The sequence below is a fragment of the Palaemon carinicauda genome, chromosome 4 (assembly GCF_036898095.1).
Source record: "Palaemon carinicauda isolate YSFRI2023 chromosome 4, ASM3689809v2, whole genome shotgun sequence".
NCBI lineage: Eukaryota > Metazoa > Arthropoda > Malacostraca > Decapoda > Palaemonidae > Palaemon > Palaemon carinicauda.
Window position 1 is genome coordinate 165723189 of NC_090728.1, and position 122775 is coordinate 165845963.

The 122775-nt window shown below is 39.2% G+C and overlaps 2 protein-coding genes and 1 long non-coding RNA gene across 9 annotated transcripts in view; 1 reads left to right on the forward strand and 2 right to left on the reverse strand.

The window, feature by feature from the left end:
- Positions 1 to 14659, reverse strand: part of Kaz (Katazuke) — a 78446-nt gene extending 63787 nt beyond the window's left edge. Inside the window, exon 1 of one of the 5 annotated variants that reach the window (XM_068372664.1) lies at positions 14561 to 14659. In XM_068372664.1, coding sequence (XP_068228765.1) covers positions 14561 to 14563 — 3 coding nt within the window. In that variant the 5' untranslated portion in view covers positions 14564 to 14659. Of the gene's footprint in view, positions 1 to 14125; positions 14149 to 14174; positions 14280 to 14306; positions 14450 to 14560 lie in introns of those variants that run through there. The other 4 variants (XM_068372667.1, XM_068372665.1, XM_068372663.1 and 1 more) reach the window with 4 other exon arrangements.
- A 9354-nt stretch (positions 14660 to 24013) lies between these two features.
- On the reverse strand, positions 24014 to 112866 carry LOC137640157 (large proline-rich protein BAG6-like). 3 transcript variants are annotated; one of them, XM_068372668.1, is made up of 24 exons: positions 112712 to 112866; positions 106620 to 106700; positions 106322 to 106439; positions 102844 to 103059; positions 98124 to 98299; positions 94984 to 95153; positions 92789 to 93147; positions 74194 to 74376; positions 70255 to 70406; positions 69395 to 69568; positions 68821 to 69232; positions 68406 to 68646; positions 66013 to 66181; positions 54036 to 54089; positions 53300 to 53563; positions 52110 to 52271; positions 51414 to 51608; positions 50952 to 51051; positions 49715 to 49845; positions 49480 to 49595; positions 49129 to 49300; positions 48118 to 48297; positions 29435 to 29591; positions 24014 to 25098 (listed from the first exon to the last, which is right to left on the reverse strand). In XM_068372668.1, the coding sequence occupies exons 2-24, from the start codon at positions 106680 to 106682 to the stop codon at positions 24899 to 24901; spliced, it is 4164 nt and encodes a 1387-aa protein (XP_068228769.1). In that variant the 5' UTR covers positions 106683 to 106700; positions 112712 to 112866; the 3' UTR covers positions 24014 to 24898. The 3 variants fall into 3 exon arrangements, with proteins under 3 accessions (XP_068228769.1, XP_068228770.1, XP_068228771.1); XM_068372669.1 differs by lacking the exon at positions 112712 to 112866 and adding an exon at positions 112496 to 112518; XM_068372670.1 differs by lacking the exon at positions 54036 to 54089.
- Positions 63707 to 64637, forward strand: LOC137640158 (uncharacterized). The gene is made up of 2 exons (XR_011044309.1): positions 63707 to 63921; positions 64228 to 64637. It is a non-coding gene; the product is annotated as an uncharacterized lncRNA (long non-coding RNA).
- Positions 112867 to 122775: the final 9909 nt, after the last annotated feature.

The window sequence follows — 122775 nt, forward strand, 5'->3', positions numbered from 1 at the left end:
ATGAGGCTCCTCATAGCATGAGACTCCTGCCTCATGGGTTGAGGAGGATGCCGCATAGCATGAGGCTCCTGCCTCATGGGTTGAGGAGGATGCCGCATAGCATGAGGCTCCTGCCTCAAGGGTAGAGGAGGTTGCCGCATAGCATGAGGCTCCTGCCTCATGGGTTGAGGAGGATGCCGCATAGCATGAGGCTCCTCATAGCATGAGGTCCCTGCCTCATGGGTTGAGGAGGATGCCGCATAGCATGAGGCTCCTGCCTCATGGTTTGAGGAGGATGCCGCATAGCATGAGGCTCCTCATAGCATGAGGCTCCTCATAGCATGAGGCTCCTGCCTCATGGTTAGAGGAAGTTGCCGCATAGCATGAGGTTCCTGCCTCAAGAGTTGCGTCTGCCTCAAGGGTTGAGGAGGTAGCTGCGCAGAGAGAGGCTCTTGCCTCAAGAGTTGAGGCTCTTGCCTCAAGAGTTGAGGTTCTTGCCTCAAGAGTTGAGGCTCTTGCCTCAAGAGTTGAGGTTCTTGCCTCAAGAGTTGAGGCTCTTGCCTCAAGAGTTGAGGCGGTTGCCGCATAGCCAGAGGCTGCTGCCTCAAGGATGGAGGAGGTTGCTGCAACGCATGAGGCTGCTGCCTCAAGGATGGAGGAGGTTGCCGCAACGCATGAGGCTCCTGCCTCAAGGGAAGAGGAGGTTGCTGCAAAGCATGAGGCTCCTGCCTCAAGGGTTGAGGAGGTTGCCGCATAGCAAGAGGCTCCTGCCTCAAGGAAAGTGGAGGTTGCTGCATAGCGCTGGTACCTGGCAACTCCCAATGCGGCAGCTCACGCATGGAGGCAGGAGGAGCCTCAACATCATACGTCTGGCAGGGTGGACTGCGCAGAGGTGGAGGAGCGCTCGCAGGAGGAGGTGTGCTAACCTTCTCTGCCTGAAACTCCTGCATCAACACCGCAAGCTGAGACTGCATTGTCTGCAGCATAGACCACTAGAGTCTAAGAAAGACAACAACAAACGGAGCTACTGTCCGTTGAGACTGAGGGTCTAAAACAGCTGGTGCGGCAACAGACGGAGTTACTGCCTGTTGCGGTACCACCTTGCCTCTCTGGGAGGTGTGCAGTTGTCGTACTGCAGCAAGTCCGAACTGACCCAGTGCTAATGGCTCCACCTAGGAGTTGAACTTGCGCGGAAGGGACCGACTTGCACTTAAAAGCTGCAAGATTTGGTCCATGGTTTCTGCGAGAAACCTCTTCCGCAGACGAGGAATAAATGGGCTCTCTCGTCTTTGTGTGGGTGGGGTGATCACGTCGGCTACGTGAGTTGGTTACACCCGAAACCACGGAGGGAAACGTCTGTTCGTCGATCAAGGCCTGATGAACCCATAAGTCCTTCGACGTTACTTCTCCCCTGCTTGGGAGCTTGTAAGAGGTCCCAGACTAGGCGAACAACTGGCACGAACAGACGAACCCTCGAACGCAACACTGTAACACTTTGCGCTTATCACTTTATCACTTTTGATTTTCTGTTTGCACTTATTTCACTGAACTCGAAACTTTAAGTGGTTTGTACCTGAAACACGCAATTCTATCCTTCATTAAAAGTTAGTAATTGCGAAAACAGTATTACAATGTAACAGAAAAACATAATGAAAGATAAATAATTCAGTGGCTGGAAAAGAGACTAAACACTAGATCAAATAAACTACGTTTAAAATCTCTCACCACATAAAGCCTGGGAACAAGAATAAAACTCTAGAAACGTTTACCTTCTTCCCCTAAAGAGACTAGGGAGAAGAGCAAAAACGATAACAACGTTACCCGCTTGAACGAAACGTTTATCCTCCTCTCTCTCCCTCCGTCTCTATCTCTCTCTCTCTCTCTCTTGACTTAGAACCTGAGAGATGAGCCCAATTATATATATCGTTAAAACATATTATTGTTAAAGGAAAAAAACTGAAAGATTTCCCAAATAAAAAGTTCCTTTATTAGAATTAAAACCATTTAAGCTAAGAAAGAATGAACAAAACGCTAGAATCGGTTTACTCTTACTGCAACGTGACACCGTGAATACTCTCTCTCTATCGTAACGATAGAGCGCAAGTTGAACGTTCTGAACGTCAACAACTGCAGAGACAAAACAAAACGTTAGTTCAACTTTGAAAACAGTACGAGACTATCAAAGAAATTCTTTCAAAAACATTAAAATAGCATAATATGTTAACAGGTAAAAACGAAATGACGGGCTCAATGTTAATTAACTTCGGTTCCAAGAAAAGACCGCCTACTATTAGGAAAGGTCGAATATAAACAAATATAAAAATTAATTTTAATAAGTTTATAATAAAAGGAAGTTAATCGAAGAGGCCTATAAAAGGCGGAGAGATATAAAATAAAACTATAACTTTTGTTAAGCAAAATTAAGAAAGAGAGTCTATACTCTCTTCGACACCAACACTTCCGTCTAAGGGAAGGGTCGGCCATTAAAAGTGAAAGAGTTCATACTCTCTTCGTCACCAAAATTAAATCAAAAATTAAATCAAATTAATTCCAAAAACTTGCTAAGCTAATGATAAAGCTTCCTGAATAGCGAAGGCTAAACTCTAGAGCAAATACATCACCAAATCGTGAGCAATAACTCCAGAATCAACAGCGTATCCATGTAGGTCTAGCCGGAGGCACGACAGAGGAAAAATTGAGGTGGTGTTGACAAGAAGTACTGGAGTACCTGACCACAGATGGCGCTGTTGTGTTCACCCCCACCTGTATAGCGATCGCTGGCGTATCCCGACCGTAGATTTCTGTCGGCAACAGAGTTGACAGCTACATGATTATCGGGTAAGACTAATATTGAAAAATAACCTTTCATACATAAAATATAAAAACTTTGAAGAAACAAGAGGAAGAAAAATAAGATAGAATAATGTGCCATTGTATACCCTCAAGCAAGAGAACTCTACCCCAAGACAGTGGAAGACCATGGTACAGAGGCTATGGCACTACCCAAGACTATTATTATTATTATTATTATTACTTACTAAGCTACAACCCTAGTTGGAAAAGCAGTATGCTATAAGCCCAGGGGCTCCAACAGGGAAAATAGCTCAGTGCGGAAAGGAAAAAAGGAAAATAAAATATTCTAAGAAGAGTAACAACAATAAATATCTCTTATATAAACTATAAAAACTTTAACAAAACAAGAGGAAGAGAAATAAGATAGGAGAGTGTGCTCGAGTGTACCCTCAAGCAAGAGAACTCTAACCCAAGACAGTGAAAGGCCATGGTACAGAGGCTATGGCACTACCCAAGACTAGAGAACAGTGGTTTGATTTTGGAGTGTCCTTCTCCTAGAAGAGCTGCTTACCATAGCTAAAGAGTCTCTTCTACCCTTACCAAGAGGAGAGTAGTCACTGAACGATTACAGTATAGTTAACCCCTTGAGCATAGAATTGTTTGCTAATCTGTGTTGTGAAGTGTATGACGACAGATGAGAATATGTAAAGAATACGCCAGATATTTGATGTATATGTAGGCAAAGGGAAAATGAGCCATAACCTGAGAGAGGGATCTAATGTAGTACTGTCTGACCAGTCAAAGGCCCCAATAACTCCCTAGCAGTAGTATCTCAACAGGTGGCTTGTGCCCTGGCCAACCTACTACCTACCAGGTGGGAGGAAGTCCCTAACCAAACTGGCTGCCTAAAATCCTGGGATGTCAAACCCTCAGACCTTAGGAGGAGTAAGAACATGATAGGCTAGGCTTCAGTCATTAGACAAATGGCCATGGAGGAAACTATATCTGTAAGGGGCATGACGTCTTCAATGTACAGTTAAAATAAAATGATGGATATTCATTACTATCCATCCTCCCTCTCGTCAGAAGGATGGGGCAAAACATTTATATCTTAATCCTAAATAGAATAGTTACTCGGTACGGTAGCCTATCTGCATCAACGTCCGATCCAGCGGAGAAAGAAAAGAGAAAAAAAATGCCAGACATTCTTACTCTCATCCTAGACTGACATTGCAAGTGCTATCATAGACAAGATACTTCTTGTCCTGTGAGGAAGCTAAGTATGCTTCACAACCTGCTGATAGGCAGCAATGACCTTAGATGTCAGGATGCCAGAAAACTTTAAATCAATCAAAACCTGCTGAGCAGCTACAACAGGTCCAAAAAAGAATATATTGAAGGAGGTCTCGACCTACACTTGGCACACGGGGATGATAGCAAACAATCATCCCTAATTAGAGTACAATGTTGATCTACATTCGGTTTAATATAAAAAAAAAGAAAAAGAAAACAACAACGACGTAGAGTCCATCCTCCTATGATTGGATTGAGATTCTTGCTTTACAATAAGTCAATTATTTACTTCCTAAAAGAAAAAGAAAATTAGAAGTTTGTTTAAGGGCACATAAGTATGTCCATAATCGATGCAGCTGAAAACATAAGTGAAGAGACTTAGACAGGTAAGGGAGCGGAGCTCCTAGCTCTCACTCCCACCTGTTGCTTAACTGCTTGTTAAATGATTCAACAGCCACTATACTTCCTACCTAAAGGACAATGGCTTCTCTTTGCATATGATCAAGAACTTTCAATGTTTCATCATCACCTGTAAGCAAATCTATAATGAAAATTTTGCATTACTCCGGCCTAAACACACTCAACCAATAGGAATGTTTGCATGAATATGTCTGTCTACATCACTTATATCCCAATTCATTTCCTGCTATGAAAATGATATTTTGATTATAAAATAAATTTTTGAATATACTTACCCGGTGAATATATAATAGCTGACGTCTCCGACAGCTCGACAGAATTCAAAAACTCGCGAGCGATCGCCATGAAGGTAGCGGGTGTGCCCACCAGCGCCGACTATCGGCCAGATACCGCATATACATGTAAACAGCTCCAGTTCTTCTCATCCCACTGGGTCTCTATCGGGGAGGAAGGGGGGCCTTTAATTTATATATTCACCGGGTAAGTATATTCAAAAATTTATTTTATAATCAAAATATCATTTTTAAATATTAAACTTAGCTGGTGAATATATAATAGCTGATTCACACCCATGGTGGTGGGTAGAGACCAGTATTAATACAGTTTACGGCGTATATGCTTAGAGTTTTTGACAGTTATATCATAACAAAACCCAAATAAATATAGGTACCTGGTAAGGAAGCTGACTCTAACGATTACTCTGCCTTGTTAGTCCGCTTTCCTCACGAAGCCCAGCCATCCTCTTAGGATGCTGAAAGACTCCCAGGAGCTGAAGTATCCAGGGCGACAACCCATACAACAGGACCTCATCAAAACCCTTAATCTGGGCGCTCTCAAGAAATGACATTTGACCACCCGCCAAATCAAAAAGGATGCGAAAGGCTTCTTAGCCTTCCGTACAACCCAATTAAAAACATTTCAAGAGAAGATTAAAAGGATATTGGAATTAAGGGAATGTAGTGGTAGAACCCTTACCCACTACTGCACTCGCTGCAACGAATGGACCCAGTGTGTAGCAGTCCTCATAAAGAGTCTGGACATCTTTTAAGTAAAATGACGCAAATACCGACTTGTTTCTCCAAACGGTCGCGTCCATAATACTTCGCAGAGATCTGTTTTGCTTAAAGGCCACGGAAGTTGCTATAGCTCTTACTTCGTGCGTCTTAACCTTAAGCAAGCAACGATCTTTTTCACTCGTGAGAATGAGCCTCTCGGATTAAAAATCTGATAAAATATGACAAAGCATTCTTTGACATAGGCAATGAAGGCTTCTTAACTGAGCACCACAAGGCCTCAGATCCACCTCGTAAGGATTTAGTCCGAGCTAAATAAAACTTCAGAGCTTTAACTGGACACAGCACTCTTTCAAGCTCGTTGCCTACGATCTCTGACAGGCAAGGTATATCAAATGACTTAGGCCAAGGACGAGAAGGCAGTTCATTTTTGGCCAAGAAAACCAAGCTGAAGTGAACATGTGGCTTTATCTGTAGAAAAGCCGATGTTCCTACTGAAGGCATGGATCTCACTGACCCTTTTAGCCGAAGCCAAGCACTCTAAGAAAAGCGTCTTGAGGGCGAGATCCTTCAGGGAGGCTGAATGTAATGGCTCAAACCTGTCGGACATTAGGAACCTTAGGACCACGTCTAAGTTCCATCCAGGAGTTGCCATACGACGCCCCTTAGAGGTCTCGAAAGACTTAAGGAGATCTTGGAGATCTTTATTATTGGACAGATCTAAGCCTCTATGTCTGAACACAGACGCCAACATGCTCCTGTAGCCCTTAATAGTGGGCGCTGAGAGGGAGCGAACATTTCTCAGATGTAGGAGAAAGTCTGCAATTTGGGCTACAGAGGTACTGGAAGAGGAAATGGATGATGACTTGCACCAGTCTCTAAAGACTTCCCACTTCGACTGATAGACCTTGATGGTAGATGCTCTCCTAGCTCTCGCAATCTCTCTGGCTGCCTCCTTCGAAAATCCTCGAGCTCTTGAGTGTCTTTCGATAGTCTGAAGGCAGTCAGACGAAGCGCGGGGAGGCTTTGATGAAGACTCCTTACGTGGGGCTGCCGTAAGAGATCCATCCTTAAAGGTAGACTCCTTGGAACGTCTACCAGCCATTGAAATACCTCTGTGACCCACTCTCTCGCGGGCCAGAGTGGAGCAACCAATGTCAACCTGGTCCCTTCGTGAGAGGTGAACTTCTGCAGCACCTTGTCTAGGATCTTGAAAGGTGGAAAGGCATAAACGTCCAGGTGAGACCAGTCCAGCAGGAAAGCGTCTATGTGAGCTGCCTCTGGATCTGGAACTGGAAAGCAGTAAGTCGAGAGCCTCTTTGTCAGAGAGAGTAGCAAAAAGATCTATGGTGGGTAGACCCCATGTCATCCATAGCTTCTCGCACACAGTCTTATGCAACGTCCACTCCATGGAGATGACTTGTCCTCTTCTGCTGAGGCCGTCCGCCAAGACATTCATTTCTGCACAAATCTCGCCAAAGGAGAGATGTTACTGCCTTAAATGGAGTTCCTTCTGATCCGTGGATCAAAGACCCGAGCCTTCCAGACTGTCCAGTGGAGCTCCCTAACCCAAATCCGCTGCATCTGAAAACAACACATGGTTTGGGTTCTTGATCGCAAGAGAAAGACCTTCTCGAAGTCTGATGTTGCTGTCCCACCAAGTCAGACATGTCTAGACTGAATTTGAGATTGGGAAAGAGATACTCACTAAGCCCTTCTCCTTGTTCCAATGTTTTAGGTGAAATAGGAAAGGGCATAGGTTGAGTCTCCCCAGAGAGATAAACTACTCCAGCGATGAAAGAGTTCCCACGAGGCTAGTTCAAACTCTTACAGAGCAACTGTTTTTCTCTTGCAAGTGAAGGACTTTTAACAGAGCTTGTTCCATTCTTGCGGGAGACGAAAAGGGCCGAAAAATCAGACACTGTATCTCCATTCCCCCCCAAAAAAAATAGTCTGGGATGGGATACTGTAAGATACGACTTCTCTACGTTCACTATGAGACCTAGCTCCTTGGTTAGGTCTAATGTCCATTAGAGGTTCTCCAGACAGCGATATAATGACGACGCCCTGATTAGCCAGTCGTCAAAATAAAAGGAGGCTCTGAATCCTCAAAAAATTTAGAAAGCTTGCTACATTTTGCAAGGGCCTTGTAAAAACAAGAGGAGCAGGAATGAGGTCGGAGTACAGTGCTCGACAGTGGTACATTACTTTCCCGTCCACAAACCTCAGATGTAATTGAAAGTTTGGATGAATCGGGATGTGGAAGTATGCATCCTGAAGGTCGAGAGAGACCATCCAGTCGCCTTCCCTTAATGCTGTCAAGACAGCTTGGTAGTCTTCCTCGTGAAGTTTGTCTTGACAATGAACACATTGAGCGCACTTACATCTTAAGTACTCCTGCAGTGAACGTGGCTGCCAGATCATTGGAGCCATCCCTGATAGTCTTGTTCCTGCAGAGAACGTGGCTGTCAGATCATTGGAGCCATCCCTGATAGCCTTGTTCATGCATGACATAATTGTACAGCAAAACTTCAAACGCTCGAAAAACTCCTAACAGGAGATGGTCTAGCTCTGAAGCCGACCATAAAATCTTGGAGCGTCTCATGGCCAGGCGCCGGGGAGAGTCTATGAGGCTTGAGAAGTCTCTCTGGGCAGAGGCAAGAACTCCCAAGCCGAGAACTTCTCCCGTGTCATACCAGACGCTCGCTCTATAAGCCAGTTTAAAATGAGGGAAAGTAAAGGCTGTCTCCCCCAAACTCCTCCTGGTGATCAACCAGTCGCCTAGCAAACGTAAGCTCTCTTAGAAGAGCGAGAGAGCACTAGCTTAGAAAACAACGGCTTCGAAGTAGCTAGGCCTAGTGTAAACTCTGACGTTTAGGCGAACGAGGAGCAGCAGTTACAAAATGGTCCGGACAAAGATCCTTAAAAATCAGCATGATTTATTTAAAGTCCATAGAGGGCTGAGCAGCTTTAGGCTCCTCTCCGTCTGACAAAGTCCCCAAGGGAATATCAGCAGGAGGGGGATCAGCAACTTCCTCATCTGAAGGAACCTCGTCCGACAATTGCCAAGTCTCAAGCAAGGGAGAGACCTGCCGTGGTGGCAATGCTTGACAAGCAGAGTCCACACGCAAAGGAGCAACAGTAGCAGTCAAGGACGCTACGTCATGTAACTGCTTAAAGGACTGACCAGCAACAACAACAGGTGCGGGAGGACGCTCGACGTCAAGTCGAGACTGCCTTGACTGCCTAGATAGAGCAGTTAAAACAACTCTTGACTGCGGTGCTTGACGTTCAACGTCAAAACAAGGCAACTGAGCTGGTTGGCGAACGTCCTGAACGTCAACACGAGACTGCGGCAGCGGCTGAACGTCAACACGAGGCTGCGGCAACGGCTGAAAGTCAACACGGGACTGCAGCGAGTGAGGATCCAAGTCACGTGACTGACGTGACAAACTACCGACATCACGTTTCATAACGTCAAAAGGACGAGTAAATGCTCATTTGGGCGGCTGACGGCCAGTCTTGTTTAGTGTAATGGCGACTCGAAAGCGAAGGTTCATCGTGAACCTGCTCAACGTCATACTTCTCCATAAGGGAGGCAAGCTTAGTCTGCATGTCCTGCAGGACAACCCATTTAGGATCAACAGGAGTCGGAACGGGCCGAGACGACGGTAACGTCTGTGTTGGCAAAACATTGCCTTTACCGCGACCCTCGGACCCCGTGTTACGCTTGCGTTTAATAGGCGAACCGTCTTCCGACGACTGCAAAGGGTCAGAGCTGTCCCCATGGCTACAGCCAGGACGCTGGACCTGTCCTGAAGGGACTGACTTCCGCTTTAAGGGTCTAGAAACTTTGCTCCAAGGTTTCTTTTGCAAGAAGCCTTCGGATGACGAGGAGAAAAAACAGCCTCGCTCGTCTTATGGTAGGGGCGATCTTGCTAGACACGCCCGATACCATAGAGGGAACGTTTGTTCGTTGGTTAAAGCCTCTCGTCCCCATAAGTCCTATGACATTACTTCTCCCTGGTAGCATGGGAGCCTGAAAGAGGTCTCGGACTAGGTGAACGACAAGCACGAACAGACGAACCCTCGGTCGCAACACTAAAAAACACTTTGCGCAATTATCACTTTATCACTACGATTTTCTGATTTGCACTTACTTCACTGAAATCGTATTTTTCAATAATTTCACATTAGGCATGAATAAAACTGATTTCTACCTGAAGCACGCAATTCTCCCCTACATCAAAAGGTTATAATTGCGAAATGAGTCGTAGAATGTAAGCACATTAGTACAAGCAAAAATCAGTAAACATATATATCGAATAAAACGGAAATATATAAAGTTAAAAGGATCAGTGACTGGGGAGGAGACTAAACACTAGTTCATTAAAGACTACGTTTTCAATCTCTCACCGTACAGTGCCTTGGGACGAGAATAAAAACTAAAAACGTTTTATCCTTTCTCCCCGTACAGAGACTTGGGACGAGAGTAAAAAACTGAATCGAGAACAACGTTACTCGCTTGGGACGAGAATAAAGATTGGAACGTTCTCTCTTCCTCTCTCTCTCTCCGTCTCTCTCTCTCTCTCTCTTGATTTCACACAGAAGAGAAATGCCCACCCACCCTTCGTCAATAAACAGGTTATTTGACCAAAGGAAAAAACTGAAAGGACTAAGAAATTGAAAATTAACAAGTTCCTTTAAATTAGTATTTAAAACACTTCAGTTTGAAAGAAGAATGAACAAAACGTCAAAATCGATTTACTCTTTCTGCAAAGTGAAACCGTGATTCTCTCTTTCTCTATTGTAACGATAGAGTGCAAACTGCGTAGCATAAATAAACCAAACGTTAGTTCATCTTTGAAGCAGCACGAAGACTATTCAAAGAAAATCTTTCATAAAATATCTACTAAAAAAATATTAATTTCATAACTCTTACAGAGCAAATGATTTAAACTTAACGAAAATAAAAGTTGAAAGGGCTCAACGTTGTTTAACTTCGGTTTCGAAGTTAGGACCGCCTACTCTCGGACTAGGGGAGGAATAGGTAAGGCCGCATATAAACAAAACATAAAATTTATCTTGATGTTTAGTATAAATGGAAAGCTAATCGAAGAGGCCTAATAAAGGCGGGTGAGATATAAAATATATAGAGGAAAATCTATAATTAACAACAACAATTTATAACGTGATAAGATAATTGCTAAAAGCCTAAAACACACTTCTGTACACTAAGGGAAGGGTCGGCCATCTTTACTCTATGGAAAAAACCAGAGATAAAAGAGCAAGGGCAAAACACTTTTACTCTCCTTTCAAAAGCATTTCTTTTGAGGATAGTATTGAATAATCCAACACCGCGAAAGCAATAAAACCAAAACCAAGTACTTCACCAATTCGGTAGAAAACTCGAGGTCATAATAGCGAGTGGAATCGACTTGTCGATGAAACCGACAGAGAAGAACTGGAGCTGTTTACATGTATATGCGGTATCTGGCCGATAGTCGGCGCTGGTGGGCACACCCGCTACCTTCATGGCGATTGCTCGCGAGTTTTTGAATTCTGTCGAGCCGTCGGAGACGTCAGCTATTATATATTCACCGGCTAAGTTTAATATTTAAAAATACAGTAACAGCTATGCCATTAACACACCGAAGGTTTCATCATCACCTACAAGCAATTCAATAACATGAAAACTTTTGGCTTCTTGCTGTAGAATGATATCACATGATCTGGAAATTTCAGGCCTCCTTTAAATTAACCTCATATTCTCTGTCCATCCCAGTAAAGGCAAATCAAAATCTGTGGCCAGTACTTCAAAACTAATCAAGCTTGTTTGGACAGGGACAATGGCTACAACACAAATAATTCGACTTCGGTGACTAAAATGAGAGTAAGGTAGCGTAGAATATGTATTCAACCATAAGTTTGATACAACTATATGGAGGTCATCAGCTGAAGTCCCAACCAAAGTCCCAACCAAGGTTAAAATGTCTACCTTGAAAAAAAAAAAATACAAAAACAAACGTTACATCATTAGATACAGCATACATACTTCAGAAAAGAAATTTGTATCAACATCTCAAAAATCAATGTTATACTTTTGTTTCTGTCAATAAAGCGGAATGAAAAATTTAGTAAAGAGACTAAAAAAATTTAGTAAAGAGACTAAGACTGAAATAGAAATATAGGGAGGTAGATATCTTTCTAAGAAAAAGAGAGATAACATTTTAAATATATAATCAGTATTTTTCAGTGATCACTAAATCAGAAATATCAACAAAACAAAATGAGGCACATCTTTACCCCTGAGCAGTAAGTTGTAGGTGTATCCCCCTTATAAATAAAGACAGCTTTGTAAGTTGGTTTGAAATGAAAGTGGTTTCAAAGGATACTAATGTTGGCAAACAGGTAAAGACTTAACCAAGTGAGAATATGAACAGTTTTACACCGGCCCCCATGGATAAAAATCTATCCAAATGAGAATATGAAGTTTTACACCGTCTTGGATTTATATACAATACTTAAAATTTCTAGTGAAACTGGAAATCTCTAAAATAAATGGCCCCTGATGGCTATTTTGACTCTTTTCTCCGTGTATGACTAATGGGGGCTGAGGCATAATAACTTGTGCATCGATTGACTAAAAAGTAAACTCCACTTCATTGTCTAATTCCATTATTCACTTTTGGAAGACTGATGGTGGATTACTGCACATGTGTTGTTTATATGCACTTTTGACAGCTGTTCAGTTTTCAGTATGGTGTAATCATTAGCTGGCTTTTTGAACCAATTAAGGATGTCTCCCACAGGGGAGTTCAATCAATTTTGAAATGCAGTATAATTTCACCTATTTTGGAAATTAAACAATCTGTGTTCCATACAGTATATACAGTAGCTATTGTTGTTCATCTTAAAGTCTAAAATAGCAACAAAATAATTACCCACATGTATGGTGTGAACTACATATCCATGCATTCCTTGCCAGGACAGGGGAACAAGGAGACAGTTTATTTGCGAGTGAAGTGAGCCATGGCAGAGTAAAACCATTTGAGGGATATGATATACTCTACAGTAAATCATAACTAATTATGATTCTATGATAATGACACAAGTGGATGGCGTGTGCAGCACATTCATGCACAACTTGCTAGAATACAGGAGCAATGAGTATCTAATTGAGCAAAGTGAGCCATGACAGAGCAAAGACCAATTAAGGGACATGATATAATTATAGGTATTACAATACTTTAATTTCATGCCATTTACATGAAACATATGTTTTTTTACAATTGGATATCTTGTGTTTACTATGCATTTCGGACCATTACTATTGCTGTAAATTATTCGTTTTTGGTTTTTCCACCCAAAAACCCTGTTTTCCTCTTGGATCCCACAAAATCATTTTCATATGGTGGGGGAGATTAGGAATATTTATAAATGGGTGGCTTATCTGGAGCCTTTGTACAGTAGTACATTGGGACAGACTAGGTGTAAAATTTAAAAAGTTACGACTAAAAACCCACATTTTAAAAGGAAAACAAACGCAAGAATCCCACCTAACCCAAGGTTCCGCACCTAACCTGGAACCCCCTTAGACTTCCATATTCTTGGCTTATCCTAAAACTAAGTCTCAACCTTGTGTTTGCTTCCCAGCGGGCTTCACTCCTGACAAGGTAACACAAAATCATATTTTGTGAATTATAAATTGACTTCATATTATCGCATTTCAGAACAAAATAAACAACTCCATAAAGTAAATAAATTTGACAAATGGTAAAAAATTTTTTTGTGACACATGCCCTAATGAACTATAGTACATTCACCTCATTTGCCTTAATATTCATGGTCACAAACAGATGAAACACAAAATAATGAGTAGGAAACATATATATATGGTTCGTGCATCGAGCTAGAAATTAAAGTATCATACATTTACCAGGTTTTTGCAACCTGACGAAAGCACTTTTACCATTGGCTTAGCCAAATTTACCACTAATTAATACAATACAAAAATATATAAATATTTTATCAAATGTTTTTATTTTATTCCATGAAAGACAGTTTCTTCTAGCTTTATCCCACTTATACGTCCAGATACTTTTTTATCTAAAATACAGTAAACGATACCTAACTTTAACACTGGAGAGCCTATGTCTATTATTACCATTATTAATCATTACTAGCCAAGCTACAATCCTAGTTGGAAAAGGAAGATACTAATATAAGCCCAAAGGCTCCAAAATGGAAAAAAGGCCCCATGAGGAAAGGAAGTAAGGAAATAAATATACTGCATAGGAGTTAAACATTCGGTATTCTTTACTAAGAAAGGTTACCCTGACGATAAGTAAAGTAATACCACTAGGGGTTCCCCATTGTCGGTGGATATAGATACATATATTACATTAAGTATTTATTTGCGACAAAAATAAGTGTCATTATCGCAGAAAATGGGCGTTTTCCTACTGGGAATGATTGTTTTTTACGGGGAAAGGTTACCCTGATGGTAAGTAGAGTAATACCAAACATTCTATATTATGAGACTGAAGGTTTATCCAATGTTAATTTATCAAACTAGTAATAGCGAACAGCCTAATGGAAAGAATGAATTAGTCTGGAAAACCTACTTAAGTATATAAGAATGATGATATATACCAAGGACTACACTAAAAATACCTCGAGGATATTCTGTAACGAGTTAGGCTGGGTCAACCTAGGTCTTCCCTCCGTGGACATTTTGGATTTTTTTGTGACCCAATAAAAGGTAAAAGCATAAACAGCTCCACTACGAAATTACCATGGCAATACCTGAAGTTCTTCGTAATTACCTTACGAGGCCAACTATCGATGGAAGTAAAAGTAAATTGGAGAAATAGATTGAATATTAGTCTTTGTCCCTCAGCTGACGATGTAAACAAATAACCACTACGAGTTCGGGTTATGGGAGGGGCTAAGAACACGTCGTTGTTCTAAATTTGACAGACTGGGATTAAATTAACAGTCATGGACCCGTTAAGATATTTATTAATATATATCTAACAATTATTTATCATATTTCTTACCATTTCGAATAAATGATTGATTGATTATAAAACTAAAGTCCCTGAAGATAATCTGGACGAGTTGGAAAGATCGTTACAGTGGTGCCACGCCTATTACAGATGTGCCACATTTCCAGCATATGTCGATGAGTTAACCTGATGGAAAAGAGATCCTGCATTGCCATAATATTCCATTCTCTAAATTTGGTTTCAGTTCGTTGTTAAATATCATTAGAATCCGTTCTGAACATGAAACTCTCTTCTTGAGCTACAATACGAAGTTTCAATTCATATTAAGATGTTCTTGAATTTCCTGGAAACAAAAATATTTTGCGACTTAAAACCTACAAATGATCATTAGATAATCGCAGTCGTTTCGAAAGTCCCCTTCCTTTTTATTCATAACTATTTTTTCATATAGATAACACTCAAATTTACAATGGATACTATAAGCTTTTATTTGTAACTCGAGAAACGTGTTACTTTCCATGAGAATATTAGGCCTAATAATTGTACACAGATGGGCAACTGGGCTTACTTGATAGCAATTATAAATGAACAGCAGTGATCGAACTGTTTCTACTTGTATAGCTTTGTAGTTGAGCCTTTTTGTCGAAACCAATTTGGAAACGTTCATGTGGTGCTATTGTACGCCCCTATTATGCACATTTTTGTTATAACATTGGCTTTTACAGCAATTATAGATATGCATTTTGCATCAATGAAAATAGTTTTATTACTCTAAAAACAATTTTTACTCTTTTACTTAAGTTAGAGTAATTTTATATATCTGACCGTAAACTACTGGAGAACGTTTTAAATGGACATTGCTTGCTTTTTACAGAAACGAAAACTGTTACGCAATTTATGCAACCAAATTCATATTTTCTACAATGAACATGAGACGAGAGGTCGGGGCGGTTTTGTTAATCCAACTTGGATCTTCAAATCTGGGATATTCAATGAAATTGTGTTTTTCCTTTAAGAATATACATCTGACCTTGAAACACCACGGTCATCCATCTGCGTCCCAATTCTGAAGCAGCTGCAATCCATGCACACGTCCCATGATGATCAGGACACCAGTGGCTCCATTCTATTTGATTACATAATCCACAATTTTAAATAGTCTGCCCTTTTGTCATTTCACTCCCTCTCATTATCAATCGGCGTCAATAACCTTAGATGTCAGGATGACAGATAACTCCTAATCAATCAATCTAACGTTTTGTCAGTCTTGTTTAATTACAACCTCGTGTTTCAACAACTAAGGAACAAGTTAATTGGAGTAGGGAGAGGGAAAACAAATTATTTTGCGTTTATGAGAGCTTACAATTAAGCATATGTGTACGGTACTTTTCCCAACTTTATCGTTTTTACTAGTACTCAAACATTGGACCATGTCGCCCTTTCCCTTTATGTAAACATAACTTGCAAGCAATGTTAATTTTAAAAAAGAAAGACGCTAGGAAAGTCGTCTTTGACTTTTTCCCTTTAGAGCCTATAAATGATTAATATGTTCTCACACCCACTTTCCAAAAGTAACAGGAACTGACTTAAGAGAACAAGATTTATCCATTAAAACTTTTAACTAGATTGAATAATTAGGTGTTGCCGTCTTATCAAACTCATATAATTATCACTATTGATACTGTATTATGATCAAATCATGTTGATCAATCATCACATGGATTCAAACTTTTGATATCACATAGGGTTGAATAAAACAAAACTCTCCTAAAAATACTTTACAAAAAAATCACATTGGCTAAACAGAAAGTTAGATTTCTGTAACCTTTTCCTAAATGTATTTTTTTCCTCTCTTTAAAACTCAAGGTTTGTTGGAATCTATAGATAAATAAAAACTAGGAACATGTTAACTATCAATGTTGGCCTCGATTCCCAGCATCAATGAATTACTGGGGCCTTGGAGGCTATTCAGCACCTAGCTGTAAATGAGAGGGGAAGGGTGACTAACGTTACAAAGTAAAAGATATTGAACAGCATTATGGGAGAAAGATGGCAACAATAGAGCTTTTCCAGATATGAAGACTTAAATAAGATTTTAGTGTGAAACCATTTCTAAAATTAAGAATTACACAAATTCAATGGTGGATTTAGATTTTATATCTTTATTGCTGCCAAATTTAGTAATCCATATAGGGATTTAAGTAGCAGCATGCCTATTTTCGATCAAGATGATACAGTTGCAACTGCATGCATTGGTACTCATATCTGCTTTTTTGTCTTCAGCTGGGGTTGATTTATCTTGTCAAGCTTCTTACACACCTCTCAATAACGGATTGATTAGGAGCTATCTGGCATCCTAACTCTCAAGAACAGAAAACATCCCTTGAAAAGAGGTTGGGTTTAAAACCATGGTGAAGGCAAATAACATGTATTACATTCAGTCCATTGAGCATTCACATACTACTCTTTGCTCAAAATAGCAAATGTCCACCTTTTCGTTCATCACTATTTGGTTTGTCTAACTTTAGTGAGGGCATGAATAGGAGATACGAAATGAATAATTTGATTGATATGCCTGGGGCTGATGAAGACCTTGATATGGCCATGAATGAATTCAGTGAGTTTGAAATACTCAAAGAGATGGAAAGTCCTTTTTTACAATGGAATAACTGCCGAGATGATACTGGCTGAAAATGAAGTAACTCCCAGAATACTTACACGATTATTTTGTAGAACGTGTGGCATGAAGAGGCAAAACCTGATGAATGGGAGCTAAGAGTGTTTGTGTAAATGGCAAAACAAAAAAATCTGACCAATTGTAATAATTATAGAGGCATCACACTTACATCAGTTGTCATGGAAATATATAGCATGCTTATTTTAAAGAGATTTGAGAGAAAGATTGATGAAAACCAGAGACATGAACAAGCAAGATTTAGATATAAGATAAAGTTGTACTAACTAAATTTTTATTTTGAGACGTTGTACAGCAATGTGTAGAATATAAAAATCCTCTTTTGATGGCATTTGTGGACTATGAAAAAGAACCGGCCAATTTTTTTGAGTCCTGCATTATTATGGAATTCCTCTTAAATATATAAATTTGATTAAGTCTGTTCATGAGCATGGCAAGTGCAAAGTTAATGTTAGTGGAATCCTATCAAATGAATTACCAGTGAACAGCGGAGTACTCAAAGGGAATGTGTTGTTGCCTATGTTGTTTATCCTCATCATGGATTTTGTAAAGTGTAGAACAGCTAGAGATGGTAGAGAAAGATTAGACTGCAATGGTAATAGGAAATTAGCTGACCTAGAGTATGCTGATGATGCTGTCCTTATTAGCAGAGCACCACAGGATTTGCAATGCTTGCTTACCAGAATGCACGCAATATTACACGAGTTTGGGCTCAAGATAAATAGAAGAAAGACAAGAGATGATAAGAATAGAATATGCAATGGAAGACGAAATATCATTGGAAGGAGAAAGAATTAATGAGGTAGAATCATTTAGGTATTTACCAACTATGATCTCCAATACAGGGTCATTAGAATTGGAGTTTAGTGAAAGACAAATAAGCAAACTAGATAATGGCTAGGTTAGGTAAAATTCGGAAATCAAATCACCTGAAATTACATATAAATATCAGACTACATATCAGTTTAGTGAGATCTGTGTTACTGTATGGACATGAGTTGTGGTATGACAATGAAACAATCTCCAAAAGATTTAGAAGATTTTAGAACAAAGCCCTCAGAAGAATATTGGGAGTTAAATGGCAGGACAGGATTAGAAATGAAACTATAAGAGATTACTTGAAGGTCATGTGTGGATTAGATCATGGTGAGAGGTAGATGGAGATGGTGTGGGCATGATCTTTGCACTCCCAAAGAGAGATTAGTTCACCTAAAATTTAACTGGGCTCCACAAGGTACAAAAAGAGTTGGAAGATCCACACCTACATGGCTGAGGACTATGAAACGTGAAGTAGATAATGATAAATGGAGAAGTATTGATTTAATGGCTCAAGATAGACGACTGGCGACATCTAACCAAGGTCCTTGGCCTCAATGGGCATAGGATGAGATGATGATGATGCTGATGGGACTTACACTGCCACTATCTCTCTCTTCTCCATTCAACTCTCCCAGATTTTAAGCATTTCTACCATCTATACCTCAGATTCTACTCTTGATATTTGGTCATACATAGAAAGCAGTTTGCAAATGCATTCTTTCCTACAGCTTGCATAAAATTTGTGAATTACTTCTTGGCCCTGCTGGCAATTATAACATTGTAGATAGAATTAGATGTGATCAACGAAAAAAAATATAAATACCAAACACTTTCTATTTAATGTATTTGGTATTCACTGTACCTGCTTTATTTTACTTTGACCAAACAGAATGCTATTAGTGTTAAAAGCAATCATCATTGCAAATACATGTAGCAAAGATGTTTATAAGTTCCCATAGGGATTTCAGTCAACAAGCATGCTTAAGAATTTTGACTGCTTAGCTCCTTTGTTATCATATATAACTGATCTTGAGTCAAATGCAAAAAATATTGCAGTATTCTGACTCCATTTATGTAATCTAATGTGAAATACGTATGCATCACTCAAAATAAAGATTTAAAAAAAGTAATTTGTATTATTCCTAATAATAGTCCTTTCCTCCTTTAAAATACATGAATTCAGTTTGAGTTGGACAGCCGTTGGATTGTTAACAAGGCAGTTGGTTAAAGAGAGGTGGCATGTGGGGGAAGCCCCAACTAACTGCTGGTCACAGATTAGCCACTTTCAACTTATGGCCTAGGACTGAGGGGGGTGATTGAGGCGGGAAATGTAACTTACAGAACTCTGGTTTGGATTGCCAGAAAAAATACAAATTACCTTTAAAATTTGCTCCTATCCATATACAAAACTCTTATCCTTGATAATAGGATACTTGCTATCGGTGGGAGGAAGTCCCTTAGAACCCTATTGGAAGGTTATTTTCTTTTTTGGATGTGTCATCCTTTCTGATCCACTTTAAATAAAAGGAGGACTCTCAATAACCTCCTAATAGCACCACATAAGGATGTAGAAGCTATTAGGGTCTCGGTCAGTAATGGCTTAAAAAGAAGCCTTGACAGTACAAGGGGACTTGAAACCTATCTCCCTCACAAAGATGATATTGTAAGTGTCAAACCTGACACATCAACAGAAATGTTGGGTAAGACAAAACCACACTTCATCCCTTGTAGGAAAATAGAGAAGTTGCTTCTCAGTAGATGTAATTTACAAGAAGTACGTTTTGCCATGTAACTACTGTACATCATACGTCCGACCAGCATGTAATAGTTCAGTTTATAGCATCTCCTTAAAGGGAGAACAAGAAAGATGCTGAAGAGCATCATTTTACCTTTATTATAATTATTACATGCTAAGCTACAACCCTAGTTGGAAAAGCAAGATGCCTTAACCCCTAAGGCTCCAAGTGGGAAAAATAGCTCAGCGAGGAAAAGAAACAAGGAAATAAATGCAATACAAGAGAAGTAAAGAACAATCAAGTAAAATATTTTAAGAACAGTAACAACATTAGATTAGATCTTTCACATATAAAATATAAAAACTTTAAAAAAAGCATTAGAGAAATATGATTGGAAAGTCTGCCCGAGTATACCCTCAAGCACAAGAACTCTAACCCAAGACAATAGAATACCATGGTACAAAGGCTATGGCACTACTCTAGATTAGAGAAGAGTTTGATTTTGGAGTGTCCTTCTCATAATAGAGCTGCTTACTATATTCAAGGTGTCTTTTCTATCCTTACAAAGATTAAAGTAGCCACTGAAAAATGAATGTAGTACTTTAACCCTTGGGTAAAAAATGTTTGGTAATATCAGTGTTGTCAGATGTATGAGGAAAGAGGAGAATGTGGAAAGAGTAGACCAGACTACTCGGTGTATGTATAGGCAAACGAAAAATGAGCTGTAACCAGAGAAAAAATTCCAAGGTAGTACTGCCTCGTCAGTCCAAGAACCCTATAATTCTCTAGTGGTAGTATCTCAAGGGATGGGTGGTGCCCTGGCCAACCTACTACCTACATTGATACTTATAATGAATGCAAAACAGAGCTGGGAGTGTTACACAACAACTGAGCAGTCTGCTCAGGATCTAAGTACTGTACAGTATAGGGGTTCAAGAGAAACATCCATAAGGTACAGTAAGGAAATGGTGGTTTAAAACCTTCAGACAAAACTTTCAGCTCAAAGCACAATGACAGGTAAACTGGAAGGCTACTGACATGGCTAGGTTTTTGAGTTCTCCCTCAAGGTAATAGAGGTCCATACTGACCAAAGTTGCATCTGCAAGCAAGAAGCCTCACCAAGCCAAAATGAACAGTATCTAAACATTTCCTTTTAGTTCATGCTGGGGGTAATTAGTCTGCAACACACACACAACACCAGGCACCTTCATGTTAACTTCACTGGTACTGGGTCTTCATAATAAAGTGTGTGACAACGATGGTAACAGAAGCCTCATCTCTCCAAGGTTGACATGATGAAGAGACTGAAAATTCTCCTACACGATTGCCAATGTAGAGAAGAAAGTGTCTTGAGGGAAAGGGCTTTATGCCCACCTCAGGTTAGTAGGAGGTGTATGCACCAATGCCCAGAGGACTAGGTCATCCAATCTTGGGTAGGTAAGACTGCTTGAAGCTTCCTACAAGCGCATACCATTTCCTAGAGGAGGGATCCAAACTTTCACAAGGAGCTTCTTCGTCTCCTAGCCTCTAGCAAAAGCAGGAAAGGTTACTAGTCATGAGGAAAAGACCTTAAGATGTTCTCCTCAGGTCAGTAAAATTTAAGTTCTTGGGTAGGTAAGACTGCTTTAAGTTACCATCTAGCATGGAATGTTCCCCTTAAGGAAGAGAAATCTAAACGCTACCAAGGAAACTCTCCAACAGAAGCATGTGAGGAAGTCCATGATTTGCTGCCAGGTGTTCTGCCCAAAGAGACACATTCTCTATGAACACCATCGTAATCCCTCTCTCTTTCTCGGGATCTCTATTACCCTCATTGTAGCCTGTATCAGGATTTCTATGAGCCCCCAAGATAGTCTCTCTCTGGACTTACCTGGGAGCTAGCAGAACTAGATCAACTTAATTTGAGGTTACCCCTGTGCCCTCTGGAATTACTAGGGTGCACAAAGATGTTCCAATCTACATGGTCCCTAGACTGATACCTGCGGCCTGTACATCAGAGGTATCTCCCACATTGGGCTCACAGCACTGCTGACCAAATCCTAAGCTTTATCACTCCCTCCTGGAGGAGAGTGGCTTTCAGGGGCAGTGAATTCTCTACCCTTACCTTACTTACACTATAGTCCTGGTGATCGATATGTGTAGGACTGCTCACTTGCAAATGGTGGTCAGGCCTAAACTCAGCTGAGGGATAACGCACCTGTCATGGTGAACCTTCAATAATATACAAACACCGAGTATTGTAGTATATCTAGCACCACTCTACTGGGGGAGAAATCTTCAGAGATTGCTAACAGGTTAATGATAAACAAAAAGAGGTAACTTTCCAAACGCTGTTCGGGATGTTCCAAAACATGCTCGCATCTTGGTGTTGTTCACAAGAGGGCTAACTATAGGGAGCAAGAGCAGTCTTGTTCCAAAAATGATAGCAGTCGCAAACAGCTGAGGAAAATATACAAAACCATGCAAAATTGTTTTTCTTTGTTCTCAGTGGAGGACTGGCGAACCATGTCTCTCCCACACGGACAGAAACGGTAGGAATGACTTATATAAATCTCCAACCAAATGGTTTTAAAAGATTACTCATTTAAAAAGAAAAGGGAAGAGCAGCAACCACATTTTCTTCAGTGCGTATAAAATCAGCCGACTGACAACGTTCCTGAGGCAAATGGGACTAAATGTACGAAGAAGCACTCAAAGTATTTTGCCTCTATGCAGAAAGCTTCAGCTAAAAGCTGAAAGAGTGCAAAGTTGAGCCTTGATGTGTGTCCTTATCAGTCTGGGAAGGGAAGTGCCTGGTATCCTTACCATTTTTTCTTCCTTGCAAAAATCAATCACACGACTGTAATTGTGCACACACATTTAGGGCATTTTAAAAGTAATTTGTATTTTCCCTCATGAAATACTGAAATCTGAGTACAGTATTTCTTTTTGGGGAAAGCAATCAGATCTGGATAGCAAGTCATCATCTTCCGAAAAACTTGATAATTCTTTTCAGCTATAAAAGGTGTTCTTTTAGGTGTAAGCCTTTCGAGGAAGAGGGAGAGGGGTTACCGGTAATCCTCCTATCCTCCGAGGTGTAAAAAGACTCGGGATCTGAATGGAATTTGTTTATTCCTAGGATGACTGAAGACGTTCCCTGCTGGGAACTCTGATTCCGAGGAGATAGAGGGAGCGGGAGGTCGACCCAAATTCTATCGGAAACAATTGGTAATTTTCGGCGAAAGAAACTACTCTGGGTAATCTTGATCCATAATAGCAGCGTGGGTGACGATCACCCTTGGGAGTAAATGGATATCGATGGTTGCAACTCCGGTAGTCCAGGGAGATCTATTGGCTAGACCTGCAGTCATAATCATGCATGTTGGGCAGAGTGCAATTTTTGAGGCATGCATTTTAACTCTCACAGGCTTAAAGTCTCTTCTCCAGGAGATTTCAAACTTGCACTCAATCTTGGATCTTATGAAGTTCTTAACAGTGATGCATGCAATGATGAGGTGTAGTAACCCACCTACTTCAACCTATTTCAAAACCTTAACAGGCTAAGCGCACGCTAGGGTTTTAGTAAGGTTAGCCCTCGTACGCACTACTGTAGTTAAAAAATGCTACGTTCTAGTGCGCATGTGTGGATATCCAAATGCTCCAAAGAACTAGCAAGCTCAGGGAAGTTTGCTGTTTTCATCTTAACACATGGGGCTGGGCGATGCGTTTCTGTTCTCAAAGATGAGGTGGAGAGGTTTCAGGCAAAGGTTGACTCGCAACCTTGCTGAGGGGAGAGTGCTCATTTGCTAAGCACAACCAAGTTACTAAAAAGAGTTTATCTCAAATCAAGTCTGGCAATCACCATTCCAATCCAGTAGGGGAAAATAGATTCAACAGCACTCGCAAGGAGACAAGTTGGTCACGAGCGTGTGTATCCAAGAGAACAGAAGAAAATAAGCTAGAAAGCAAAAATCTGCCAAAATCTCCAGTCAGTGGAAGAACATCTGTCCCCAAGGATGGCTGCCATCCAAACGGCCTCTCAACAACCAGAGGGGCATGGCTTCCGCAATTACCGGCCACCTGTTTACCCCTTGTTACATTAGTTTCAACTGGCGTATTCTCCAGCTTCGCTGATATCTTTCCTATTTAAAAGACAAAGGTTTGTATTTTTACCGGAACAAATACTGTACAGTAACTCCAGAAATTTTACCAAATTGATATAAAACACCCTATAGCTAAATTTTTTCAGGTAAAATATTCAAGTAATCCAAACTGTTTCCTGTTTAGTCCTTTATTATATGAATACAATATTGTGCCAGCACACCATCAGAATACATTCCATAGTAATAACAGTAATATTGACAATATTTCTTTCAACTAGGAATTTCAAGAACATACAAAACGTATTTAGTTCCTTTACTCCCGTTTATGCATACTGATAAATAACAGACGGAAGAAAATGTTCAAATTTTAAATGTGTTCTAATGCCCCTAGGACAAATTCAATATTCAATTAATACCATTAACATAGTAAATACATCACTTTCATACATACTGGTTTAACAGTTTTTTTTTTTTTAATTACTGACTAAATGGCAACTGCATAGCCTGGCCTCCTTCGCAAAACCTGTCTTCATTTGAAAACCTACGCAAGTGCAACTTCTGAGAATCAAAGCAGTTAGAGTCACTGGCTTACCACAAAGCAGGTAGTTCGTGTTTATGATTCTTTAACATTTCTTTAAGCACCAGGATGGTTTAATCTCCATCCATAAATATTTTTCAACAGGTCTATAACATAATACATGTACTATCAAAAAGCCCTGTGGCTATTTCCTTTCAAGTCTCCACTACTTAGGAGAAAAAATAAAAATTTCAGTAATTCATTGAGATGACAAGCGACTGAGACTAAAAGCAAGAATCATCACCCTCATGGGAACATAATTTACAAGCTGTACAGTAATTACAGCAGTTTCCTTAAAAACTCAAATGTCTTGGTAACGGCATCACAGTTCGAAGTCCACTATCATGTCAGGTAACTGGGACAAAATGATAAAAATGTAGACTCAAGCATCTAACTGTTTCTACCTCTTTCTTTTTAGTCCAAATAGGTAATCAAAACAGTCTTTACAATATAAACAACCAATAACTTCAACCCTTCACTTTATTTTTCCTGGCGTATATTCTTCTCACTTTTCGGAAATTTTTCTGGTTTGAAATCCTTATTTTGGTCCAGTCTTTCCCGAAGAGAATCACGAACATGGTCAGCAAATGACTCTCCCAGTTGATTAGCAGCTTCACCAGCAACACTATCCATTACTAAACAATTAACGCCAGCCCCTCTCATGCTTTGGCGAAGAGTATCTGGAAAAAAGAAAAGAAAAGAAAAAAAAAAGTCATGTTACACTATTTAAATCAGTAACACTTGATCACAACTTCCTTAATGATAGTTTGGTAAAATCTGGATAGATGAAAGGATATGAGGAGTTTAACTGGACAACATCGCTTACTATTTACACTCATAATATGGCCCCTGTGGCCGCGGGGGCATAAAAACAATTAGAATAGCGCCAACGTTATCCCTGCGTGTCGTAAGAGGCGACTAAAAGGGACGGGACGAGGGAGCTGGGAACCCCCTCTCCTGTATCTACAATCCTGTGAGACATCGACAAAGAGATGGAGCTGGGGGGAGAATGTTTGAATGTGCGTGGATGTAGTACGATAGAGAGTAAAAGGTGTGAGATTGGAAGTATGTTTAGGAATAGAAGGATGGATGTATTGGTTGGCCTTGTGTGAGACAAAGATGAAAGGAAATGGTGAAGTGATGTTTGGTGAAATGTCTGGTTGAGTGTCTGGGATTGAAAGGGGAAGAGCGAGAGAGGGTGTGGCTTTATTGCTGAGTGAATGGATGACAGGTAAAGTAGTGGAATGGAAGGAGATATCTAGGTTAATGTGGGTAAGGGTTAGGTTGGGTAGGGAATGTTGGGCGTTTGTCAGTGCGTATGGGTCAAGTAGCGAGAAAAGTGAAGAAGAGCGGAATGAGTTCTGGAATGAATTAACTAGGTGTGTAGAAGGACTGGGTAGAAGGAATTATGTAGTTGCCATGGGTGACTTAAATGCTAGAGTGGGCACTGGAGAAGTAGAAGGTGTCATTGGGAAGTATGGCGTACCAGGTGAAAATGAGAGTGGTGAGAGACTGGTAGATATGTGTGTTGAGCAAGAGATGGTGATAAGTTCTAGCTTTTTCAAAAAGAAAGATAAAAATAAGTATACATGGGTAAGAGTGGCAAATGGAAGAGTAGTAGAAAGGGCATTAATGGATTATGTGTTGATAACTAAAATGTTTGGAAGATTGAAAGACGGGCAAGTGTTTAGGGGTATGGCTAACGGTATGTCTAATCATTTTTTGGTGGAAGGAAAATTAGTTGTAGCAAAAGAGTGGGGGAATAGAGTAGGTGGATGTAAAAGGGAGCTAGTGAGGGTTGAAGAGCTAATAAAACCGGGGGTAAAAAGTAAATCTCAGGAAAGGTTGAAAATGGCATATGTCGAAGTGAAAGGAAGAGAAACTGGTAATTTAGAGGAGTGGAAGTTTGTAAAAGAAAATTTTGTTGGGATTGCAAGTGATGTGTGTGGCAAGAAGGTTGTTGGAGGCAGCATGAGGAAGGGCAGTGAATAGTGGAACGAAGGAGTGAAGGTAAAAGTGGAAGAGAAAAAGGGGGCTTTTGAAAAATGGGTGCAGAGTAATAGTATAGTTTAGTATGAAAAATATAGAGAGAAAAATGTGGAAGTAAAGCGCAAGGTACATGAGGCAAAGAGGGCAGCTGACCTGAGGTGGTGTCAGGGATTGGGTCATTCATATGAAGAGAATAAGGAGTTTTGGAAAGAAGTGAAGAGAGTAAGGAAGGCTGGCTCAAGAATTGAAGAGACAGTGAAAGATGGAAATGGAAGGTTCTTAAAAGGAGAGGAGGCAATGAAAAGGTGGGCGGAATATTTTGAAAGTTTACTGAATGTTGAGGATAATAGGGAGGCAGATATAATTGCTGTTGCAAGTGTTGAGGTGCCGGTGATGGGAGATGAGAATGAGAGAGAGATTACAATAGAGGAAGTGAGGAGAGCACTAGATGAAACGAGAGGAGAAGCATCTGGTATGGATGGTGTGAGAGCTGAGATGTTGAAGGAAGGGGGTGTGACTGTACTTGAATGGTTGGTGAGATTGTTTAATATGTGTTTTGAGTTGTCAATGGTACCAGTAGATTGGGTTTGTGCATGTATTGTACCACTATATAAGGGTAAGGGAGATGTGCATGAGTGTTGTAATTCAAGGGGTATTAGTTTGTCGAGTGTAGTTGGAAAAGTGTATGGTAGAGTAATGATTAATAGGAATAAGGATAAAACAGGGAAAGCAATCTTAGAAGTACAGGGTGGTTTTAGAAGAGGTAGGGGTTGTATGAATCAGATTCTTACAGTTAGGCAGATATGTGAGAAATATTTAGCAAAAGGTAAGGACGTGTATGTTCCGCTAATGGATCTGGAGAAAGCGTATGATAGAGTTGATAGGGAAGCAATGTGGAATGTGATGAGGTTATATGGAGTTGGTGGAAGGTTGTTGCAAGCAGTGAAAAGTTTCTACAAATGTAGTAAAGCATGTGTTAGGATAGGAAATGAAGTGAGTGATTGGTTTCCGGTGAGAGTGTGGCTGAGACAGGGACATGTAATGTCACCGTGGTTGTTTAACTTGTATGTTGATGTAAGGGTGAGAGAGGTGAATGCTCGAGTGCTTGGACGAGGATTGAAACTGGTAGACGAGAATGACCATGAATTGGAGGTAAATCAGTTGTTGTTTGCGGATGATACTGTACTGGTTGGAAGGGTGTGTGAGAGAAGGAAGTTGAGAGTTAATGTGGGTAAGAGTAGGGTTATGAGATGTATGAAAAGGGAAGGTGGTGCAAGGTTGAATGTCATGTTGAATGGAGAGTTACTTGAGGAGGTGGATCTGTTTAAGTACTTGGGGTCTGTTGTTGCAGCAAATGGTGGAGTGGAAGCAGATGTATGTCAGAGAGTGAGAAGGTTGCAAAGTGTTGGGGGCAGTTAAGGGAGTAGTAAAAAATAGAGGATTGGGCATGAATGTAAAGAGAGTTCTATATGAGAAAGTGATTGTACCAACTGTGATGTATGGATCGGAGTCGTGGGGAATGAAAGTGATGGAGAGACAGAAATTGAATGTGTTTGAGATGAAGTGTCTAAGGAGTATGGCTGGTGTATCTCGAGTAGATAGGGTTAGGAACGAAGTGGTGAGGGTGAGAACGGGTGTAAGAAATGAGTTAGCAGCTAGAGTGGAAATGAACGTGTTGAGGTGGTTTGGCCATGTTGAGAGAATGGAAAATGGCTGTCTGCTAAAGAAGGTGATGAATGCAAGAGTTGATGGGAGAAGTACAAGAGGAAGGCCAAGGTTTGGGTGGATGGATGGAGTGAAGAAAGCTCTGGGTGATAGGAGGATAGATGTGAGAGAGGCAAGAGAGCATGCTTGAAATAGGAATGAATGGCGAGCGATTGTGACAGTTCTGGTAGGCCCTGCTGCTTCCTCCGGTGCCTTAAATGACCGCAGAGGTAGCAGCAGTAGGGGATTCAGCATTATGAAGCTTCATCTGTGGTGGATAACGGGGGAGGGTGGGCTGTGGCACCCTAGCAGTACCAGCTGAACCTGTCAGGCTGGGAGGAACGTAGAGAGTAGAGGTCCCCTTTTTGTTTTTGTTTCATTTGTTGATGTTGGCTATCCCCCAAAATTGGGGGAAGTGCCTTAGTATATGTATGTATGTATAATTGGCAACTTGTAAATATATGAAGGGATAAGGCTCAGCATTAGGCCTCATCACTAATAATGTAATTCACCATATAAAAATGCCTACATGGCGATGACATCTGCTCTTCATAGTCTAGGATTTCAAGATTTTGGACAGCTATACTGTAAGCATAATTATACAAAGTAAAATTTGTAGAAAGATATTTCTTGGTTTTTTATTTTGTAACAAAAGCATTGAATTTTTGAATATCCAAAGAGTCTTACAATGAATATCTAATGCCCGTCTCCTGTTTATATTGTTTTTATTTGTGTAATCATGTGACTTAATTTTTTATTTTATATTTACCTTCAGGCCAACTTCAGCGGGTGCATCATTCTCAAAAGTAAAAAATATATCAAATATAACTGGGAACTTGAGTAAGGTCTAAATTTCAATTACAAAGCAAAGGACTATGCCACATTAAGCATCAAGACATAAGCTAACCCCTCATTACGGGTGATCCCGTTAAAACAAATTCGTTCACCGTAAGATAATCATGAATTTCTAAGGGGATCCTGCCAGGCTTTTGACCCTTCATTTTTTTATACTTATAAATTAGAAATTAAAATGATGATTTTTTTAAAAATGAGAGAATCTGTTACTATAAAAATAAATTGAAAATTATTTATAAGATAATTCCAAAAAGAACACCTGATTGCATTATTTTTGTTCTTGAAAAATATGGTATTTGAAAAAAAATTAACTTCCACAGCAGCTTCAAAAGACTAAATAAATTTATTTCAGAATGACCCAAATCACATCATTTCTTTAAAAAATTGCACACCATTTTGGAAAGTTTAATAATAATACTCTAACTGAATATCTAAAGTCCTACAGACTGAAATGTTAAATTAACTAACCTTGAACTACTTGCTGTACAGAACCATGTGGTTTATGCTGTGAGGCTATCTTACGACGCTTAAGAGGCATCCCACAGAGGTAAGCATCACTTAATGCAGTGTCTGGCACACCACGACGTTGTCTTTCCACATCTCGAGTTATAACAGGGAGCCAGTCCTGAGAATTAAAATACAAATAAATGAGCTATGATTCTAAATGCATGCTCAATCAAAGCTATGTAAAATAAAAATCCCTCTCATACTATTCACTGGGAATGTAATAAATTTGCAATACCTTGTCCTCTTCCACATTACTATCCCAACCATAAAAACCACAGAAATAATTCATCCTTACAAAGCCCTTACCTGTTTGATGGTGGTAAAGATAGTTAACCAATATAGTCTAACAAGGAAATTGAAATGGTCAACTTTCTACAAACACAAATTGAAGAGTAAAAATCTACCAGGCAAGTTCTTTTTGCTGTCATCCAGAAAAACCTCTGTTGTTTAGGGGGTGGGAAGTGAGCAACCATAGATAAATTTATATTTGATTCGATGAAAGATTTCATATTTTCTGGCTGAATTTACAGTAAACAAATCTCTCTAATAATAAATTTTCAATTTATCTGCACAAATGATTATACAGTGAACCCTCGTTTATCGCGGTAGATAGGTTCCAGTCGCGGCCGCGATAGGTGAAAATCCGCGAAGTAGTGACACCATATTTACCTATTTATTCAACATGTATATTCAGACTTTTAAAACCTTCCCTTGTACGTAGTACTGTTAACAAACTACCCTTTAATGTACAGAACACTTAATGCATGTACTACAGTACCCTAAACTAAAACAGGCACAAATATTAAAGGTGATTTTATATCATGCATTTCCTAAACATGCTAAAAAGCACGATAGAAAATGGCAACCAATGTTTTCTTTACATTTATCTCTGATCATAATGAAGAAACAAACTGGAGGTAGAGCTTTGCTTATTACCCAGACATATTTCCCATACTTTTCCCTTAGAACTACATCACATCTTCCTACTTTAGATATATATATATATATATATATATATATATATATATATATATATATATATATATATATATATGTATATATATATATGTGTGTGTGTGTATATATATATATATATATATATATATATATATATATATATATATATATATATATATATATATATATATATATTTATATGTATACACATATACATACCTACATATATACATAAATACATGCATACATATATATATATATATATATATATATATATATATATACATATATATATATTACTGTATATATATATTACTGTATATATATGGGTTATGGAAAAAATCCGCGAAGTGGTGAATCCGCGATGGTCGAACCGCGAAGTAGCGAGGGTTCACTGTACATTAAGGGGACCGTCCGCCATGCCATGAATTTTTTTCCAATTATTCAAAATACATAATTTCTATATATATTTTAGACATATGATACCTTTATCATATTAAAATTTCAAGTCATTTGATCAAATACATTTTGATATATTTGCAAAAATCATGATCTAAGAAAAAAATTTAGGTACAATTGTTTTGAAAATCATACCATAAAACATTCTTTATAAATCGAATAACTGTGTGACTTTTTTTCCCTTTTCCTTTTTTTCATGAATTTTTTCTTAATTTTCTTCATCTTGACGTAAAATATTCGTGAATAAAAAAGAGAAAACAGAAAGTAAAAATTCTGGTACACAAAATTTTGGGATTTTTATTCCTCTTTTTATTTTAATATCTTTCTCTCTAAAATTGAACAATAAATAATTGAGAAAAATGTACCCAAAGTGTGAATAAGTACGTTTTTGAGTTATGAGCTCAAAGATTTGAAACAAATTTTTGCTTTTCTTAAAGAAATCAAGATAACATTATTATAACCTCACTTTGTACTTTTATTGTTTATTCCTACATAAGCACGCCCTAATTAAGTTATATAAACCCGAAGTTTACTATTACACTTGGCGTAAGGATGTCATGAGTTGCCAGCGGCCTCTCATTGTTGCCAGAGTTTTAGTTAGCATGTTTCAGCTTTGTACTCTTATTCATGTTTCGCCCTCTTCTTGGTTCTTTTTTCTTGCTCTCTGCTTACTTTTTGTTCTTTCTAAGACCTAAGGTAACATTGGCCTTGCTATAAAGTTCCCGGGGACATTGTGAAAACACAATGTACATACGAATTGCAAGTAAACAAACACATGCATTATAACTTCTATATATCTTTGGAAACTCTGGCTGCTGTTCTCGTAGCTCGTAGTTTTCATTCACCTACCCTCTACCAATGCCTTCATTTCTGCTAGATGTTCAAGATTTTCAAACATAAGTGAAAAAATTGCTATATATATGCAAAAATAAACACACAAAGACGATTCTGTCAAACTCAGTGATACAGACGACGAAGTAAGGATGACATTTAAAAACTGCTATATCTTCATTATTTGTAAAAAATGTTATTTTCATTAGTAAAATAAATTTTTGAATATACTTACCCGATGATCATATAGCTGTCAGCTCTGCTGCCCGACAGAAAAACCTACGGGCGGAATACGCCAGCGATCGCTATACAGGTGGGGGTGTACATCAACAGCGCCATCTGTCAAGTAGGTACTCAAGTACTCGATGTCAACATAGAACCAATTTTCTCCTCTGTCCACTGGGTCTCTATTGGGGAGGAAGGGTGGGTCCTTTAATTTATGATCATCGGGTAAGTATATTCAAAAATTTATTTTACTAATGAAAATAACATTTTTCAATATTAAACTTACCCGATGATCATATAGCTGATTCGCACCCAGGGGGGTGGGTAGAGACCAGCATTACATGTTGACATTATGAGCTAAGTATTCCGTATTTCATTTTAGCAGTTATTCAAAATAACAAGCATAAAATAAATAAGTACCTGGGAAAGGACGTCGACTTGAACAATTACTCTGCCTTTTTAAGTACGTCTTCCTTACTGAGCCTCGCGATCCTCATAGGATGCTGAGCGACTCCTAGGAGCTGAAGTATGAAGGGTTGCAACCCATACTAAAGGTCCTCATCAAAACCTCTAATCTAGGCGCTTCTCAAGAAATGACTTTGACCACCCGCCAAATCAAGTAGGATGCGAAAGGCTTCTTAGCCTTCCGGACAACCCAAAAATATTAATAAAACATTTCAAGAGAAAGATTAAAAAGGTTATGGAATTAGGGAATTGTAGTGGTAGAGCCCTCACCCACTACTGCACTCGTTGCTACGAATGGTCCCAGAGTGTAGCAGTTCTCGTAAAGAGACTGGACATTCTTAAGATAAAAGACGCGAACACTGATTTGCTTTTCCAATAGGTTGCGTCGAATATACTTTGCAGAGATCTATTTGTTTAAAGGCCACGGAAGTTGCGACAGCTCTAACTTCGTGTGTCCTTACCTTCAGCCAAGCTTGGTCTTCCTCATTCAGATGGGAATGAGCTTCTCGTATTAACAGTCTGATAAAATAGGATAAAGAATTCTCTGACAAAGGCAAAGATGGATTCTTAACTGAACACCATAAAGCTTCAGACGGGCCTCGTAAAGGTTTTTAAAATAGAACTTAAGAGCTCTTACAGGACATAATACTCTTTCTAGTTCATTTCCAACCATACGATAAGTTTGGAATATCGAGCGGTATTGGTCAAGGCCGAGAAGGCAGCTCGTGTTTGGCTAGAAAACCAAGTTGTAGAACATGTAGCCGTTTTGGATGAGAATCCGATGTTCTTGCTGAAGGCATGAATCTCACTGACTCTTTGAGCTGTGGTTAAGCATATCAGGAAAAGAGTCTTAAAGGTGAGATCTTTCAGGGAGGCTGATTGAAGCGGTTCGAACCTGTCTGACATAAGGAATCTTAGAACCACGTCTAAATTCCAACCAGGTGTAACCAAACGACGCTCCTTCGTGGTCTCAAAAGACTTAAGGAGGTCTTGTAGATCTTTATTGTTGGAAAGATCTAAGCCTCTGTGACGGAAGACTGATGCCAACATGCTTCTGTAACCCTTGATAGTGGGAGCTGAAAGAGATCGTTCTTTCCTCAGATATAAGAGAAAGTCAGCTATTGAGTGACAGAGGTACTGGTCGAGGATACGGATACTGACTTGCACCAGTTTCGGAAGATTTCCCACTTCGATTGGTAGACTCTAAGGGTGGATGTTCTCCTTGCTCTAGCAAACGCTCTGGTTGCCTCCTTCGAAAAACCTCTAGCTCTCGAGAGTCTTTCGATAGTCTGAAGGCAGTCAGACGAAGAGCGTGGAGGCCTTAGAGTACCTTCTTTACGCGTGGCTGACGTAGCAGGTCCACCCTTAGGGGAAGTGTTCTGGGAACGTCTACTAGCCATCGAAGTACCTCGGTGAGTTATTCTCTCGCGGGCCAGAGGGAAGCAACTAGCGTCAACTTTGTCCCTTCGTGAGAGGCGAACTTCTGCAGTACCTTGTTGACAATCTAGAACGGAGGGAATGCATATAGATCTAGATGTGACCAATCTAGTAGAAAGGTATCTATATGAACTACTGCTGGGTCCGGGATAGGTGAGCAAACTATTGGGAGCCTCTTGGTCATCGAGGTTGCGAAGAGATCTATGGTTGGCTGGCCCCAGGTGGCCCAAAGTCTCTTGCATACATCCTTGTGGAGGGTCCAATCTGTTGGAATTATTTGTCCCTTCCTACTGAGACAATCTGCTATGACATTCAAGTTGCCTTGGATGAACCTCGTTACTAGTGAAAAGTCTAGACCTGTTGACCAGGTGAGGAGGTCTCTTGCGAACTCGTACCATGTCAGAGAGTAGGTCCCTCCTTGCTTGGAGATGTACGTCAAAGCAGGGTGTTGTCCGTGTTCACCTCCACCACTTTGCCTTGAAGGAGAGACCTGAAGCTTTTCCAGGTCAGACGTACTGCCAGTAGCTTCTTGCAGTTGAAATGCATTGTCCTTTGACTCGAGTTCCATAATCCCGAGCATTCCCTACCGCCTAATGTTGCACCCCAGCCTACGTCCGATGCGTCCGAGAAGAGAACGTGGTTGGGAGTCTGAACAGTCAGGGGAAGACCCTTTCAAAGGTTGATAAGGTCCTTCACCAAGTCAGACCAGACTTTATCTTTCCGGAAACCGGGATCGAGACCGCTTCTAGCGTCTTGTCCTTTTCCAGTGAAAAGCTAGATGATACAGAAGAGGACGGAGGTGTAGTCTTCCAAGTGACACAAATTGAACCACGGATGACAGTGTCCTAACCAGACTCATCCACAGCCTGACAGGGCAGCGTTCCTTCTTCAGCATCTTCTGGATGGATAGCAGGGCTGGGGGTTGATCGTCTTGTTCAGCAAAGTCCTCATCAGAGGGTTCCTCATCCGAAACTGATGAGGAAACGGCAACGGAGTGGGCAACGTCTGACTCGCTGAATCCGGTCGCACTGGTGGATGCGTGACGGAGCCGGACACAATATCATGGTACTGCTGCACAGTCTGTGAACTGTCAACCATGGGGACGCGAGGAAGTACAGCGTCAACCCGAAACTGTCTAGACTGTCTGGGTTGTGCAGTCAACCCCCTACCGGGTTGCTGAGGTTGCCGCACTGCGTCACAACAAGTCACCTCTGCTGGTTGTTGAACGTCTTCCTAGTGACACACTGAACGTCCACAACCACCTCCGAGATTCGCTTAACGTCAACGTGCGACTGGCAACCCACACTGGGTCGCATCGGTGGAGGAACCACCTCAACTGGCGGACGCGAGTAGGATACCTCAGCGTCAACAGGGCGCACAACCAACCGGTAGGAAGGTTGTTGGACAGAAGGTACTTCTCCGTAAAAAATCCTCTATCAAGGACACAAGCTTGGACTGCATGTCTTGCAGCAAAGCCCATTAGGGTCTACGGGAGGTGTGGCAACAGACGGGGTTAGCGACTGAAGCGGAACCATTTACCATCCCTGGAAGCCTTGTTATGCTTTAATTAAAGTCCATAGGAGGCTAAGCAGCTTAAGGCTCCTCTCCAAATGACAGAGTCCTCAAAGGAATATCAGTAGGAGGGAGAACAGCACTTTCTCATCTACAGGAACTATGTCCGAGAAAAGCTAGGTTATCTCAGTGAGGGTCTCACTGGTGCATAAGCAGCAGACCAGAAGGCAACGTTATGTAACTGCTTGACAGTCTGTGAACTGTCAAAAACTGAACTGTCAACCACAACAGGTGTGTGAGGACATACAGCACTGGTGCATTAGCAGCAGACCAGAAGGCAACGTCATGTAACTGCTTGACAGTCTGTGAGCTGGCAACAACCAAAGCTGTGTGGGGAAGCCTCAACTCCTGACTGACTAGTCTGCTGCGGGCGAGTGGCGGTAACCACAGTGGGTTGCGGAGGCTGACACACCGTGTCAAAACACGGCAGCTTGTGGTAGCTCACGCACGGCAACGGAGTGCTCCGTGTGTCTGTGGGAGTCAGCATGCGTCTGGCAGGGTCGACTGCGCATGGGTGGAGGAGCTCTCACAACAAGAGTGTGGGAGCAGGCAGCCGCAGCGTCTGCTGGGCGCACAACCGTGGCAGGTTGTAGGCAAACGGGTGCATCGTCAACCTTCTCCGCAGTCGGAGTGTGGGAGCAGGCAACAACCAAAGCGGAGTGGTGGTGCGTGGTGGGGACTGCCGTGGGTTGCGGAAACTAACGCATCGCGTCAAAACACGGCAGCTTGACTCCACCTTCCCACTGCTGATGCGGTAGCTCACGCATGTCAACGGAGGGTGCCGCACGTCGGCTAACGTCAACATGCGTCTGGCAGGGTCGACTGCGCATCGGTGGTGGAGCTCTCCGCAGCCGGAGTGTGGGAGCAGGCAGCCTCAGCGTGAGCTGGGCGCACAACCGTGGCAGGTTGTAGGCTAACGGGAGCAGTGTCAACCTTCTCCGCACGAAACTCCTGCATAACCGCAGCTAACTGAGTCTGCATAGACTGCAGTAAAGACCACTTAGGGTCTACAAAAGCGGCAACAGACGGAGCTACTGTCCGTTGTGACTGAGGGTCTAAAACAGCTGGTGCGGCAACAGACGGAGTTACTGCCTGTTGCGGTACCACCTTGCCTCTCTTGGGAGGTGTGCAGTCGCCGGATGACTGCAGCGAGTCCGAACTGACCCAGTGGCTACACCTGGGCCGTTGGACTTGCGCGGAAGGGACCGACTTGCACTTAAAAAGCTGCGAGATGTGGTCCATGGTTTCTTACGAGAAACCTCTTCCGCAGACGAGGAATAAATGGGCTCTCTCGTCTTTGTGTGGGTGGGGCGATCTTGGGTAGATACGCCCGAAACCACGGAGGGAAAAACGTCTGTTCGTTGATCAAGGCCTGTGGAACCCATAAGTCGTTCGACATTACTTCTCCCCTGGGCTTGGGAGCTTGTAAGAGGTCCCGGACTAGGTGAACAACTGGCACGAACAGACGAACCCTCGGACGCAACACTGTAACACTTTGCGCATATCACTTTATCACTTTGATTTTCTGTTTTGCACTTATTTCACTGAAATCGAAACTATAACTGATTTCTACCTGAAACACGCAATCCTATCCTTCATTAAAAGGTAGTAATTGCGAAAACAGTCGTACAATGCAACAGAAAACATAAATAAAGATAAAGAATTCAGTGGCTGGGAAAGAGACTAAACACTAGATCAAATAAACTACGTTTACAATCTCTCACCGCACATAGCCTGGGAACAAGAATAAAACCCTAGAAACGTTTTACCTTCTTCCCCTACAGCGACTAGGGAGGAGAGTAAAACGAGAACAACGTTACCCGCTTGAATGAAACGTTTTTTCTCCTCTCTCTCCCTCCGTCTCTATCTCTCTCTCTCTTTCTCTCTTGATTTCGCACCTGAGAGAAGAGCCCAATTATATATCGTTAAAACATGTTATTTGCTAAAGGAAAAAACTGAAAGGTTTTCCAAATAAAAAGTTCCTTTAATTTAGAATTTAAACCATTTAAGCTAAGAAAGAATGAACGAAACGCCAGAATCGGTTTACTCTTACTGCAAAGTGAAACCGTGATACACTCTCTCTCTATCGTAACAATAGAGCGCATGTTGAACGTCCTGAATGTCAACAACTGCGTAGACTAAAAACTAAACGTTAGTTCATCTTTGAAAACAGTACGAGACTATCAAAGAAATTCTTTCATAAAACATTAAAATTTAAAAAGTATTAAATTCTTTAAAGGTTAAATACGATATAACGGGCTCAATGTTAATTAACTTCGGTTCCAAGTTAGGACCGCCTACAATCAGGAAAGGTCGCATATAAACAAACATAAAAATTTATTGTTATATGTTTATAATAAATGGAAAGTTAATCGAAGAGGCCTATAAAGGCGGAGAGATATAAAAAAAAAAAAAATATAGATCTATAACGTGTTAAGCAAAATTACCAAAAACCTAAACACACTTCCGTCTAAGGGAAGGGTCGGCCCTTTAAAAGTGAAAGAGAGTCCATACTCTCTTCGTCACCATAATTAAATCTATCCAAAACGAGTTCAAGTTTTGAAATGAAGATAAAACCCCTGCATAGCGAAAGCTCAAAACTGAAATAGTGTACTTCACCAAATCGTTGTGAAAACAAATCCAGTTAGTAACAGCGTATTTAGTAGGTCTTGCCAGTGGCACGACAGAGAGAAAATTGGTTCTATGTTGACATCGAGTACTTGAGTACCTACTTGACAGATGGCGCTGTTGATGTACACCCCCACCTGTATAGCGATCGCTGGCGTATTCCGCCCGTAGGTTTTTCTGTCGGGCAGCAGAGCTGACAGCTATATGATCATCGGGCAAGTTTAATATTGAAAAATAATTGGCTAAAACTTCTGGAAAGCATGTACGATATGTTTATGCATACATAGAAGCAATAAAATGATTTTCGACTTCTGAAAGTTAGTATGTCAAAACAACATGGCGGATGGTCCCCTTAAACACATTGATACTAGATGCACGAGTCCTGTCACAACCTTAAAAAAAATTCCAGTCATTTTCATTTTACAGTACAGTATTGCCACTCATTTGATGTTCATGATGCTTTTGTCTTTGGAAACTTGACATGTCAATGTTACCCCTAAAATGAGGAAATTTCTCTTATTTTATCGCTCCAATGTACCAATACTTCTATTAAAGCAGAGACTTACCAGCGTCTAACAACAATACTGTAACCTGCTGCTTATGTTGTATAGCTTCTTGAGTCTCCTGTCGACCTTCAGCATGAGCTGATATACACTCAGTGGCTTCAAATGTTAGCTATTTTGCTGGTCTTATATTTATCTTAAGAGGTTTAAAGATGTCTTCTCTGGATTCATTAGCAATTGCTGTGTTGTGTGCATAGATATTATTTTGAGGGCAATTCACATTCTCTCTCTCTCTCGTACCAAACATGTTATTTTCATTAGTAAAATAAATTTTTGAATATACTTACCCGATAATCATGTAGCTGTCAACTCCGTTGCCCGACAGAATTCTACGGAAGGGATACGCCAGCGATCGCTATACAAGAGGGGGGTGTACTCACAAGCGCCACCTGTGGCCAGGTACTGCAGTACTTCTTGTTGACACCACTTCAATTTTTCCTCGGTCCACTGGTTCTATGGGGAGGAAGGGTGGGTCAATTAAATCATGATTATCGGGTAAGTATATTCAAAAATTTATTTTACTAATGAAAATAACATTTTTCAATATTAAACTTACCCGATAATCATGTAGCTGATTCACACCCAGGGAGGTGGGTGAAAACCAGTGTACATGTATATCAAGAAGCTAAGTATCCCGTATTTCATATTATCAGTTATTCAAAATAACAATGAAATTACAAGTACCTGGTAAGGAAGTCGACTTGAGCCATTACTCTGCCTTAAATAAGTTCGTCTTCCTTACTGAGCGCAGCGTTCCTCTTAGGAGGCTGAACAACTCTAAGGTGCTGAAGTATCAAGGGCTGCAACCCATACTAAAGGACCTCATCACAACCTTTAACCTCGGCGCTTCTCAAGAAAGAATTGACCACCCGCCAAATCAACAAGGATGTGGAAGGCTTCTTAGCCGACCGTACAACCCATAAAAAGTATTCAAGAGAAAGGTTAAAAGGTTATGGGATTATGGGAATGTAGTGGCTGAGCCCTCGCCTACTACTGCATTCGTTGCTACGAATGGTCCCAGGGTGTAGCAGTACTCGTAAAGAGACTGGACATCTTTGAGATAGAATGATGCGAACACTGACTTGCTTCTCCAATAGGTTGCATCCATAACACTCTGCAGAGAATGGCTCTGTTTGAAGGCCACTGAAGTAGCCACAGCTCTCACTTCATGTGTCCTTACCTTCAGCAAAGCAAGGTCTTCTTCCTTCAGATGAGAATGTGCTTCTCTAATCAGAAGCCTGAATAGTAAGAAACTGAGTTCTTAGAACTTGGAAAAGAAGGTTTCTTGATAGCACACCATAAGGCTTCTGATTGTCCTCGTAAAGGTTAAGACCTTTTTAGATAGTACCTAAGAGCTCTAACTGGGCAAAGTACTCTCTCCAGTTCATTCCCCACCAAGTTGGACAGGCTTGGGATCTCGAACGACTTAGGCCAAGGACGTGAAGGAAGCTCGTTTAGCAAAAACCAAGCTGCAAGGAACATGTAGCCGTTTCAGATGTGAAAACAATGATCCTGCTGAAGGTGTGGATCTCACTTACTCTTTTAGCTGTTGTCAAGCACACGAGGAAAAGAGTTTTTAATGTGAGGTCCTAAAAAGAGGCTGATTGGAGAGGTTCAAATCTTGATGACATAAGGAACCTTAGGACCACGTCTAGATTCCAGCCTGGATTGGACAACCGACGTTCCTTTGAGGTCTCAAAAGACCTAGGGAGGTCCTGTAGATCTTTGTTGGTGGAAAGATCCAAGCCTCTGTGGCGGAAAACCGCTGCCAACATACTTCTGTAACCCTTGATCGTAGGAGCTGAAAGGGATCTTACTTTCCTTAGATATAACAGGAAGTCAGCAATCTGGGTTACAGTGGTACTGGTTGAGGAAACTGCATTGGTCTTGTACCAGCTACGGAAGACTTCCCCTTGAGACTGATAGATTCTGAGAGTGGATGTTCTCCTTGCTTTGGCAATCGCTCTGGCTGCCTCCTTCGAAAAGCCCCTAGCTCTTGAGAGTCTTTCGAAAGTCTGAAGGCAGTCAGACGAAGAGCGTGGAGGTTTGGGTGTACCTTCTTTACGTGAGGTAGACGTAGAAGGTTCACTCTTAGAGGAAGATTCCTGGGAATGTCGACCAGCCATTGCAGTACCTCTAAGAACCATTCTCTCGCGGGCCAGAGCGGAGCCAACCAACGTCAGCCGTGTCCCTTTGCGAGAGGAGAACTTCTGAAGTACCCTGTTGACAATCTTGAACGGCGGGAATGCATACAGGTCGAGATGGAACCAATCCAGCAGAAAAGCATCCACGTGAACTGCTGCTGGGTCTGGAATCGGAGAACAATACAACAGGAGTTTCTAGGTTATCGAGGTAGCGAACAGATCTATGGTTGGCTGACCCCACAGGGCCCAAAGTCTGCTGCAAACATTCTTGTGAAGGGTCCACTCTGTGGGGATGACCTGACCCTTCCGGCTGAGGTGATCTGCCATGACATTCATACCGCCCTGAATGAACCTCGTTACCAGCGTGAGCTTTCGATCTTTAGACCAGATGAGGAGGTCCCTTGCGATCTAGAACAACTTCACGAAAGAGTCCCTCCCTGCTTGAAGATGTAAGCCAGGGCTGTGGTGTTGTCAGAGTCCACCTCCACCACTATGTTAAGCTGGAGGGACTTGAAGTTTATCAAGGCCAGAAGAACCGCCAACAACTCCTTGCAATTGATGTGAAGTGTCCTTTGTTCCTGATTCCATGTTCCCGAGCATTCCTGTCCGTCCAAAGTCGCACCCCAGCCCGTGTCTGATGCGTCCGAGAGGAGAAGGCGGTCGGGTTTCTGAACAGCCAAAGATAGACTTCCTTGAGAAGAAAGCTGTTCTTACACCACGCGAGAGAAGACCTCCTCTCTTCGGAAACAGGAACTGAGACCGTCTCTAGCGTCATGTCCTTTATCCAGTGAGCAGCTAGATGATACTGAAGGGGGGGAGGTGGAGTCTCCCTAACACGATGAACAGGGCCAGCGATGAAAGTGTCCCTGTTAGACTCATCCACTACCTGACTGAGCATCGGTTCCTTCTCAGCATGCTCTGGATGCATTCTAGGGCTTGGAAGATCCTTGGGGCCGACGGAAAAGCCCGAAAAGCTCGACTCTGAAGATCCATACCCAGGGAGACAATGGTCTGGGATGGGACGAGCTGAGACTCCTCAAAATTGACCAGGAGGCCCAGTTCCTTGGTCAGATCCATAGTCCATCTGAGAATCTCCAGACAGCGACGACTTGTGGGAGCTCTTAAAAGCCAGTCGTCTGACGGAGCCGGACACAAGATCATGGTACTGCTGCACAGTCTGTGAACTGTCAACCATGGGGAAGCGAGGAAGTACAGTGACAACCCGAAGCTGTCTAGACTGTCTGGGTCGTACAGACAACTCCTTATCGGGTTGCTGAGGTTGCCGCACTGCGTCACAACAAGTCACTTCTGCTGGTTGTTGAACGTCTTCCCAGTGACACACTGACTCCGTAAACAAAAAAATCCTCTAACAAGGACTAAGCTTGGACTGCATGTCTTGCAACACAGCTCAAGGTCTATGGGAGCAGGTGTGGTAACAGACGGGGTTAGCGACTGAAGTGGAACCATTACCTTCCCTGGGAGCATGTTATGCTTAAATAAAAGTCCATAGGAGGCTACGCAGCTAAAGGCTCCTCTCCAAATGACAGTCCTCAAGGGAATATCAGAAGGAGGGAGAAAAGCACTTTCTCATCTACAGGGACCATATCCGAGAAAAGCTAAGTTCTCTCAGTGAGGGTTTCACTGGTGCAAAAGCAGCAGACTAGAAGGCAACGTTATGAAACTGCTTGACAGTCAGTTGGCAACAACCAAAGATGTGTGACTGAGAAGCATGCGGTAAGGTATGCAGAGCATGTTGTATGCAGAGCATGCTGTATGCAGAGCATGCTGTATGTAGAGCATGCTGTAAGGTAAGCAGAGCGTGTTGCATGGCGTGTAACATTTCTCAGAAATTCCATGACCAGTGCTAGAGTGAGTAATATCGCATTACCGTTCATTGAAAGTGCACGTGCCGAGGGAATTGATTTAGACTGTTTTGTTGATGAATTTGATAGCCGGCATGATAATCGTAGAATTAAGCTACACTAAATGTACTATAATCTACTTCACCTCAGGAAAGGGAAACTCGCCCTGTTGGCAACACTGCATTACTTCATGCATGCTTGCATGGGGTTTAATATCAACATAATATTACCTTACATTCATAACTCATGATTCATTTTTGTTTAGAAGATATTTTTGCCATATTTTGCGATTTGTTAAAAATATATTGCAAGGAATACATATATATTTTTATATAAGTAATACAAATAACCTCCATTATCATAATGTTTGTGTAGGCATACATGTATATGATTACAAATGCAAGTTATGAAAGTAATGAGGTGTTATTATTGTCATTTGTTATTCCCAAGTTGAATGGGAAGAAGCTCAAGTTGAGGAAAAAATGGCAGATGCATGCGTTGAGGTGGCTGACTCATAGCATGAGGTTGCTGCCTTAAGAGTTGCGGATGCGCAGTAGCAGGTTCCTGAGGAACGAGTTAAGGTTCCTGAAGTGTGAGCTGCGAGAGTTGAGGTAGCGGCTGCGCAGAACGCAGTTCTTGTCTCGCGAGTTGAGGTTCCTGAGGTGCTAGCCTAAGGTGGTCGCTGCAGCGAGTGCTGAGGTGGCTGCCTCATTGATGGAAGAGGTTGTCGTACCTCAAGAGATTGTTGCCTCGCTGGTGGAACCGCAAGCGGAAGCGGAGGAAGTAAGGCATAAGACTCCTGCTCCCATTGCTGAGGTTGCCTTAAGGAAGGTTAAGGTTGCTGCACAACGCTGGTAACTGGCAACTCAGAACGCGGTAAGGTAGCCTGAGGAACCTCAACTTCGTACGCCTGGCAGACTGGACTGCGGAGGCGGAGCTCTCGCAGGAGGAGGCGGAGGTTGCTGCACACCGCTGGTAACCTCAGCCTGAAACTCACGCATTAAGACCGCAAGCTGCGACTGCATGGACTGCAGCAAAGTCGTCTTGGGATCAACAGACGATAAGGTCTGTTAAGGCAAAGCCTTAATAGAAGATGAGGTCTATAGAGGCATCGCCTTACCTCTCTTAGGAGGAGTGCAGTCACCTGATGACTGAGGAGAGTCAGAGCTAACCCAATGACTGCATCCGGGTTGTTGAACTCTAACTTCGTACGTCTGGCATAGGTCTGGACTTTACGTTTAAGAGGTCTTGAGACCTGAGACCAGCGTTTTCTCCCCGAAATTTCTTCTGCAGACGAGCAAAATAAGGGCTCAATCGTCTGCGGGTGGGAGTGACGGTCTCTGTAAGACACGCCCGCAACCACCGAGGATACTTCTGTGTGCCGATCAAGGCCTGCCGAACCCTTTTGCCCTTCGACATTGCTTCTCCCCTGGGCTTGGGAGCTTGCAAGAGGTCCCGGACTGGGAGGACGACTGGCACGCACAGAAGTACCCTCACGCACAACACTGACACACTTTGCGCTAATCACTTATCACTTTTGATTTTCTGTTTGCACTTATTTCACTGAACTCGAAACTTTAAGTGGTTTGTACCTGAAACACGCAATTCTATCCTTTCTCAAAAGTTAGTAATTGCGAAAACAGAATTACAATGTAACAGAAAAATCTAATGAAAGATAAATAATTCAGTGGCTGGAAAGAGACTAAACACTAGATCAAATAAACTACGTTTAAAATCTCTCACCGCATAAAGCTTGAGAACAAGAAAAAACTCTAGAAACGTTTACCTTCTTCCCCTAAAGAGACTAGGGAGAAGAGCAAAAACGATAACAACGTTACTCGCTTGAACGAAACGTTTATCCTCCTCTTTCTCCCTCCGTCTCTATCTCTCTCTCTCTCTCTCTCTCTCTCTCTTGACTTAGAACCTGAGAGAAGAGCCCAATCATATATATCGTTAAAACATATTATTGTTAAAGGAAAAAACTGAAATATTTCCCAAAATGAAAAGTTCCTTTATTAGAATTAAAACCATTAAGTTAAGAAAGAATGAACAAAACGCTAGACACGGTTACTCTTACTGCAACGTGACACCGTGAAAATTCTCTCTCTATCGTAACGATAGAGCGCAAGTTGAACGTTCTGAACGTCAACAACTGCAGAGACAAAACAAAACGTTAGTTCAACTTTGAAAACAGTACGAGACTATCAAAGAAATTCTTTCAAAAACATTAAAATAGCATAATATGTTAACAGGTAAAACCGAAATGACGGGCTCAATGTTAATTAACTTCGGTACCAAGAAAAGACCGCCTACTATTAGGAAAGGTCGAATATAAAGAAATATAAAAATTAATTTTAATAAGTTTATAATAAAAGGAAGTTAATCGAAGAGGCCTATAAAAGGCGGAGAGATATAAAATAAATCTATAACTTTTGTTAAGCAAAATTAAGAAAGAGAGTCTATACTCTCTTAGACACCAACACTTCCGTCTAAGGGAAGGGTCGGCCATTTAAAGGTGAAAGAGAGTTCATACTCTCTTCGTCACCATAATCAAATTAATTCCAAAAGTTAGCTAAGCTAATAATAAAACTTCCTGAATAGCGAAAGCTGAAATCTTAGAGCAATACTTCACCAAAAACCGTGAACAAGACTCCAAAATTATAAGCGTATCCATGAACGTCTTGCCGGAAGCACGACAGAGGAAAAATTGAAGTGGTGTCAACAAGAAGTACTGCAGTACCTGGCCACAGGTGGCGCTTGTGAGTACACCCCCCTCTTGTATAGCGATCGCTGGCGTATCCCTTCCGTAGAATTCTGTCGGGCAACGGAGTTGACAGCTACATGATTATCGGGTAAGTTTAATATTGAAAAACATTATTTCAATTAAGAGAATATTGTAAGGAGTGCATGGGTCTCCCTGTTCCTTTTTGGACAGTATGTTTGATGGTTGCTAATCAAATAGAAATTCAATGCATGAAAGAAAACTTACTTTTATTCAGGGGAAATTTGTTGATCATAGAGGGAATGATGACGACAATGCCACTCCAGCCCTTGACTTACTATAACCCAATTAGTTTAATTTTGATGTCTTGAGTAAAAATTTAACGTCACTAGCTTCTTTTCTGGAAGTTCCAAAGACCAGTAACTCTTCGATTCAGGCCTAACCTGCCCTGTTTTAAATCCTAGACTAACTCTTCTTATTTGTGTCAAAGATCAGAATAGATATTGATTCCCTTATCTAGTAAGCTACTATATCATTAAAAACTGAAGTTTATTTACCACTGTAGAAATGCTACATTTTCTGTCATTTAATGTTTATATTCCTCATTTTCTAAATATTTCTTTTACCTATTTTCTTTTCTTTACCATTCACCTTTTCTACATAGTAAAATACTCTTTTCCTTATCTTTTCATGCTTTCCTCTTTCTCAAGTAATTAAAACTACTTTGCATCTATGCTAGTCAAATTATTTGCATTGTTCTAAGACAGTCCATTACTTCGTAATCTATCCTAGAACTTGAAACTACAGTGATGTCGGTTTCCCACTTTGAAGATGACAGGTTTGATTTTACTTCATATCACTTTTCAATTGCTATAGCTATCCTACAGTATTCTCTATTTTCTCTGTTTCTTGCAATAATTTTTCTTTTCTTATTATACCAAAGAATTTGGTCATATACAGCTAACCAAATCAATGGAAAATGATGGTTTTGTAATAAAAAATCTGAAACAACTCAAAAGTGTGAAGTTCGTGGTGAGGGGATCAACTCTATAATGCATACTAGAAATGATTAGCAAAACTTGAGGAGTTACCCTAGGGTTTGAAACATGGCAAATTAGGCTATAATCATTACTTTTGCCTTTAGACTCACTGGTCTTAATAGATTTAACAAACAAAGCTAAAGTAGTAAAGAGCTTATGAAGCTCACTATATCAACCCCATAAAGATTGATAATAGCTTGAGTGACATTATCATGATCATCCCAACTGTAACCATCTAGCCTAGACTTCTCTCGATATTCCCGTACTAAACATTAATTTCATCTTACGTTAGAAATTCTTCAAGTGATCAGCACCAGCTGAACACAACTCTTCATGAGAGGAACTGATAGCAATTCAAATTCCTCACAGTAATTACTCTAAACACAATCCTGACCTGGCACATGACATTAAGAGAAAGAGTATCATGATTGCCTACGCTAAGTCTCTTGAAATACGCTCACAGGCATTAAAAAGTAATTCCAGAAGGAGACATCCTGTTTAAAAAACGACTACCCTCAGGGCACGTATCCTTCCGCCTAGGCCTACCATTACAGAAAACGAAGTAGGGTAAACTACACAAAACTCTGGTCGGTTGAGAGTAGGTTCCAGGTAACTCCTAAGAAAGTAGTTCGAGGTAAGTTCCTGTGTTGGAACAAATCCTGTTTAAAAAAACACACACACACACACACACACCTGGAGCTCCACAAAAAATGGTCTGAATTACAGTACAAAAGTTTTGGGAGAAAAGCACTATGAACATCAGGCGAGTGTAGAAGTAATACAGCTAATAAAAAAAAAATTTTTTTTTGCTAATTTTCTGCTTTCCCTTACAAGAATCAAGCCTACAATAGTTGCCTTTTGACATAAAGCACTAGATTGAACAACTTGCTAAATCTTTGCCTTATTCCTGAAACCCAAAGAAGAAGGATAATAGTACATAGAAATGCTAAAGTGTTTTTGAAAAATTAACAAAATGTTATAAAACCACTCTCGGAAGTATCGAAATTTGAATTATACAATAGCAAAACCAACTATTTTTGAGGAAGCAGGGAATGCTATCTGATGAGATTACCCTGTATCAGAGGACTAGCTTACCATAATTATGGTAATCTTAATTATACAGACAATGTTCATGAGTTCGTAGGAAGCTTTGACATCAACATAGTTTTTATTTCACGTAGACTATAATGAATGCTATAATTCTTATCAACGCTAAACAAGAAATAAAGACAACATGTGAGTCTATCCTTCATCCAATCTCTGGCTACGTAACTTAATTTAGCAATAAATTCGTCTACTTAAGCTGCCCCTGTTTACTGAAACTTTATTGAAACCCCCATGACAAATACAATGAATTAAGTAGTAGTAGGAACTAACTTGGTCAATGTTTCCTAACAATGTTTGGCATCTAAATAAGATCAATGGCTTATTTCATTAAAATCATAAAAGGCTAAAATACACATCGACCAGCATTCTCGTTTTCTATGGTAGTCACGAGTACTTAAGGTAGTATATATGTATAATATTTGTAGTGAATTAGTGGATCGTCGGCAATTAACAATCTATTGGTCCCGAGTGAAATTGAATTCATAAGAAATTTTTCAAGTTTTCAGTTGCCAAAACCTCAAGGAAAATCAGTTTATTTATAAAAATTTCTGATTAACTTAACTAAAATATTGTCAGATGACTGAATTTTCAGATTGAATATTTACAAAACAAACTTATGAAAACAACTTTACCTGGGGGACTGCCGAGTGCCACGGTTGTGAACCTACGTTAATGGTAACAGGAGGCTCATCTGTTAAAGATTCCTCCTCTTTTTCCTCGTCACTACCTCTACCTACAGTAGCATTATCGTCAACCTCTGCTCTGGAAGTTGTGACCTCTTCCACACACCCTACTTCCTCAACTTCCATTGGCTGAAAAAAAGTTATAATTCAGTTTGAACAAATTTAAAAGGAGCTAAAATTAATATATAGACAACATAATGTTCATAATTGTATTTATGATGTATTACTAAAAGCAGAAGGATACCAAAGAAAATAAAATGAAAATAAAAATACACAGTGTTTTGTACCTGCATGGCAGATTGAATATGAAGGTCTTGCACTTGCAACGCAAGCTTACTATTCCCTAGTTTCTTTCATAGGTAGCAAATTACCATTGCTTCTCAAATCCTGAACAGCTTCAATGATTGTGAATAAAAGAATTGCTACATTAAGCACTACTGCTTATGGTGTAAAAATAGATATCCATTTGTACTTAAGAGTATTACTTGCAACGTTTCCATTTTGCCAAATCACAAAATCTATGCCTTCTCAAACATGTTCTAACTTCATGCCAGACTGACGTCCCCAGTTTCTTTCCACTTGACAGTTCAAAATTCCTAAGGATATACATACAAGACTACATATTCAACTATAACCTAACTTTTCATCCCAAGAATAAACTCAAATGTAATGATGCTACTCTGCCTTCTTCATAAATAAGAGATTTAGAATTTCTCACAAACTGTATATAAACCATCGCCTAATAAGAACCAAACATACTTTTATTATCTTAAAACAACCACAAAAATGAAGAATAACCTCTAAAATAAATATATGCTCTAGAAATATTTTAATCTATTCAAAAATGACCGTAGGTTCTTATCAAAAGCTTATAAGAGGTCCATACACATCTTAATATATAAAAACAATTATGGAAAAATAATTATTCAATTGCTCACAACTAAAACATGAAAATCATACCTCCTCCACAGGGCCATTAGCTGGAGTTACATGTATGATATTATTAGAAGGAGTATTTTGTTGTGGTGGTACAGAAGGAGTTGGGGTTGTTCGTGTTGAGAGCAAGTCATCGGACTGACGCCTACTTCTCTCTTCCTCCATTCGCCGGCCTTCATCAGGTGATACAACATACCTGCACAAAAATCAATAATTATCTAGGGAACAAGAAGAAAAAAAAACAATATAAACAAGGAAGAAATGGTTCTTCATGTGAAAAAATTATGTTCCACATTATGGATTGCTCCACTTCTGTGAGTCTTAGATGGTGCACCATAGACTTTTCAACCAAAATCCCATTAACGTAAGACTCACCTTCGTATATGATCATTAGTGATGGTCATGCGATTCATCATTGAACGGAGTTGCATGATGGATGTGTTGATAGACCAAGCCTGGATTGCAGGGCTTACACCAGCCATTATAGAACGCTGAAAAATTAAGAGAAAATGTAGAACTGAGAAACTAGCAAGATATTCACAAAAACGGTCTTCTACAAACAACAAGTAATACAGCTCAAGTTTCAACTGAAAAACTGGTTAGTACTTACAACACGTTCTTGAATGACTCTTTCTAGGCCCTGCACTCCATCTGTGAAGCAATGGAGAGAGAGCGCAATAAATTCACCCAATGCTCGTTGTATGAGAGATACTAAAGATGGGCCAAAGGTGTCTGCATCAGCTGAAACAAAGAAGGAAGACAATTAAGGAGACATAGTTAACAATTTGGATAAATGAAGAGATGGCAGGTGATAACATTTCAGTGACAATCATATTTGAAAAGGCGGAACAAATACATTCTGACATGATTAAAATAACCCCAAGAAAATGGATATTGATTCTAGTGCAAATTTTAGAGCTAGCCAAGGCTGGTTGGATAAACTTAATATCAAAAGCAAAGTGGCCAGTTCAGACAAAGAAGCTACTGAGAAAAATGTTGAGGGAAAAGATCACCCAGATAAGGTAGTAGCCAGCAGAGCAATTAATCTTATGATAATTATGTATCAAGTAATTTCAGACACCTCTTGAAAGGGAGGAAGAGACAAACCTCTCTTGATAAGTTTGGAGTAAAAAGGTCCTCCGATGAATTACAGTTAGTGCTAGAAAAAAAGGCACAAGAAAAAAAAACCCCAGAAATTCTGTTACCCAACATGTTTATGGAGGGGGATTCCCCTTCAAGCGACACTAACAACGCCGCATCACCTTCCAATCTAACCATACCCACTCTCCTTTCTAAATGTAAAGTGAAGTTTAAAATTGAATTATTCTATAGCCTACATTTGATGAATGAAGAATATTGATATGAAAACTCAAGTTACGAGACGACTGGCGAAATCTGAGGCCCTTTGCATCAATAGGCAAAGGCGGAGAAGTATATCTATTCATTAATTTTATCACTTTTTCTTCTTTTTGTTATGCCTTTATGTACAGTTGAACCTCACAATAACAGACTAATAGGGGGGAATTGCTGTCCGTTATCACCAATTGTAAGTTCTCTCTAAACTCTTTCCCGAAGCATGAAATCTAACAAAATCATACCAAACTGTCTACAGGATTACTAAAACCTAAAACCTGGTGTAACATTAAAATGAGCAGCCGAGATTAACAAGCTTCCATTTTTTACCCTTGGAGGACATGATTAAGGAATGTAAATCAAATGAAACCCACAAAACCAAGATTGACTAAATCAACACATACTGAACTATCGGCCAATCTCGGAACTAATATTTTGGACAGTTAAGAAAAACGTTATTTTGTATATACAGTACAGTACTCCTGGAAACTTACTATGGTTGAGGACCAGATTGAAGATATCATGTAGACGATGGCGGACAAGATTGTGTACAGTATTGACATAATCAATACCTTCATGAACTTGAGCATCACCCTAATAAAAGATGAAAAAAATAAATTTTAGCAATTATCTGAAACAAATTATAAAAACATCTACAATAAAGTTTAAACAATAATTATATAAACTATTATTGAAACCCCACAATAGTAAGAAGAAAAAGAATCTCAATGCAGCACTGCACTGAAACTAAAACTACATCCAGTAATGAAATTAAACAATGAATGTAAGCTACAATAAAATGTGTAAAGTTACAATGACTTAAGTTTGAAACCTAGTCCCAAACTTAACATAATTGCAAGGGTATTATCAGACATTGTACTCTGCACCAGTCATGACCTATAAAAGCAATTCAGTATAGACATGTTGATAAAAATGTCAACCATTTAATTACTTACAGCTGTCAAGACTAGGAAGGGATGGAGATCCCTGATGACATTATCAATGACTCTATCAAGGTTCTCTTCAGTGGGTTGATTGCCTCGCAGAGCCCGTTCTCTTACAAATTCTTGCAAAGGTGCTCGAAGTTGATTCAGTGTTGTTGCTCGTCCAAAGAATAACTGAACTAAGTCTCCAATTGACAAGGTAAGAGCCTGCAAGAAGAAAAAATGAATGCCAAGAACTTGGTAAAGACACACCAGATACCCTATCTCTCATCCCTATTGTGGGAAAACATCACACCACTTAGTAGCATTCTAAGACAAAACACTTCTATCATTACTCTAACAAGGTAATAACTATGGTTTCCCACTACCTTTGTAAACTAGATTTTAGATTGAAGCCATGATTCCTTTGCAAATATGCATTACAAGAGCCTAAACAAACAAAGGAGCAAGAATAATAAATCCTAGCTAACAAATACCTTTTGGAAATACCAACGCAAGAAAAAATATATGCTCAAAATGAATACACACATTAATAGAACTCTTTCATCAAGCTCCTATATCCAAGTTGATTAAAAATATCAAAGTATTCAACTACAAGAGAGATATAACTACTGCCATAGTAGAACTTTTTGTGTATTCAAGCTGTGCAAAAAACATGTACCATTTACATGGCACATACCTCCTACAACATAAACCCGTCTCACTGACCACAGTGTTGAAGAGCTGATAGAACAGGGAGTCCTCATCTGCATCACTAAACATGGCCCCATCAAATGGCTGGAGGAATTCGTGTAAAGATGCACTATTCTGTTGGCTGCCACCACCACCACTCTCGCTGTTTATTGAACCGGACACTTGTGCCATAACACCCTAGAAACCAGAGAGAATATAATAATATTGTATTAAGAAAGATGAACCAAGTAAAACACTTGCTATTTGCATTACATGATATAATAGTACTCCACCAGAAACACATTGCGAAGCCAGCTATTAGTATTAAATGGAGAAGTTGCAACGAAGAGGGCTTCAACTCTTGATAAAACAGTTTGTAACATATGACTGCCTATGCTACCAACAGGTAAGCTAGTTTTTACCAACAGTAGTATATAACTTAATACATAATACAGTACTTAAATGTACAACCATGGTGCTTTTCTAGAATTTACACATTCAATCTTCCAAAAAAATTGCCAGTGTCTGACATTCAGTTTTTAAATTTACCATAATGTAATGCAATAGAAGAGATGGATTGTTGGGAGCATATTGTATCTTGGTTACCATGAAGAGAAGCTTTTCTTATGCTTATTTTAACATTTATCTGTTCTACAATAACCATTACATATTGTAAGGAAATGTGTTCAAGAGAGTTAAAAAAAAAAATCTAATTACAGTATAGTACATTAAGAGTTGGATTGGATCAGCATAGTAATTAATTGTTTACAATTTGGAATTGTGAAAGATTTCACTTGTACCACTAGTTTCCAGCTTCTATTATTAGGTTGTCATCATCAATGTAATTAACAATGATCTCCATTTTTTCATCTAAAACTAGTCTAACCAAATCACATATGACCTAACATATGGCTGGCAAAAGCCATTTGAGATTTAAGTAAGGGATGGTTACTGGAGTAGGACTAAAGTTAAGATATTGAGTCAAGAGAAGAGGCCCCATGAGAGCATAAAAATTAAACATGAGAAGCAATGGAGTTGTTAGACAAAAAGGACCTTGAAACTTCCTACAATAGACACCACAATAAAAGAAGGAAACACACCATGGTTTCTTTCTTTTTGTTACAACAATACTGACAACAAAACCCTTCTAAAAAGGAAAACTACAACTATCCAACCTTGAGCCTCCCAACTCATCAAAGACGACTAAGTAGTTTCATATAACTGACCTGTACAAGCTGAGCAAACATCTGGTCACTCATTTGTGGTTCCCCACTTTCTGAGCCTGGGGTCTGAGGTGGTTGTTGCTGTTGTTGTTGCTCTTGAGGTTGTTGTTGTTGACCACTTGCTGTTCGCCCACTGAAAGCTTCTGCCATCAGGTTTGCAAAGAGAGCTAGGGGATTGGCTGAAGACGCCGTTGGAGAAACCCCTACCTGAGGCCGTGCCTGTGACTGAGCTTGTGTTGCATCTCCACCAGCAGCGTTTTCTTGCATCTGTATGAGTAAATTTGTAGCATTGAAACTAGAGAATAAATTATCAGAAATATTTATAATGACTATTGCATAGGATCCAGAGCTGCATTAAAATACAGATCAAGAGCATTTAATTAAAACTTATGCTATACACTACTAACACGAGAATATTAGTTAATACTGTATATATAACTTAAAGAAGAAAATAGACACAGATTCCTGCAAAGATTGTTAAACAATACTTTATATTACATCAATGTTTAAGAAGAACCCACAAAGGAGAAAGTCAGATCCAACGAATCTATCCTTGCGCAACTTCCAAGTGTCCCCTGTCAAAAACTAAGACTAAATTAAGTCTGTAGTAATTTTAATTGGAGGAAGAATATTTCACCCTTTCATATGCTCTTCATTTATAATTTTCACTGATTATATAAATGTATGCATATAGTTTTTTTCTAATTACATGCATTTCAGTCTGTCTTCTGTGACATACCCGTGAAGCTGATGGTGAACGTCTACGCTGAGGCGGGGCGGCTGCATCACGAGTCTGGTAAGAGGAGGAAAGAGGCCGCAACGGCTTGATCATTGCCAATTTTGGATCTTAAACCTTGCATAGATAACACATTTAAGAGTTATGTACCTAAAAAAAATTTAAGGTCTCTGAAAACAAAACAATCTAATAGAAAAAAAAAGGTTCTAGACAGTTACCATGTACTGTAACACCAAAATTATCTACATTAAGTTTTGTTATGTCACTGGCATATGTGTTTAAAACGTGCATACCTAAAGGATGATCTTCAATACAGTAATGCAAAACAAGTGTAAAATCTGTAGTAAGTTTTCTGAGGACTCCAATACATATTACAAACACATTTTGTATATTTCAATTATCTGAAAAAAATGAAAGCATAAATATACTTTTGTTACCAAAATGTTATAACTACAATGTGTCAGCTAATATCCACGGATTAATTTAATACTAACAATTGTGGTTAATCTATACATAGCAGGTAACATTTACTGTACTTTCTTTTCCTTCCTTTATTACTTACAGAATGTAACATTAGGACAGGTTTATGGTTGGTTTCTTCAAAAGGCAGCTAGGCCAAACAGTATGGTAAGTCTTTATCATGCCAGGGAGTGCAGTATGCATAAACCACAGGGATATCGTTACGGCATCACTGGTGTGGGAAGGAGGAGGGTACAGTTTCTCCCAGAAAACTAAACTAGTAACAATTTTTATATAGAAGTTATTAACAAATTTACACAAAATATATACGAATGAAAATGGGAGTTATGAGATGCTAAAAGGCAAATTTCCAGCGGCTTGGGAAATTCAAAACCTCTACCCTTTAGTCAATAAAAAAAACTATTGTATATTACAAGTATCTCAAATCCTAACATGACCTTTAGGTAAAGAGAGAATATTTTACAATGCATTTATTTTGATTATGTAATAGCTCCAAGTCATTTAAAGTTTAGAAAAATACATTACTATATGCACAAAATAAGTCCCAAATTTTCCAAAACATTATTCATTCTTTTACCAACGAATAAAATTATCTGACACTTGAGTGACCACAACTTAATCTTGGCATTTTCATTACAGACTACTAGAGTCTAACCTAAGATGATTATGTTCTAAGCCCAGAGGAAATAACCACCATGCATATTCAACAGCAGAACTAGAAACCTTATCTAAAATTATTACCAAAGACCTGTGTAATTTCAGAATACAGTATATACGGCATTTCCGAAAAAAAATAAATTCTTTTAACTTCCATGCAAAGAAATCCCAGTTGCAACATTGTCACCTGTCAACATTTTAAGTCCACTAGTAACACATGCCCAAATCCTTAAATGATAAATGACACTTAAGTTTCACCCCTAATTCTGTGTGTGCAAAAGACACACCTAAGCCAGAGTATGGCAGAGAGAGGAAGGCATTCACTATGATTAAAGGACTTGCACTGAAGAGTTTTATGTTAAAAAGAATACTGTTACTTTACGAAAATTCCATTCATGTGTTTGCTTGGACTATATTTCAGGAGGGAAGACGATAATTCGACCATCGTGTCAAAACGTTAAAAAAGCTAAATATTGAGGAGTTCCAGACAATATAAAAACAAGAGGTCAATCTTCATCAAGGCAATTTGGGTAGCATGTAACTTGAAGCTTTCTCTTGAATCACTGGTGTGATCCTCTGTAGGGAGTGACATCAGAAAGAACAAAGTTTATACTCAACTTAAAAAGGATGGAACTGAGCACTCACCAGGAATCTGGAGGGGAAAGACAGTTGCCCCAGATATATACACACCTCACTAAAGTTCCAAATTGATCAGAATGAAAATTATGATTAAGAAAGAAGGATAAGCTGTACAACACACTGCAAATTAATAATAAAATATGAAAAGATTCAAATGATTATTAACATCTTGACTAAAATTTTGTAAGTCAGATAGCATCCCAACGTTATCATGCAAGTATAGTAAGATTGCTTAATACTAATGTATGCTTAAAGGCCAATGAAAATGAATGAGTATACACTGTGAAGTTGTACCTCCAATCTTGATGAATCAACTGAAATATCACAGTAACCTGTGTCTTCTGATTGCCTGTATGAAGGAAGAGTTCAAAGGAAGGAGAAATGAAATCCACATTTTGAAGAATATGAACCTGACTAGATGAGGAAGATTAATCCAGAATAACAAAGGGAGCAACAGAGAAGTCTAGGATACCAGGTGATTGAGATTTTGCTACAACTTCCAGATCAAAAGAAAGACCAAAGTATAAACAATTTCAAATGAGAAATGTTGATAGTTAGGGAATGGGGTTAAAACAAGCTTCAAGAATGTGAGCTAGAAAAAATGGAGTTTCAAGAGAGGCTCTCGCAGAAAAAGTTTCAAGAGCACTTGATTAAGCTGCAAACAAATTTGGCTTTTTCAAGTTATCACCTTTCATTAACACCTAGAAATAGGTTTCTAACAATGTTGGGTAATATCTTGATCTGAACCCCAAACCTAATTCACGCTGGATTATTATACAAGAAATGTTTCTTTATATCACTTAATAGCATAAAATTAAACTTTCTGATATCAAGAACAAATTTAAGTTTACAAATATGAGAACAGAGGCACTAAGAGTTGGATTATTCTTTTATCAAGACATGGAACTTGGCCCATTTTTCTTGGTAAAGAGAAGCTATTCAAGTTTGACTTGGTGTGATTACAATCCTTGGAACCTCCAAACAGCACCTCTGTGAATCTGTACAGAATAACCTCCGAGTGATGGTGCAACGACTCCAGCCAACGGCAAAAACTTTTTAAAATAGGGATGCTACAAACGTTTCTTTCAGATTAGCACATCACTCCTACTGGGCTTAGAGAGAACCTGTGATGCAAGTTTGACAATGAAACCAACTATACAAGTACCTATCTGGAAACTCCAGAGGGGGAAAGGAATATACATCTACATTTTGCCACAACTCTAAATTCCTTCATGACATTGGGCCCAGCTAGAGGCCTTGATAAATAGCTAATTAACATCAAAATAGTTTGGAAACATTTTCTATTCTTAGACAATGGACTTCTTGCATGAGGCTCAAGGAAATGGAGCTCCTACCATTGACTCAATGCAAACATACAAACTTCTTATTCTGGAGAAACTTGGGGAAGCTTCTTACTTTCGATTCTATTTTAGCCCTGGCCAATAACAGACCTATTATACTGGCTGTCTCCATAAGGAATCTAATAGAACATTAATTAATCCATCCAACATTTTACAAATGAAACAGAAAAGATCATACCTTGAAGCAGCTATGATAGATAAAACTTTTCCAAGGACATCAAATGACTAATCCCTACCTGCCAGGAAAAGTTATCAGGTAAGAACACTGCTGAATATGACTGATTAATATTGTACTGATCAAACTGTGGCCGAATCCTGTCCTTAGAAGGCTGAATAACCTCAACTGACGTTGATCAAGGTCCAAAAGTACATTAAATTATTCCATGGAAAGAGTCAAGTTGGATTTACTTCAGTTGATCTGTAAGACCAAAAGGAAAGCAACTGCCAGCGGATTATGTACAGGTCATATAGATACTAACTTGAAAAATTGATCCACCTGTCTTTTGAGTGATGGAGGAAAAGGAACCTGAATATTGAATCAGGCAGTAGCCACGGCCAGAATCCTGGTGAACACTTCAGAAACTGAAGTGAAGGAACTTCAAGGAAAAACAGATGGAATTGTAACACATCTTCAGATACAGAAAGTCAAGAATGCTACTCTTACTTATAAATCTCTTTGGTTTATCCAGAGGTTGCCTTTTCCTCATGTTCCCTTATCTTCCACTATGGTATTAAATTTTAAAACCATTATTACTTCCTTTTAGTAAAATTGGCTATCTTGGAGGATACTAAGCCTGGCATGGTGTGTCAGCTCTACCATGTTGACCCATTTTATCCAACATTTTGTCTTTAGTCTGAGTTGCATTTTCATTTTCTCACCATACCGTATGGTTGTGTGCACGAGTTTCATGTCTTTATTCGTCTGAGTCGTTTAGTGTATTGCAATATCCATGGACTACAAGGGAATGTTAGACCTTGCAACTTCCACTAGATAGTATAATATTGTGTGGATGAACTAGTTAGGGGGTAACTGAGAGACGGCGTAAATACAACCAATTCTATTTCAACAGAGAGCTTTTAAAACAAGTTTCCATGAAATAAGGTCATGAAATACAGTCACAAAAATTCAAACAGATAGATACCAGCACATATTTCTATAAAGTCCTGCTACAAATGTGGTTGTCATGAGTTTTGAGTTAAACGTTTGTGGCAAGCATAACTTATATTTGTGTTCCATCTACTGGAATACAGACTTGGATGATTCTATCTTTACGTAATTGTCTTTTTACCACTATGGTTAAGATGACAGAAAGGCCTCTTTTGAGCTTGTTGGTGATTTCAATGGCCACCATAGAAAATAGTTAAATTCTGCCTCCCCTACTGATTGCCATGTCTTGAGAGCTTTGGACTTTGCCTATGAATCAGACTGCAAGCAAACCATAAGAGGAGGCTACTTACAAGTTTAGTAACTGCATGTACCTTGTATACACAGACTACCCTGGTGTTATAACAAGCAAGTTTTGTTCTCCAACTGGGATGTTTCATCTTGGTTGCCTTCGTAAACAAGAATGAGTAGCCTGTCCATGATGTATCATACTCTTTGAAGATATATAAAATCTCAAGCAGACTCGAATGGCATTTTGATTATTATTTTGAATTGGTCACAATTGTATGAAGGGGTTGAGCCTGTTGCTCACTAGAATGAATATCTGGGCAACATAATTAATAGGTGTACCCTTTCTTCTGTGTTAAAATACCGAGTCAAGAGCAAACCCTGGTTTAATGATGACTGTAGATACACTTACTTGGAGAAACTGGAAACATATCTTTGGAAAGGTAACAGATCAGATTTGACTCTAAATAACTCTACTTAAATAAGAGTTAATGCTGCCACTGTTTTTATGCTTCAACTAAAAAAGGATTTCAATTTGACCATTAAAGAAACCCTCAAAATCTGCACTCTTCGGTGTAGAGTAATGAGAAACTATTATCCTCATCCATGTTTTCCAACTAGTGTAATTTTTAGGTTCTGTGAAATTAAAACTCTCTTACTAGACCTTGATATTTATTCAGGTGTATACCCAAACGGTATTTTTCCTCGGTTATTTTAAGATAGTTGATTCCCTAACCCCTGAGTTATCTATTATATCTTGAAAATTTGAGTTTTTTTTTTTTTACTAGTTGGTAATGTTACTTTACGGGTAAACGTATTCGTGGTAGCTCTAGCCCTGCTGATTACCACCTATTTCCATAACTAACCATCTAGAAGTTTTTGAAAGTCTTCAGGCAAAACATATGAGGCCATTCTTACAATTTTCAATGTTGTGCAGATATCCTTTGATTGGGGTAATGAAGTTCATTTGATTTCCGTTGATCTTAGTGCTGTCTCTGATAGTGATAAACATGAGGCTCTTGTTTTCAAAATTAAAAGATGGCAGTAGGTGGGTTTTTTTTTCCAGAATCATTATTGAATTTGTTGTTAAACTTGAAACAGGTGGGTCTTTTCCCAGCATCATTATTGAATTTGTTTTTAAACTTGAAACAGGAGAGAGTAGGTGGGTTTTTTTCCCTGCATCACTACTGAAAATGTTTATAAATTTGAAACAGATGAGTAGGTGGGTTTTTTTTCCCAGTATCATTATTGAATTTGTTTTTAAACTTGAAACAGATGGGAGTAGGAGAATTTTTTTCTAGCATCATAACTGAATTTTCAATTAAGTATTTGTTGATGGGCACCATACTGACTATAGGAATGTAATATTTGGCGTTCCTCAAGGCACTGTTCTCAGCCCGTTACTTTTCCTACTATATATGTATATGTGGTATGACCTAGAAAAGACTCATTGCATATGCAGATGATGTTACTCTCTCTGCATCAATTCCACCACACGATTTTACACTTATAGTTGCTGAATCCTTAGAGAGATCAAGCTAAAATCAGTGCATGGCACTAATTATATGGGATATAGTTGAACCCTAACAAAATTCATAACTGTAAGCAGGTCAAGAACAGTGGCTCCTCAACATTCAGATCTCGGCATTGCTTAAGTCTTTTGAACTACATACAAATTTATTTAAAATTCTGTGTGATTCTTGATAACATTACAGTGAGCCCTCGCTACTTCGCGGTTCGACCATCGCGGATTCACGACTTCGCGGACTTTTTTCATTACGCATGAATATATTATAAAAGAAACATATCGCATCTTTTCCATTGTATGTTCACGTAGTACTGCATCCAATAATATTATTTGTTGCAAAAATCACATCTCGAATAAGCGTACATGTCCTACAACAAAACAAGCGTAAAACAGCGTACGTAAAGCATATATAGTCCCTTGTATTTGAATTTGTAACTACTACGCAGCATGTAAGACGGACTGTGATTGGTTCCAGTGCTGATAGATGACGAATCAGCTCCCAAATTTTGTAATCTAGCCTGTGATTGGTGATTTGACCGCTTCTCTGATCCGCAGCAGCTTGGCTTTTCTCTGACCAGTAGCATCTTCTCGCGGCCACTTTGTTTGCTGCTCTCTCGCCGGGTAGATGCTGCTACGTTACTGAGTAACTTTAAACTGTGCTGTGCATGACTGTTTGAAGTTGAACTTTTTGTTGAACTTTCTGTTTAACCCCTACAATGGCTCCCAAGCATTCTGCTTCTACTAAGGCTGGTAGCGAGCCTAAATGCCACCGAAAAATGATGACGATTGCTGAGAAGGTGACACTTCTCGATATGTTGAAAGAAGGCAGAAGTTTCGCGGCCGCAGCCCGCCATTTTGGAGTGAACGAATCCACCGTTCGCTACATTAAGAAGGACGATGCGAACATTAGAAAGACGGCTGTCATCACCTTTAGCAGGTCAGTGAAGCGAGTTGTTACCACTCGTAATAAAACGATCGTCCGTATGGAAGGTGCTTTAGCAATCTGGATTACCGACTGCCGGAAGAAGAACATAGCCTTGGATACGAACACCATCCGAACCAAGGCTTTGGGTTTGTATGAGAATTTTGCAGCAAAGGAACCTCAAGACGACGATGGCGACCATTCTGAAGAACACGAAGATGATGTACTAGATGAACCTCAAGCAGGGACATCCACTGATTCCCAGCCTCAGAAACAACGTCGCCAGCAAAGGATGGTTCGCGAAGTTTCAGAAACTATTCGGCCTGAAAAGCGTTTCCCTGCATGGCGAGGCTGCTTCCGCTGCTGAAACTTACGCGAATGAGACATTTAAGAACATTATCACTGAAGGTGGATACAAGCCCGAACAAGTGTTTAATATGGATGAGACCGGCTTGTTTTGGAAGAGAATGCCGTCGCAAACTTACCTGTTCAAAGAAGCCAAAGCCTTAAAATTTCCCATTGCATTTTTTTTTAATAGCTTAGGTCTTCAGTATAAAATGTTGAAAATCTAGCAACTACTGGCAATAACCATGGTGTGGGTAAACCAACCTTCTTTTGTCTTCGTCTCTGTCAATCTGATTGGACGAAGATATTCGCTCATCTGCTTATACATTGTGATTCAGGGATCTTATTATAAACAACGTGGTAGGGAACAAGTTATATTTTGATAAAGAAATTTCTATACAAACCCATTCAGTCTATGGGTACCTTTTTCTCCTTCCAAACAGGTAATCACTCTTTTGGTATGATGCTTATGTCATTGAGGAAATGACCTGACTGAATGGAAGTTTCTTAATAAAACAGGATGGTATGATTCCTACATCTCCCGTGCAGAAAAAATGCATCTTATGATTAATGAGATTGTATTAAAAAAAACTTGGTTTTGTTTATAAAAAGATTGAATTTCACTTATGTTTTCTTTAATGCCAAGATAAAGGGCTACATGTATACACTATGTTTACAATTGCTCAGATTCTCTCTCTGCAATTGTGTAACTGTAGTTAGTTACTGTAACTGTCTAATGTGTGTTACTCCATATTCGTACTCATTTCCAGTTTTCCTCTTCAAGACTCATAATTTCCAGCACATCTTAGAATAATTACAAGTACTACTAAAACTCAGCAACATACAATATAAGATTATAATTTTTCATCATATAAAATGACATACATTACAGGCAAGTCTTAAACAGTAGTTTTAAAGGTTGCTTACAAAGGACAGAGTCAAAGGAAAGGTCATTACATCGTCCCACAATGTCTTAAGAGACTGGAATAAATACACATATGACTAGTGCTCAAGGCCATCTCCACCCAAGCTATGAATAGGCCATCGATGATAACTCCATAGGTAGCCCTATGATCAACCCTCACAACCCCACATCCTGAGTTCAAAAGGACAGTAGGATTGTGGACACTAATGAAAAGTATAGTGCGATTTGTGTAGTTGTAAATCAATCAAGGCCCCCCAGGGTTAAAAGTCTTTAAAGTTTCCACTTGACTACCATAAACCCAAAGGTAATGCAAACAAAGACCCAGTTCTATGAAAAGCCAAAAATTTAATGTGAGAATAAAAAAGTAAAAACAACAAAACAATAATCTCATGAAAAGTTTAAAACAAATCATTATTAATACCAATGCATTACTATGACAGTAAATTAACAATGGATTCTACATTATGCCAAAATATCGTTTTTGGGTCCATTTTCATTACTGTTGTTTACACATGAAATGGAATAACCAAGTTTAGCGTAAAAAGCTTAACAGTAAAAAGAAGAAAAAAAAGACAAGCACTCTATAAAGCTATCAGAAGTTAAATGGTTATAAAAGTATTTTTTGAATGTTGATGATGTTGACACCATTAATATATTAACATCCCATGAAGTTCATCTCCAGTTCCCTTTAGCACAGAAGTACAAAACTGTGGCATGCAAAGAAAGGAACAAATGGCACTAACAACTGTCAAAATTCCAAATGCTTTACCTGCCATCTATTTCACTGTTTACTTCATGCATTTAATCATGCCATATCGACTTATTAACAAGAATCGACAAGTTCTTATGAATACAGCTACCCTACCCTATACTATATCCTTGCTTTAGCACAAAATGTTACATTTCACTAGTGATTGGCCAGACAGAAATAGAAAAAAAAAGATTGAAAGGAAAAGATTGAAGGTGAACATTGGAAAGAAAGTAAACATTCAAGAGGAAGATGATGGTACAGAGCTAAAACATAACAAAGAGCTTAACTATTTGGGATCAACAATTTCATAGGGAGGTACTGAGAAAGCAGTCAGAAAAGAAGATGCCATTAAGACTCAAAATGAAGCTTTTTAAGACAGTTATTGGACTTGCACTATTATATGGCGGCAGAAATTTGTGCCGAGACGAAAGAAGGATGCTGGAAAGAATAAAGATGAGGATGGCGAGATGAATTGCTGGAATAACACCTCTTCAAAAGGATTGAGAATCAATTTATAAAAAGAATGTGTGGTATATGTAAGGTAAAAGATAAGGCTCGGGAAGCTTGTCCGAGATACTATGGCCATGTAATAAGAAGAGAGGAAGTGGAACCAATAAAGTGACCTTAGAACATGCCAGCAATGGGAAGGAGTTGTGTGGCGTGTCAGTGGATGGATGTGGTGAGGATGGATAAGGGTAGGGTTGCACTGGGGGAAGAAGATTCAAGTAATAGAAATACTGTAGATGGAAAGTTGACTCAAGCAGCCAAACTTGCCATAAAGTGATATTAATAAGGTCAAAAGAAAACGACAAATGATAGGGCAAAAATCCTTCTAAATTTTGCAATTTTTTTAGGTACTTGCTAGCACCTCAACTTTGTTCATGGAATGTTTAACCCTTTTACCCCCAAAGGACGTACTGGTACGTTTCACAAAACTCATCCCTTTACCCCCATGGACGTACCGGTACGTCCTTGCAAAAAAATGCTATAAAAAATGTTTTTTTCGTATTTTTAATAATTTTTTGAGAAAATTCAGGCATTTTCCAAGAGAATGAGACCAATCTGACCTCTCTATGACAAAAATTAAGGCTGTTAGAGCAATTTAAAAAAAAATATACTGCAAAATGTGCTGGGAAAAAAATAACCCCCTGGGCGTTAAGGGTTGGAAATTTCCAAAGAGCCTGGGGGTAAAAGGGTTAAAATACAAAATTAGCAAAATGTTTCGGTGAGGTTTATAAAATAAACTATAGGCAATTGTAATGTATGTTAAAAACTTTCTTTATCAAGATAAGACATTTCTTTAATAGTCCCTTCATATTGTAAGGTGGTTAGGGCTATAGTACTGTATATGAGTGGAAATTTAATAAAATAAACATTGAGGTAACTTGCTAATAATGTAAATCAAATGATCTTTGTCATGATTTAAACTCAAATAAAAGATAAAATCATGAAAACGGCAGCTTTACCATTGCCAAGTCTAACACACGAGAGAGAGAGAGAGAGAGAGAGAGAGAGAGAGAGAGAGAGAGAGAGAGAGAGAGAGAGAGAGAGAGAGAGAGAATATTGTCAATGAACCACACATCAATAGTAGCTTGTGATTAAAACCCAATGTGAATGGTTTTAAGTGGGTTTAGTACATTTCAGTTTTAATGGTAAAACATTTTTACCGCAATTAAGTCAGAATATAGTGTGGGGTATTATAACAGACCAATATATACAAGCAGATTCTCATAGGTGTTAATTCCAAAATAGGTGATGTTGACACAAAGTCAAAACTACAGCATACACCTAATTAGTGATGGAAAATTCTCGATAAAATGGTTGAACTTTACCTAGTGATGTAAATTATCAAATAAAATCATCTTTGAACTAACTTTTTCATTGTAAGTGGTGTAAGATAAAATATGGTGGTCTTCAAATTGCTCTCCAATTTAATAGAGAACCCATCCAAAATCAAAGGTAATCTGTTCTTACATCAGCAGTAATCGTTATCTGTTTTAACCAGATTTTGCACTAAGCTAAGTTTAATAACAAATACAACTGAAATGGAAAAAAGTTGAGAGAGAGAGAGAGAGAGAGAGAGAGAGAGAGAGAGAGAGGAGAGAGAGAGAGAGAGAGAGAGAGAGAGAGAGAGCGAGAGAGAGAGCGAGAGAGAGAGAGAGAGAGAGAGAGAGGAGAGAGAGAGAGAGAGAGAGAGCGAGAGAGCGAGAGAGAGCGAGAGAGAGAGAGCGAGAGAGAGCGAGAGAGCGAGAGAGAGAGAGAGAGCGAGAGAGAGAGAGCGAGAGAGAGAGAGCGAGAGAAAGAGAGAGAGAGAGAGAGAGCGAGAGAGAGAGAGCGAGAGAGAGAGAGAGCGAGAGAGAGAGAGAGCGAGAGAGAGCGAGAGAGAGAGAGCGAGAGAGAGAGAGAGCGAGAGAGAGCGAGAGCAAGAGAGAGAGCGAGAGAGAGCGAGAGAGAGAGAGAGCGAGAGAGAGCGAGAGCAAGAGAGAGAGCGAGAGCGAGAGAGCGAGAGAGAGCGAGAGAGAGAGCGAGAGAGCGAGAGAGAGAGCGAGAGAGCGAGAGAGAGCGAGAGAGAGCGAGAGAGAGAGCGAGAGCGAGAGCGAGAGAGAGAGAGAGAGAGAGAGAATAAAAAAACATTTGAGCATCAAATTAAAAACGTAAGTACTGTACAGTAGTTTCTATCTAAAACACAACACAATACATTTACAAGTTCTGCACCACACACACACACACACACACAGACCGAATAACTTTCTTCTGTCATGTACAGAATCTTTATAATGTCCTATATATCTTATTCAGTTCTCAACACTGCAATGTTTTCTTCACAAAAGATGAATTAAATCAAAATCCAAAAATTACTGTCTTTAATGGTGAAATTCCTAGTACAGCAATCTACAGTGCAAACAGGCAATACAACACAAGATGCAGAACTTCGAGTAGAAAACTGGGGTCCGTTTCATGCTCCTAATATAAGCCTACCTGTACTTGTGCATGGTGTCTTCTACGTGGTCGGATGATGTGGTGTGACTGGCAGGGTAAAAATGGATCAAACTGATTCATACCCATTCCTGGAACATTGAGCGGGGTCACGTGCACATGAGGTCTGTGCGTAACTCTAGTCTGAGTGACATTGGTAGTGCTTGTGCCACTGTGGGAGAGAGAAATTGAAATATTAGTCTAATGGTATTATAATTAGTTTAACAAAACTAGTCCCAGGTTTAAAATCTATAGGGCTACACGAAAGGATTTTTTCTAAAAATTGTAATAATGTTAATGGACCTCTAAATAAAAAGACTAAAAGGAACATGTAAAGAAAAAAAGGAAGAAATAATGTATGCGGGTGAAAGGTTCATATTAATAATCTTTAACATTTTTAAAGTGTGACTTAGTGGTACATATATATTATGATTACTTAGCCTATGGAGTTGCTGTACAAAATCGAATACTTTATGGAAGACATTGAGAAATAAACACTGCAGTTTCCTATAGTATACCCTATTGTTTTCTATACATATCATTTTTGTCAATCGCACTATTTCTTTTTCTGTAACTGCTTATTTTCCCGTCATCTTTTATTTTAGTATTTTGAAATAAACCAATTTCATTACATCTGGTTCTTTTATGAAAGAAATAGTCCAACCCATTCGCACTAGTAAAAGCATTAATGATGCATTGGTCTCGGCAAACTGAGATGTAAGGAACTTTCTTTTTGGCAAACAAGGTTTGTTTAATGGCTTGACATAACTTAAATCTATAGTTCTTCTATTAATCTTATTAAAAAAGGTAGACGAAGATGTAAGCAACTATTCTTTTTTGGTGTATACAAACCATTTGGTTCCTGTCTAAATAAGTGGTTCATGAGCATTACCTTTTTCTTATTTGCTGCCTGCTGTTAAATGGTCAAGATAAAATTTTGATAACCATATTATAAGCAGCATGTTCTCTAAAATGTTTAAAAGGCCCCACAGTTAATAAACCTTGGTAAACAGCACCAGTAAAACTAACAAGAGCTTAAAAAAATATCCTACGAATAGCTGTGGTACATATATCAGTAATAAAACGCATACAGTAAGTATTGTATTACTTTAAGGTTTATCACTATTGTTAGGCTTGTTAATTCCCTTATACCTATAATGTATATGCACCTGAAAGCTTTATCCTACCATAGTTTTTTACATTTAAAAGCTTACTAACAATTATTACTTAAACATATGAAACATCACCTTGCATTTAGTGTGAATGTGTGAATCATAGCCTATTGCTTGGGTGGGAATTGGTGACTATCAGATTTGTAATTCATTCACCGACATTCCTTTTAAGTCCTTTACCAAAAACTAAAATCTGTCTTAAAGTTAACAAACTAATTCAATTTTTACATAATATTGATTTGTATTTCCGTTTATCATGTAAAAATAGCTGTAAGAAATCTTGATGTGTGTAAGCTAGTTTACTATACATTCTAAGATCAGTGGACTGAAATTAACGGAAGAAAAACTTACGTATTGGTTGTTAAAATGCAAGGGAAAATCAGGAAGTAAAATACAAATCAATAAAATTTTGAAACCATTTCTTCAAACAAAATTCTGTAGGAATTCTTAATACATGTGTAGGTTTGTTACAAAATCCCCTTTTTACGTTGGTTACCTCCCAAAATTGGGGAAAGTGCCAGAGCAAATACTGTAGAATAGAATATAGGTTTGTTTGCTAGCTAGCAGAAACATCATCTATTCTATGAATGCTTGGCCACAGACACATTGATTTATTGATAATAAACTTTGGAAGATATCAAATATTCTGATATTAATAAAAAATCTCAGAAGAGGTTAACCAGGTTCTATAATATTCTATATAGTTTTTATCAGCTGGACACTAAGATATGTTTACAGTACACATATTAGTTGCCCCAACTAAGTCATCAGAGATGATTGTTGGTCCTTATTGTGATGGTATCCCTATCAAAATCAAAGCATTGACCAAGATATTTCAATTTCTTACTCAAGTTTTCATGTGCTCCAACTGGTCTCTGTTAAAGGTTGGTTCAATTTCCTACAAATACGGACAGATTACATAGTCAAATTATTCTGAAACTTTTTACATGTTCGAAAAAGTCAATGAAACACTTTGATGGTATACAACTGGTTCCTGTTTCCAAATTGAATTCTGGTAAAAAAGTAAGGTTACAGTAATTTCTTACTGTTCTGTAAAAAAAAATTGAAGCTCACTTCTGTCATTCCCCACACCAATGCCTGGAGTATGATTGTGTTTTGAAGGAATACTTATTTCTTACACTACAAATTTTTTTTTTTTTGTAAATAAAAACTTATCACTAATTAAATTATTTGAACACTATGAACACTTCAAAATTCAATTACCTGTTGCCAGTAGCTTGACTATTTCTGCCAGGTCTCCCTCTTTGGACACCAGAATTTGAAGTCGAATTTGTAGTTGAACTGGAGGATGAAGATGCGTTTGTAGAAGTGGTTGAAGGTTCCGAAGTAGATGAGGCAGAGGCAGATGAAGAACTGGGAGGATTGGCACCCAGATGCACTCCTAACTGATTTGTGATAGACGTAACTAGGTTTCTAATGAGCTCTGGTGGAGGACCGCTTCCTCCTGCAATACAAAGATAATTCCAAGTTACAAAACGTGCTTCAAAGAGAACATATTTTGATAAAAGCTAGTTTCTTTGTAAATATCTGTAATTCAAATAACATCTTTCTTAATCTACTATACAGTACAGTATTCAATAATGAATACAAAACCTGCATAAAATATAGTCTTATTTACCTCCTCCACTACCATCTGCTGAAACAGAGTCAATGGTAATACCATGAGGGCCAACCTCCATTAAGACCATATCACCACCATCCATTGGGAAATTCTGCAGATTCGAACCCAAATTTAAAACGGATGCCAAGTTACGTGCTTGCTGGGAATTTGGTGTCAAAAATGGATTGGTAGTTGAACTAGTTGAGCTAGATGTATTTGATGACGTAGACGACGTGGTTGTGTTATTAGCGCTATTTCTTTCCCCTTCAGCAGGAGATATGGTAAAAATATTAACTGAACTTGGAGAATTAGTAGAGGTAGTAGTAGTAGTGCTAGGAGTAGAATTGAGAGTTGATGAATTACTTGTGGTAGGTCTACCATTCATGGATGCCCTTGCAGTATCTGAGCTGGTGGTTACGTTGATCTGTGCCTGAATGATTAGGAACAATGCCACCGTTAAGATATATCAAATTCAACAGTTCTACTCTAAAATGATAAGGTATATGAATTTCAGAGTAGAATAAGATAGTTTTCTTCAACTTCAATGCCATCAGTTACATTTGATATGAGAAAATACCTAAATAAGCCTTACCTGTACCAAAGCAGGCTGTTGGATAATAATAGGACGTGCTCGCAGCTGCCGGGGTGGAGAGCGGCGAAGATCTACCATAATATCACTAATGGCATGCATGGCATGCGATACAAAATGTAAAACTTCTGAAACGCGCCATAAAAGCCACTGTTCTTGTTGTAAGGATGTTCTGTCCTGTTTGAAGAAAAATAAAATATATCATGAAGTAGATAAAAAATTAAAAGGAAAAAAGCACAACCAACATGAGCATCAACATTTACATTATGTCCCTGATATTTAACTGGAACCAGTTTCAACTAAACTTATGTCGATGTTTATGGAGGAAAATCTTTATTCAGGTGGAATAATAATTGGCACTTCACATATAAAAATCCATTTAAGGAACAAAGAACTGAGAAAAACTACACTTTTCAATATAGAACTGCAAAAAAAAAAAAGAGAGAGAGAGAAAGAAAGAAAGAGAGAGAGAGAGAGAGAGAGAGAGAGAGAGAGAGAGAGAGAGAGAGAGAGAGAGAGATTCTATTAACATTGTGTATAGAACTTCTTGAACAAAACTATCACAGGTATAACTCCTGTATATATGTATAATAAATATTGTTTCAGGGATTTAGGGAGCATGAAACTTAACTTATCCCATGGAATACTATATAAGGAAAAACTTGTTTTAAAGTTCTCAATAGCTTTAAAAAAAACTACTAGTTATGTCAGCAAAGTCAGTGGAATAGAACAATCTTTATTATTAATAATACAAAAGCAGTACAAACATATAATTCTACTTTTAAATTCAAAGGAATTACTTTATTTAGGAACTATAATAAAAAGTACCTATCCATATGTGAATTTTAAAGTAAATTCCTTACCCCAGCAGTAAATACAGGATCATTAGCCATTGCCTGATGATATCGATTCATATACGGCTGCAATCTATGCTGAATGACATTGTACTGGTCTAAAACTTCTACCATTACACAACACCTTGGATGTTCTAAGCGCAGATTGGCATTGGCTCCTTCTGTAGCAAGACAAAAACATGATACATTAATGTCAGCATTCGACTACAACTATTTTGAGAGAGAAATTATTAATACTAAGTAACGATTCATATCAATGATTAGGCTACTGTTCACAGGACCAAGAAAAAATCAATAATAACCTTACATTAAAAAAACCATTGCATGCTATAACATTTATGCACCTATACATCTGAACCTATAAAAGAATTGAGAAATTTATGGATGAAACTGAACATGATAAAAAATATTGTATACATTTTACTACCAGATGCATGTCAACTATTAACAGGATTTTTCTAGAAAACACGAAACTAGGATATAAATCTTTTTACATCCTCAATGTCTGTTTGGTAAGTTTTTTTCAATTAGAAGTTTTGAATCTATTATCGAATACTCAAAAAACAAATTTTACCTTAGTTTTTGTTCTTTCAAATTAGTGCACGTAATCTTATGGGGAAGAGAGATCAGTTAATGAAAAACTAGTTTAGTTGTTAGAATGTATTCAAAGCCATAAAAGAGTATAATATCAATAATAAAAAACAAAATTATCAATGAGCAGTTGACTTTGAAAAATAAATAACTACGCAATTACAACCGATTTCGCACGGGGAAAACCGTAAAAATTTGCAATTGTCCTGATTCTCTACAAGTTTGGCCACAGCATATTCTCCAAGAGATTGAGATGTGGAAAAAGCTCCACACTCAAGACAAAATCCCCACCCCACCCCCCCGGAAAATATTTCTGCAGGTACTTCCATCAGGCCTACACAAACACTACACAATCCTGTGAAAAGTCTGACCTAACTCTCCTGAAAGAAATATTACGTTCCAGGAGAACTAGTCATAGGAGATCCAAAGGACAAGGTTAACTTCTTGAAGGCACACCCAGTAGCCCCATGCATCAATTCTATGTAGTGAGAACTGATTAAGAAGGGCTACTGTATGACATGGCTGATAAAAAAAAAGTGGCCTACAACAAAACAACCTACAAAGCTAATGACATGAACTCCTTTCATGGCCACCTAAAGAACGGAATCTTCTTTCATCGCCACCCATGGAATGGTGTCTGGAATCAACCTTATACCAAAGAGACAAAGACAACTTGTGGTCATAGGGTTGAAAGTTAGAAATAAGGAGGACCCAGTTCAATGGCATGATGCAAGGGCTCAGAGCTAGTCTCTTTATTGGCAGGCAGTGAGGAGCAGACAGGTTGTCCCTGGAGACATCAAACTTCACATAAACGTTGTGGTCAGGAATGAATAGTATGGAGCCCATATGATGCCTTTGTTAGATAATAAATTTATGGTGTAGAATATTTAAGGAACTTTAGGCATCACAATACAAAGGAACAGAAAGTCCTCAAAACAATGTAGGCATCACTGTATCAGCTGGTGGATGCCCAATGAAAGCAACTGATGTGTGTTAAGTTACTGCAGGAGCAACAAGTGAAGGAGGAGAAGGATTGGAAATAGAGGTAGAAGTGTGCAACTCATCTGAATGCACAATGACTGACCAAAGCATATCTTAGTTTTAAGCTATGAGAAAGGGAGAGGATGTAATACTCCTCCACATAGTCATTCAAAGATTATTAAGCTTGGGAGTGTTTAGAGGAGAAAATGATAAACAAAATGAGACACTGTGCAAGCAAGTTTCCCTGGCAGGGCATGTAGCCCGCTTTTGTGCTTATATGAAGCCATGGCTATTATTAAGTACTATACTGTAGTTTCATAAACTGTGCTAAAGGAATGACTCTTAGTAGTTCATAAAATGCCACGGTGAAACTAATGTAGGTGACTGGATCGGCTTGAGGTGGTAACGCCTTTTCATAAGTGAATAGTTTTCCTTTTGTTTTGGACATAATGCAGTTGTGAAACAGTTGTCCTGTAACTCATGATTGCAAAAACATATCTCAAAAAAGGAGAGGCTCTTCTATTTTAAAAAAGATCTCACTTATACCAAGTAAATGTCTGGTAAAATTAGTCAGGTATTGATTGATGAATGGCAGTTGACAGGATATGACTATGGCTACAGAAGAAATTTCTGAGAAGTCAAACTCCGAGACACACTGCTCAATGATCTCCAAGCTACCTGGGTAATTGTGGTACATAACACAGATGTATGGCTGCTTCGGGAGTCGCCTCTAGTTGACAAGCTGCCTACGATGATCCACTAATAATTGATGAACATTTGCAAACCAGAGAAAAATTAAGTACAGTACTGCCGACTCGTTAACGTACGAGTCACGAAGTGTTTTGGCAGAACCCTCTCTGCTACCAGGGGAGGGGGGTGTCTGGAAGTTGTAGAAACTTGTGCAGGGGGTCATCCAAGAGAGGGATGGGAGGACTATGGTATCACAGGGATATCCAATATTATATGGTAAGGGCAGAATGGTTGTTTTTAGTTTTCAAACTTTTGTCAAGAATCTCTCTCTTCAAAATGAGAGCATTATGAATTTCCAGTAATGATAATCAAAATCAAAATGCAACTAAGGAGGCACCAGTACATAAGAGATTAAACAAATAGTAAGGCATTTCAAAGCAAACTGTCTACTTTTGTCATGAATTTTTTTTAACAGGGTTACTATCATAACGGTTGGAATAATTTTAAAATTTATGAAGTTTTCAGAATACACTTAACAAAAAAAATTTTTATTTTCAAACACTTAATCCAACAAATACTTTGAAAAATAGCTTAATTGATCCAAAACGGTATTCTACTGGAATGATATCCATTCTAAAATTAAAAAATCATTTGATTTTTTAATTTGGTTTTAATTCATTGAAATATAAATTTCAAACAATTCCAAAATGACCCTGTTTTTATCTTTGCTCACGATATTTGACTATGAAATACAATTTACTTTAACTCGATTACTTCAACCATTTTGAGTGACAAATTTTTTATTTTGTCTTCTATTTTCCTTTTCATATAAACCATAGGCTACATTACTATGAAAGTGAGAGCCTCAATCATGATCTACCCTTTTCATGAACTCACTCACTCTCACACACACTGCATTGGAAGATTATGAAGGGTATTCAAATGATAGTATTTAAAAAAAAACATGAAAAACATATGAATATGAAATATCAATGTGTTCAGAAATTAATTACATATCAAAATCAATAACAGATTAGTTTAAACAAATAAAAAGCTTTTTCAATGCATATTTACAGCTGGTTTTCTGTTCCAATGTATATTTTCCAGGATAATTCAATCCCCTATGTTTCCTACAGTATCTTCCTTTGAAAAGTCAGAACAATTTGGAAAAATTAAAACTGATGTTAAAGCATTAAGAATAAAGCTAAGCTTAGGCTATGTATCCAAAGTTATAAACAGAATGTCAAAACAGACATTCTATAAAGAATCATCTATACTGTATGTTTGCTTAACAGCCTCTAGTAAGAAAATATCCTAGCCGTCGACATATCTCTATATACAAGACCATTGTTTCAGTTCTGAATGTCTTTTGCAACACTTTCACTCAATACGTAACATTTACAGAAAATGAATAAATACCTGCTCCCGAGGTGGTATGGTCATGTCATGAGAAGAGATGAACAGTATAATGGGAGGAGTGTGATAGAAATGGAGGTACAGGGAACGAGGAGAGGGAGACCAAAGCGGAGGTGGGTGGACTGTATCAAGGATGACCTTCGATCTAAGGGATTAACCGGTGATGTGGTGTGGGACACAGGTAGATGGAGAAAGCTGACCAGAAACATCGACCCCACATAGAAGTGGGAAAAGATGTAGACAAAAAAGAAAAATAAGAAGAATAAATACCTGCTCCATCGCTTGTAGGAGTTAATCTTTCTCGCCTTTCAGAATTACTATTAGCGGATGTTGTGTTATTCTCACTAGGAGCATCAGCTGATGCCTGGGTAGTGGTAGTGGTTGAAGATGTGGAATTAGAACTTGTACTGCTGGTATTTTGACGACTACTAAGAGTCCCAGGAGGCCGTGTGTCTGTTGGCAAAGAAAGACAGGAAAAGAAATATAAATTAACAAATTTATAATAAAATGCACAGGTGACAAACCGAAATCCTACTTAAAATAAGTACTCAAGACACACAGCACCAGTCATGCTTGTACCACAAGAATGAATATGTATACAAGACATGCAAATTAAAAAGCTTAATTAACCATAAATTGGACTTTACCATATAAGTTACATAAACCAACAACAGAAACGCTGAAGCATTTCTAAATATACAATCTACAAGCTTTCAAAACACCATTTTATTCAAGTGTGTTTATAAAGCTTTTAACTAATCTTTAATACATAATTCTTGACTAACATTTCAATACAAAATTCTGTCCTGCACAGTTTCATGAAGTCTATTTCCATTAAAAAAAAAAAGCTTAAAATCGCAACATTATTACTGTATTAAATCGCATGAACTCGACACGTCTTTAAAATGAAAGTATGATTCACCTCTAACAATAGACTATACTTATCATACAAATTGATAAGATTAAATTAGTAAAACCTACATTTTTAATACTGTAATTAAAATGAAACTATATGTAAACTTATTAAATATGTAATTAACACTTGAAAGTTCAATAAGAAATAATGACATTGATTTCTATTATGTACCTAATTGACATCCCACAAAATTATCTTAATATTTTCTCCAGACACAACAGCAGTAATTTGTAGGCATAGTGGGAGTTATGCCACACTTTTATGCCTACTTTGTGAAAAGGATTTTACTGAATATTTGCATGTATTTTCTATCTTAAGACTTCAAATTGACTATCATATATTATGTAATTTTGAAATAATAAAACTTATCAACCTATTGAGTGAACAAGTTGGAATTTACTGGGGTTAGAGGTTATTAAATGTCATTCCAATAATTTGGGCCTTCCTTTTTGAAGTGTAAATGACAGCTATGACTGATATATTATCCCATGATGCAGAAAAACATCCTACGTGATATTTCATAAATAGCAAAATAAATGGACAGTACTCTACATACAAATATGTTCTATTTATGACAAATATTTCAACTTCATGAAGACAGTTATGCAGAGAAAGAAAATTCCAAGAGGGTTTACTATTCCACATGCTATGAAAGTGCTGTGAATAGCATAATGATTTACACAGCTGAAGGGTTATTTGGAAGCTCCAACATCATCAGGTTAGTAACGTATGTATTTTGCATTCCCAAAACAATAAGGAGGAAGTCAAAATCAAATATTTTGAAAAGTCTGTCTGTTTGGACTAGGTTTTCACCTAACTACTCTTACCCAGACTTTCTTCTAACTTGTTTTGTCCTGATAATTCAATATTTACCACTACTCTAGGTAAAAGCTCCTTGTCCTTTCTAATCTCATATCCAAATAATTAAACTTTAGTGTGATCATAGTTTAATATCCAGTCACATCTACCTGCAAAATTATTTCTAATATGATCTTACCAATGCACTCCTCCAATGAATCTTAGCCTTTTTTGTCACACCCTCTTGGCATATGTTAAATACAAAATTATCATACAAGATAGTGGACAGCTATTTCTGTTCATGCTCCCCTCTCTCAGGGAAAGAGTACAGGCCTTATACACGTATTTTTCACAGTTTCTACTCTTTTTCTTACTGCGATCTTAATACCTGCTTTACAGTTCCGTGACACTTCATAACTTCAAAGTTTGAACCAGATGCCAACACTATTTGCTGAGCAATAGAAAAGTCTTGTGTCATAGTTTATCTCTTACTTAACTTTAATTCAGCTACCAGTTAGGTAAGCAAATATTTTATGTAATACTCTAAATTATATCTGGGAAATAAAATATATGAATACTTTAAATTACATTTCACATACAATACCTCCAGCACACACAAAACCCACTTTTAGAAATAAAATTACATTCTCCTAACCAATGAGCAACTGTCTTCGTAATTTTATAGTGCTAATGGCCATTTCAACAAATCCAATCCCTCACAAACTACCCATGATGAAAGATCACCAAATCTCAAAAAAATGAAAAATTCATAGATAATTCGTATTTTTCCTAACTATACAAACCTTAGCTATTTACACGGGGTAATTACTTCGGCGTAGCTGAATTACGAGCCATAAGAATTCTAACGAGGGTTTACTACCCTGCCGCTAGTTAGGGAGGGGTAGCTAGCTACCCCACCCCCTCACACACACCGGTGATTGCTTCACTTTGCTTAGAGGTAGGACTTATCCCGGGGGACAGGGCTGGCGGGCAAATATGTGTAAATAGCTAAGGTTTGTATAGTTAGGAAAAATACAAATTATCTACGAATTTGTCATTTGTTCCGTAACTGAAATACAAACCACGCTATTTACATGGGGTGACTCAACTCTTAGGTAGGGGGTTAAGTCCCTGCCATACTGGCTTTGGCTTGCCCGGGGACTCCATATTCAAGTGTGTAAGTACTCAAGAAATAAGGAGTCCCTGCTCCTCGCTAGCATGCTGTGAAACTGCTGCGGCCTACATAAGCTGTGTGTGAAGGTGAGGAAGTGACTCGTCCTAGGAAGTTGACCTGGAGTTCTTCAGATGGAAATCTAGGCTAGGACTCTCCCAATACCACCACACTTAATACTAGGAACACAAGGGAGCATGGTTTACCTGCAGTGGTTCGAGGTCAGCTGTGCAGAGAACCCAGGATGCTGCTTTCTCCAAGGGAGGGGAGGATGAAGAAAAGAATAAGGGCCAGTCAGATCTTTTCATTCACGCAGACTAAAACTGGGTAACAATGCCCTCAACCTTCTGCTACTTGTCCATTAAGGAGACTGAGGTTAGACCAGCTGTTGTGCAGCCACCACAGGGCCGATAGAGAACGTATCGAGCCTCCTGTGTCACGTCTTGCAGGTAGTGGGCCGTGAAGGTGGTCTGACGCTTCCACACCCCAGCTTGAAGGACCTGCGTCACTGAATAATTTTTCTTGAAGGCCAGGGACGTAGCTATGCCCCTGACATCATGCGCTCTAGGGCAACGTGACGGAGAAGGGTCAGGATTCAAGGCCAGGTGTATTACCTTGCGAATCCAGGCCGAGTTAGTATTCCTGGTGACCCTCCTCTTCGTCTTCCCAGTGCTCACGAACAGGGCTTGCATCCGGGAACGAACTGCAGCTGTTCTTTTAAGATACAACCTCAGACTCCTCACTGGGCACAGTAGGAGATGGTCTGGGTCATCTGTTACAGAACGGAGACTCGAAACCTGGAAAGAGTCGAACCTAGGGTCCGGCACTCCCGGATTCTGAGTCTTGGCAACAAACTCAGGAACGAAGCTGAACGTTACCTCCCCCCATCCCCTTGAATGGGCGATGTCGTACGAGAGACCATGTAGTTCACTGACTGGCTTGGCCGAGGCCAATGCTAGCAGGAAAACCGTCTTCCAAGTAAGGTGGCGATCTGAAGCCCGGCGTAATGGTTCGTAGGGAGGTCTCTTCAGAGACCTGAGAACTCGAACCACGTTCCATGGAGGAGGTCTCACTTCTGACTGAGGGCAGGTAAGTTCATAACTTCGTATGAGAAGGGAAAGTTCCAGCGAGGAAGAAATGTCCATTCCTTTAAGCCTGAAGGCAAGACTTAAGGCTGAGCGATAGCCTTTCACTGCTGAGACTGAAAGGGGCATTTCCTCCCGCAAATACACGAGGAACTCTGCTATTGCTGGAATAGTGGCATCAAGGGGAGAGATACCCCTTCCACGACACCAACCACAGAAGACTCGCCACTTCGCCTGGTAGACCCCTACGGATGACTTGCGCGGGTGACCAGACATCCTGTTTGCAACTTGTTGCGAAAAACCTCTCTCCGTGAGAAGATGCTGGATAGTCTCCAGGCGTGAAGTCGAAGTGAAGCTACGGCTTTGTGGAAGATGTTGGCGTGTGGTTGTTTGAGTAGCTCGTGACGTGGAGGGAGTTCTCTCGGAACCTCAATGAGGAGTTGCAGAAGGTCCGGGAACCATTCTGCGTGATGCCATAGCAGAGCTATCAGGGTCATTGAGAGATTGACTGATATTCTGGTCTTGTTGAGCACCCTCCTCATCAGACAGAACGGGGGAAAGGCGTACACATCGACGTTGTCCCACCGTTGTTGGAAGGCATCCTGCCAGAGAGTCTTGGGGTCCGGGACCGGGGAGCAGTACAGCGGGAGCTTGAAGTTCAGCGCTGTAGCGAACAGATCTACCGTCGGGGAACACCACAAAGTCGGACTTTGTTGGCTACTTGAGGATCCCAAGACCACTCGGTACTCACTATCTGCGTCACTGCTCAGACTGTCGGCGAGCACATTCCTTTTGCCTGGAATGAAGCGAGCCGCTAGTGTGATTGAGTGGACTTCGGAGCATCTCAAAATCTCTACTGCAAGATGGGATAGCTGTTCTGAAAAGGTACCTCCCTACTTGTTGATATAAGCCACCACTGTGGTGTTGTCGCTCATCACCACCACAGAGTGGCCCCCCAGGATTTGGTGGAACTTCTGAAGTGCCAGGAACACGGCCTTCATTTCTAGCAGGTTTATGTGAAGGTACTTTTCTGATTCTGACCACAGGCCTGAGGTCCTGGGGTTCAGAACGTGGGCCCCCCACCCTTTCTTTGATGCGTCCGAGAACAACAACAAATCTGGGGGAAGGACGAGAAGATCCACTCCCTTTCGTAGGTTCTCGTCCGCCACCCACCACTGGAGGTCTGTCCATTCCGCAGGACCCACAGGGACTAAAGTGTCTGGGGAATCGTGACCTTGATTCCACCGGGACTTGAGTCGCCACTGGAGATATCTCATTCTGAGGTGACCGTTGGGAACGAGACGGGCCAGGGAGGAGAGGTGGCCAAGGAGACGCAGCCACGTTTGGGCTGGGAGTTCTCCTCGATTGAGGAAAGGCCTCGCGACCTTCCTCAGCCTTGCTATCCTGTCGTCTGATGGGAAGGCTTTGTGGAGATTGGTGTCTATGATCATGCCTAGATATACCAGTTTCTGAGAGGGCTGCAGAGAGGACTTCGAGATTTACCATGATCCCTAGATCCTGGCAAACTTCGAGGAGCTTGTCTCGGTGGCGAAGAAGGGTTGCCTCCGAGTCCGCTAGGATCAGCCAGTCGTCCAGATAACGAAGGAGACGGATGCCGATCCTGTGAGCCCACGATGATATCAGGGTGAACACTCTGGTGAACACCTGAGGGGCTGTGGAGAGACCAAAACACAGCACCTTGAACTGGTAGATCTTGTTGTCTAGGCAAAATCTTAGGTACTTCCTTGAAGACGGATGAACTGGGATCTGGAGGTACGCGTTCTTCAGGTCCAGTGTACACATGAAGTCTTGTGGTCTCACTGCAAGTCTGACCGTGTCTGCCGTCTCCATACTGAACGGAGTCTGTTTGACAAACCCGTTCAGGGTTGAGAGGTCGATGACTGGTCTCCAGCCTCCAGACGCCTTTCTTACAAGAAAGAGTCTACTGTAGAAGCCTGGGGACCCATCTACAACCTCCTGGAGTGTGTCCTTCTTCAGCATGGTCTGGACTTCTGCCCAAGGGGCTTGCCCTCTTGCCGATCCCATGGCAAGAGAGCTCAACGACACTGGATTCGCTGTCAGGGGAGGTAGAGAAGCTGTGAACGGGACGCGATAACCCTCAGCGATTACGGAAATCGTCCAGGTATCTGCCCCGAGTGGCTGCCACCTTGCCGCGCAACTTTGTAGGCATTCCCCCACTGGTAGACATGCAGGGGGACTGCCAACCCTACCGTTTATAGCCTCGGCCGTTTCCTCTAGGGTTCTTGCCTCCCCTGGAGGACTTCTTGCTCCTCCTGCTCTTGGCAGGAAAGGGCTTAGACACCTTCGGCTTTGCTGCTGTCGTCTTCTTTGTGTCCATAGCCGGACGGGGCTGTTGGGCCGCTGGAGGTTTGTAGGGCCTCGATGTCAGGGCCCTATGGATGAGGGAATCCTGGTTGGACTTCCTCCACCTCTCAGCAGTAAGCTCCATGTCCTTAAGCTCGAACAAACTCTTACCGAGCACGGAAAAGTGTCTGAGCCTGCTAACATCCGAACTGGGAACCTTCTGGTGGAATCTCTCAGCCACTGCATCCCGTCATTTGAGAATCGTATTGGCCCACAAGCTCGAGACATGGTGGGCCAGAAACTCGATGGTCCGCGTGCCTGAGAGCAAGAGAGTCTCAGTGCCTTCCTGGTGCTTTCTTTGTAGAGGTCCTCAGACCGCACGAGGATGCCCAGAGACCCCAGTCAGATGTCAATCCACGAAGTTGCCTGCATGGCACACTTAGCGACCTTCTCCTGGCTTAGGATCTCAGTAGCTGAGTAGGACACGTGCCGGTTGGAGAGTCTCTCTAGAGGGACTCCCCCGGCGAGTTCTTCCACAGAGTGGTGAATAGGAAGACCCAAACAAGACTCCTCAAGGATCTCAAAGTACCTCCTCTGATGGACTCGAGGAGGAGAGAGGAGCTTGTTACCGGCGCTGGATCTACTGGAAGAGGCAAGCTCAGAGAGCTGGCCCTCGACCTTGTCCCTGGCACTCTTCATCCCCTGAGACCAGGGCAAAGCTGCACTGGCCATAGAGGGTTTCTGGGTGCCGTAGACACGGTCCAAGACCGTGTCCTTACCCTCACGAGGAGGAATCTCTGGGTCTGGAATCCCATTGAGGTTCCTCATGAGGGTCAGGACTTGCCAGAACACGTGTTCTGACTCTTGGTGCTCTCCTCCTCAAGGACTGGCAGCAGTCTCCTGTCCCCAGTGGCTCTTTCTGGGGGTACACGTAGACATCCTCGGGAAGTCTAGCTGGCTCCTGTCTGATCCTTGTTGACGACTTGGAAATGGAGCGGGCGCGTGGGTGCGGCCACGCGTAGGAGATGGCGAGGGCGCGTGGCGCGCAGGAGCTGGATCGTGAGGAGGCTGGATACGAGGGCACGCCGCATCCTGATGCGGCACTGACGGGCGCGAGAGGGCAGTGGCGCGTGGGCGCGTATCCGGAAGAACCGGGAGAGGGCGCGAGTGCGCAGGTTCAGGATAGCGCGAGGGTGGGTTCGCGCGTTAGAGTGTAGGTGGGCGCTGATGCGTGAGAACAGGCATATTAACCTGTGGGCGCGCATCAGGATGTGGGCGCGCTGGTGTGCGCTGCTGCGGTGGGCGAGCAGGGCGCGCAGTTGAATCATGGCGCACGGGTATGCCTTGAGAGGGACTGGAACCTGCCGCGCAACCGGAGCGTTGCGTGCGACTGGAACGCGTGCAGCATCACGCGGTCTAGAAGGAGACTCCAGGGGTGCCTGTGAGCGCCCGTGCGCTAGTTTAGGCACCTCCTGGACTGCGCGCTGTGATGTAGAAGCGCGCTGGTGCGTTAGCGAGCGTGTGTGCGCTGTAACTGGAACTGCGCGCGATGGGCGCCCTTCTCGCCTAACTCCAGACGGGCACTGCGAGTCCAGAGGTACCTGTGAGCGCCTGTGCGCTAACGTAGGAGCCTCTTGGACAGCGCGCGACGTGGCAGGAACCGGGGAATGCTTGGGGCGCAGGTGGGCGCTGGCGTGCTAGATCAGGAACTGCTGGAGGGCTCCGGGGTGCAGAAGGATGTGAGCACGCAGGGGCACCCTGGCGCGTAACAGGAACGGGCGCGCAAGCACGCAGGTGAGCGCTGTGGCGCTAAGACTGGAACTGCAGCAGCGGCAGCATGAGGGCGCGGAGGTTGAACCTGGCGCTTGAGGGCAAGAGGCGCAGATTTGTGGTCAAGGCCCTTAAGCCCCGAAGGGGCCGGTGCCTGCGCAGTGGCAGGATCAGGTGGCGAGTAACGCGCATCAGCATCCTCGAAAGGTGACGGCAGGTCAGCAGGTCTGGAGGGAGACTGGTCGCAGGGTCCTGAAGGACGACCATCATCCGAAGGGGATCGCGAACGATCCCCAGAGAAGTCTAAGGTGGTAGCTGGCAGGATCGGCGAACGGTGAGTCGTCTCCTCCGCAGAGGACTGTGGTGACGACGAACCGAAGAGGTGCCTCCTAACTCCCTTGTGAGGGGAAGGAAGGCCTCTACGGCGAAGGGAAGGACGAGCCTTCCGCCTTATACGCCCACGAGGGGCCGCGGGGTCAGCAGGCTGACCATCATAGGGCCTCCGAAGAGGAGTCTCTGCGAGTGAACTCCCCCGTGGAGGAGAATCACCGGCAGGAGAGACCGTAGGACTTAGTTCCTCCCTCGAAAGGTGTTCGGAGGGGGAACCTAAGCCTTCAGCTACCTCAGCAACAGGAACGGGGGTTTGACTAGACCCACGAGATGCCTCTGTCACAACAATGTCAACAACAGACAGAGGATCTATCCCTGCTGTAGTTGGTGATTGTTTGACAGCTGCACCAAGTTTGATCATGTCAAACAGGGCTTCCCGGGAGGGCAAACTCTGCAGCCCCTAGGAAGCCCAAAGCTACAACAAATCATGATTATTCACAGATAAATCAATGTTCATATCCTCCTCCGGGGGAGGAGGGGCAGCCGCCTCGATATGGGAGGCAACTACCTCTCCCGCATCCCGGGATCAGTCAACAGCAGTATGGTCTACGCTACCACTCGCCGGCCTCTCGGAAGAGACCGCTCGAAAGGGAGCTTCGGAGGAGGAAAGGGCTACGGAAGAAGAAGTCTTGGAATTTTCTCTCTTCAAAGAAGCCTCTGAAGGAGAAAGATCCCTTTTAGAGTTTTTCTTCCGACGCCGGGCAAACCTCTCCCACTGGGAGGTAGACCACTCCCTACATTACCGCTATCACACCGTTGGCCCCTACAATGAGGACACAAGGTGTGGGGATCGGTGTCGACCGCCAACATAAAGGTCCCACAAGGGCAGCCGGGAAGTCCAGGGCATGTACGCATAGTCAGTAGAGGCCAACTTCAACCCCACTGGACAGGTCTGTTCTCCGCCCGAGCCAAAAGTAAAGTGAAGCAATCACCGATGTGTGAGGGGGGGGGGGGTTAGCTAGCTACCCCTCCCTACCCACCGCTAACTAGCGGCGGGATAGTAAACCCTCGTTAAAATTCTTATGGCTCGTCATTCAGCTACGCCGAAGTAATTACCCCATGTAAATAGCGTTCCCTCGATTCAACCAAGATCAAAATTTTGGATAATCAAATTTGAAAGTACAGTATCCTTAACCCTCACACCTGCTGTATCCTCTAAAATGGTCTCGTTATATTCTCCAAACACATGAAAAAACTAAGACTGTTCTTTTCCTAGATATACAATAAACAACCTTTAAACAAATTTTCATCTGTCTAAAAGACACATGAAAGTGTCCACAGCTGTAAGATCACTAACTGGAGAGGAGGATAGCTTTATTATTAGCAAAAACCTATTTCTTACATGTAAACATGTAAAAAGCAAAGCTAAATGACAAAATATTAACCAAGATATGTTAGATATAATAAAAAAAATATGAGAAACAACAAATGCGCCAAAACTCATACAATTAATTAGTAAAGCAGGTTATACAAAGCGCAAAAACTATTGGGGCAAACACAATTAGGGTAATGAAAACAACCTCTAAAAGGATGTAATATCAGTCTATAAATCCATGCAAGTAGTAATGAAGAAGTACTGGCTAAACATTATCACACAAAAAGGAAAAAAGCTAAATATTATAGTTAAAACCAATGTATCACTAATGGCATGCAAAATTCTATCACCTACTTTATTTAACTTTAACTATAGTCATGCTTTAAGCTACCCTAGAATTGTGACCAAGAAAGGCTCAAAAAATCAATTTCCAATGTGGAAAAATGGATCATAAGTCTGAAAAATAAAAACACACACTACCCTTTTATTAAAAATGGTCTTCATACAATCCATTCTACATATGGCTCATATTGGCTGTTCTAAATAACCCTTTTGATAATGAAATGGTTCTGAATAGCCTACTAAAAACACTTAAGGGCTAATAAATAATTCAATGAAAGAAAATAAAAGGATAGCAATGAGTAACCCAATGAAAAAACCACACACTCGCACAATGAAGGACTCATGACCTAACTACCGTACACCCTAATTATCTATTTACAAAAGTTTAAAATGTTCTCTGCAGTCTTTCATGAAATTAAACATACCAGAATATATTTAGCTAACTTCATGCTGATTATCTCTTTTCCCCAGATCCTTAATAATACACGATATATCCAACTAACAATTCCATATCAATCATTAGAGTTCAAGAATGAAAGCTTTCACCTTCTCAGATCCTTGTTGTTACATAAAAATGTTATTTTCATTAGTAAAATAAATTTTTGAATATACTTACCCGATGATCATGTAGCTGTCAACTCTGTTGCCCGACAGAAATCTACGGTCGGGATACGCCAGCGATCGCTATACAGGTGGGGGTGTACACAACAGCGCCATCTGTGAGTAGGTACTCAACTACTTCTTGTCAACAAGAACTCAATTTTCTCCTCGGTCCACTGGTTCTCTATGGGGAGGAAGGGCGGGTCCTTAAATTCATGATCATCGGGTAAGTATATTCAAAAATTTATTTTACTAATGAAAATAACATTTTTCAATATTAATCTTACCCGATGATCATGTAGCTGATTCACACCCAGGGTGGTGGGTGGAGACCAGCATACATGTTAACAAAGAAGCTAAGTATCCCGTATCTTATTTTAGCCGTTATTCAAAATAACAAACATAAAATAAATAAGTACCTGGTAAGGAAGTCGACTTGAACCATTACTCTGCCTTTTTAAGTACGTCTTCCTTACTGAGCCTAGCGATCCTCTTAGGATGCTGAGCGACTCCTAGGTGCTGAAGTATGAAGGGCTGCAACCCATACTAAAGGACCTCATCACAACCTCTAATCTTAGGCGCTTCTCAAGAAAGAATTTGACCACCCGCCAAATCAACCAGGATGCGGAAGGCTTCTTAGCCTTCCGGACAACCCAGAAATATTTCAAGAGAAAGATTAAAAAGGTTCTGGAATTAGGGAATTGTAGTGGTGGAGCCCCCACCACTACTGCACTCGTTGCTACGAATGGTCCCAGAGTGTAGCAGTTCTCGTAAAGAGACTGGACATTCTTAAGATAAAAGACGCGAACACTGATTAGCTTTTCCAAAAGGTTGCGTCGAAAATATTTTGCAGAGATCTATTTTATTAAAAGGTCACGGAAGTTGTGATAGCTCTAACTTCGTGTGTCCTTACCTTCAGCCAAGCTTGGTCTTCCTCATTCAGAAGGGAATGAGCTTCTCGTATTAACAGTCTGAAAATAATAGGATAAAGAATTCTCTGACATAGGCAAAGATGAATTCTTAACTGAACACCATAAAGCTTCAGACGGGCCTCGTAAAGGTTTTTAAAATAGAACTTAAGAGCTCTACAGGACATAATACTCTTTCTAGTTCATTTCCAACCATACGATAAGTTTGGAATAACGAACGATATTGGTTAAGGCCGAGAAGGCAGCTCGTGTTTGGCTAGAAAACCAAGATGTAGAACATGTAGCCGTTTCGGATGAAAATCCGATGTTCTTGCTGAAGGCATGAATCTCACTGACTCTTTTAGCTGTGGTTAAGCATATCAGGAAAAGTCTTAAAGGTGAGATCTTTCAGGGAGGCTGATTGAAGTGGTTCGAACCTGTCTAACATAAGGAATCTTAGAACCACGTCTAAATTCCAACCAGGTGTAACCAAACGACGCTCCTTCGTGGTCTCAAAAGACTTAAGGAGGTCCTGTAGATCTTTATTGTTGGAAAGATCTAAGCCTCTGTGACGGAAGACTGATGCCAACATGCTTCTGTAACCCTTGAAAGTGGGAGCTGAAAGAGATCGCTCTTTTCTCAGATATAAGAGGAAGTCAGCTATTTGAGTTACAGAGGTACTGGTCGAGGATACGGATACTGACTTGCACCAGTTTAGGAAGATTTCCCACTTCGATTGGTAGACTCTAAGGGTGGATGTTCTCCTTGCTCTAACAATCGCTCTGGTTGCCTCCTTCGAAAAACCTCTAGTTCTCGAGAGTCTTTCGATACTCTGAAGGCAGTGAGACGAAGAGCGTGGAGGCCTTGGAGTACCTTCTTACGCGTGGCAGACGTAGCAGGTCCACCCTTAGGGGAAGAGTTCTGGGAACGTCTACTAGCCATCGAAGTACCTCGGTAAGTTATTCTCTCGCGGGCCAGAGGGAAGCAACTAGTGTCAACTTTGTCCCATCGTGAGAGGCGAACTTCTGCAGTACCTTGTTGACAATCTAGAACGGAGGGAATGCATATAGATCTAGATGAGACTAATCTAGTAGAAAGGCATCTAAAAGAACCACTGCTGGGTCCGGGATAGGTGAGCAAAGTATTGAGAGCCTCTTGGACATCGAGGTTGCGAAGAGATCTATGGTTAGCTGGCCCCAGGTGACCCAAAGTCTCTTGCATACATCTCTGTGGAGGGTCCAATATGTTGGAATTATTGTCCCTTCCTACTGAGACAAACTGCTAAGACATTCAAGTTGCCTAGGAAGAAATTTGTTACTAGTGAAAAGTCTAGACCTGTTGAACAGGAGAGGAGGTCACTAGCGAACTCGCACCATGTCAGAGAGTAGGTCCCTCCTTGCTAGGAGATGAACATCAAAGCAGGGAGTTGTCCGTGTTGACCTCCATTACTTTGTCTTGAAGGAGAGACCTGAAGCTTTTCCAGGTCAGACGTACTGCCAGAAGCTTCTTGCAGTTGAAATGCATTGTCCTTTGACTCGAGTTCCATAATCCCAAGCATTCCCTACCGCCTAAGGTCGCACCCCAGCCTATGTCCGATGCGTCTGAGAAGAGAACGTGGTTGGGAGTCTGAACAGTCAGGGGAAGACCCTATAAAAGGTTGATAAAGTCCTTTCCTCAGGTTAGACCAGACTTATCTTCCGGAAACCGGGATCGAGACCGCTTCTAGCGTCTTGTCCTTTTCCAGTGAAGAGCTAGATGAAACCGAAGAGGACGGAGGTGTAGTCTTCCAAGTGACACCTATTGCACCACGGATGACAGTGTCCTAACCAGACTCATCCACAGCCTGACAGGGCCGTATTCCTTCTTCAGCATCTTCTGGATGGATAGCAGGGCTGGGGATTGATCTTCTTGTTCAGCCATGTCCTCATTAGAGGGTTCCTCATCCGAAACTGATGAGGAAACGGCAACGGAGTGGGCAACGTCTGACTCGCTGAATCCGGTCGCACTGGTGGATGCGTGACGGAGCCGGACACAAGATCATGGTACTGCTGCACAGTCTGTGAACTGTCAACCATGGGGATGCGAGGAAGTACAGCGACAACCCGAAACTGTCTAGACTGTCTGGGTAGTACAGACAACCCCTTATCGGGTTGCTGAGGTTGCCGCACTGCTTCACAACAAGTCACCTCTGCTGGTTGTTGAACGTCTTCCCAGTGACACACTGAACGTCCACAACCACCTCCGAGAGTAGCTTAACATCAACGTGCGACTGGCAACCCACACTGGGTCGCACCGGTGGAGGAACCATCTCAACTGGCGGACGTGAGTAGGATACCTCAGCGTCAACAGGGCGTACAACCAACCGGTAGGAAGGTCGTTGGCAAGAAGGTTCTTCTCCGTAAAAAATCCTCTATCAAGGACTAAGCTTGGACTGCATGTCTTGCAACAAAGCCCAAGGTCTATGGGAGCAGGTGTGGCAACAGACGGGGTTAGCGACTGAAGCGGAACCATTTACCCTCCCTGGAAGCATGTTATGCTTAAATTAAAGTCCATAGGAGGCTAAGCAGCTTAAGGCTCCTCTCCAAATGACAGAGTCCTCAAGGGAATATCAGAAGGAGGGAGAACAGCACTTTCTCATCTACAGGAACCATATCCGAGAAAAGCTAGGTTCTCTCAGTGAGGGTTTCACTGGTGCAAAAGCAGCAGACCAGAAGGCAACGTTATGAAACTGCTTGACAGTCTGTGAACTGTCAAAAACTGAACTGTCAACCACAACAGGAGCGTGAGGACATACCGCACTGGTGTATAAGTAGCAGACCAGAAGGCAACGTCATGTAACTGTTTGACAGTCTGTGAGTTGGCAACAACCAAAGTTGTGTGGGGAAGCCTCAACTCCTGACTGACTAGTTTGCTGCGGGCGAGTGGCGGTAACCACAGTGTGTTGCGGAGGCTGACACACCGTGTCAAAACACGGCAGCTTGTGGTAGCTCACGCACGGCAACGGAGTGCTCTGTGTGTGGGAGTCATCATACATCTGGCAGGGTTGACTGTGCATGGGTGGAGGAGCTCTCACAACAAGAGTGTGAGAGCAGGAAGCCATGCCGGGCGCACAACCGTGGGAGGTGTAGGCCCACGGGTGCATCGTCAACCTTCTCCGCAGTCGGAGTGTGGGAGCTGGCAACAACAAAAGCAGAGTGCTGGTGCGTGGGAGGGGCTGCGGTGGGTTGCGGAGCATGCTGAAAGGTATGCGGAGCATGCTGTATGGTATGCGGAGCATGCCGCATGGGTTGCGGAGAATGCCGCATAGAGCTGGAACCCGGCAGCTCTACAGCACCTTCCCACTGCTGATGCGGTAGCTCACGCATGTCAACGGATGGTGCAGCAAGAACATGCGTCTGGCAGGGTGGACTGCGCATCGGAGGTGGAGCTCTCACAGGTGGAGTGTGGGAGCAGGCAGCCGCAGTATCTGCTGAGCGCACAACCTCGGCGGGTTGTAGGTTAACAGGTGCATTGTCAACCTTCCAGCACGATACTCCTGCATGAAGGAACAAGCTGAGACTGTATAGTCTGCAGCATGGACCACTAGGGTCTATGAAAGACAACAACAAACGGAGCTACTGTCCGTTGTGACTGAGGGTCTAAAACAACTGGTGCGGCAACAGACGGAGTTACTGCCTGTTGCGGTACCACCTTGCCTCTCTTGGGAGGTGTGCAGTTGTCGTACTGCAGCGAGTCCGAACTGACCCAGTGGCTACACCTAGGCCGTTGGACTTGCGCGGAAGGGACCGACTTGCACTTAAAAGCTGCAAGATTTGGTCCATGGTTTCTGCGAGAAACCTCTTCCGCAGACGAGGAATAAATGGGCTCTCTCGTCTTTGTGTGGGTGGGGTGATCACGTCGGCAACGTGTGTAGATACACCCGAAACCACGGAGGGAAACGTTTGTTCGTCGATCAAGGCCTGTGGAACCCATAAGTCCTTCGACATTACTTCTCCCCTGGGCTTGGGAGCTTGTAAGAGGTATCGGACAAGGTGAACAACTGGCACGAACAAACGAACCCTCGAACGCAACACTGTAACACTTTGCGCATATCACTTTATCACTTTTGATTTTCTGTTTGCACTTGTTTCACTGAACTCGAAACTTTAAGTGGTTTGTACCTGAAACACGCAATCCTATCCTTCATTAAAAGGTAGTAATTGCGAAAACAGTTTTACAATGTAACAGAAAAACATAATGAAAGATAAAGAATTCAGTGGCTGGAAAAGAGACTAAACACTAGATCAAATAAACTACGTTTAAAATCTCTCACCGCATAAAGCCTGGGAACAAGAATAAAACTCTAGAAACGTTTTACCTTCTTCCCCTATAGCGACTAGGGAGAAGAGTAAAAAAAAAAAAAAAAAAAAAAAAAAAAAAAAAAAAAAAAAAAAAAAAAAAAAAAAAAAAAAAAAAAAAAAAAAAAAAAAAGAGAACAACGTTACCCGCTTGAACGAAACGTTTATCCTCCTCTCTCTCCCTCCGTCTCTATCTCTCTCTCTCTCTCTCTTGACTTAGAACCTGAGAGATGAGCCCAATTATATATCGTTAAAACATATTATTTGTTAAAGGAAAAAAAACTGAAAGGTTTCCCAAATAAAAAGTTCCTTTATTAGAATTAAAACCATTTAAGCTAAGAAAGAATGAACGAAACGCTAGAATCGGTTTACTCTTACTGCAACGTGAAACCGTGAAATACTCTCTCTCTATCGTAACGATAGAGCGCAAGTTGAACGTTCTGAACGTCAACAACTGCGGAGCCTAACTAAACGTTAGTTCAACTTTGAAAACAGTACGAGACTATCAAAGAAATTCTTTCAAAAACATTAAAATTAAAACAGCATAAATTCTTAACAGGAAAAACGATATGACGGGCTCAATGTTAATTAACTTCGGTTCCAAGTAAGGACCGCCTACTATTAGGAAAGGTCGCATATAAACAAACATAAAAATTAATTTTTATAAGTTTATACATACATACATACATATACCAAAGGCACTTCCCCCAAGTTTGGGGGGTAGCCGACAACAACAAGAAACAAAACAAAAAGGGGACCTCTACTCTCTACGTTCCTCCAGCCTAACCAGGGACTCGGCCGAGTTCAGCTGGTACTGCTAGGGTGCCACAGCCCAACCTCCCACATTTCCACCACAGATGAAGCTTCATACTGCCGAGTCCCCTACTGCTGCTACCTCCGCGGTCATCTAAGGCACCGGAGGAAGCAGCAGGGCCTACCGGAACTGCGTCACAATCGCTCGCCATTCATTCCTATTTCTAGCACGCTCTCTTGCCTCTCTCACATCTATCCTCCTATCACCCAGAGCTTTCTTCACACCATCCATCCACCCAAACCTTGGCCTTCCTCTTGTACTTCTCCCATCAACTCTTGCATTCATCACCTTCTTTAGCAGACAGCCATTTTCCATTCTCTCAACATGGCCAAACCACCTCAACACCTCCACTCTAGCCGCTAACTCATTTCTTACACCCGTTCTCACCCTCACCACTTCGTTCCTAAACCTATCTACTCGAGATACACCAGCCATACTCCTCAGACACTTCATCTCAAACACATTCAATTTCTGGAATGGAAAGTTAATCGAAGAGGCCTATAAATGGCGGAGAGATATAAAATAAATTTATAACTTTGTTAAGCAAAATTACCAAAAACCTAAACACTTCCGTCTAAGGGAAGGGTGGGTCATTAAAAGTGAAAGAGAGTCTATACTCTCTTCGACACCAACACTTCCGTCTAAGGGAAGGGTCGGCCATTTAAAAGTGAAAGAGAGTCCATACTCTCTTCGTCACCATAATTAAATCTATCCAAAACGAGTTCAAGTTTTGAAATGAAGATAAAACCCCTGCATAGCGAAAGCTCAAAACTGGAATAGTGTACTTCACCAAAAAGTTGTGAAAACAAATCCAGTTAGGGACGGCGTATTAGTAGGTCTTGCCGGTGGCACGACAGAGGAAAAATTGAGTTCTTGTTGACAAGAAGTACTTGAGTACCTACTCACAGATGGCGCTGTTGTGTACACCCCCACCTGTATAGCGATCGCTGGCGTATCCCGACCGTAGATTTCTGTCGGGCAACAGAGTTGACAGCTACATGATCATCGGGTAAGATTAATATTGAAAATTTAAGATTTTCTTTTTAACCTCTTTATATCTCTATTGGCCAAAACATTAATGCTGTGGTAAAAATTATTAATACCGGTAATCAAAAATAATGTTCATCACTTATTAATAAATCCATTACTAAATCTCCAGACACTTTTTGGGGACATCCACTTGACTTGGCTCAAAATATATTAGCACCAAAAAGAAAGAAAATTGTCATGGTATAGCATGAAAGAAAATATAAAAATCATGTAATCATACCAACTCATGTAAGCACAGCACTTTTATGCCAAGATCTCAAAAAAAAAAAAAAAAAAAAGGAGAGAGAGAGAGAGAGAGAGAGAGAGAGAGAGAGAGAGAGAGAGAGAGAGAGAGAGAGAGAGAGAGAGAGAGAGAGAGAGAGAGAGAGAGAGAGAGAGAGAGAGAGAGAGAGAGAGAGAGAGAGAGAGAGAGAGAGAGAGAGAGAGAGAGAGACTGCATATTCATTGTTAGGTTTCATCAGCTGCTTTGTCGATTCCTGGGGCAGATTACATAACTCTTTAACGAAGAAGTAACCTTCGAGATATGTAATTAGCTACTTCTATGTAATAGGATCATTTATTCTACTGCAGTATTACCGACCTTTCAGAAATTAGATAACGTACATGTGTAACACTTTTCATGGAAATACCTTGCTTTTATATTATAATAATTAGTGCTTCATACCATATCCCTTTATTATCAGTCATAGCCATTAGTAATACGACAGGGTTTCATTAGATTCAAAGCTAAAAATTTTGTATGCCACCGATCATAACCCACAAAACCTAACAGCCAGTTTAGTGGGTAAGAAGGATTGGATTGATTATCATTCTTTGAACAAAGCATACTTGACAGCCATTAGAATATAGCTTTCATTAAATTGAGATAAATACAAAGAGCTAAATAAATAGCAAGGAGTTATCTAAATCCATTTCCCAGCAACAAAAGGGTTGTAATGGCTAAAATCCTGGAGGAAAAAATGAAAGAAAAGCTATTTACCAAGAGTCTCATATCAGTAAAAAGAGCCTCTCTTACTCAACACTAGGGCAACTTGATAGTCTTACTTGTAATTCTGACAGTTAGGGTGCGCAAACTACCCTGGGAAATGCCACGAGGGGGAGTGCCAACTCTGCTACTGGCACTAACGGAGGCTGTGTTGGAATTGTTATTACTTGTCGCTGTACTTGTTGCAGTACTGCCTGATGAAGTGTTTACGGATGAACTCGAAGAATTTCCTGGGGCAGCTGCACTCGATCCAGCTGATGCACCACTGGCAACACCAATGTCACCACGGGCCAAGGATGACAATGCTGAGGCCACAGCGGCTGAAGCTGCCTGTGCTAAACCACCAGCTAAACTGCCATTCATGGGACCCATTACAGTGGCTGGCATTGGAGCTGACACCATTGTAGCCGGGTCCATACTGTATTCAAGAAATGCTTTGTTAATGTAAAATTAATGAGTACAATTGTAAACTTTGTTAATACAATCAAAACATACACAAATCAATTCTTAAGGTTTTTTAGCAAAATTTTATGAGAAAACCTAATGGGGCATGGCATAAGGATGTTGAGGAACCACTATAACTGACCGACTTACAATCACACTGTACTTGGATTTTTAGCAATGTTCAACTTCATCCCCTTACATTTGCACCATGCACTAATTCAAGCTAGATCTCTAGTCAACAACCACAAATCTATATTAGGTCTCCCAGACTAACATCCTGTACCTAGTACTAGGTATGAAGTTAATTATAACAGTCTTGCCTACTACATCATAAGGCTCAATACTACACAGTGTACAAAAAGTTTTATTTCAGCTGTGACCATATTGTGGAATGATCTTCCTAATCTAAATTGGTAGAAATTCAAAGTTCAAAAATTTTTTGCAAAAGCTCTTTTAACAAACAAGTTGACATAACTTGTTCCATAGTTTATGCAAGATTGATTTATTATAATATTGTTTCAAAGTTTATGTATGATTGATCTATTATAATATTTTTACTGATCTTAACATATACAGTATACTGAATATAGTTTATTATTCCAATGCAGTATTACCTTTCTGTACTTGACTACATTCTGTTTCTCTAATTAATGTTATGACATATATAAATAATAACTTATAAAAATATTTCTACCAGAAAAACCGAGAAATAAATAAAAGACATCACACTAAGCCGATGGCTTGGAATTACAATTGTTTACGGTCTAATAAATAGATTATATCATATCAAGTAAGGTTATGAGATGTACGAGAAAGGAAGGCGGTGCAAGGTTGAATGTCATGTTGAATGGAGAGTTACTTGAGGAGGTGGATCAGTTTAAGTACTTAGGGTCTGTTGTTGCAGCAAATGGTGGAGTGGAAGCAGATGTACGTCAGAGAGTGAATGAAGGTTGCAAAGTGTTGGGGGCAGTTAAGGGAGTAGTAAAGGAGTAGTAAAAAATAGAGGGTTGGGCATGCATGTAAAGAGAGTTCTATATGAGAAAGTGATTGTACCAACTGTGATGTATGGATCGGAGTTGTGGGGAATGAAAGTGATTGAGAGACAGAAATTGAATGTGTTTGAGATGAAGTGTCTACGGAGTATGGCTAGTGTATCTCGAGTCGATAGGGTTGGGAACGAAGTGGTGAGGGTGAGAACGGGTGTAAGAAATGAGTTAGCAGCTAGAGTGGATATGAATGTGTTGAGGTGGTTTGGCCATGTTGAGAGAATGGAAAATGGCTGTCTGCTAAAGAAGGTGATGAATGCAAGAGTTGATGGGAGAAGTACAAGAGGAAGGCCAAGGTTTGGGTGGATGGATAGAGTGAAGAAAGATCTGGGTGATAGGAGGATAGATGTGAGAGAGGCAAGAGAGCGTGCTAGAAATAGGAATGAATGGCGAGCGATTGTGACGCAGTTCCGGTAGGCCCTGCTGCTTCCTCCTGTCCCTTAGATGACTGTGGAGGTAGCAGCAGTAGGGGATTCAGCATTATGAAGCTTCATCTGTGGTGGATAACGGGGGAGGGTGGGATGTGGCACCCTAGCAGTACCAGCTGAACTCTGAGTCCCTTGTCAGGCTGGGAGGAACGTAGAGAGTAGAGGTCCCCTTTTTGTTTTGTTTCATTTGTTGATGTTGGCTACCCCCCAAAATTGGGGGAAGTGCCTTGGTATATGTATGTATGTATGTATCATATCAAGGTCCTTTAAGAGAACTTGGATTTGCCAAACAAGATAATAAAATATGTAGTTATTTTCTTGTCAAACCAAGCTAACCTGTTAAGTGCATCCATTTCTGAGTAAAGAGCTTCCATGTCTTCACTTGGCGGGGTAGTTGTGCTTGATGCAGACGCAATACCTTCGTCCGTAGCCTCACTTGTCTGTGGTCGGTTGTCTTCGGTTGTATCGGTTTCCATTGCATTTCTGTCACCACATGCTCCAGTGGTCTGAAAAGTGACATTTCATTAAAAACCATTTGCTTATTTTAGGAATATTTCCAACTTTGATTGTTCCACAGTATATTCAATGAATGAGTGCTGTCAACATTGGTTTGGTATTTTTGATTCTGAGGAAAATCCTGTCTCAGCATTATTTACAATTACCTTGAACAGACTTTTATGTTACTATAATTTCCTTTAAAAGACTTCCCTCAACTTAAACCTGATCATTGAACAGTATACAGCAAAATTCATGATACCAGAATTTAGTGATTTGCATTGAAAAATCACTAGCTGGCAACTCTCACATTCTTAACATTTCTAATGAGACTAGCTTCTGATGACAAAGCATTTGGAAACTTCGTTCAAAAAAAGCTACACAACCGCAGAAGAAAACGAAGAATTAACAAATTTTTATAACCAAGCATTCATTTTCAGTTTACAGTTTGCATATCCTCGTCTTACTCATGGGTGACTTGAACTTCGCCCTTCTGGTTATACGTCTTATTAAGCCTATAGGCCTAGGAAAAAATAAAGGATGTATACTAAACAGACTGTGGTGAAATTTCCCAAATCGTACTTTATGGCCTGACAGACATCCTTTATAAGTTAATAGATTTGATGCTCATATATATTGCTGCCATCTGACATATAGCGTAGGCCCTGGTATGTTAAGGCCTAGACTCCAGCGCTATATTATTATTATTAATCGAGATATGTTTGTTATTGTAGAATCTGCACATAATAGCTGTGGGTGAATATGTCCGACCGGATTATAGTCTTCCATTCATAAAGCAGAAGTAAAATAAGAGAGGTAGAATTAATTATATTTCTAATACAGAAGATAACTCACCACCTAGCTTATCAACTTATTTAATCATCATTATTTCCTATCCCTGAAGAAACCCCTCGAGAATCTGGACCTAAATAGGTAGCACTGACTATAGCCTAAGATATGGCCTATAATAACTTATTGCAAGCTTCGAACCACGATCCTAACTAACTTTTCCTTTATACGCAAAACAACAAAACTAACTTTTCCTTTATACGCAAAACGACAAACAAAAATAAGTAATAACTTTGAATTCATATCCAAATGCATAAATTAATACCATTAGACTATAGGGCTTCTTTAAATCTATCGCCATTTTGATGCTCTCTTCACAGTTTCCTTCTATCCAGACAGACAGTTGTACAAATAGTCTCACGGAATCACTGTGACATAGGGATTTGTGCTACATTAACGTATTTACTTTTTGTTGTGAAATATTATTCTAGCACAAATTCTTCAACAATAATATTTTTCAATGATAAAATTCCACATAAAAGTGGACCAACACTGTCTCATACATACACCTGTTTGCAAAGTGAAATATTACTTTTAATACTAAGTGGCAACTTGAAAATTCTTGTCCGATGCGAAAATTAAAAAGTATTACAAATTTTGCTGGATACTGTACAAATGCACTTTTATCTACAAAATATAAGATGTTAAAATTCTTTTTTTCTAAAAACTACTACCTATTTGATTATTGTATAGAAATGTAGGTGAAAATACAAAAGTAAAAAAAAGCACACTAAGAAAAATCCAAATTTTGTAAATGTTAAAATGTTGATGAATAATAGTGGTTATTGAGTCATTTATAGCCACTTAACTACTGTCCATTAAGATTCATATGCAATGTTTGAAATTTGACCTTTCCTAAGTAGGAGACTCTTCATTGTAGGCTACATTGAGTGTTAAAAACTTTTCTTTACTACTAAATTTTATCATTAAAGATCCAAAAAAGTAACCAGCCATTACATCACTGAAAAAACACTTGAGCATTTCAGCAAACATATTTAACCCTTTTACCCCCAGGCTATTTGGAAATTTCCAACCCTTAACCCCCCCGGGGGTTATTTTTTTCCAAGCACATTTGGCAGTATATTTTTTTTTAAATTGCTCTAACAGCCTTAATTTTTGTCATAGAGAGGTTAGGTTGGTCTCATTCTCTTGGAAAATGCCTGAATTTTCTAAAATAATTATGAAAAAATATGAAAAAAAAATTTTTATAGCATTATTTTGCAAGGACGTACCGGTACGTCCATGGGGGTAAAGGGATGGCTTTTGTGAAACGTACCAGTACGTCCTTTGGGGGTAAAAGGGTTAAGAGTATTTGCCATGCTAAGTAATGAAAATCTTGAACTGAACAAATTATTATAAGATTATAAAAAAAAAACAAGGTTCTGTACAGTATCAACCTAAAGTTTCTAAAATGTAGTTTCTCTGATACAGTTATATACACAAAAGGCTGAAGATAGGAGTTTGACTTATCTATACAAAGAGATTGGGTCTCAAAAACTCCATGGGTCAAATATGCAAAATGAGTAATGCAAAAGGAATCCAAAATTTTTTTGATTTTTAGTATCTATTGAAAATTAATCGACAGTCATATCTCCTGTAAAATCATTATCTGGTTCTAAAACACTCAGCTTGAAATCAATAATTACTGGCAATTATTCAAAATTCATCCTGACGACTTCCAATAATCCGCTAGAATCGATCCCATAACGTTCCAGATACAGTCTCTTGTTCAATAGCTCAACTTGTTTACTACACTATTTTACTAGTAAATTTCTGCAATTAAATTATGTAAAAAAAAAAATGATGTTTTTTCCTATTTCTTAACAAAAATTGAAAGTGAAATACAAGACAACATGATGTAAGACTATATATATATATGGTAGATCCAATTTATTTTAAGTGTCTATCCCCGAGATTTAGTGAATATTCTATCTTACTAGGCCATTAATAATACAGTATAGTGCCTTCTCTGCAATGTACTACAGATGCACCAGTCAGTGCCAAACCACACTGAACAATAAATACAAGAAAAAAGCACAAAAAGAAAAAAAAAATCATGATTGTTCAAAAGTGCCCTCACTGATACTTATGAACCTTCAAGTATACAATTCAAAAGAAGAAAAAAACTTTACCTGTTCACCTGAACCAGACTGCTCATTTTCAGGAGTAGACTGTGAGGAAGCGGCTGCTCCTTGCCTTGATCCTAGTCGTTGATCTAATTGGTCTAAAACAGCAGCAGCTTTATCTAACATTGATCGGGCTTGGTGAAGGCGCACACCTGAGGAACTTGGGCCCTGAGCTGTAGGGACTGCAAAAATTGACATCTCATTAGAAAACAATTATCATTAGACAAAAAGAATACTTTCAGTAATGTCATTTAATCAAACCATGATTAACATGTCTTTAGTTAATGTACAATACTATTTGAATTCTCTAAATTTTCCCATAAAAAAAGAACTGGAGATAGAAGAGTTAAAAAGCAAAATAATACTCTTAATACATTTCAAGCAACCACACTTAGCAAAATACAAAATTTTAAACCAATAGTGCCTGCTGCATGATAATTATTCTTCACTTATGCACAGGATTTCTGATTACACGGGAACAAGACAAGAAAGAGAAAGTGTAATTTTACATTCACAAAGTTGCTGATAAAGTGATGTATTTTAATACATAAGCAAGACAAACGGTCATACAATAACGGACAAAACACTGTTAAAAAGTGCAAAATATTCAAAACTGTGACAATGACTCCTATTCTACAAAGAATAAAAATGAAGGCCAAAGTAATTTTATTCAATCTTTTAATTTGACTGGGTGATCTTTAGTAATACAGTGAACCCTCGTTTATCGCGGTAGATAGGTTCCAGTCGCGGCCGCGATAGGTGAAAATCCGCGAAGTAGTGACACCATATTTACCTATTTATTCAACATGTATATTCAGACTTTTAAAACCTTCCCTTGTACGTAGTACTGTTAACAAACTACCCTTAAATGTACAGAACACTTAATGCATGTACTACAGTACCCTAAACTAAAACAGGCACAAATATTAAAGGTGATTTTATATCATGCATTTCCTAAACACGCTAAAAAGCACGATAAAAAATGGCAACCAATGTTTTGTTTACATTTATCTCTGATCATAATGAAGAAACAAACTGGAAGTAGAGCTTTGCTTATTACCCAGACATATTTCCCATACTTTTCCCTTAGAACTACATCACATCTTCCTACTTTAGATATACTGTGTGTATATATATATATATATATATATATATATATATATATATATATATATATATATATATATATATATATATATATGTATATATATATATATATATATATATATATGTGTGTGTGTGTATATATATATATATATATTTATATGTATACACATATACATAAATACATGCATACATATATATATATATATATTACTGTATATATATATATGGGTTATGGAAAAAATCCGCGAAGTGGTGAATCCGCGATGGTCGAACCGCGAAGTAGCGAGGGTTCACTGTAAAGTTAACACAACATTACAATGAAAACCTAAAGCCTTTCTGTGTAATGGCCACAGCTAATATTTTTATTTCTGAAATCCTGTTATTACCCAACTTCCTAAACTCACCCTAAAAGTCAAATGAAACTAAATACAATACAAACTGGTTGAAAAATGCAGTGTTAACTTCATAGCCACATCACAGAAGAAATAAAACCAATGAAGCGCGATAAACAAATGCTCTAGTAAATTCAGTTCCAGCTCTGTTTACTATACTGTACAAATTAACTAAAGTGACCATTACTACCAAAGTATTTTTACAGTCAAACCAAAGGAACAAGGTGGATATTATTATTACGCACTTCAAAAGCTGCCGTAAAAAACTAATAGCAAAATTTTAGGACTTTTTATCAAGCTAAGGTGTGTGAGAAACAACTTATAATACAAAGATCACAAGTAACTGAATAAATCACAATGAAAGTAAAGTATTAAGTACCCAACTTCAGTCTACTGAACAAGGAAGATTTAACTATATACTTTACATTTAGGAGTAGACCTCCCACATTACTAGGATGATCATTACTGTTTATATCAATAGAGAAGTAAGGGTGAAGTGCATGGGTCATATTTCCTAGTATTGCTACAGTACAATAATTGATTCTACAACTTTAAAACATCTGCCTTGATAAAATGACAAAATTTATCCATAAAGAGAGCACTGGGGAAAAAGGCAAAAAACAAATATTGCTGCCAAGTCTAAAAAACACAAAAATAATATTAGCATTAATGAAAAACTTATTTTCTCATAAACCCCTTACTTATATTACTTTTTTTGGTTAATTAACTGGGCATACACTAATACTTTTTGGAAGGAGAAAGATAATATATAACACTACAACGCCTCTTGGATGAAGAAAGAGAAAGATTTAGCCATCCCTGTTCATGCACTGAAAAGAATCCATTTATTTCATGCAGTGGGATTCTACCCTTCCTTTACAATAGGTCAAGTTCTAATTTAGGTGGAATGAATAGACCTTCTAAAAACCAAAACCAGCTAAGCCCAACAGGCTCTACTGGAAGAAACTTTCGATTGACAAACAATTTAAGTAAGCCAAGGAATTTTGCAGGAATAAGCTGCTCAATATGAAAAAGAACTCCCTGATGTGACAATAAGGAAAATAAAACACTAATTAACAAATGTGGGAAAAACCTTAAGTAAAAGACAAATCAAAGGCTTCAAAATAAGCCTAGACAAAATTAAGACCAAAGAATCTCTGAATCAGAAAACTAAGGAAGAGGAGGAATGTTCGTCATACATCTCGGTATCCATGATGGTAGATATGGCTAAAATTTCCACATTTATACTTGCACTCTACAGATGTGTCTACGTCCAATTGTGTTAAATGAAAAGTGATTAAAACACAGACAATAAAGGTTCTTTGCTTTCTGATGAAATTGCTGTGCCTCACAAGCAATATACATTGGGCCAGAATGGGAAGATAATTGTTCTTATCTCCTTGAATCAAGGGAAAAAGACAATTCAGGGAGACAGGAAGAGGTAACTCCTATCTGGTCGCCTAATAAAGAAACTTGACCTACTTCAAGAAAAAGATAAGGCTTAATGGTACACCACTTATCAGTCAGATGTGGTGCAATGACTGTACCCTGGAAAGACAAGAATCCCAAAAGTATCTCACATAAGTGGGATGAGAACCAAGATGAAGAGACAGACTGAACAGGAAATAATCCACAGCCAAGTGGGAAGAGACAAAAAAGATATCGAACAGTATGAGGCAGAAAACAATGCTGCTATACCCAAAGAGTTGCTGCAATGGACTCAACACTTAGCAGTAGCTCTGACACATATGTACATATTAAAAAAAAAATTGTTGCAAAATTATAAGACAATAAAATTCTACCTAAACCACAAAAATGATGATCACCAATCATCATCCATCTTAGAAAGAAAGTACATTATTATTATCATTATTATTATTATTATTAAAAGCTAAGCCACAACCCTAGTTGGAATAGCAAGATGCTATAAGCCCAAAAGCTCCAACAGGCAAAAATAGCCCAGTACATACATACATACATATACCATGGCACTTCCCCCCAATTTTGGGGGGTAGCCTACATCAACAAAGAAACAAAATCAAAAAGGGGACCTCTACTCTCTATGCTCCTCCCAGCCTAACAAGGGACTCAACCGAGCTCAGCTGGTACTGCTAGGGTGTCACAGCCCACCCTCCCACATTATCCACCACAGATGAAGCCTCACAATGCTGAATCCCCTACTGCAGCTACCTCCGCGGTCATCTAAGGCATCGGAGGCAGCAGCAGGGCCCACCGGAAATAGCCCAGTGAAGAAAGGAAATGAGGAAACAAATGATATAAGCAACAAAAATTAAAATAAAATACTTTAAAAACATTAAAACAGATATCTGATTTATAAACTGAAAAAGTACTTATGTAAGCCTGTTCAACATAAGAAATTTGTGCGAGTTTGAATTCTTGAAGTTCTACTGATTTAACTACCCAATTAGGGAGATCATTCCACAACTTGGTCACAGCTGAAATAAAACTTCTAGAATACTGTGTAGTATTGAGCCTCATAATGGAGAAGGCCTGACTATTAGAATTAACTGCATACCTAGTATTACGAACAGGATGGAACTGTCCGGGAAGATCTAAATGTAAAGGATGGTTAGAATTATAAAAAATCTTAATACGAACTAATAGAACGACAGTGCCAGATATTAATATCTAGCTGAGGACTAAGAAATTTATTAGACCACAAGTTCCACCCAACAAATTAAGATGAGAATCAGCAGCTGAAGACCACACAGGAGAATACTCGAAAAAAGGTAAAATGAAAGAATTGAAAAAAGAATTGCTAAAAGAAAATATCAAACAAAGGGTGAGCATGATCTTCTCTACCAGAAGTGTTTGTTGTAAGAACGTATGTATAGAGTATCAATACTCATGTCACCAACGAAAGAAACAAACACTTATCTAATTCAAGGTGCTCTAAACAAATCTGCAAAAATAAGTTTCACTAAAACAAAAACAAAAAATAAACAATTATATAGAAGCTGTCAGGGATACAAGAAATCGGTAAAATTTTTCCTACGACATAAGAGATTTTGTGCTATTAGCAGAAATACTTTCCTTTCCTCGAATTTCTAATTATTTAGAGATTATAAGCAAGATAACCCATAGTGAATAAACTGCTATGAAAGTCATTTAGAGTTTACTTTGTATTTCTATATCAAAATTATTGTTTTAAGCCCATGAATAATGAGGTTTAGAAAATATGACCCAGAACCTATGATAGGACACACCTATAGGCTCACTATCTTCAGGCAACACAAAGGATCCAAGGAGGACCTGTGCACCTTCTGATGGGGGTTGACGACGGTGATGATGGTTGTGGTGATGGCGAGGATGGAAATGGCTACCACCAGCTCCGCCTGTCGTGCTAGAGCCAGCACCACTCCCACTGCTGTTGCTTTGTGGTGGTGCACGCATCACCAAATGCACCACCTTCTCGTGTACATCTGTAAAGAATAAAAAAAATAAAATCAGATACTGCACCCACTAAAATTCTAAAGACACAGTAATTTAAAATTATGAGAATTACACTAATTACGCAATTAAAATCTAAATTCCCATGATTTAGTGATGACAGAAAAGAATTTAAGTTATCTCAACTTTTTACGAAGCCTACAGACCCATGAAAAATGAATGAAGCCATAAAAATAAACTAACATCTTTATAACTATAAACTACTATAATATGATATAAAGAAAACCTTCGAGACCATAGAGTTAATCACAATTTCTTTAATCAAATTGCATTTTTCCTAACAATGCAGTTAGGAACCTCTAGTCCTGTAATAGGATTATGACTTCAGAGAAGCTGGATTCAGTTGTTAAAACTTCAATGAGGCAGCAGTAGTTACAGCCAGGTGGCTACAGAGCTCTCACTTTGATCTTCAACCTAGAGCTTGCAGGGCAGTTGAAATGCGAAGTATAACGAAGGATTTTAAAAATCTGCAATTTGTTCCAACCGGACAAACCTTGTTCTTAAATTTGAAGATTTTTTCTTAGGTAGGGAGCTAGTTCCTACAATCAATCTGGTCCTCTAGAGGAAGGAAACTAATGGTTCCTGTCCATCTCACACCTAGGTCTCTACCAGGAATAGATAGACAGTCAAGAAAAATCTGTATCCATGTGGAGGATATGTTGTCAGAATGTATGAACATTATAAAAATCGGTTACATACATTTGGCTATACTCCCCCTTATCTGGCAGAATTGGAGTTAAAACTTCTAAACAAAACTTACTGGTAACAAAATTTGCCTTGCTAGATCATGCGACTCTCCTATTCCTAACGTCCAATCTAGTGAATGACGGAGAGACTGCTGCTTTCCAAAGAAGGGGAAGAGAGTGGGGATAGAATGACCAACTGATCTACCTCTCATTCTAAGCTTACATCACAACTGCTATTTTATATAAGATATTTCTTGTCCTGTGAAGGACCTAGTTTTGCTACATAACTACCATCAGGCTGAAGATACTGGTCTACTGTACAGGGAACTGTTGTTACTCAACTTGACGAATTGCACCTCTGACAAGTTCTTCCAGAGCTGGGATCGATGTGCAACATATGATGTCCACGAAGCCAGAAAGAACTGGTGTTCAAAGAACCTTTCTCAAATTTCTTCTATTGCTGTAGGACAAGTCCTCCCAGGACAGGAAGAAATGACAAGTTCTTTCAGAAAGCTGCGATCGATGTGATACGTCTGAATGTCCACGAAGCCAGAAAGGACTGGTGTTCAAAGAACCTCTCTTATTTCTTCTATTGCTGTAGGAAAAGTCCTCCCAGGACAGAAAGAAAAGTCATCCTGATCCCCGCTAGTCCTTTTAAGAAGGGAAGAGATGAAGGACGACGAAGTTGCAAAAAGGTTGGGATCTAGGTCCTGATCATAAACTCCTATAACAAGGTGATGGAGCTCTTTTATCCTCCAGAATGACTTGTGACACTGGCCAAAATATGATGTTTCCTACTAGCTTTGTCAGGGTTAGGCTAGCAAGGGATGGTCTTTAAGGTTGATGCCCTATCCACTGTCTGTCACTCGGGATAGAGTGGGATCGCTCGAGAAACCTGTGAACTTGAATAAAATTTTCCGGTGGCTTGGGCTCCCCATAAGCTTCTCATGATTCGAGACTTTCTTGCAGAGTCAGATCTAAGTCCTGGTTTGAAATTTTTACTGGGAGCTATTCTTCATTCCAAAGATTGAGAAGCTTCCCTGACAAAAGCAGAATGAAATCAGCTACTAGTCTGGCTACTACTGGCATGTGGCTGCTTGGAAGAGATCAGTGTCATGTTGAGCTTTGATGAGGTCTAAACTGTTCAGTAGTCGGCGAAACAAGAAAATGGGTAGAATAAAGCAAGCGTCAAGTTCCAAGGAATGGTGGAAGGAGTCCTCGAATGCTTACTGCGTGCGTTATTGGTAGGTTGAAAAACAGGTGGGAGTTTTCTTTGATGTATCCAATAAGATGGGCATTCCATCCTTCCCTGTATACGTATGTGACTGTAGATTCTCCGCAAGTGCGGTTCAAGCAGAAAACCCCCATTGATGCTTCCCTTGATACTGGAGCGGCCGCTAGTGTGGGAGCCTCTTGTAGAATGGATTCTTCAATGATGAGATAAAATTCAGAAGACATTTGCAATTCAGCTGAAAGTGCTTTGTCATGAGAGAGCAACTACACTATTTCCCTCGATTTTCTGAAACTAGTGTTCCACAAGTTAACATACTGTACTTCAGCCCTCTATTTCTGCATAGCCATGTGGCTGAATTACTAACTGAACTCCATTCCTGTATTGAGGCTAAGAGGAGGCCACATTCCTCGGTCTTAGAATTTTGCCTCCTGGGGAGAAGACAGGTTTGAGTAAATTGCTGAGAAAATCAAGTAAGTCTTGACCTAAAAGGCACCAGAAAGGTGAGCATGAACCCCAGGGTGAAAAAAAAGTCTGAAGCTATGGCTTGAACTGACAATCGAAGCCTAAAGGGTCAAGAAGGAGATTCTGACAGGCCAGATGGAAGAATTCTTCAGGTTCACCGAGCAGAAGTCGTCCCCTTCTTGATGACAGTACAGTACTTGCAGTCTTCTTTTGAATGGGAAGAAAGTCAACACCAAGCTCCCATCAACTTCTTTGGCTAAAGAGTAAACTGCAAAGGCCTGGGGAACTGTTTGGAAGGCCTTCGAGTGCATCTCTTTCCCTAGTGTTCCTTCAGGATACACACCAATAAGGTGGCTCCCGTGTCTCCAGGTAATTGTATTTGCCTTCTGCCTGTTTGTGACATTCTTTTTCTCTCAAACACAAACTAATCTGACATTAACCTAGTTTAAAACAGCCAATCAAAGAGGCCAGGAACAAGTCTGTACTCTTAGGAGGCTGAAAGCAATGCGAGAGCTTGGTGGCCTGTTTGGTGGGGGAGCTTCCCTTCCACCAGGCATAACAGCTGCCACTTCAATAAAAGTTTTAACAGCCAAATCCAACTTCACTGAAAGCTTACTCCTCTTAAAGAATAAGGGAATATATTTATGTGGTGTAGGAATGCATTTATATGTAAAAAAAAAAAAAAAAAAAAAAACACTAATAAACTTAACTATACATTAATGCACACTACCATAATTAAGAAAAAAAAAATTTATTGCTGGCAATCAATTATTATTATTATATCTAGCTAAGCTACAACCCTAGTTAGAAAAGCAAGAGGATTCTTCTGGAGTATAATGAACAAGAACTTACTATAATCAGCCAATTTTTTATCATCCTGAAGGACACGTCCACAGTAGATCAGCCTCTGTTTATCTGCAGGGATGTTCACCGATGTAACTATTCTTTCTTTGAACTGTTTTACCGTTATCTGGAAAAATAACATGCATCAGCATATGTTAAAATTAATGTCATAATCAAATAAGTATTCTAACAGCATCCTATACAAACAACAATTACAAAGTTAATGTACTAAAGATTTACAAATTGCCAAACAAGATACTGTATTGCCCTACACATTGTGATTTAAAGGAGATTCCACTTTACTTACATCATCAGGAACTGAATATCGGTGATTCTGGGAATCAAGAGTTTTGACCGTGACGTCAATCATCTTGGCAAGGATCGTGGACTGAAAAATAAAATTACAGCAAATCAGTCAAGTACTACAATTGTTACAGAACAATGATTATACAGATTCATACATACCATCAAATCAATTATGTAACCATAATCTAGTAACGTAATATTCAGAGATGCAGAGTAATATACCACAGGTAATTTAAGGTTTATAAAGACAGTACAATATGTTATTAACAATATGGAAGATGAAAACAGAAAACTCTCAGCTGGATACATACAGTACTCATGAAAATGAACTTAATTACACAAAGCTGACAAGGCATTTACGGTAACTTAACATGCATGTGCCCTGTGTTGATAGAGTATTAATAAATTAAATTTTATTCTTATCAAAAGTAAATAACCTAATGCACTACCTAACTCATGACAGGTACCACTGAATTTCTCCTGATACCCATCTTAAATGATGACAAGAAAAAAAAAAAAAAAAAAGGCATTGACAGAGACAGTGCCACATTATAGAATTCATCAGTTTAATTATTTACTCCATGAAAGCCATGTCCAAGTGCTCTTACTTAAAACCCATACCTCCTATTATCCAAGTAAAAGATGTAGGAAAAAAAATTGGCAATTTCCTATTCACCTTGTTCTATCATTTTTAAATCTTGTTTCTTATAAACAACTTTGTACCTGCATTGATGGGTACCTATTCAGCAATATGAAAATCAGATTAAACACACTCATCAAAGTCATTTTAAAGTCACCCATAAAACTGGCAAAATTTCATGGACCACTAGGGAAAAGTGTCACCACTCTGTTATAAATTACATTTGAAAAATTCTCACCAACAGTAATTACCCACTCATATATCACTATAGCCAGTAGTATTCATCACAATTCTATTCTCTTGCCTGCAATTTTCATCATCTTAATATCAATGACCTAATCAAGCCTAACTTTCCCTCTAACTTCAATTTTTTTTCCCATCACCCATAGGCAGTCCTCCTCTGTTGATCACACGGGTGCCCAACTACAATTTATAGATATGACCATGCGAGCTTTACCTGTATCCATTACCCTAACTCAAACACCATTTCTTCCTGTAAGTGTACCATATACTTGAGGTTTAGTTGGGAAGAACTGACTGCTGAGAGTGAAGTTTCCCTTGGTTAAGTAGGATGTAGCATCCAAAATTGGATTGCCTTTTTAAGTACATCATATTGGTCAAAGCCACATCAAAAGCTATCAGGATCACTATATTTCACCTGATCAAGAATTCATGGCATTGGCTTACTTACAGCAATACCTTGCCAATACTGTACTGATTTTGTTTCTTGAAATACTCAGCTAGTGGGCATTTCTTTTTTTAATGGGGATGTGAAGGGCATATGGGTACTAATAGAATGGTACAATATATTCAGTTAACCTTACAACCAGGTAGATTCAGCAGAAACTCTTATTGTGGTTTCAATTCCAATATGAAAAGAAATGCCAGAATCACCATGCTTTATGTAATTTACATTTTATGTAATTAGGCTACTGTTAAGCCAGATCAGTCTTTACAACATTTACATAGGCCAGTTGGTAAATTTTGGGGTACGTATCTTGGCCCCATTCAAGCACCTGGTTGAGACTGATGACCAAAGTTCTGCAAAACATACTTACAACAAGAGGACTTGGTTCAATGGCTGATGGGTGTTAAACCACATGACTTTTCCCTAAGCTTTCCCTGACTGTTCCACTAAAACATTTAGTGCTTATGAATAAAAGTGTATATGGATCGTAAGAATAATGTTTCACACTGTCAGAATAGGAAAAGTGAGCTTGCAAAATAGTGGTCATGATTTACCGCGCTATAGAAAATAAGACGAACTCCATTTTCTACGCTTAATAAATTGCATATACCATTCAACAATTGATAATAATGACTTTACAAAAAAAAAATTTTTGTTTAGTGTTTCAGGTGATAGTTTTCCTATTATGTAATCATTAACAAAGTCTTCCTACGAAGTACAATTCTATAGGTAGCAGGTTGGCCAGGACACCAGCCACCCGGAGAGATACTACCGCTAGAGAGATATGGGGTCCTTTGACTGGCCAGACAGTACTACATTGCATCCCTCTCTCTGATTACAGTTCATTTTCCCTTTGCCTACACCTACACCGAATAGTCTGGCCTATTCTTTTCATATTCTCCTCTGTCCTCATATACCTGACAACACTGAGATTACCAAACAATTCTTCTTCACCTAGCGGTTAACTACAGCACTGTATTTGTTCAGAGGCCACTTTCCTCTAGGTAAGGGTAGAAGAGAGACTTTAGCAAGGGTAAGCAGCTCTTGGACGCCCCAAAATTAAACCATTGTTCTCTAGTCTTGGGTAGTGCTATAGCCTCTGTACCATAGTCTTCAACTGTCTTGGGTTAGAGTTCTTTTGCTTGAGGGTACACTCGGGCACTATCTTGTTTCTCTTCCTCTAGTTTTGTTAAAGTTTTTATAGTTCATATAGGGAATATTTATTTAATGTTATTACTGTTAATTTTCCTTGTTTTCTTTCCTCACTCTGCTATTTTCCCTATTGGAGCCCCTGGGCTTATAGCACCCTGCTTTTCTAACAAGGGTCGTAGCTTAGCCAATAATAATAATAATAACAATAATATAATAATAATATAAAGTTTTTATGCTACAATATCCAGTTGTCTTCCTATTTCTGTCAATTTCTATGACATTCTAAGTACTTCTTGGGAGTACTAAAATTTTAAAGCTTCCAATACTGTACAGTATATCAGACCTCAAACTAACTACATTTACGGAGTTGTGATAATCCATTCCCCTGGTAAATTGCTCAAATGCCTAAAAATAGATTTGTTCATATGTAACTACTGTACACCAATTTACTTTATGACAAATACTGTAGATGTGTCATAATACCAATTTATACAAAATTCTGGTGAAAAAAATAAAACCCCTAATGCCAAGTGAGACAAGGATAGACAAATTCCTTGCCAAATGGGGCATGATGAAGTGAATTTCTGTTCTTTTTATAATCTCAGGACCTTAAGGTTGTGTTTGGTAGGTTAGGTAAGGTAGTTAGGTCCAGGGGTTGAAGTCACCAAGGTCAGGTAATTACTAAAGATACTACTGTAGCTAGGTTTCATTTGGGTAGAACCCAATTTGGTTTTACTTTACTATAGTACAATGTTTGTAAATAGGCATTTAACCAACGTGACTGAATATATCCTGAAACGTTTAAGGGACAAACCGGGTCGGTAATTACCATGGGGGTAAATATTTACTAAAGCACAATATTCCATACAAAGTATATAAGTGTACCTGGCAAGTATATGATGCTTTAATTTCTAGCCAAATACATGAACCATATACTGAACTTCTACTCTCTATCGTGTGTTTTATCCATTTCTGACCACGAGTGGGTACAACCCACCCATTTATCATGAATTTTCCTATCCCTTTATAAAATCAATTAGGGAGATCCCAGTGGGAAATTGGGGTTAGGTTGGGGAAACATCAAATCTGAGTGATTTTCTCGGCAATAATAGGGGTCAGAAATTCATAATAAACAAGAGATAACCAGTTGGAAAAATATAATGTATGGGATTGTAAGTGATGGGATATTAAAATATCAAAATGACCTATAATTCATATCACGTCCCTCAAATGGTTTTCAATCCGCCGTGACTTGTTTCGCTTGTAATAATAGACATGACCTCATTGCCTCTCTGCTCTGGTAAGCGTTACATGGATGTGTTGCAGATGCCAATCATGTGGGTTATTTTCGGGCCATTTTCTACTTTCATGTTAGCTTTATGCTGAATGGGGAGCATTTTCAACATAAATTACCACAATAGATATAAATGACAAATTCGTAGATAGTTTGTATCTTTTCCTAACTAATACAAACCTAGAGTTATTTATCACTGACGTCATAGAACTTTTCAGGCTCCCGCACTATAATCCTCTGTTCTGGATCACCCCGCTGTCGGGCAAAATGCACTCCTTGGGTTAGGTAGGTAGTGCTCTTAACCCTTTTACCCCCAAAGGACGTACTGGTACGTTTCACAAAACTCATCCCTTTACCCCCATGGACGTACCGGTACGTCGTTGCAAAATAATGCTATAAAATTTTTTTTTTCATATTTTTGATAACTTTTTTTTTTTAAAAATTCAGGCATTTTCCAAGAGAATGAGACCAACCTGACCTCTCTATGACAAAAATTAAGGCTGTTAGAGCAATTTAAAGAAAATAGGCTATGCTGCAAAATGTGCTGGGGAAAAAAATAACCCCTTGAGGGTTAAGGGTTGGAAATTTCCAAAAAGCCTGGGGGTAAAAGGGTTAAGTATTTTTACCCCTTTCAAAATACATTTTTTCGGTCACCACAACTGACATTTTAAAGCAACTATAATTTGAAAATAGAATACAAGAACGCTTATTTCCTTCATTAGGAATACTGTAACACATTAAATATCTACCTAGAATTCTGTAATTATCCTTTTGGTGTTTTCTATTTTCAAAATATCAACATAATTTTGGTTCTATTTTAAATTAACAAAATTGTCCCAAAATTATTTTAATCAGCATACTGTATAAATCATTTTAATCAGCATACTGCATAAATTATTTCAAATCACCATACTGTATTTCAATAAATCATTACTAGTAGATTTGTTTAAAACTATAACCATGAATCACAGGGTAATAATAAAAGTTAATCAAATTCAGTTTGTATAATTGATAATCAACGTCTAAATGCTGCCCCAGGGGACTAATGCACGTAGCAAAACATTTTCTGCTTATCAGAGCATACGAGCTATCAGATAATGTTTAACTGCAAGCGAAGTAGGTAAAAGAGAGCAAATTCCAATATATCATTAGCTTTAAGTAATGAACGATTTATAATACAATGAACACTATTGCAAATGACTCCATAGAAAATGGGATGGAAAGTCACGTTTTCTATTAGTCCGGAAGTCCTGGCAAACAAACACTCCAGTGTTTCATTACTATTATTCCGTTTTGGTTGCGGTGACTTTTGGTTGACTTTTTTCCTATTACGATGATTGGTTTTTGTGAGGATAGGTGGAAACAACAAAGATTAAATAAAGATCTATTAAAATATCATACTATTAGACTGATACATGGCATACTTAAAGGTGTTTTGTACATAACTGATGACAACTAGCGCAAAACCATAGGATTTAAGTTATGGTACTAGACCCACGATAACTCAAAAACTATGTTTTTCTGCGAGTTATTACCAAAAATTTTCAAACCTATAATTATATCATATTCCCATTATTAAAGCCCTAATAAATATATAATTAAATCATACACCTATTTTTTTAAAGCATTGAAAGATATTGGTTCTAAAATTAAAGTTTAACAAGATCTTCACCAATAACACCAGAAAAGTATTTATCTACCTTATTATAATGCAATTTAAGCATACGTCTTTACATTATGGTTTACAGTAATAGAATAGTTCTACGAGGGTTTCCCCTTAACAAATGGATGCTCGCACTGGGATCCACCCAATAATTGATAAACACAAATATGGGACTGAAGATACAAAAACAATAATAGTCAGAAATAAAAAAAAAAAATCGATAAGCAGCCGACCAAAAAAAAAATATCATTAACGTATTTGGAGAGAAATTAAGTTATTTAACTTTCTCAAATCGAGTAATAATCCCACTAACTTAGGCCTAATCTAATTGGCTTTTACAATACAGAACGCACGAACAGTTACCTTAGGCCTAACACCATAAAATAAAAACCTGGCAGTAACAACGATATCAAAATATGATTGAGCCTTGTTTGAATTACCTTAAAGTAACATTTCCCGAGGCCAAAACTAAAGGAAATATTTGGCTCTTCAGCCGTCAAAAACCCACCATTCGTAGAATGAACCCTTGACAGGCTTACCCACTACAACAAGGCGTCTGATGCAACAACACTTATTCCTTACAAAGTTTATGAATTATCGCACATCCTGTGTCACTGTCACTGTACAACTTGGAGTTCTCTAGACACTATACATACCTATAAGGTGTAAATTAACATCAATGTGCTTTAACTAATGACAGACGCGTACGAAGAAAGCAGCTGACGGTATTATCACCAGAAGAAGAGAACTGAGCACTTGACACCTTTTGCGAGGAGGACAGATATTTAGTAGTGCTTCTTGAGTCGGTCAGAAAATTCTAGATGACTCGGGTGTTCTGAATATTATATGGCATAATATTGCATAATACTATATACTACAGTATAATAGTCCATCCATTAATAGAAGAGTAGAACTAGCTGCCAACTTTTCCCAGAAACGTTCAAGCTGTTCGGGAAAATACTCTTAACAGGAAATTTTAGAAACCCTCGTAAAGTCATTTCTCATGCAAAAGTTATCAGATGTTAAAATTACTGTAGAAACGTGTTAATGTGAAATTATTTATGGTGATGTGGCTACAAAATACGGTAATATGCCTATCACAAAATTTCTCTACCGGGAAAATTCAGTACCAATCTTTAACCAAGAGCACGCACAGTTTAATGATAATGGTAAAACAGTTTTTCACTGAAGATATAAGTATGCTAAATGATTGATAAAGTACTTCATTTACCAGTTATATAATAGTTATTCTTATCAAGGTGATGGGCCCATCTCGCCCCGGGTTCATCTCCCCTACACACTTACGTACACATATATCATCATCATCGTCATCATTATCCCCTACGCCTATAACGGAAAGGGCCTGGATGAAGTCACAGGCTGCAGGGTGACGGATGGGGTTTAACACAATGAACAAACTATCTCTTCGGTTTTTAATCATGATGCCAAGCGGTTGATCTTACTATAATTAGTTTAGACGGACAGGGATTACTTGCCTTAGTTAGATGGGTACTGTGCATCTCAAGGAACTGGCTATCCTTTGATGTATTTAGCCAATGAATCCTCTGAGACACATACGTATATTATTATTATTATTATTATTATTATTATTATTATTATTATTATTACTTGCTAAGCTACAACCCTAGTTGGAAAAGCAGGATGCTGTAAGGCCAGGGGCTCCAACGGGGAAAATAGCCCAGTGAGGGACGGAAACGAGGAAAAATAAAACATTTTAGGAACAGTACCAGTGTATAAATTCATATCTATCTATCTATCTATCTATCTATCTATCTATATCTACCTATCTATCTATCTATTTATATATATATATATATATATATATATATATATATATATATATATATATATATATATTATATCTATATATATATATATATATATATATATATATATATATATATATATATATATATATATATATATATATAATGTGTGTATTGGGCATGTTCTTTTACGTTTATAAACGAAGTTCTAGTTAGGTTCCAGGAAAAACAAAATTAGCAAGTGTATTATTCCATTCAACAGCTGGGCCGACATATGTTTCGAACGATTATTTCCTCGTGATTCTTCGCAGGACTATAATGTTTGACCTTGACGGGGAAAATTTGAATGGAAACTAAGATTCATTAAAGTGGACAATTTCAAGATTAATTTTGATATATATATATATATATATATATATATATATATATATATATATATATATATATATATATTATATATATATATATATATATATATATATATACATTATATACAGTATATGTATATGTATATATATATATATATATATATATATATATATATATATATATATATATATATATATATATATATATATATATATATATATATATTACCACAGGGAAATTTCCAGGAACTCCATTACTGACATCATTAGGATATATACATGTTAAATTTTGTGCAATATAATGTTGTTTATCTAATATGATACATAATGATAGATGGATAAAAAAAAAATATATAAAAATCTATTATTTTGCGTTTCAGAAGGAAACTATTGCCATGGAAAAAAATAAAACGAAGACCAAAACTAACTCCTCATATACGTAACATTTATAAAACAAAGCATAAAGGAGATAGTTAAAGGTGCCTGGTTTTAGTTCCAATATCATCAGAATAGGAGCTCACCAGAACGTCAGCCGGATAAGCCCAACTGTGGTTGATAACCACAGCAGTGGCCTCCCAAAAAACAGCTTAAACTTACGGCCCTGGGCTGGGATAGATCTGCCGTCAAGTGAATGCTAGGCGAACACGGTACCCCTGTACTAGCCAGGAGACCTACAGGCTTGCACCTTTATTAACGGACTATTAAGTTTATATATGTTGTCATAAAAGGGTCCTGCATCAGTGCTTCATGCAGAGCGAATTGCGTGGCAATCAAAAGAAAAAGGAAACACTAAGTACTAACATAACTGTCCATAGTTATCATAATGGTAAAAAAAAAAAAAAAAAAAAAAAAAAAAAAAAAAAAAAAAAAAACCTACCGAAATATCTTTCTTAAAAATCTGTTTTCCTTGCCCTGTCAGAAAAATGTGCCCTGCAGTAACTAAAGGATTTGTTTGACGTATATATTCTCAAGTATCAAGAGCAAAGTCTATTAACCTTGATGAAGTGTGTCATATAGCGTGATCCGTGATAATTGTCAAATCCACGGTATCACAACTCTTCACGAATAAGAAACTCTTCAATTCTTGATAGCCTTAATATTATCAGTCCTACAGAAGTCTAGTGGGTCTTGGGTACGCAGATCTGAAAACTCTAGAACCTTCAGTAGATGTGCATCTCAGTTCCAATAACTTAAAACTATCCGTAACTATTTTCATGATACGATTTGTTAGCTGCATGATGTTTAACCATTCTCTTAAATATTTTGGACGTCCGGTTCTAATAAGTAGATGAATTATCGCAGATTATCTTAAAACCTATTATGGCTTTAAAAGAAGGATTGTATTTTAACCAGTACAAGGGTAATCCTTTCTTGGGGTGTGTGCTTCTTATCAATCTTGAGCCTCTGTTTATTATGTTATGTAACTTCTTAAGTTTCAATTTAGGTAGGTTGCTTTAAATAGAGTTACAGTAGCAAATGCTGGCAATAACATGGTTAACCATAAGTTTCTTTATGGACCATTTATCCCGATATTTATCTACACAAGCAATGTTTCTAAGGTGGTATCCAGCGATTCTTACATTATCTATTTAGCATTGAGGGACAAATGATAGTTAAATGATATACCAAGGTCACGGACTCTACTAGATATTGGGACCAGGTTATCATTAATATCTATTTGGATCTCACCCAAGTTTCTTGTGTGGTTCTCTTTTCCAACCACCATAAATTCAGTTTTATTTTCATTTAGCTTTAGTTATTTAATGTCATCCATTCCCTAACACTAGTAAGAACGTGGTTTAAAGTTTCGACTGGTATCATCAATGTCATTTATAAAGAAGTAATATTGTGTATCATTTGCAATAGTTTAAACTTCACTTCATATCTCTGTATGACTTTTGATAGACCTATAATATGGATACAAAATAAGATTGAGTCTCATACACTTTCCTTGGGTACCCCACTGCTTAAATGGTTCATATGATGAGTAACAGTAGTTTCTGTCGACCGAGTACTCCTTTTAGAGACTCAAAAGCTTCATCTTCACTATCAATAGAATCGTAAATCATTAAGTAGCAGTTCATGCACAACTGCGTCAAAAGCATTGCTAAGATCAAGTAAAATCAGGATGCCACATTGGTTCATCCATTTCCAGCACATCATTTACAACAGAGCCTGAAGTATACTTGTCTATATTCTGAATAGCTATCCAGCAATGCTTCAATTCTTTCTAAATTACTAACTAGTTGTTTAAAAATGACATATTCTAGCAATTTTGACATGAAGAATAGATTCGAAATAGATTTGTATGTACTTCAAGTCCTGATAATCGAGAGCACCTTTCAGAACTGCTGTAACTACAGCCACTTCTCAGATTTAGGATGCTAACACTCATCAATGCTAGTATCTACTATTCTTTGAATTATGTCCACAAGACTAGACAAGTTTCACAGCATCTTGATAATCCTGATGACTTCATCCTTTGCTACATTATTAAATCTCTTTAATCTTATGTGTCTGGTATAACACCAGTCTGATACGGTATACCTACAAAAGATCCAATTATGGTTTCTATTTTGTTTATAAAGAATTTTAGAAATGTATCAGTCAGTTCTTGCTCGCTATACCCATCTGGTAGTTTTTTTTTTTTCACTTACATTCCCCAGTAGACCATTTAGGAGAAAATGTAACTAACTTATTCATATCCGGAGCGGCTTCCCGGATTTTTTCTTGTAGTAGACTATTCAGCTTTCTTCCTCCTTAATAAGTGATTGTATTTCCACTTTACGATTTTGTATTTCCTCCATGCACTTTCAGTTTTTAAGACTTTACTTCCCCCTCTTTGCGTCTTTTTCTCTCTTTTTTCTAAAATATCTCCCATCGAACCAAGGTGATCTGTCCTCAACATTTAGTCTTCTATGGGCACAAGTTATATAAAAGTTATATAAAATCTTATATTCGCCCAATTGCATACAGGGATTAGCCAATCTGCGTATACAGATATTATGTGAGCTGTCATGACCACATGGAATACTGATGAGATCAGTTATTTTCCTAGTATCCCCATCAATAGAACAGAAAAAAAATAGATTTAGTTTATTCCTAAAATCTATTTTCTTTAGGACTAAATGTTATAAGCTTGTGCACTGGTGAAATAGTACATTTTCTTCCACATTGATATATAATACAAAATGATTCATTCCATTGCTTAAAACTAAATCCACCTTCCACTGTACGCCCAGTCAAAGTTGTTGCACGGTGAACATTATTAACCAACTATTTATATGATTCCAGTTCTTCACTATAGGCAGCAGCATCACGATTTGATGCGTCATCCATCCAGATAGAAATCTCCACAAATAACTAACTTCGCTGTTGCTATGTAAATTATCTCAATTAGTACACTGAATTCAACAATGAAAAATATTTTCATTTGTTCTCGGAAGGAGGCAACCGTGTTCACCTCCATACAAAAATGGAAAAAAAAAGCACGTTGATAGAAGTAGTAGTTCTCGGAGGCTTGTAAACTACAATGTATTAATTTTTGTGCGTAAAATTTATTATCGTATTTTCAAAACTTGTTACACTTTTATTTACTATCTTGAGATGAGAATAACCTTTGAGAACAAAAAATTAAACTTCCTCAACATGGCCATTCTCGGAATTTGAAAGAAAACATGTATTGGGGTCAATTTCTGCTATCTTAACCTTGTCAAAACCATCTATCCATGTTTCAAATATGGCTAATATGTCGAAAGATTTAATAAATTCTCAAATTTGCATTTTTATATTTCCAACAGATTAAATATTTCCATAGCCTCAGTTTATGACATCCTTAGCATTCGTATTCTATCATAGTCTCAATGTTCTTTTCTTAACTAAGCGCAATTTATACCTTTTACTTATTGAGTTACATTCCTCATTGTTGCAATTTCCTTCACATTTTCCATCCATTTAATAATTGGTCTTCAATTTACAAGCTTTTTTCAAAATGTCCATACCTACGACAGAGGAAGCAGATGAACGCGTGGTACAGTTGGCTTCATTAATTCCGGTACGCTTCCCGGAAAGATTAAGAGACGTTTGTGTACCGGAATTAATGAAGCCAACTGTACCTATCACGTATGCTATACGTAGCCCATCGTAACATATCTTTTGTCTCCATTGTCATGAATTTCGGGATAAAATTTCAGCATTTGGTAATTTCACCCGATTAAGGTTTCTTGAATAACAATTTTATCTCCTCTACATTCTGAATTGGACACCAAAAACTAATCCTACCAAATTTGTAATTACCGAAAGGTCTCATACATATGTTTATTGACATAAGCACTATATATATATATATATATATATATATATATATATATATATATATATATATATATATATATATATATATATATATATATATAAATTTGGTTTTGCACTTTACATTAGTTATGTTGCTAATTTCATAGTTAATGAGGAAAATCAGGTTAACAGACAATGGCCGCTTTACCATGTAAATCTTAGTAATAAAACATGGATTGAATACCCATTGATCTATTAGATTAAACTAGATTTAGTACTCGTATAGTTAAGCAAATTCTTTAAAATGTTGTCACATCGTCACATATTTTCCGAATAACATCATATTCCAATACTCCTGAGTATGCTACTGACGTCACGGAACAATGAATTCTAGATGTAGTGAAGAGAGTTATTTTAATTCAGTAGGTTCTTGCCTGTTATGCGTGGAATGCAAAGCAGGACAAACAGGAAGCACCATGAAGGGTGCGGGAAAAATTTTATCGCGCCTCAGGGATTGAGAAATGAGAATCACTACTAGTGCAATTCAGTGGGTAGCATCACACTCTAGTCGAAAGGTTGAGTTGTCCATATATGAATAACAATCTGCGCACTCCCCGTTCGGGTTTGCGTGTTTGTTTGTCTTTAGTAATTGTTACTATTACGTAATGTATAAAGTTCAATGGGTAATATTACACAAGCGATAGGGCAGAAAAGTTTTTGTATTTCAGTTACATTTACCACTAGGGAAAATAATTGCACTTTATGGATATACTTGCGCGAGCGTAGATTCAAGTGCGTAGGTAAATAACTTTGAAGGAAATTTTACAGTTTATCGAGAGAAGAAATTTTATTGCATTTATTTATCTATTTTCTGTTTTGAAATTGTCGTATTACACACACACACACATACATACATACATACATATATATATATATATATATATATATATATATATATATATATATATATATATATATATACATATACATATACACACACATATATATATATATATATATATATATATATATATATATATATATATATATATATATAAGAATGTAGGACTGAAAATTAGTATGAGTGAAACGAAGATAGTGTTCAATAAAAATGCTGAGAGAGAGAGAGAGAGAGAGAGAGAGAGAGAGAGAGAGAGAGAGAGAGAGAGAGAGAGAGAGAGAGAACAAATAAGGGTTATGGAAGAATCTCTAGATAATATTAATGATTATAGGTACTTAGGACTGACAGTAAGTGTTTCCCTAGGACATAAGTTCGAAATTAAAAGAAGGTTAAACATGGGAGGGAGAGCTTTTGATAAAGGAAATGAGACTATGAAAATTAAAATGCCACTTTCTCTAAAAAGTAAATTCTTTAATGAGATGGTTCTACCAGTACCAACTTATGCATCAGAAACTTGGAGCCTTGCTAGAGCCTTAGAACACAAGCCAGATATAACTCAAAGACCTATGGTAAGATTAATGATGGGATTAACACGAAGATATAGAAAAAGAGCTACATCGATACGAGGGCAAACTAAAGTAGAGGATAATCTAATAACACGTAAGTTTTATAAATGAACATGGGCAGGACATATAATGAGAATGACACATATGTGGATATTACGAATAACAGAATAGCTCCCTAGAGATTGCAAGATAAGAAGGGGAAGGAAGAAAAATCGATAGATTGACGAACTAAGACATTTTGAAGATAAAACTGCCATAAAGACCATAAACATTAGAGAGTGGAAAGAAATATATATATATATATATATATATATATATATATATATATATATATATATATATATATATATATATATATATATAGCAACAACTACAACCGTTTCTAGTCCACTGTAGGTCAAAGGCCTCAAATATTGTCCATTCATGTCTGGGGTTTGGTCAGTTTTCCTTCAACACACTGGCCAATGCAGATTGGTGATGGTAGGAGATTTTTGTCCGATCTCTCACAGCAAACCAATCTAGTATCGGTGGCCGTGACTAGTACAGCTTTGCTGATCATGACTATACACAAACCCTTTCACCACGTTAAGGTACCCCCAATCAGAAAGGGCTAAGAGAATCGTTCTTATCCAACTAGGGTTGTAGCTTGGGAATTAATAATAATAATAATAATAATAATAATAATAATAATAATAATAATAATAATAATAATAATAATATCTTGTCTTATATAGTTTTGCCTCTTTTCAAGTAACAAGTGATTTTCAATAAAGTTAAACTACTTAACGTTCAAGCTTATTTTACTCATGGTAAAATGTGTCAATCCATTAGAAGAAAAGTCAGCCCTTCGTCACGAACATATTACAAAATTAAAAAAAAAAAACTCGGAGAAAGCAACCATTACATTCAATGCCTATGGTGAAATGTGTCCTGAAAAAAATATCTTTGAGGTAAAGATAATGAAAGTAATAATTACTCTGGTCCTGGAGGTGATGGTAATAATGTTGGACCCGTAATCCTAGAACATCCGCGAGCGTGTATCCTCCCCCACAGTCTCCTAGGACTAGGCCGTCCCCTCCCCAACCCCCAGCAAACCCAAACCCATCTCCCCCAGCTAACCCAATCCCACCTCCCCCAGTCTCCCCCCAAACTTATGTTTTTATTTGAGATCAAAATGTAACCTTGGAAAGGAAGCATCCTTTCCGATGTGCTCATCATTATGGTCGTCGTTCGCGCACTTTTTGCCATGTCTTCCCCAGTTCACATCGTACACATGTTTACTTACTTCCCTCTTCTTTTTTCTTATTCCTCTCTCTCTCTCTCTCTCTCTCTCTCTCTCTCTCTCTCTCTCTCTCTCTCTCTCTCTCTCTCTCTCTCTCTCTCTTTCGGAATCAAATCTTTAGTCTGATATAGCAGTGGTTAGAGAGATCACTAAGAGATTTCGTAGTCTCTGTTCTCAGAAAAGTTATTGGATCTCGCAATATTTTGATGTCAAGTTTTTTAATTAGATGCCTCAGCATTCTCGAATCTCTTTGATAAAATGAATTGATAATCTACGTTTATTCTGAGAGACGGGGATTCTGAGGTCTGTAGCTGAGACCCCAAGGTCATTTGGATGTACGAAGAGTACATTTAATGGACATTTCCGAGACTTATTACAGAGGGAGATTATCAAATGTACAGAATGAGATAGGCTGGTTTTGAAGTTTGCTGCTTTCTGTATTCGGATACTTAGTTTAGGAGAATAACATTTTACTGTTCGTAGGCTACTTTTACAAGTTCATTAGAACTACTTTGATAATAATGTACTGTGACTACTGTAGTTACACAAACTATCAATACTATTAATATTTAAACTTACATGGGATAGGGGGATGCTATTTGTTCTGCTATATCATATAAACAGTTATTAGATACAGTAAATAATTTTTTCCGTGTACTGTATCTATGATAAATGAAATCAAACCACATTCACGAAAGAGGAAATTTCTCCCTAGCTTTCGAAGGGACCACCTTCCTTCCTCTCCAGAAAGCTAAGAATGAATTTCTTCTTTCGTGAAAGTGGGTTTATTTGATTTAGGTGTTAGATATATACAAGTGACGTAAAACCATCCTTTAAGAAAATTTAAGCTCATCAAAATAAACAGATGGTTAAATAAACAAGCAAATAAGTGTGTTCGTCATATCAGTGAGTCGGGACAATTGGAATTTCCTATCAAATCACAGGTAGACTTTTGACGCCGATACAATTTTCTCACAAACGTTCACTGGAACTAGGCTTAACTGAAAGATTAAAACCCCCCATTTTTTCTCTCTCGTGTATATATACGTGTGTATGTATTAGGAATGTATACATACATACAGATATGCATATATATACATATATGTACTGTATATATATATATATATATATATATATATATATATATGTATATATGTATATATATATATATATATATATATATATATATATATATATATATATATATATATATATATACATGTATATATATATACATGTATATACATATATGTATATATATATATATATATATATATATATATATACATACATATATACAATATATATATATATATATATATATATATATATATACACATGTTTACATGCATATAAATGTACTTTGTATCTTAATATCTGTGTGCGGCATACACATTCACCCTCATAGTAGATAAGTAAGAGGCCCAGTGTGCATATCTAAGTATTCCCTAGATAGGAAATTCCAGTTAACAGTCAAGATAATACTTAAAGTCTCTTTATGGTTTCCTTTTGTTTAGAACGAC

What these genes read in the sequence shown, in the direction of transcription:
- LOC137640157 (XM_068372668.1), bottom strand. Translation starts at nt 106,682, where the DNA reads ATGATTGACGTCACGGTCAAAACTCTTGATTCCCAGAATCACCGATAT. An exon ending in TCCTACAAGCGATGGAGCAG is followed by an intron (nt 70,407 to 74,193) that starts GTATTTATTCTT and finishes GTCTTGCTACAG; the next exon opens with AAGGAGCCAATGCCAATCTG. An exon ending in AGCAGATGGTAGTGGAGGAG is followed by an intron (nt 68,647 to 68,820) that starts GTAAATAAGACT and finishes TTTGTATTGCAG; the next exon opens with GAGGAAGCGGTCCTCCACCA.